This window comes from Ornithorhynchus anatinus, chromosome 3 (genome assembly GCF_004115215.2).
Source record: "Ornithorhynchus anatinus isolate Pmale09 chromosome 3, mOrnAna1.pri.v4, whole genome shotgun sequence".
NCBI classification, from domain to species: Eukaryota; Metazoa; Chordata; class Mammalia; order Monotremata; family Ornithorhynchidae; genus Ornithorhynchus; species Ornithorhynchus anatinus.
This window is the reverse complement of record NC_041730.1, coordinates 4,213,987-4,351,919: the sequence shown is the minus strand read 5'-3', so window position 1 is coordinate 4,351,919 and position 137,933 is coordinate 4,213,987. Positions and strand designations below refer to the sequence as shown.

Here is a 137,933-nt window from a genome sequence, read left to right as displayed (position 1 = left end):
CTTGCTGCGCGACCTCGGGCGGGTCCCCCGCCGCTCCGTTCGGTCGTATTTCCTGAGCACTTACCGCGTGCGGGGCACCGGGGAGGAGACGCTCCCTGCCCGCAGTGATCTTACCGTCTAGAGGGGGGGACGGGCATCGGCGGAAATCAATAACGGGATGGGTCCCCTCGGGCGCTTGGCCGGAGGCTGTTCACGGCGGGCCACCCGAAGCCCCTTCTGAGGCGTCTTGGACACCCCCCCGCCGGCGTCGTGAAATGGCCGCCGTGCTTTCGGTCCGAAGCGGGGGCCGGGCCTCGAAGGAGAAGCGGCGGGTCCCGGCGGAACGGGCACGGGACGGACCGTCGGGCGGTGTGACCTTGGGCCCTTCGCTTCCCCGGGCCTCGCTTTCCTTCGCTGTAAAATGGGGACGAGGTCGCTGTCGTCGTCGTCGTCGTCCCCCCCCCCACGCGCCCCTTAGGCTGCAGCCCCCAAGTAATAATAACGTCGGTATTTGTTAGGCGCTTACAATGCGCAGAGCGCTGTTCTAAGCGCCGGGGTAGACACAGGGCGATCGGGTCGTCCCACGTGGGGCTCACGGTCGTAATCGCCGGTTTACAGATGAGGTAGCTGAGGCACGGAGAAGTGAAGCGACTCGCCCGCGGTCACCCGGCTGACACGTGGCAGAGCTGGGATTCGAACTCATGGCCTCTGACTCCAAAGCCCGGGCTCTTGCCACCGAGCCACGCTGCCGTGTCCCACCTTGCCGTCGATACAGGGCGGCCCAGAGTCAGAGCTTAATCGATACCGCGTGGAGGAGAAGAAGAGATACGAGTAGCAGCCACAGCGGGGATGGGAGTAAGAGAGTACTGTAATCATAACATCGGAGGATATCTTGTGCCGGGCACCGTACTAAGCGCCGGGGCGGATGCGGGCGAATCGGGCCGGACGCGGTCCCCGTCCCACGTGGGGCTCGCGGTCTCCGTCCCCGTTAGACCCGATGAGGTCCCTGAGGCCCAGAGGAGTGAAGCGACTTGGCCAGGGACACGCGGCAGGCGAGTGGCCCGGGCTCTCTCCGCCAGGCCGCCTCGGTTCCGAACACGGGCGGCGCCCGTCACGCGTCTCGGCCCCGGGACGGATGCGGGAGGATGACGTGGGACCCCGGCCCCGTCTCCCACGGGGCCCTCGGAGATGTTGGCTCCGTTTCGCGGAGGAGGAGGAGGAGGCGGCGGGCCCGGAGAGGTGAAGCGTCTCGCCCGAGGCCGCTCAGCGGGTCCGCGGCGGAGCCGGGATCGGAACCCGGGCGTTCCCGTCCCCCGGGGCCCGTAAGCCCGTCGATGGGCGGGGACGGTCCCTACCTGTTGCCGAGTTGTCCGTTCCGAGCGCTTAGTACCGTGCACGTGGTAAGAGCCCGGTAATTACGATCGAACGAACGAACGAAGGTCCGGCGGGACACGCGGCCCGGCGGAAAGAGCTCCGGAACGCGAGTCCGGGGAGCCGCCGGGGCGGGCCGAGGGCCGAGGGCCCGAGCCGGGACGGGGGGGACGGGGACCAGGGAGGCCGGTGGCGGTCGGGGCCGCTCTGCTTGACCTCCGTTGGTTCCGGCGCCTGAGGTGGGAAGGGCAAGGCGGGCCCGGGGAGACGCCCGGCGGGTCCCCCCCCCCCCCCAGATCCCCGCCTCCCGGGCTGCTGGCCTGTGCCCCGGGGTCACCGGTCTCTTCCCCCGCGGGCGGCTCTGCGGGAGCCGCCGCCCACCGCAGACTCGTTCCTCCCAGCCGGTATCGATGGAGCGCTTCCTCCGCGGAGAGCGCCGTACCGAGCGCCTGCCGGAGGACCGCGGAACGGTAACGGGAAGCAGCGGGGCTCAGCGGCGAGGGCCCCGGCTTGGGAGTCAGAGGACGTGGGTTCTCATCCCGGCTCCGCCGCTTGTCGGCCGGGGGATCTTGGGCGAGTCGCTTGACTTCTCTGTGCCCCGGTGACCGCCTCTGGAAAATGGGGATGGAGACCGGGGGCCCCACGCGGGACGACCTGATGACCGGGTATCCACCTCAGCGCTCGGAACAGTGCTTGGCACGTAGTAAGCGCTTAACAGATATCGTTATTATTATTAAACTTACCCATTCCCAGCCCCCAACAGAGTCCGTTAGCCGGGGATGACCTGTCCTTCGGGGATAAGGTTCAGGACACCCGTTCCCCTGGAACGAGCCAGTAATAATAGAGGAGTAATGATGATAAATAACAACGTCGCTGTTCCTTAAGCGCTTACCATGCGCAGAGCGCTGTTCTAAGCGCCGGGGGAGATCCAGGGTCATCGGGTTGGCCCCCCCCCCCGGTGAGGCTCGCAGTTAATCCCCGTTTTACAGACGAGGGAACTGAGGCCCAGAGAAGTGAAGCGACTCGCCCACGGTCACCCAGCTGCCGAGCGGCAGAGCCGGCATTCGAACCCGTGACCTCTGACTCCCGAGCCCGGGCTCTTTCCACTGAACCGCGCTGCTTCTCTTAGCAGCGTAGCAGCGTAGTACGGAGCCCGGGCCTGGGTTCTAACCCTGGCTCTGCCGCTCGTCTGCTGGGTGACCTCGGGCGAGTCACACCGCTTCTCCGGGCCTCCGTTCCCTCCGCCGTCAAATGGGGATGAAGAGCCCAAGCGGCACGTGGGCTGGGTCCGACCCGATTAGCTGGTATCCCCCTCGGCGCTTAGAACGGTGCCCGGCACACGGTAGGCGCTTAGCGGATACCGCCGACCGAGCGAGGATGACGACGACGAGAGGAATGCGGCACCTTCTAAACCGTAAGCCCGTTGCGGGCGGGGAACGCGCCTCCCGGCCCTCACTGGGCTCCCCCAAGTGCCGAGGCCCGTCCCCTGCGCGCGGTAAGCGCCCAGTAAATACCACGGGTCGGTCCGTTCGGACTGTGAGCCCGTCGTCGGGCGGGGGATCCGTCTCTGTCCGGTGCCGAATTGTCCATTCCAGGCGCTTAGTTCAGCGCCCTGCACCGGGTAAGCGCTCAGCGAGTACCACTGAGTGAGTGAACGTCGTGCGTCGAGCCCCGACCCGGGTGCTGGAGCAGGTGCGGGATAAATGAACCGCTTTCGTTCGGTCGTATTCATTGAGCGCCCGCTGCCCGCGGAGCACTCTGCCGAGCGCCCGGTATCACCGCGGGCCAACGTAGGGGCTCCGGCGGAGCACCGGTCGCCGCCCAGGGGCCAGCCTGACCCCGCGCGGGCAGCCGGTCCCCTTTCCCAGCCAGCCCAGTCAGTCAGTGGTATTTAGAGAGCGCCTGTTGCGGGCGGAGCGCTGTACGAGCGCCCGGGAGGGGACAGCGTGACGGTCACATCCCCTGCCCCAGCAGCCAGCTGGAAGAGGGACTTCCCATCCCGTCCGTCGCTCTGACGTTCCGGGGTCCGCCCGGAAATCGGCATCCCCGGGGTAGCCCGTCTTCTCCGGCCCCGGCCGCCGATTTCCCGTGGGAAGATCCCGGGACCTCCCTCCCCCCGGACACCTCCCCTTCCTTCCGAGGGAGGGTCGGAGCCGGGGGCTCCCTCTCCCACCCCCTCGCCTCCCCCCGACCGCTCAGTAAGTATCTATGGATCTAAACTCCCGGACGGAACAACCTCGTAGCCGAACCGGCACCTTGGCTCGGAGGCCCAGCCGGCGGGCGTGGCGGGATGCACGCTTCGCCGCCGTTGATATGCCGCACTCCGTCCCGTAACGCTCGGGTCCCGGGGGCCGCCCGGACCCCCCGTCCCCCGGGGGTACCCGCCCGACGTCTCCTGGGGCGCCACGGTCCGGGGGCCCTGCCCCGACCGTCGGCGCGATGCCCCCGTCCCGTCCCCGTCCCCTGAGCCTCGGCGGGGCGCCCTCGGTCGATTTGGCCCCCGGAGGCTTCCGATTCCGGTCGTCCCCACTCCGCGAGGGGAGTATCTCTGTCTCCTCGGGTCGGGGCCTCTCCCTCCGGAGGTCAGAGCGCCCCCCCCCCCCGAGCCCGGGAGGCCGAGGCAGGGAGAGGGCGAGGAGCGGGTCGGCGGGCGGGGCCGGTCCTAGGAGCCGGGTGGACGCGTGCCCGGAGCGGGCCTTGGCACGTCGACCGTATCTGCCGATCTAAAGCCCCCGATTTTCCCGTCGGGGCGTTCTCGGATCCCCCTCGGGGTTTAAGGCCCCCGGCCCGCCCCGCCCGCGGTCGGCGCTCGATCGCCGGCGCCGACCGCCGGATCGAGAGCGGGGCGGGGGCGGGTCCCGGCAGGCGGCCGAGAGTCGGGCCTAGTCTTCGGGCCGCCTCGGCCGGCCTGACCTCGGGGAGGCCTTTCCCAGCAGCTCCTTGGGCACGGAGCATCCGGCGGCGGGCCGGGCCGGCGAGGCAGGGGCTCCGGCCGAGGGAATCACGGCCCCGACCCCTCCACGTCCCGTGGGGCTTCCTTGTGACCCGGCTGATTGGGTCACCGGCTCCTCTGGGGAGCGCCGCTCGGTCACCCCCCGCCGGAGAAGCGGTGCGGCCTGGCGGAGAGAGCCCGGGCCCGGGTTCTAATCCCGGCTCCGCCCGTTCCCCGCCGACCACGGCCCGTCGGTCCCCGTCCCCCCCCGGCCCCCGACCGCCAAACGGGGATCCGACGCCCCTTGCTCCCGTCCGGACTGACGAGCCCCTCGTGGGACGCGATGAGCTTGGGGCGATCCCCGCGCTTAGCGCGGCGCTCGACGCCTAGCACGGACACGCCGATGAGAACGGTGACGGAGGACGGCGGGGGTCCGGACGGATCTCGTCGGTTCGTCGCCCCCCTCCCCGGGGAGAGACCCGGCGTGTCTAGCGATCCGTGCCCCGGCGCCTTCCCCGGGCCGGCCGCCCCCTCACCGAGGAACTGACCCTCATGTGACGAGAGCGTGTGAGATCCAGGCCCCGTGGCGGTCCCCGGCGAGGCCTCGGTAACGAGCCTGTGAATTTGCTCCCTCGAAAGCAGGTCCCGGAAAGCCTGAGAGGCGGGAGTGTAGATCAATAGATATGCCACCTTCCGAGACCCCCGCCGCCAGGTAAGTCCGCCGCTCTCTTCCGAGCCCCGTCGGCAGCATGTGTTTCGGTCCCGCCGCGCCTTCCTTCCCCGCCCACCCGACCGAGGCCCCGGTCGTCGGCACGGGCGAGGCCGGCCGGGCCCCGGGGGTCCGGAGCGGAGTCCGGGAGAGGCCGGCGGTCCGTCCAGACCCTCCCGGTACCCGTCCGTCGGGGACGAACACGGATGTGGCCGAACACGACCTCCCCCGCATTCGGCGACCGCCCCCGGGGGTGTCCCCGGGCCAGTGCTCGCTAGGTTCCCGGCGCCGTACCGAGCGCTGGGGGGGGGGGCGTCGCGGGGGGGCTGGGCACGGTCCCCGTCCCACGTGGGGCTCGCAGTCCCATTCCCCGTTTTACAGATGAGGCGGTTGAGGCCCGGAGGAGTCGACCGACTGATCTAAGGTCGCGCGGCGGATGAATGAGGGAGCCGGGATTAGACCCCGGGTCCTCTCCGAGTCCCGGGCCCCGGGCTCTATCCGCCAGGCCCCCACTGCTTCTCCGCTCGTACCGTACGCCCCCCCGGATCGCTAACGCGGTCCGAAGGGGATCACGTGAGGACCGTGAGGCCGGGATACAGAAGCGGAGACGGGGTGCGCGATGGCCCGGCGAGGAACGGTACTTCCGCGCGCACGAGCCGGTCGGGACCGCGGGGCCCGCACTGGCCTCCTCGGGCTCATCGTGGAGCGGGGAGACGGCCACCCGGGATTTGAAAATAATCGGATGACGAAGGGGGACGGAGGACCACCCCTAGACACTGTAAGCTCGTTGCGGGCGGAGAACGTCGCCGCTAATTCTCGTATGGGTCGCGGGTTCTGATCCCGGGCCCCGCCGCTTGTCTTCCGTGTGACCTCGGACGACTCGCTTCACCTCTCTGGGCCTCGGTTCCCTCGGCCCTAAAACGGAGAAGACGACCGGCAGCCCGGGGCGGGCCCAGGGCCGCGTCCGGCCCGATCGCCTTAAATCTACTCCGGTGCCTGGGACGGCGTCCGGCCCCTGGCAGACGCTCGAGAAGCGGCCCGGCTCGGTGGAAAGAGCCCGGGCCTGGGAGTCCGAGGTCATGGGTTCGAATGCAGGCTCTGCCACTCGGCAGCTGTGTGGCTGTGGGCGAGTCACTTCTCCGGGCCTCAGCTGCCTCGTCCGTAAAACGGGGAAGAAGACTGAGAGTCTCACGCGGGACAACCTGACTACCTCGTATCTCCCCCGGCGCTTAGGCCGGTGCTCTGCGCAGAGTGAGCGCTTAACAGATGCCAGCGTTATTACCGCTCTCCCAAGCGGGTAGTCCAGTGCTCCGCCCGTAGCCCGCGCTCGACAGATACCGTCGATGGATTCTCGTCGGCCAAGCCGAAGCGCGGGTCCCTCTCTCGGAAGGGCGAGAGGGTTTTCCCGCCCCGGGGCGGGAGCCGGCGGAAGCGGGGACCGTCCCCCCGCCCTCTCTCTCTGTCTCTCTCTTTCTCTCTCTTTCTCCCTCCGCCCCCCGGCTCCCCCAGATTCCCGTCCTCCCCCGGCTTCGGAAGCCGGCCCGCGGCCCCCCTCCCGGCCGCGGCCCGACGGCGAGCGGGGCTGCTTGTCTTTCAGACGGTGCACGACGGCCGGCAGTTCCTGAAGTACATCGACCCCAAGCTGGGGGTCCCCTTGCCCGAGAGAGACTACGGGGGCAACTGCCTCGTCTACGACCCGGGCAACGAGACCGACCCGTTCCACAACGTCTGGGTGAGGGGCCGGGGAGGGGAGGGAACCCCGGCCCCTGGAACGCGGCCCGGCGCGTAGTAACGGAGACCGGAAAGAAATACCCACAAGCTGCCGCGAGCTAGGACGGGGCCCGGCTTTCCAACCCGGTCGCCCCGGTTGCCAGTCCAGGGTCTCGCACCCAGAAGGTTGGAAGCCGCCGGAGGGCGGGGGGCGGCGTCTACTCGACCGTACCCTGCCAGCCGCTCTCCCCGCCGCTCCGCACGCGGCACACGGGCTCCCAGGAGCCTGTTCCAGTGCTCCGCTCCCCGAAGACCGTAACAGCAACGATAACCGTGGTGTTTCTGAAAGCGCTTCCCGTGTGCCAAGCACCGTACTGAGCGCCGGGGCGGGTGCGAGCAAATGGGCACGGTCCCCGGCCCACGTGGGGCTCAGTTCCGCTCTCCGTTTTAACGGCGACAGTAATGTCGGTATCTGTTAAGCGCTGACTACGTGCGGAGCACCGTTCTAAGCGCTGGGGGAGATACGCGGTCATCGGGTCGTCCCCCGTGAGGCTCGCGGTTAATCCCCATTTGACAGATGAGGGAACTGAGGCCCAGAGAAGTGAAGCGACTCGCCCACGGTCACACGGCCGACAAGTGGCGGAGATCACATCTGAGCCCGTCGTTGGGCGGGGATTGTCTTTCTATTGCCACGTCGTCCATTCCGAGCGCTTAGTCCAGTGCTCTGCACAGAGTGAGCGCTCGAGAAATACCAGCGAGTGAATGAGTTTGAGGCGCGGAGGAGTGAAGCGACTTGCCCGAGGTCACGCGGCAGACAGCTGGGATTAGAACCCGTGACCTTCCGCCGTCCAGACCCGTGCTCCGGCCACCGCGGCGTGCCGCTCCCGAGGGGCTGGGTGGCGTCCGCTAACTGTGTGGCCCTCTCCTGGGCGCCCGGTACGGTGCTCTGCGCCCAGCGGACGCCTCAGCTCCTCGAGGGCGGGTCTCGGGTCCGCTCGCCCCGTCGCGCTCCGCCCCCGCACGATTGTAATAAAAATAACGAGGGTATTAAGCGCTTACCGAGCGCCGGGGTGGATACAAGCTGATCGGGCCGGACCCGGTCCCCGGCCCGCGTGGGGCTCACCGTCTCGATCCCCGTCTTCCAGACGAGGGAATTGAGGCCCAGAGAAGTGAAGTGACTTGCCCGAGGTGACACGGCAGACAAGCGGCAGAGCCGGGCTTCGAACCCACGATCTCCCGACTCCCAGGCCCGGGCTGTAATAGTAATAGTAATGCCGGTATACGTTAAGCGCTTACTGTGCGCGGAGCACCGTTCTAAGCGCTGGGGGAGACACGGGGTCGTCAGGTGGGCCCACGTGGGGCTCCCGGTCTTCATCCCCATTGTACAGATGAGGGAACTGAGGCCCCGAGAAGTGAGGTGACGACTGGCCCACAGTCAGCCAGCTGCCAGGCGGCAGAGCCGGGATTCGAACCCGTGACCTCTGACTCCCCAGCCCGGGCTCTTTGCGCCGAGCCACGCCGTCACCACACCGTGCCGCTTCTCCGACTGCCGATTGGAAAACCGCCCCCGGCGGGCGGGGATTGTTTCTACTCTATGGAAACCGAGGCCCGGAGAAGTCGGTCGACTTCTCCCGAGGTCACACGGCAGACGAGCGGCGGATTAGAACCCAGGACCTTCTGACTCCCGGGCACGGCCTTGCCACGCCTGCTCATCGTTGCGAGAAGCGGCGCGGCTCCGTGGCAAGAGCCCGGGCTTGGGAGTCACGGGTCGTGGGTTCGAATCCCGGCTCGGCCGCCTGTCAGCTGGGTGGCTGTGGGCCAGTCGCTTCGCTCCTCTGGGCCTCGGTTACTCTATCTGTAAAATGGGGGTTAACTGCGAGCCTCAGGTGGGACAACCCGATGACCCCGTGTCTCCCCCAGCGCTTAGAACAGTGCTCTGCACATAGTAAGCGCTTAACAAATACCGACATTGCTATTGGTCCCCAATTTACGGATGAGAGAACCGAGGCCCAGAGGAGCGGAAGCGGCTTGCCCAAGGTCCCACAACAGCAAGCGGCAGAGCTGGGTTTAGAGACCATCCCTGCCCGCAACGGGCTCCCGGTCTCGAAGGGGGGAGACGGACAGCGGAGCAAGTAGACCTGTCGGCCGTGTGGCTTCGGGCGAGTCGCTCTGCTTCTCTGGGCCTCAGTTTCCCTCATCTGTAGAATGAGGATGGAGACCGCGAGCCCTCCGTGGGACAGGGACTGTACGCAACCCGCTTCGCCCGTATCCGCCCCGGCGCTCAGCGCAGCGCCCGGCCCACCGCAAGCGCGAGAACGAACGCCGTCACCGTCAGAGGTCCGCGTGCAGCGGGCGCCGGTGCCGGCTTCCAGTCAGGAACTGTGTCCCACCCGATCCGCTCGCGTCCGCCCCGGCGCTCAGTACAGTCCCCGGCACGTAGTGAACGTTTAACAGATACTTCAGTTAGGAGTCAGAGGACACGGGTTCTGATCCCGGCTCCGCCACCTGTCAGCTGTGTGACCGTGGGCAGGTCACGTCACTTCTCCGGGCCCCAGTGACCTCGTCCGGGAAATGGGGATGAAGACCGGGAGCCTCCCGTGGGACGACCCGATGACCCCGGATCTCCCCCGGCGCTCAGAACGGGGCTCGGCACCTAGGAAGCGCTTGACGGATACCAGCGTTGTTATTCTCGGTGCCTCGGTTACCTCAACTGTAAAATGGGGATTAAGACCGTGAGCCCCACGTGGGCCGGCCTGATGACCCTGCGTCTCCCCCCCCCCCCCCCCCCGGCGCTTAGAAGACTCCTCGGCACCGAGTGAGCGCTTGACGGATACCGACGTTATTATTCTCGGTCCCTCAGTGACCTCAACTGTAAAATGGGGGTGAAGCCCGGGAGCCCCACGTGGGACGGCCTGATTCCCCTGCATCTCCCCCAGCGCTTAGAACGGTGCTCGGCGCAGAGTGAGCGCTTAACGGATACCAATATTATCATTATTCTCACCTGCGGGCACGATCCACGCCGGGGCCCAACATCGGGGGTCGTCTGACCAGCCACCATGACTCTCCCAACCCTAGTTGACCTCCTCCTTCCCGAGGAGCCAGAGGGGCCGGGGGCGGTGGGAGGAGGGAACGGGCAGGACTTCGGGGCTCCCCTTCCCCTCACCGGCTGAATTCCACCTGAACGTCATGTTTTTGGCAGGATAAACTGGATGGATTCGTTCCTGCTCATTTTCTTGGCTGGTACCTGAAGGTAGGAAGGGCCGGGGAGGGGCGGGGGCGATTAGAGACGCGCGTGCACGCGCGCCCCCGGGAAGGTGAGCGCCAGCCCGGCCGGAAGCCCGCTCATCCACCGCGCCTGGGAGATGGCGTATTTTTCTGATGGATCGACTGATCCGGCGGTCATCCGCTCGTTCATCCGGTCGTAGTTACCGAGCGCTTACTGGGTGCGGAGCACTGGACTGAGCGCTCGGCAGAGGACGACAGAAGGACAAATGGACGCGTTCCCTGCCCACGGTGAGCTGACGGGCCGGAAGGGGGAAACAGGCGAATAGATCGGGGAACAAATTTCCCTGAGCAACATCCCATCGGCCGGGTAGGTTTCGGCCCCCCCCCCCCGGAACTGCCGGGAGAGGCCGGGCCTCGGCGAGGGACGACGGGGCGGTTAGAGATGCCCTCCCTGGGCCTGCCGTGGCGAGAAACCCCGGTCCTCCGGGGGGGGGGCCCCGGTCGCCCCCCTCAGAACTGCTCGAAGCAGCCGGAGGACTAAACTCCGTGGTTGGGCTCGTTCCAGAAGGGAGGATCGGGGCCGGGGATCATCCCCCCCCCCCCCCCCCCCGGGCCTACTAGAACCGCTCTACCCGGCCCGCGTTTGGAGAACTCGCACTGTGGTCATCGGGGTCCCGCCGGGTCCTCCCCGCCTCCCCGGGGGATCTTGCCGAGGGAAACGGGGGACGTCTCTGCTGGTGGGCCCGAGGCCGCGTCTGTGGGCCCGGGGACCTCGGGGAGGGGGGGGGTGAGAAACTCGTGACCTCCCGTGGGGGAGCCGAGGGGCCGCCCAAATTGGGGGCCGGCGGGGGCTCTGAGCTCGGCTCGTCGCGGACCCCCGTGTGTCTGGCGGGGGGGCCTTGCCCGCGCCACCCCCCGGGAGCGGGTGCTCCCGGGACGCTTTCCCCCGGCGTCTGTGGGCGAGACGCCCGTCTCCCCTGGGAACTGCACCGGTCTTCAGCCCCAGAGAGGCTTCGGGCCTCCTCTTCCCCCCCCCCCCCCCCCCCGAGCAAGGAGCGTGAAGGGACGCCCGGGCCCGCCTTTAGCTGCCGCCTGCCGCCGGAGTGGCGGGGAGGGGGCTGGTACTTGCCACCGGGTCCCGGAGCGGCCCCGGGAGGCGAAGGGGGGGGCGGGGGGAGACGGCGGGCCCACCTGTCCCTCGGCCTTCTTTCCCAGACCCTGATGATCCGCGACTGGTGGATGTGCATGATTATCAGCGTGATGTTTGAGTTTCTGGAGTACAGCCTGGAACACCAGCTCCCCAACTTCAGCGAGTGCTGGTGGGATCACGTACGTGCGGGGGGCGGGTCCGGGAGAAAGCCGGGTGGGGGGCCGCGGGGCGGGGGGGCGGGCCCCAACCCCCGCCGGGGTCTTCAGGGTCGGATCTCCCGGGCAGACGCTCAGAAAGTAGCCGTCCGCCTCTGGTTTCGCTCCCCTCCCCACATCCCAGTCGCAGATTCTCCTCCGTCCGGCCTGGGTCTCGGGCGGCCCGTTGTCGGTCGGTCTAGCGGCGGTATCTACTGAGCGCTTACCGCGTGCGGAGCACTGGACTAAGCGCTCGGGGGAGGACGGCATAATGAACAGATTCTCTGCCCACCGTGAGCCCGCAGCCTGAGAGTCCGCGGGCCGGGCCGCTTCCGTCGCCTGAGGAAAATCGGGGGAGTCGGAGGAGCCGTTCCCAACCCAGCCGACCCACCCGGCGGCCTCTGCCGCTCCCAGGGTCGGCCCCGACCCCCCCCCCGCCCCCCCCCCCCCGTCGTGCAGTCGGTGGTATTTACTGAGCGCTTACTATGTGCAGAGCATCGTACTAAGCGCTTGAGAGAGTATAATAAACCATAACAGCCACCTGCCCACGGCGAGCGTACGGTCTAGAGGGGCAGATAGAGGTGATCCCGGCTCTGCCAGTCGTTTGCTGTGTGACCCTGGGCGGGTCATTTCACTTCCCCGTGCCTCGGTTCTCCCGTTTCTCCCTCCTGCTTAGACTGGAAGCTGTTATTATCATCATATCATTGCTGCCGTTCTCGTCTGTCCGTCTCCCCCGATTGGACCGTAAGCCCGTCAGAGGGCAGGGACGGGCTCGATCCGTTACCGATCCGTACATTCCAAGCGCTCGGGACAGTGCTCTGCGCGTAGGAAGCGCTCAGTAAAGACTGTTGAATGAATGAACGAACGGAAGCCCCACGTGGGACAGGGACTCTGTCCAACCAGCTTGTCCACCTCAGCGCTTAGAACGGTGTTGGACAAAGATTCGTTGATTCAGTCACTTATTGCAGGCTTACGGTGCGCAAAGCACTGTACTAAGCGCTTGGTAGAGGACGTTAGAACGATAAACGGACACGTTCCCTGCCCACGACGGGCTTCCAGTCTAGAGGATGCAAGTTAACGAGGTCAGACCCTGTCCCCCGGAGGGCTGCCGGGGGAAGGGGGAGGGTGACGGGGGGGGGGGGCTGCGTCCCCATTTGAGAAGGGGCTTGGCTTAGCGGCAAGAGCCCGGGCTTGGGAGTCGGAGGTCGTGGGTTCTGATCCCGGCTCCGCCCCGTGTCAGCTGTGTGACCTTGGACGAGTCACCGCCCTTCTCTGGGCCTCCGTTACCTCATCCGTAAAATGGGGAGGAAGACCGAGCGCCCCACGTGGGACGGCCTGGTGACCTTGCGTCTCCCCCGGCGCTTAGAACGGTGCTGGGCGCAAAGTAAGCGCTTAAGAAATGCCGTCGTCGTCGTCGTCATCCGAGCCGCGGGGAAACGGGGGGGGCGGGGGCGGGGGCAGCGACTCTCCCGGGGCGGCAGGGGCGGGGCGGGCGGCCGGTGAGCGTCGGTCCCGTCGCCGTCTCCCCAGTGGATCATGGACGTGCTGATCTGTAACGGGCTGGGCATCTACTGCGGCATGAAGACGGTCGGCTGGCTCGCCCTCAAGACCTACAAGTGGCAGGGGCTCTGGAACATCCCTACCTACAAGTACGTCGTGGGGGGGGGCGGCGTCTGCCTGGGTGGGTGCGAGCGCGTCTGCGTGTCTCGGTTCGGCTCAGTCGTATCTGTCGGGCCCGTGCTGTGCGTCCCGAACGCTTGGGAGAGCACGACAGACGCACGCTCGCTGCCCGCGAGGGGAACGTTCATCGAGCGCCAGGGTGGGTACGAGAAAAACCGGGTTAGACCGCAGCCCGCGTCCCACACGGACCTCGCGTTCTCGATCCCCATCTGACAGAGGAGCCAGAGGAGGCCCGGAAAAGTGGCGTGACTTGTCCGAGGTCACGCGGCGGGCGGGGGGCGGGGCCGGGAGGAGGATCCGGGTCCTGCCGGCTCCCGGGGCCGCCCCGTTCGCCCCGGGGTGCCCGCCGTCCATTCACGCGGTTGTATTTATTGAGCGCTCCCTGCGTGTCTCCAGATACCCCTTCCAAGACCGGAGGTACAAAGCGCGGTGGCTCGAGCCCCGCGAACGCGCGTTTAAAAAGCACACGACTCGGGACCCCGCGAAAACCCGAGCTGAAATCCACCCAGGATCAGGTGTGAAACGTGGGGCGAGGAGGAGGACAAAGGACAGGTTTCTGCCGTGCGCGCGCCCGTCCGTCCGGGTCGGTCCGTCCCCAGGTCAGGGGGAGCCACCGGAGGTCTCGGGGGTGACGGCGACTTGGTCCGGGGCCGCCCGAGGAGCGGCGTGCAGCCGCGGAGGAGAGGAGGGGCTTCGGCCGGCGGAGGGAAAGGTCCCCGGTGGGTGGGTGGGTGGGTGGGAGATGCCTCTCCTGAGCGCTCGGGACGGCGCTCTGCACACCGTAAGCACTCAATAAATACGATCGGTACTGATCACCGAGGCTTTGGGCCTCACCTGGGACGGGGACTGCGTCGGACCCTCCGCCGGCTGAAGGGGGCCGGCGTCCGGACGGGCCCGGGGCGGTGGTCTCGGGGGGGCGGGAACCCCCCGCCCGCCCCCCCCAGGGAGGGAGAGCGGGGGTCCGACGGCCTCTGCGCCCGCCTGCCAGGGGCAAGATGAAGAGGATCGCCTTCCAGTTCACCCCCTACAGCTGGGTCAAGTTCGAGTGGAGGCCGGCCTCCAACCTGCGGCGGTGGCTGGCCGTCTGCGGCATCATCTTCGTGGTGAGGAAGGGGCGCGCGGCGGCGGGGGCGGGAGAGGTCGGGGGGGTGCGGGCCCTCCCTCTGACGGCCCCCCGGGCCCGGCAGTTTCTGCTGGCAGAGCTGAACACGTTTTACCTGAAGTTCGTGCTGTGGATGCCCCCGGAACACTACCTGGTCCTGCTGCGGCTGGTGTTCTTCGTCAACGTGGGCGGCGTGGCCATGAGGGAGATCTACGACTTCATGGACGACCCGTGAGCGGACGGGGAGGGGGCCGGGTGGGGGGGGACGCCCAGTTGGGAGGGGAGACCCCTCCGCCTGCAGAAGCCCCCCCGGGACAAAACGCTGGGGGGGGGGGGGTTTCCGTGGCATTTCTCAAGCGCTTACTAGGGGCCGGGCACTCTCTTAAGCACCGGAGGAGATGCAAGATCATCGGGACGGGCACAGTAGTAAAAGTAGCTGTAGTCTACTTTTCCCGCCTTAAAAAGGGGAGGCGGGAAAAGCCCCGGCACTTAGGCGATGCTTTTACGCATTTGCAGTTCGAACCTAAGAACGCCAATTCCGGTATCCGTTGAGCACTTACAATGTGCCGGGCACCGTTGGAAGTAATTCTGGTATTTGGGAAGCGCCCACCGTGCGTGCCGGGCGCTGAACTGAGCCCTGGGGTGGATATTAGATAATTCTGGTATTTGGGAAGCGCTTACTAGGCGTACCAAGTCCCGGGGTGGATACAGGCAAATCACCGTCCCGCATGGGGCTCGCAAACCCCCGTTTTCCAGAGGGGGTGACTGAGGCATAGAGAAGAAAAGCGATTCGCCCAAGGCCACCCGGAAGGCTCGGGGCGGAGCGGGGATCAGAATCCAGGTCCTTCCGACTCCCAGGCCCCGGCTTCTACCCACGAGGCCTTGCTGTTCCTCCGACTGTGGCCGAACTGTACTTTCCGAGCGCTCGTTACAGTGCTCTGCACCTAGAGAGCGCTCAGTAAATGCTATCGAATGACTGACCGCCCTCCCTACGTACGGTTGTACTCCGAGGGACGGCACATCGGTCCCCGCTCACTTTCCGGGCCCTGCTTGGTTCTCCAGCCGCTCAGCGAGGCCCGGGGTCCTGATCTTACGAGGGGAGGGACCGGCTTTGACCTCGGGCCGGGGTGGATGTGCCGATCTCCCCGGTGAGCCGGGCCCGAATGGACAAAGGGAAGAGGACTTCTGTGGAGATGCGCTCGTTTCGAGGATTCCCTCCTTCAGGTCTTTCTGGCCTCTGGCCTCGGACTGCAGTTGTTCCACCCCCGGCTCCCGGCGGGGTGTATTTTCCACCTTGCTCCGCACCTTGCTCTGCCTCAGTGACCTCATCTGTAAAATGGGGATTAACTGTGAGCCTCACGTGGGACCACCTGATGACCCTGTATCTCCCCCAGCGCTTAGAACGGTGCTCTGCACAGAGTAAGCGCTTAACAAATGCCAACGTTATTATTACTTGAATAGAGAGGGGGCCTCCGGGCCAAACAGTTCAGAGAGGCGAGGGTCTGAAGAAAAGAGAAGCAGCTTCACCTAGGGGGTGGGGTCCGGGGTCTGGGAGTCATTCGTTCAATCCTGTTTACGGTGCGCGGAGCACTGCGTTACGCGCTGGGAAGGTACGATTCGGCAGCATTTAGAGACAATCCCGACCCAGCGACGGGTTCACGGTCCAAGGGCCCGAGTTCTAATTCCGGCTCTGGCACGTGTCTGCGGTGTGACCTTGGACAGGTCGCTTCGTTCTTCCGGTCGTATTTATTGAGCGCTTACTGGGTGCGGCGCAGTGTACCGAGCGCTTGGAAAGCACAGTTCAGCATTAGAGACGGTCCCTGCCCGCACGAGGCTGACAGCCTAGGCGAGGGGAGACAGACGTCAAAACAAGTAATCAGGCACCAATATCAATAAACGGAATTACAGATACGTACACGAATACATTCTTTTAGACGGCGAGTCTGCCGTCGGCCAGGGATGGTCTCTATCTGTTGCCGAATTGGCCATTCTGAGCGCTCAGTCCGGTGCTCTGCACCCAGCAAGCGCTCGACAGATACGACTTGAATGAATAAATAAGTGATGTGGGGTGGGAAAGACGGGGGAAAGAGCCAAGGGAGCGAGACGAGGTGACTCGGAAGGGAAGGGGCGCTGAGGAAAAGCGGGGCTCAGTCCGGGAAGGCCTCTTGGAGGAGGTGGGCTTTCTGAAGCGGGGGAGGGTGCTGGTTTGGGGGACGTGAGGAGGGAGGGCGTTCCAGGGCAGGAGGAGGACGCGGGCCAGGGGGTCGACGGCGGGTCAGGCACCAACGGGGCCACTGGGGAGGTTAGAGGCGGCAGAGGAGCGGAGCGTGCGGGCTGGGCTGGAGGAGGAGAGAAGGGAGGTGAGGGAGGAGGGGGCCGGGGGATGGACGGCTTGGAAGCACTTCTCTGGGCCTCAGTCCCCTCATCTGTCAGATGGAGATCGAGACTGAGCCCCGTGCGGGACAAGGGCCGTCCAATCCGGTGTGCTTGCGTCCACCCCGGCGCGTGGAACAGTGCGAAGCGTGTAGTGAGGCGCGTAATAAATACCACGATTATGATCATTATGAAGAGGGCAAGACCAGTGTGCTTCCACGGCGGTCAGGGAGAGCCTCTGGGAGGAGGTGGCTAGCAGCACCCTGACCCCCAGGAGCAGCCACCGAGTCACCCAGGGGGATTTATGGAGCGCCTACTGGGTCCAGAGCACTGAACTAAGCGCTTGGGAGAGGACAGTACAACGATAGAACAGACACATTCCCCGCCCACGAGGAGCTGACGGTCTAGAGGGGTAGACGGGCATTAATAGAAATAAATTCGTCCGCTCGCCTTTATCGAACACGGACTCTGTGTTGAGCACTGTGCTGCTACGCGCTTGGGAGAGGACAGCGTAGCAACGGGGACCGTCCTACCCACAGCGAGCTCACGGTCTGGAGGGGGAGACAGACGTTAATATAAATAAATGGATCAATAAATAACAGATAGGCTAACGATGATGGCGGCGTTCGTTAAGCTGTACGTGCCAAGCACTGTTATGCAGAGAATAATATAAGTGTATAGAATGTATATATGTATATATTTTTATTACCCTATTTATTTTACTAACGAGGTGTCCATCCCCTTGATTGTATTTACCGTGATTAAGCTGTCTCGTCTCTGTCCGTCCGTCTCCCCCGATTAGACCGTGAGCCCGTCACTGGGCGGGGACGGTGTCCCTCGCTTGCCGAATCGTCCCTTCCGAGCGCCTAGTCCAGTGCTCTGCACGTAGTAAGCGCTCAGTAAGTACTACCGAATGTATAGAAATAACGTACGGACGATAAGTGACGGCTAGATGTAAATCGGTGGCACCCACGGCTCCCCCCGGGCTGCAGGAAGCTCCACAAGAAGTTCGGGCAGCAGGCGTGGATGGTGGCGGCCATCACGGCCACGGAGTTCCTCATCGTGGTCAAGTACGACCCCTACACGCTGACGCTGTCGCTCCCCTTCTACGTGGCCCAGTCGTGGGTCCTCGGGGCCGTCCTCATCCTCACCTGGACCGTGTGGCGATTCTTCATCCGGTGAGTGGGAGGCGGCGGAGGAGGGGAGGGGAGCGCCCGGCGCCCCCGGGGGCCGCGCACGCTCCGAAACGGTCAGCTTTGGCTCGGGGTACAAGAACCCCCTCCTCGATTTTTTTTTTTTTTTTTTTTTTCCCCTCCCTCCACGGTATCCGCTGAGCGCTTCCTATGTGCCGGGCACCCTTCTGAGCGCTGGGGTAGATCCAGGCTCATCGAGTTGGATACGCAGTCCCCATCCCACGGGGCGGGGGGGGGCTCACAGCCCAAGGGAGAAGTCGGAGCGGATCCCCGTTTCACAGTCGGGGAAGCCGAGGCTCCGCGAAGCGACTTCGCCCCGGGTCACACGGCGAGCAGTCGCCAGAGCCAAGATGAAGGCCGAGCTCCGTGGGGGACGGCGTCCGACCCGGTTATCCTCTATCCGCCCCCGCGCTTAGAACGGCCCCTGGCACGTCGGGAGCGCTCAACGGATGCCGCGGTTACGATCACCAGATCCCCACGAAACCCGAAAGGTCGGGAATGCCCCCGTCCCGCCGCCGGGGGGCTGGCGCGGGTGGGCTCTCCTCCTGGAAAGGGGAAGAGCCGGCCCTCTCCCTCCTCCCCCTCCTCCCGCCGGGGCCTTTAGGGACATCACGCTGCGCTACAAGGAGATCCGCAGGCAGAAGCGGGAGACCCGCGGCCACAAGGACGACCGGGACGGGGCCCTGACCGACGGAGACGGCGGCGGCGGGGGGACTCTGGGGCCCGAGGGCGACGGCGGGGGAGCCGCCCCCGCCGGAAGGAGAGCCTCCGACCTGCCGCCGGATGCCAAGGGCTAATCCCGGCAACTGCCGGCCGCCCCCTCGCCCCCCGACTCCCCTCGGGCGGGCCCCCCCCGCCCCGCCGTCTCCCTCCGTCCTCTCCTCCTCCCCCTCCTCCTCCTCCTCCTCCTCCCGAGCCCGTCGGCCGGCGCCCCGCCGCGCCGTGAATGCCGGAGGAGGGAGCCCGGAGCCTCCGCGCCCCGGGAGGCGGCGGGGAACCCCGTGCCCGCCCTCCGCCGGGCGGCCCGGACCCGTGGCCCGGTCCCCTGGCCGGCCCCAAACACTAATGCCGTGTGTGTGAGTGTGAGTGCTCGTGCGTGTGCCTGACTGCGTGCGTCTAACCGACGGGTTTTGTACCTCTTCAGCGGGGGTGTCGAGCCGCGGAGTAGCGACCTAGATCTCCCCCCCCGCCCGTCGACTGACGGGCCCCCTCCCCGCGCCCCCCCCCCCACCCTCCCCCGGGAGGGCCGGGGCGGCCCCTCGGTGCCCGCTGGTGCCCGTGACCCAAGTGCCCTTCAAGCTGCACCTGGCGAAGAGGCGCGACCCACACCCGGGAACAGGTTGCCCCCTTTTTTTCTTTTTTTTAAACCAGGAGAACAAACAGCCCCATGGAAGCAGTTGGTCCGTGGACCCCCGCCCACCCCCGGGCGGCGGCGGTTGCGGGCCGGGGGGGGGGCCGGCGGGTGCCTCGGCGTCGCCGTGCCCGCAGCCCAAAAGAGGCCAGGGAGCGGGGCGGGGTCGGTCGCGGGGCGGAGCCCAGGTGGACCCCCGCGGGGACGTCACCTCCGCCGCTTGGGACCGGGAGCCGGCGGGCGCCGGGCTCTGCCGCGGGGCCTCCAGCTGGCGGGCCCGCGCTCACCCCATGGCCGCCTCCCTCGCCCGGCTCGCCCCGCCCCACCCGCTCCATTTTTCAGTTGGGTGCAGTTTGCGCATCCCGCCCCGCCCTCCCAACCTGGACCGCTCTCACACCCGGACGGGCGGAGGGCCCTCGAGCGGAGGGCCCCCGTCTCCCCCCCGCCGGGTCTCTGCGGTGGCGGGGGCCCCTGGGGGAGTCGGGGGGGCAGGCGCTAAGCCTTTGCCAAGCACAGCGGGTGGAAGGAGAGAGGTCGGGGTGGGAGCGGGCCAGGCCGGGGGGATGACTCAACTCACCCTTACTGCTGCTGCCCCTGGCCCCCGCCCCCACTCAGCGGGACGGCCAAAATCGATCGGGACTCTGATTGTTTCGAAGAACCTCCGCCCCCCGGGGAAGTGGCCTAATCTGAGCCGGGAAACCCTCTTTTCCAAAGCCCTCTCCTTTGGAGCGTTTATTTAAACTCACTTATTTATACGCATTTTCTAGACCAGCCCGGGGGGACCCCCGTCGCCCCCCGCCCCCCCCCAACACACACACACTCGCACACCCAGAGTCCGCCCCCAGCGCGGCGGGGAGGGGGGAGGCGTCGCCCGCCGAGCCGTGGGGGGAGGTCCCACGGAGCGAGGCGCCCCGTGAGCCCCCGACCGGCGTCCCTCGCGTCCGACGTGCAGCTGTTGGGACGTTCTCGCCTTGGAGGTGACGGAACGAATAAAGAGGATGGACCGGTTCCGCAGTCGCCTGGTTCCGCGCTCCCGGCCGCGGCTTCCGACCCCTACGTCGGCCTCCCGGCCGGGCCCGAGACGGGTGAGGGGTGGGCGAGCCCCGACCTGGCACCGCAGACGACGTCCAGTCAGTCGGTTGTATTCGTTGGGCGCTCGCTGTGCGCGGAGCATTGTACCACGCGCTTAGGAAGGTAGAGCCCGGCGATAGAACGGATTCCCCGCCCACAGTGAGCTTACAGTCCGTAGAGGGGGAGACCCGCTAATAGAAATGATAATAATAATAATAACGTTGGTATCTGTTAAGCGCTTACTATGTGCAGAGCACCGTTCTAAGCGCTGGGGTAGATTCGGGGTGATCGGGCTGTCCCACGTGAGGCTCCCAGTTAATCCCCATTTGACAGATGAGGTAACTGAGGCCCAGAGAAGTGAAGTGACTCGCCCACGGTCACACAGCTGACGAGTGGCAGAGCCGGGAGTCGAACCCATGACCTCTGACTCCGAATCCCAGGCTCTTTCCACTGAGCCACGCTGCTTCCCCAAGGGTATTCATTAAGCTCTTACTATGTGCCAGCCACTGTTCCAAGTGCTTAGGGTAGATGCAAGATAAGCAGGCTTTCCCACGGGGGGGGGACGGGGACGGGACAATCACTGTTTTAATCCCCATTTTACAGATGAGGTAACTGAGGCACAGAGAAGTTAACTTGCCCGAGGTCACACAGCAGGCAAGGGGTGGAGCTGGGATTAGAACTCATGCCCTCTGACTCCCAAGCCCGTGCTCTTCCCAGGCAGCCACGCCGCGTCCCCGTAACGATGGTATTTGTTAAGCGCTCACTAGGTGCCAAGCAGTTTTCTAAGCACAGGGATAATAATAACGTTGGTATTGAAGCGTTTACTCTGTGCAGAGCACCGTTCTAAGCGCTGGGGGAGATGCAAGATCATCAGGTTGTCCCACGTGAAGCTCCCTGTCTTAATCCCCATTTTACAGACGAGAGAACTGAGGCACAAAGAAGTTAAGCGGCTTGTCCACAGCCGCCAAGCGGCTGAGCTGGGGATTCGAACTCATGTCCTCTGACTCCCAACTCCGGGCGTAGTTTGGACGTAAGCGTTGGGCGGGTGAATAGAGAGAGCGAGGAGGGCTCAGTCGGGGAAGGCCTCTGGGAGGAGGTGGGCCTTGCAGAAAGGCGGGAGAGCCACGGTGGGATCTGGGCGAGAAGGCGGCGGCGAGGAAGTCGAAACGGAGGCCCAGGGGGAAGGTTGGCATCAGAGGAGGGACGAGTGCGAGCTGGGGCGTGGTAGGACAGCAGCGAGAGGCGAGGTGGGAGCGGGCAAGGCGGCGGAGGGGTTTAAAGCCGAAGGTGAGTTTCCGTCTGATGCAGTGGCGGGGCGCGGACGCCGAAGGCTGGCCGGCCCCTTCCTCGCACCCCTCACGCCACCGTGGCGGTTCTTACGACTATCAGGGTAGCCGGTGGGCGCTTACTACGTGCCAGGCCCAGTAGCAGCGTGGCTCAGTGGAAAGAGCCCGGGCTTGGGAGTCAGAAGTCATGCGTTCGAGTTCCTTCTCTGGCAGCTGTGTGACCGTGGGCGAGTCACTTCACTGGCCTGGGCCTCAGTTCCCTCATCTGGAAAATGGGGATTGAGACCCGGAGCCTCACGTGGGACGGTCTGTTTACCCTCTATCTCCCCCAGCACTCAGAAGAGTGCTGTGCACATAGTAAGCGCTTAACAGATACCGTCGTCATTGTTAAGGGTCGGGGTGGATGCGAAGAGCGTGACCCGGTGGAAAGAGCCCGGGCTTGGGAGTCAGAGGTCATGGGTTCTAATCGGTCATTCATTCTATCGTATTTACTGTATCGTATTCATTTATAAATACGAGTATCGTATCTGCGCTATGCTCAAGTGCTGCGGGGAGGGGAAGGGGGGGGCTCGGTCCCCGCTCGCCACTGGTCCGCCGTGTGACCTGGACCGAGTCGCTTCACTCCTCTGGGCCTCGGTTCCCTCATCCGGAAAATGGGGATGGAGACCGGGAGCCCCACGGGGGACAAGCTCATTTGCTTGTATCCCTCCAGCGCTTGGCACCTAGGAGGCGCTTTGCAAATACAATCATCGTTATTATTACTGTTACAAAGAAGTAGGGTTGCCCCCGGCGGGGTGGAAGGGGGCGATTAAGGTAAATCGGGCGAGAAGGCCCAGGATGATTGGCCTCCCGGGGCGGCCCCGCCCGCTGACCCTTCCCCGGCCGTGGGGGGAGGAGGGGAGGAGGATTCCTGCCGTCGATCCTATTTACTGAGCGCTTACTAGGTGCAGAGCGCTGGACTAAGCGCTTGGAAGGTCCAGTCGGGCGACAGATGGAGAGCAAAGCAGAACAAAACAGAAACGAGACAAATTCATCAAGAGAAATAGAATCAAGGGGATGCACGCCTCATGAGCAGAATAGAGAGGGAGGCGGGGCGTCCTGAAGGGGGCGCTAAAGCGGGGCGCTGGCAGGGCGTCCTGCAGGGGGCGCTAAATAATAATGGTGGCATTTGTTGAGCGCCGTTCTAAGCGCTGGGGGGGGGGGGGATCCAAGGTGACCAGGTGGTCCCACGTGGGGCTCAGTCTCTATCCCCATTTTACGGATGAGGGAACTGCGGCACAGAGAAGTGACGCCCCCAGTCACACAGCTGCCGAGCGGCGGAGTTGGGATTCGAACCCATGACCTCTGACTCCCCAGCCCGGGCTCTTGCCATTGAGCCACGCTGCTTCTCTTCTCTTCTCCCCGCCCTGCTAAAGCGGGGCGGGGCGCTGACGGGGCGTCCTGAAGGGGGCGCTAAGGGATAGGCACGGGGCGCCCCGAAGGGGGCGCTAAAGCGGAGCGCTAAGGGAAAGGCGTCGGGCGCTGACGGGGCGTCCTGAAGGGGGCGCTAAAGGAAAGGCGTGGGGCGCTGACGGGGCGTCCTGAAGGGGGCGCTAAAGCGAGGCGGGGCGCTAAGGGGGAAGGCGTGGGCAGCTGACGGGGCGTCCTGAAGGGGGCGCTGAGGGAAAAGCGCAGGAGGCTGTGCGGGCGCCGACAGGGCGTCCTGAAGGGGGCGCTGGGGCGGAGCCCGGCCCGCGTGGGGCGCTGAGGGAAAGGCGCGGCTCGCCGTGCGGGCGCCGATAGGGCGTCCTGTAGGGGGCGCTAAGACGGGGCGGGGCGCTGACAGGGCGTCCTGTAGGGGGCGCTGGGGCGGGGCGGGGCCCGTACGGGAGGCTGTGCGGGAGCCGATAGGGCGTCCTGTAGGGGGCGCGGGGGCGCGGGGGCGGGGGCTGAGGGAGAGGCGCGGGGCGCTGTGCGGGCCGTTGAGGGGAGGTGGGGGCGGGGGGGGGGGGGGGCTGTGCGGGCCGCCCGCCAGCGGAGACCATGCGGGAGGGGGCGCTGAAGGGAGGGGAGACTGAGGGAAAGCGGGGCGGGGGGAGGCTGTGCGGGCCGCCGCTGAGGGCAGCGCGATCAGTCAGCGCTCAGTAAAGACGATGGAATGAATGAATGAATCGATGGAATGGATGGGTGGGTGGGTGGGTGGATGAATGAATGCATGCGGAGGGGAGGGGAGGGGAGGGGAGGGCAGCCCGGAGAGGGCGTCCTGGAGGGGGCGGGCGCTGAGGCAAAGCTGGGGGGAAAGGAAAGGAGGGCGGCGGCCTGGAAGCCGAGGGCAGGGAAGGGCGGTGTTCGGGGAGCGCTGAGTCCGGGCCGAGCCCCGTCCGAAGCGCCGGGGGGCCGTCGAAGGTCGCCAGGCCGGCCCCCGCGGCGCTCCCGGGAGGGGAAGCGGTTTGCCCGACGTCACGCTGCAGGAGAGCGGCGGGGTGGGAGCAGGACCCACGTGCTCCCACTCCCGACGTCGGGCTCTCGCCACCGGGCCACGCTGGCCGGCGGCAGGGCGGCCCCGAGGGGAAGGGAGCCTGCTGAGGGAAAATGGAGGATGCCGAGGGAAACCGGGGGCCCCTGAGGGGAAGGAAGGCTGCTGAGGGAAAGCGGGGCGGGGGGGCGCCCAGGGGAAGGCTGAGGGAAAATGGGGAGCTCGGAGGGGAAGGCTGAGGGAAAATGGAGGGTGCTGAGGGCACCTCTGAGGAAAAGCAGGGGGTTCGGAGGGGAATGCTAAGGGAAAGCAGGAGAATTCTGAGAGAAAGGAGGGCAGCTCTGAGGGACATCATGGGGGGCACTGAGGGTGAGAGGTCTGAAGGGAATCCCGAGGGTGGGGGGGCGCTGAGGGAACGTGGTGGGGGGCCCCGAGGGGAATGGCGAGGGGCCGAGGGGCCGAGGGGCCGAGGGGCCGAGGGGCCGAGGGGCCTCGTGTCCGGGCCCAGCGAGACTTGGCTGACTTTCTCTTCGCTTCCGCTCCAGCGCCCGGCCCGGAAGCCCTGGCCTCGATCCCACCCGCTTCCTGCCCAAGGAGAGGCAGAGCCGGGATGAGAACCCAGGGCCTTCCAACGCCCGGGCCCCGGCTCTACCCACTGGGCCGCCCCGCTTCTCAGCTTCAGGCTAAGAAGTGGGGGACACAGGCCTGTCGGCCTCCCGGGGCCGGAGACGAGGATGGAGAGGGCAAGGGTGCCCTCGCTGGTACAGGCCGGGGCCGGCCTCGGTGCCCTCGCTCCTGCCTGGTAATAATAGCGATGATGGCCTCTGTTAAGCGCTTACTATGTGCCGAGCACTGTTCTGAGCTCCAGGGAAATCGGGTTGTCCCTCGTGGGGCTCACAGTCTTCAGCCCCACTTTTACAGATGAGGTCACTGAGGCACAGAGAAGCGAAATGGCTCGCCCAAGTTCACACAGATTAGCGACAGAGCCGGCATTAGAACCCAGGTCCTCGGACGCCCAAGTCTGGGCTCTTTCCACTAAATCAAGCTGCTTCTAATAACACCATAACTTCTAACAATAATAATTGTGTCACTTGTTAAGCCTGACTGTGGGCGAGCCACCGTTCTCGGCGCTGCAGTAAATACAGGCAATCAATTTGGGCACAATTCATGCCCCGCACGGGGCTCACACTCTTAATCCCCATTTTACAGATGAAGGAACTGAGGCACAAAAAAGTTAAATAGTAATAATGATGGTATTTAATAATGTTGGTATTTGTTAAGCGCCTACTATGTGCCGAGCACTATTCTAAACGCTGGGGTAGATACAGGGTCATCAAGGTGGTCCCACGTGAGGCTCACAGTCTTAATCCCCAATTCACAGATGAGGTAACTGAGGCACAGAGCAGTGAAGTGGCTCGCCCACAGTCACGCAGTTGACAAGTGGCAGAGCCGGAATTCGACCCATGATCGATCTCTGACTCCCAAGCCTGTGCCCTTTCCACTGAGCCACGCTGCAGGCGCTTAACTACGTGCCGGGCACCGTACTAAGCGCTGGGGTGGATACAACCAGATCAGGTTGGACCCGGTCCCTGTCCCACGTGGGGCTCACAGTCTCTATCCCCATTTGACAGATGAGGGAACTGAGGCGCAGAGAAGCAAAGCGACTTGGCCACGGTCACCCAGCAGACGAGTGGCGGACCCGGGATTAGAACCCATGACCTTCGGACCCCCAGGCCCGGGCTCTATCCCCTACGCCATGCTGCTTCTCCAATGACTCACCCAAGGTCACAGAGCAGACAAGATGGCAGAGCTGGAGCTAGAACCCAGGACCTTCTGAATCCCAGGCCCGTGCTCTAGCCGTTAGGCCACGCTGCTTAAGCAGTAGTAGGGTGTACTAAGCATTTACTGTGTGCAGAACACTTCACTAAACACTGGGAGAGAATATCCAGGTGGGAACTAAGCAAGTTCCCTCAGGGGCTCACGATCTGTAAGAGTCGAAGCGGGGAGAGGGGGCTGCAGGCAGACATCAGGAAGGATGAAACGTTCAATGATCTGGCTGTATCCACCCCAGCGCTTAGTACAGTGCCCGGGCACGCAGTTAAGCGCCTAACAAAATAAAAAACACACAGAATAGTCTGTCTCGGCAGGGGAGGGACACAGTGTAGCGGCTAGAACCCGGGGCCCGGCAGTCGGAAGGATCTGGGTTCTCATCCCGGCACCACCACTTATCTGCCGTGTGACCTTGGACAAATCACTTCACTTCCCTGGGCCTCAGTGACCTCATCTGTAAATTGGGGAGCCGGGGAGCCCCACGGGGGACGGGGTTTGCTTCCAACCCGATTCGCTTGGAGCCACCCCAGCGGTTAGTACAGTGCCCGGCACATAGTGTGCACTTAACAGATCGTGCCCAGCCCGGAGGGCACAGATTATGCTGGGAGCGGGGACCTCAGTGGAGGGGGGTTATAGTGTGTTCTCCTAAGCGCTTAGGACAGTGCTCTGCACGCAGTAAGCGCTCGATAAATACGATTCACTGGGACGGAGGGGTCCGAGAGCTTTTATATCCTCAGTCCGGTGGGCACAGAGCGGGTCGGGGGGCGAGGACCCTCGGGGGCGGGAAGGAAGGGGGCGGAGGTTACCGTGGTGCTTTTCCAGGTGGTTATGAAGACGCCCCTGGCCCACCCCACCCCCTCCTCTCCTCCCGTCGTCCCGCCCCCTCTTTTTCCTCCGTGCGCCCGCGCCTTTGCCCGCCCGTGCCCACCCCTACCCCGGGGAGGTCTCGCCCCAGGGGGAGAAGCCCGGCTCTGGTCCTCTTTGCAAAAATCGCTTTATTAAGTATAAACTTTCTTTTGCAGAAATGACAGGTTCAAAGGTTTATTTCTCTCTAGACAAAAGTACGAAATCTCCCATCAAGTTTCCTCCTCTTCCTCCAGGGGCCGCGTTCGGTCTCTCTCCTGTTTGCAGGGCACCTCCCACTCGGGCGGACCCCCCACCCACGTCCCCCCATGCCCCAACCGGGGCCGGGCCGACTGGGAGAGGAGGAGGGAGAGACCGCTCCGGGCCTGGGTCTCTGGGAGGGAAGGAAGGCGGGTGAGGGCTGCTGGTTACGAGGCGGGGGGGCGGGGGATCGTCTTTGGGGCGCGAACCGTTACGGACAGGCGGGGTCGGGGGGGGCGGAGGGTGTCCGGGCCGCCGGGTCCTCACGTCGTCTCAGGAGACGATCCTGAGGGCAGGCTTGCTCTCCTTCAAGGCTCTCAGCTCGTCCTCCACCTCGTCCGTCCAGTAAATGTCGTACAGGCTGGGGACGGGACGGCGGTTGGGGGGTTGGGGAGGGGTCCTTCGGGGGCCTCTCCTTCTGCCGGCTCCCTCCCCAGCCCGGGACCCCCAGCCCGGCGGGCAGCCCCCTCTCCTTCCCTTTCCCGATCACGTCTGCGGGCATCTCCGTCTGCCGGGGGCTCGGTGACTAACACCACCTTCAGGGCTGGGTGCGGAGCGCCGGACTAAGCGCTCCGTAACGGCCGCCGCCTGGCCGAGAATTAGCTCCGGCAGGGCGGCGGAGGGGTGTCTGGGAGGTTGCGGGGCCGACCTCCGCCGTGTTCACGATCTGGGGGTTGGGGGGGAAATGCGTGACCTTCTCTGGGCCTCAGTGACCTCATCTGCAGAACGGGGATGAGGACTGTGAGCCCCACGTGGGACGACTGACTACTCTGGATCTACCCCGGCGCTTACGACAGTGCCGGGCATCTAGCAAGCGCTTGACGGATGGCATTATTATTATTATTATTATTATTATTATTATTATTCTGGCGGGAGACCGGGCGTGGGGTGGGCAGAGCGGCCGCTTACACGATCTGCTCGAGCCGGCAGTCGGGCTGCTTGAGGCTGGCGACCAGCTGCTTGATGCCGGGGTCCCCCATGATGTTGTTGCTCAGGTCCAGCTCCTTGAGCGAGCGGTTGACCAGCAGGACGGAGGCCAGGGTGGCACAGCAGGCGTCCGACAGCTCGCAGTTGCCCAGCCTGAGGGACGCCGGGGGCGGGGGGTCCGGTCCTGGGTCGCGGCCCGCCCCGGCCCCGCCGTCCCGGCCCCGCCGTCCCCGCCCGGCCGGCCCTCCCGCCCCACCCTCCCCCGGGCGGGGCTCACAGCAGGGTCTGGATGGGGCAGTCGGGCAGCAGCAGGGCCTGGCAGAGCTGCTGGGCGCCGGTGTCCTCCAGGGGGTTCCCGCTCAGCTGCAGCTCCCGCAGACGCTTGTTCTTGCTCAGCATGGACACCAAGGGTCCGCAGCAGCCCCCCGTCAAACCGCACGTCCTCACCCTGCCGGGGGGGACTCGGGGGGGTCAAACCCCGGAGGGCTGCCCCCCGCCTCGCCCAGGGGTGTGGGCATCTAATGACTGGCAAGGAGGGGCGGGGCGGTTAAAGGTCCCGGGAGGTTACAGGTCCCGGGTCCTCGCCCTGGCTCCGCCGCTCGTGCGCTGGGTGACCCCGGGCCAGTCATTTCACTTCCCCACGCCTCAGTTCTCTCATCCGGAAAGAGGGGAATCCATGCCTGTTCTCCCTCCTACGTAGCCCGGGAGCCCCGGGAGCGCTCAGTACAGTGCTTCGCACACAGTAAGCGCTCGATCAATATGATCGGATGAATGAGCGGATGCGGGACGGGGGCCGTGTTCGACCTAACCCGTCTCCACCCCGGTGTCTAGAAGGGCCGGGCCTGGTGGCCAGAGACCGGGCCTGGGAGTCAGGAGGACCCGGGTTCTAATCCCGACTCCACCCCTAGTCCGCTGGGTGAGCTGGGGCAAGTCACTTCACTTGTCTGGGCCTCAGCTGCCTCACCTGTAGAATGGGGATGGAGACCCTGAGCCCCAGGAGGGGCAGGGACTGGGTCCAACCTGATCGGCACCTAGTACGGTGCTGGACGCACGGTGAGCGCTTAACAGATACCATCATCATCATCATCATCGTCGTCACTATCACGGTACCCACTTCACAGACGGCCGGGCCGACGGGACCCCGTGTGGGCCGACGCCCGGGGTCCGCGGGGCCGGAGGGTCGGCGCTCACCAGAGGGACTCGAGCTTGCAGTTGGGGTCCAGCAGGCCCTGGCAGAGGACCTCGACCCCGGCGTCTCCCAGCTCGTTGCCCACCAGGCACAGCTCCTTCAGCGACTCCTTGGCCTTCAGCACCTGGCTCAGGGGCCCGCAGCTCTCCGCCGACAGGTCGCACTCCCACAGCCTGGGCGCGGCGGACGCGGGCGCTCAGCACGCCCGCCCCCCGACCGGGCCCGGACCCCGGGGGCCGACTCCCTCCCTCCCCGCCGGCCCCCCGGGGCGAGGGCGCGGGGCGTGGGGCCCGGGCGGACTCACCAGAGGGCCCGCAGTTGGCAGCTGGGGCTGAGGACGGCCTGGCAGAGCTGGGCGGCGCCGGCGTCCCCCAGCTTGTTCTCCCCGAGGCAGAGCTCCCGCAGGCTCTCCTTGTGCCGGACGACGCTGCTCAGCTCCCGGCAGCAGGCCCCCGTCACCCCGCAGCCCTCCAGCCTGCCGGACCCCCCGAGACGGGGACGGTCAGGCGCCCGGCGGGGGCGCCGGACCCCCGCTTCAGCCCCGCCGGCCCGCCGGAGTCTAGACCATAAAGCTCAGTGTCAGCTTGGCTCAGTGGAAAGAGCACGGGCTTAGGAGTCGGGGGGGTCATGGGTTCTAATCCCGGCTCCGCCCCGTCAGCTGGGTGACTGTGGGCAAGTCACTTCTCGGTGCCTCAGTTCCCTCATCTGTAAAATGGGGATGAAGACCGTGAGCCCCACGTGGGACAACCTGATTACGCTGTATCTCCCCCAGCGCTTAGAACCGTGCTCGGCACACAGTACGCGCTTAACATATACCAACGTTATTACGACTATCAGAGCCCGGGCCCGAAGGACCTGGGTTCTAAATCTGGCTCTGCCACTTGTCGGCTGTGTGACTTTGGGCGAGTCATTTCGCTTCTCTGGGCCTCATCTGTAAAATGGGGATGAAGACCGTGAGCCTTATGCGGGACAGGGACCCTCTGCGACCCAATTACCTCGTATGTACCCCAGAGCTTAGCGCAGGGCCCGGCACCTAGTAAGCGGTTCGCAAATACCACGATTATGATCGTTACTATCGTTCTACGGCCCTCTCCCAAGCGCTTAGTCCAGCGCTGCGCGCGTGGATTAAGCGCCCGCTCCGTCCGGCGCGGGGGTGCTGGCGGCCCGGGGGACTCACTTGAGGGTCTGCAGGTTGCAGCGGGGGTCCAGCAGTCCCCGGCAGAGGGCCCGGACGCCGTCCTCGCCCAGCTCGTTGTTGCTGACCGTCAGCTCCTTGAGGACGGGGCTGGTCCGCAGGACGGTGGCCAGGGCCTCGCAGCTGGTGGGGCTCAGCTCGCAATACTCCAGCCTGCGCCGTCACGGCCGGGGGGGACGGGGACGGTGGGCCCGGGGGGCCGCACGGGAGACCCTCCACCCCACGCCCCGGCGGCCGGACTGCCCCGACCCGCTGCCCCCCTACGCTGCAAGCTCCTTGTGGGCGGGGGCTGCCGACGCCGCCCTATTGCCCTCTCCCAGGCATTGAGTCAGCTGTGTGACTTTGGGCAAGTCACTTGACTTCTCGGTGCCTCAGTTCCCTCATCTGTAAAATGGGGATGAAGACTGTGAGCCCCACGTGGGACAACTCGATTACCCTGTGTCTACCCCAGCGCTTAGAACAGCGCTCGGCACATAGTAAGCGCTTAACCAATACCAACATTATTATTATTATTATTGAGTCCAGTGCCCTGCACATAGTGAGAGCTCAATACAGCGACCGACTGCTAGTCGAGCTCGTTGTGGGCAGGGAACGTGTCTACCAACTCTGTTCTACTGCCCTCTCCCAAGTGTGAAAAGCACTTGAGAAGCCGCGTGGCTCAGTGGCAAGAGCCCGGGCTTGGGAGTCAGAGGTCGTGGGTTCTAATCCTGGCTCCGCCGCCTGTCAGCTGGGTGACTTTGGGCGAGTCGCTTCACTTCTCTGGGCCTCAGTTACCTCGTCTGGAAAATGGGGATGACGACTGTGAGCCCCACGTGGGACAACCGAATGACCTTGCATCTACCCCAGTGCTTAGAACAGTGCTTGGCACATATAGTAAGCGCTTAACCAACACCGTCGTCATCATCGTCAAAGGCTTAGTGGACAGTGCTCCGCATATAGTGAGCGCTTAGTGGATACCACTGGGGAACTGACAGTCTTTCTGGGCCTCTGTTTCTTCGGCTGTAAGAAGGGGTAAGGTCCCTGCCCCTTCCTCTCTTCCTCTTCCCTCCTCCCTCCCTCTGTCCATCCGTCCGTCCCTCTCTGCCGGGCTGCGGTCAAGCCGGGTCGTGGAAGCCCTTCGGGACGGTGAAGGTGGGGGACGGACCGCGAGGAGGGGAGATCGGTGTGGTCGAGGGGGAGGGGGCCGCCCGTGCGGGCGGAGGCGGGCAACGGGGGGAGGGTCGAACTGGTAGCGAGGGGCGACGGGCGGAGGCCCGCGGGCCTGACAGGAGGGACGGGGTGGGCGCCGGACCGGCAGGGTCCGGCGGGGAGGCCGGAGGGCCCCGGCGGGGTTGGGGGAGAGGGGGCCGGGCACTCACTGCAGTGTCTCCAGGCGGCACTTGGGGTCCAGCAGGCCCTGGCACAGCAGGTTGAGGCCGGCGTCGCCCAGGGGGTTGTCGCTCAGCTGCAGGTCCGACAGCGCCGGCGAGCGCAGGACGGCGGGCAGCTCGGTGCAGGCCGCCTCCGTGAAGCAGCAGTTCTGCAGGCTGCCGTCAGAGGGGCTCAGGACCCGGGGGGGACGGGGGGGACCAGGACGGGGGTGGCCGGCGGCCACGGCCCCCGGCCCCGGCACGGACACGCTCGCGCGCCCCGGCTGGCCTGGGAAGCCCCTCCGGGGCAGGGAAAGCCCCGTGGTCGTGGTCGGCCCGGGACCCGGCCCAGAGCGGGCTCTCGGTCCGCCGCCCGGCACGGAGCGGGCGCTCGGTCCCGTGCCCGGCACGGAGCGGGTGCTCCGTCCGCAACACTGACCGGCTGGTGCACACAAGCGCCCTCCATCCCGAGGCCGTTCTGGTCCAGCGGGGGGAGGAGGATCAGGGCAGCTGGGGAAGGGGGTTGGGCTGGGACGGACACACGCGGACGGAGCGGGAAGGGGCGCTGACCTGAGCTTGCGGATGGCGCAGTGGGGGCCCTGCAGGGCGCGCAGCACGTGTCGGACCCCCGCGTCCCCCAGCTCGTTGTTGCGCAGGATCAGCTCCGTCAGGGCCGCGTTGGCCAGCAGGGAGGCGCCCAGGGCCTCACATTTGGCCGCCGTGAGGCTGCAGTCGTCCAGCCTGCGCGCGGGGAGGTGCGGGGGGACGGGCGGGGGGCACGGACCGAGGTGGGTCAACCCCCCGCCCCACCGAAACACCCCGGGGAGGAAACGACGCCCCCTCCGCCCCGGGCCCCCCCCCGGCCCCCGCTCCCCTCCCGTCCCCTTCCGCTCCGCCCACCCGGTGGGACCCCCGACGTCCGGTGGGGAGGGGGAGGAGGGTCCGCTCCGACCTGATGACGGAGGCCTGGCGGAGGGAAGGCAGGAGCTCCGCCCAGCGGGCATCGCTCAGCTGCTCGCACTGCAGGTCCACGTTCATGGCGGGGGCGGGAGGGCGTCCTGCTGGGGGCGGGGCAGGGGGCGATGAGCCGGGGGGCGGGCCGGGGGGCGGCGGGAGCCCCCGGGAGCCCCGCCACGCCGGTCCCCCGGGCCGGGCACCCGCTGGACACCCTCAGCTGGACCCGGGCCATTCATTCGTTCAATTCTATTTATTAAGTGCTTCCTGCGTGCAGAGCACCGTTCTAAGCGCTCGGGAAAGTACAACAATAAACGGCGACGATTCCTGCCCACAGCCCAGACCCGCCCCCACCCAAGGAGGAGACCCACCAGTCTAATGGAGGGAGCCCGGACCTGGGGGGCAGAAGGACCTGGGTGCTAATCTCAGCTCTGCCACTTGTCTGCTGGGTGACCTTGGGCAAGTCACCTATAATATCTAATGAGAAGCACGTGGCCTAGTGGATAGAGCCCAGGCCTGGGAGTCAGAAGGACCTGGGTTCTAGTCCCAGCTCCGCCACAGGTCTGCTGGGTGACCTTGGGCGAGTCACTTCACTTCCCCCAGCCTCGGTTCTCTCATCCGCAAAACGGGGATGAAGACTGTCAGCCCCACGTGGGACAGGGACTGTATAAGACCTGATTACCTTGTATCTACCCCAGCGCTCAGTGTGTGGGTAGTATCTGTTCAGCACTACCTACACGCCGGGCACTGAAATAATGATGGCACTGGTTAAGCGCTTACTATGTGCCATGCACTGTTCTAAGCGCTGGGGTAGATACACGGTCATCAGGTTGTCCCCCGTGGGATTTCGCAGACTTAATTCCCATTTTCCAGATGAGGTAACTGAGGCACAGAGAAGTGAAGTAACTTGCCCAAAGTCAAAGAGCTGATAAGTGGCAGAGCGGGATTGGAACCCACGACCTCCGCCTCCCAAGCCCGGGCTCTTGCCACTGAGCCACGCTGCTTCTGTACTAAGCGCTGGGGTGGACACGAGCAAATCGGGCTGGACACCGTCCCTGTCCCACGTGGGGCTCGCAGTCTCAATCCCCATTTTACAGATGAGGGAACCGAGGCCCAGAGAAGGGAAGCGACCGGCCCGAGGTCGCTTAGCAGACAAGGGGCGGAGCGGGAGGCTCCCAGGCCCGGGCTCGAGCCTCTAGGCCAAGCTGCAAGTAAGCGCTTAAAAAAGATTGAAAAAAAGAGGTCCGAGGGGAAAGGAAGTAAGGGAGCGGGTACCAGGGAGCCGTCGGCGACAGGCCCGCGGCCCGGAGCTGCCGGGATGGTTAGCTCGTCCGCTAGACGGTCGGCTCCTTGTGGGCAGGAAATGTGTCGGTTTATTGTTCTCTTGTCCTCTCCCAAGCGTTCGGTCCAGTGCTCTGCACACAGTAAACGCTCGGTAAATACGACAGACGGCCCAAGGTGGAAGGGGTGGAGTTACCGTCAGCACGGGCCCGGCACGGGGGCCTGGGTGGACGGAGGCCGGCGGGGAGGCGGCGAGGCCCCGGGCTGACCGGAATCACGTCACCCCAGGGAACCAGTCTCCCCAGCCGGCGAGCCGCCACGCTCCGGGCGGCCGCGGCCGCCTCCGTCGACGGGCCTCGGGGTCTCCGGGAGAGGCTCCGGATCAAAGCGGGCGGCGCGCCGAGGTCCGGCAGGCTCTCGGGGTGCACCGGGGATCCCGGCCTTCCGGCGGCGGTCCGACTGTCAACGTCCCCGGCCCGGGGAGGTCAGAGGTCAGGCCCGATGCACCTCACACCCCGCCGGCGGTCTGGGTCTCGGTTCTCTTTTTTTTTTTAAGTGTATCTAATAATAATGACGGCATTTGTTAAGCGCTTACTCTGTGCAAAGCGCTGGGGAGGATACAAGGCGATCAGGTTGTCCCACGTGGGGCTCACAGTCCTAATAAGCGCTTACTGTGTGCCGGGCACTGTACCCAACGCTGGGGTGGATCCAAGCTAATCGGGTTGGGCACGGTCCCCGTCTCACAGGGGACTCACCTAAGGAACAGGGACCGTGTCCAACCCGGTTAACTTGGGTCCACCCCAGTGCTTAGTACAGAAGCGGTGCGGCCTGGTGGACAGAGCTCAGACCTGGGAATCAGAAGGACCTGGGTTCTAATCCCGGTTCCTCCCCTTGTCCGCTGTGTGACCCGGGGCAAGTCACTTGACTTCTCCGGGCCTCACTTCACGCATCTGTAAAAATGGGGATTAATAATGTTGGTATTTATAAAGCGCTTACTCTGTGCGGAGCACCGTTCTAAGCGCTGGGGGAGATACAGGGTGATCGGGTTGTCCCACGTGGGGCTCACGGTTTTAATCCCCATTTTACAGATGAGGGAACTGAGGCCCAGAGAAGTGAAGTGACTCGCCCACAGCCACCCAGCTGACAAGGGGCAGAGCCGGGATTCGCACCCATGACCTCTGACTCCAAAGCCCGGGCTCTTGCCACTGAGCCACGCTGCTTCTCTATTAAGCATTAATAGAGAAGCTCCCGGATTAAGACCGGGAGCCCCGGGTGGGACAGGGATTGTGTCCAGTGGGATTTGCCTGTATCCTCCCCAGTGCTCAGTACAGTGCCCGCCACACAGTAAGAGCTTAGCAAATAGTACAATTGTTATTATTTCTTATGATTATCAAGACTCTGAGCACCTTGTGGGACATGGACTGTGTCTGACCTGATTATCCGAGAAGCAGCGTGGCCTAATGGATAGAGCCGGGGCCTGGGAGTCAGAGGACCTGGGTGTCTCCCGGCTCTGCCACTTGTCTGCTGTGTGACCTGGGACAAGTCACTTCACTTCTCTGGGCCTCAGTTCCTTCATCTGTCAAATGGGGATTAAGACTGGGAGCCTCCCGTGGGACAACCTGATGACCCTATATCTCCCCCAGCGCTTAGAACGGTGCTCTGCACATAGTAAGCGCTTAACAAATACCAACATTATTATTATGGGCAGCGGGGCAGACGGTCAGTGGGGCTGACAGGCAGTGGGACAGGCCGGGCCCGTCCCCGGCACGGTGGCGTCGGATCCTGGGTTGACTCGCTCTGACACCTGCCCTTCCGCCCTGTGCTCAGGACCCAGCTGCTTTCCCCTTCTTTCATTCACTCAATCGTATTTATTGAGCGCTCACTGTGTGCAGAGCACTGGACTAAGCGCTTAGGAGAGGGCAGTACAACGATTTAACAGACACATTCCCTGCCCACAACGAGCTGACAGTCTAGAGCGCAAAGAGCCCGGGGTTGGGAGTCAGAAGTCATGGGTTCTAATCCCCGGCTCTGCCGCTTGTCAGCTCTGTGACCTTGGGCAAGTCACTAAACTTCATTCAATAGTATTTATTGAGCGCTTACTACGTGCACAGCACTGTACTAAGCGCTTGGAGTGTACAATTTGGAAACAGAACGTCTCTGTGCCTCAGTGACCTCATCTGTAAAATGGGAATAAAGACTGTGAGCCCCACAAAGGAGAACCTGATTACTTTGTATCTACCCCAGTGCTTGGCACATAGTAAGCACTTAATAATAATGATAATAATAATAATGGTATTTGTTAAGTATCATTATTATGTGAGGCAGAGCTGTATCAGTCCTAATCTTGTACCTACCCCCACGCTCAGCACAGTGCTTGGCACAGAGTAGGTGCTTAACACTTGTCTGCTGTTTAACCTTGGGCAAGTCACTACACTTCTCTGTACTCTGATCCCTCATCTGTCAAATGGGGATCGAGACTGTCCCCCGCCTGATTTGCTTATAATAATAACGATAATAACGGTATTTATTGAGCTTAGTACGTGCCAAGCACTGTTCTAAGTGCAGGGGGATACAAGGTGATCAGGTTGTCCCAGGTGGGGAACGTGCGGGGTGGACAGTAGAAAGAGAAGGGAGGAGAGGTAGGAGGGGGCAAGGTGACGGAGAGCCTCGAAGCCTAGAGTGAGAAGTTTTTGTTTCGTGCGGAGGTCGATAGGCGGCCACTGGAGGTTTTTAAGAAGGGGAGTGACAGGCCCAGAGCGTTTCTGCGGGAAGATGAGCCGGGCGGCGGAGTGAAGAATAGACCGGAGCGGGGAAGAGAGAGGAGGAAGGGAGATCGGAGAGAAGGCTGACACGATTATCCAGCCGGGATATTACGAGAGCCCGTGGCAGTACGGTAGCCATTTGGGCGGAGAGGAAAGGGCGGATCTTGGCGATACTGTAAAGGTGAGACCGGCAGGCCTCGGTGACGGATAGGATGCGTGGGGTGAACGAGAGAGACGAGTCAAAGAGGACACCGAGGTCGCGGGCCCGAGAGACGGGAAGGACGGTCGTAACATCCACGGTGATAGGGAGGTCAGGGAGAGGACCGGGCTCGGGAGGGAAGATGAGGAGCTCAGTTTTGGCCATGTTGAGTTTTAGGTGGCGGGCAGACATCCAGGTAGAGACGTCCCGGAGGCGGGAGGAGATGCGAGCCCGAAGGGAGGGGGAGAGGACAGGGGCGGAGATGGAGATCTGTGTGTCATCCGCAGAGAGATGAGAGTTGAAGCCGCAGAGAGATGAGAGTTGAAGCCGCGAGAGCGAATGAGTTCCCCGAGGGAGTGTAGATGGAGAACAGAAGACGGCCGAGAACTGACCCTTGAGGAACCCCGACAGTTAGAGGATGGGAGGCGGAGGAGGAGCCCACGAAGGAGACCGAGAATGACCGGCCAGAGGGACGAGTGAAGAACCGGGAGAGGACGGAGGCCGTGAAGCCAAGGTGAGATAAGGCGTGGAGGCGAAGGGGATGGTCCACAGCGTCAAAGGCAGCTGAGAGGTCGAGGAGGTTTAGGATAGAGTGGGAGCCATTGGATTGGGCAAGAAGGAGGTGGTGGGTGACCTTTGAGAGGGCAGTTTCGGTGGAGTGGAGGGGACGGAAGCCCGATGGGAGGGGGTCCAAGAGAGAATGGGAGTTAAGGACAAGCCTACCCTGCAGACATGGGGCAGGGACTGGATTCGAACCCACGTCCTCTGACTCCCAAGCCCACGCTCTTGCCACTAACCCAGGCTGCTTCTCTGCCAACCCCAACGCTTGGGACGATGGCGGGCACCGAGCAGGTGCTTAAGAAACACCATCATTATTGTTATGTATCGCTCCTGAGGAAGGCCCCTTCGAGGTGGGGCGTCCCGGAGGCGGGCCCTGGGGCGGGAGTGCGGGGATGAGGTCAGGCGGCGGGAATGCGTGAGTCACCGGGGCCTCGGCTGCGGCCCCCGCGGGCCCGGGGTGGGTCGGCGGCTCCCGCCAGGCCCCAAGCCGGCCGCCATTAGGCCCCGCCGCCCTGAGGGGAGCCCGCGCACGCGCCTTTTCCCGCCCGCCGCCTCGCGCCTTTTCCCGCCTCGCGCCCCAGCGCGCGCGCACCCCTGCCGCCCCCCCCCCCCTTTCCCTCCCCGCGCGCGCGGAGCGCAGCCCCTCTCGAGGACACTTGCCTGGCCGTCCGGGGCGCGCGGAGTGGGCGGGGCCCGGCGGCCTCTTCCGGCCCGGTGGTCATGGCAACGGGGGAGGGGGCGGGCCGCTCTCCCTCGGTCTCCTAGGGGACCGTCTGACGTCACCCGGAGGGGAGGGGCTTCAGGTGGATCCCACCCCCCGGGCCGATCTCGCGAGAGTGGCGGACGAGACTTTCCCCGGCTTCTCCCAGGCCGGTAGGGGGAGCGGTAGGGCGCCGGTCTGGAAGCCGCAGGACCCGGGTTCGAGTCCCGCCCGCCGTGTGACCTTGGGCGAGTCACTTCCCTTCCCTGGACCTCAGTTTCTCCGTCTGTAAAACGGGGGTAATGATGCCAGCTTCGGCTCCCCTACCTCGCAGGGGTGATGTGAGGGTTGGAAATGAACTAATTGATGCGAGAGCGCTTTGCCAATAAAAGCGCTGTTGCAAACCCAAGGCAGGTTTTATTATTGTCTCCTGAGCGAGGATTCATCAATTTTAACTTTAGTGATACTAGCTGATGATATTGGACAGAATGTCATTTCAGGAAAAACCACAGATGATGACAATCGGGACTTTTAACGCGTTTAGAGCTGATGATGGAAACGGCCGACAAAATAAAGGAACTAAGAGTCAAGAAAGATTCATTTTAGGAAGATTGGCCATGAAGATTGTGAAGCAGCGTGGCTCAGTGGAAAGAGCATGGGCTTTGGAGTCAGAGGTCATGGGTTCGAATCCAGACTCTGCCACTTGTCAGCTGCGTGACTGTGGGCAAGTCACTTCACTTCTCCTTGCCTCAGTTACCTCATCTGTCAAATGGGGATGAAGACTGTGAGCCCCCCGTGGGACAACTGATTCCCCTGTGGCTACCCCAGCGCTTAGAATAGTGCTCTGCACAAAGTAAGTGCTTAACAAATATCAACATTATTATTATTATTATTATTATTATTAAGAACCTGGGAAAAAAACTATCATGAAATGTGCTGATGAAACAACTGCCACAAAAATACAAATGGTCGCATGGAACCGAAAGCTGGACAGTGAAAAAAACAGGATAGACAGGATCATTCATGCTTTCGTTGATTCAATCGTATTTATTGAGCGCTTACTATGTGCAGGGCACTGTACTAAGCGCTTGGAATGTCCAGTTCGGCAACAGATAGAGACAATCCCTGCCCAGTGAAGGGCTCACGGTCTAAAAGGGGGAGACAGACAAAAAACAAAAGAAGTGGTCAGGCATCGATCCCATCAACATAAATAGAATTATAGATTTATGCACATCATTAATAAAAGTAATAGAGTAATAAATAATATATACGAATAGGCCCAAGTGCTGAGGGGAGTCGCAGGGGGGAAGAGCAGAGGGAGGGAGTAGGGGAATGAGGAGGGGAAGGGGGCAGAGGGAAAGGAGGGAAGGCCTCCTGGAGGAGGTGAGCTCTCAGTAGGGCTTTGAAGAGGGGAAGAGAGTTTGGTGGAGTTGAGGAGGGACATTCTGGGACAGAGGGAGGACGTGGGCCGGAGGGCGACTGCGGGATAGGTGTGAACGGGGGAAGGTGAGGACCTGAGCGACAGAGGAGCGGAGCGTGCGGGGCGGGCAGTAGAAAGAGAGAAGCGAGGTGAGATAGGAAGGGGTAAGGGGATGGAGAGCTTTGAAGCCAAGAGTGAGGAGTTTTTGTTTTGTGCGAAGGTTGATAGGCAACCCCTGGAGGATCGATTCTTTTGAAATGTGGTGTTGGAGAAGGCTTTTGCCAATACCATGAATGGCCTGAAAAGCAAATAAATGGGTTTTTGGAGCAAGTTAAGGCGGTGTGGTCTTGGAAGGCCAAATGACGACTCGACTTAGATGAGCCTATTTTGGACACATCATCGGAAGGACGGGTTCTGTGGAGAAGACGCTGATGCTGGGAAAAATCCAGGGAAAACGTGGAAGAGGCAGACCGGCAGCTTAGATGGATAGAGACCAAAACGACGATAGCAGAAGAACCGTTAGAAAGGTTGCAGACTGTGGCAGAAGGTAGGACGTTCTGGAAAAAAAAAATTATTCTTAGAGTCGCTATGAATCAGAAACAACTCGATGGCATTTGATAATAATAATAGTCATAATAATTGTGATATTTATTAAGTGCTGGGGTATTTATTCAATCATTCGTTCAAACATATTCATTGAGACCTTACTGCGTGCAAAGCACCACACTAAGCACTTGGGAGGGTACATACAATCGATCGGTGGTATTTATTAAGCGCTTACTAGTAGGATATTACATGGATTGGCAGGGAATGTGTCTATGTTGTTATGTTGTACCTACCCAAGGTCACAAAGCAGACAAGTAATGGAATCAGAATTAGAACCCAGGTCCTTCTGACTCCCAGGCCCATGCTGTCCCCAAAAGGCCAAACTGCTTCTCTGTTGAGAGCTTACTGTTCGCAGAGCATTGTTCTAAACCTTGGGGAGAGTTCAATATAGTAGAATTTGTAGAACGATCCCTGCCCACAAGGAGCTTACAGATGGTATAGTGGCTAGAACCCAGGCCTGGGGGTCAGAAGGTCGTGGGTTCTGATCCCTCCTCTGCCACTTCTCCTGGAAAGGTCATCCAACCTTGGCTTCACTGACACTGTCTTCTCTCTGGCTGCTCATTCCCAATCTCATCCGTGGGCTGAGTCAATCGATCAATGAATCGGTCGTATTTATTGAGCGCTTACTGTGTGCGGAGCACTGTCCTAAACACTGGGTGGGCAAAGGCGCCCTTTGGCCCCGCGGCCCCGGAGGCGGCGAGGCCCAGGCCGGAGCCCCACAGCCCCGCCGTGACCAAATACCTGGCTCAGATCATCGTGATGGGGGTGCAGGTGGTGGGGCGGGCCTTTGCCCGAGCGCTCCGCCGGGAGTTTGCAGCAAGCCGAGCGGCAGCCGATGCCCGTGGGTGAGCTGGGCACCGGTCCGCGGCTGCCTCCAACCTCTCGGGTCTTAGCCTCCAAGAGGCCCAGCGAATCCTCAGTGTGTCCAAACTGAGTACCGAGGAGATGCGAAAGAATTACGAGCACCTGTTCAAAGTGAATGACAAGTCTGTGGGAGGCTCCTTTCATCTGCAGTCGAAGGTGGTGCGAGCCAAAGAGCGTCTGGAAGAGGATCTCAAAATCCAGGCCCAAGAAGAAAGGGAGCCAGCCCAAAAGCCAAAAACGTATCTCTAGCTGTATCCTTGTTCCTCGTCTCTGCCTGTGTAATTTATAGCCCTCTAAATAAATACCCCTTCTATCTCCCCCCAAAAGAAATAGAAAAAAAAATGGCTTCAAAGCTTTCCATCCCCTTGCCCCCTCCTACCTCACCTCCCTTCTCTCTTTCTACTGCCCAGTCTGTACACTCTGCTCCTCTGCTGCTCACCTCCTCACCGTCCCCTGTTCACGCCTATCCCGCCGTCGACCCCCGGCCCACGTCCTCCCACTGTCCTGCAACGCCCTCCCTCCTCACCTCCGCCAAACTGACTCTCTTCCCCTCTTCAAAGCCCTCCTGAGAGCTCACCTCCTCCGAGAGGCCTTCCCAGACTGAGCTTCCCCTTTTCCCTCTGCTCCTCCCCCTTCCCCTCCCCTCTGTTGAGCCCCCTTTCCCTCTGCTCCCCCTCCCCTCCCCACCCTCTGCTCCTCCCCCTCCCCCCTTCCCACCCTCAGCACGGTGCTCATTTGTATTTATTATTTATTACCCTATTTATTCTGTTAATGAGGTGTACATCCCCTTGACTCTATTTATCGTGATAATGTTGTCTTGTTTTTGTTTTGTTCTGTTTTGCTCTGCTGTCTGTCTCCCCCGATTAGACTGTGAGCCCGTCACTGGGCTCACAGAGGGCAGGGATTGTCTCTCTCTGTTGCCGAATTGTACATTTCAAGTGCTTAGTACAGTGCTCTGCACATAGTAAGCGCTCAATACATACTATTCAATGAATGAATACAATATAAGCAATATAACAGATTCAGTAGATTCGTTCCCTGTCCACAACAAACTCAGAGTCTAGAGGGGGAGCCAGACAGTAACATAAATAAATAAATTACGGGTATGGACGTAAGTACTGTGGAGCTGAGGGGTGAAGAAAGGGAGCGAGTCAGCGTGCCGCAGAAGGGAGCGGGAGAAGAGGAAAGGGGGCCTCTTGGAGGAGATGGGCCTTCGATAAGGCTTGGAAAGAGGGGAGAGGAATTGTCTGTGGGATATGAGGAGGGAGGCCGTTCCAGGCCGATGGCAGGACGTGGGCGAGCGGTCGGAGGCCAGGTAGAGGACATGGAGGCCCGGTGAGAAGGTTGGCACCAGAGGAGCGAAGCGTGTGGGCCGGGTTGAGGGAGGAGAGCTGCCAGGTGAGGTAGGAGGGAACGAGGCAGTTGAGTGCAAGATGATTGAGGCTCCTCCTCCCCGTCCTCCCCCCAACCAGTGGAAAGAGCCTGGGCTTCGGAGTCAGAGATCATGGGTTCGACTCCCGGCTCTGCCCCTTGTCAGCTGGGTGACTGTGGGCAAGTCACTTAACTTGTCTGTGCCTCAGTTACCTCGTCTGTAAAATGGGGATTAACTGTGAGCCTCACGTGGGACGACCTGATGACCCTGGATCTACTTAGAACAGTGCTCTGCACATAGTAAGCGCTTAACAAATACCAACATTATTAACCGTGGGGGTCCTTCAGGGTTCAGTTCTGGGTCCCCTTCTAGTCTCCATCTACACACACCCTTGGAGAACTCACTCGCTCTCCCGGCTTCAACTTCCACCTCTGTGAGGATGATTCCCAAATCTCCATCTCCAGCCCCCATCTTTCTCTTTCTCTGCAGCCTCCTATTCCCTCCTCTCTTGAGGACGTCTCTACTTAGATGTCCCGCCGACACCTCGCACTTAACACATCCAAAACAGAACTCCTCCTCTTCCCCCGCAAACCATGTCCACCCGCTGACTTTCCCATCACCGTAGACGCCATCCCCACCCTCCCTGTCTCACAAGCCCGTAACCTTGGTGTTTTCCTCTCTCTCACTCAACCCACATAGTCAATCTGTTGCCAAATCCTGTAGGTTCAACCCTCGCAACGCTGCTAAAATCCGCCCTTTCCTCTCCACCGAAACTACTCTAGCGCTGATCTAAGCACTTCACTTCTCGGTGCCTCAGTTCCCTCATCTGTAAAATGGGGATGAAGACTGGGAGCCCCCGCCCTCCCATGGGACAACCCCATTACCTTGTACCTACCCCAGTGCTTAGAACAGTGCTTGGCACAGAGTAAGCGCTTACCAAATACTGTTATTCTTGTTATGAGAACCAACACGGGTCGGTGGCTAGAGCCCGGGCCTGGGAGTCAGAAGGTCGTGGGTTCTAATCCCAGCTCTGCCCCTTGTCTGCTGAGCGACTTTAGGCAAGTCACTTCACTTCTCTGGGCCACAGTTCCCTCATCTGTAACATGGGGTCGAGACTGTGAGCCCCACGCGGGACAGGGACCGTGTCCAGCCCCATCTGTTTGTATCCACCCCAGCGCTTAGTACAGCGCCTGGCACACAGCGAGCCCTTAACAATTACCACCATTATTATTATTTTTATTACCGCATCAGCCTCCTTGCTGATTTCCCTGCCTCCGGCCTCTTCCCCACTCCAGTCCACACGTCACTCGGCTGCCGGGATCATTTTTCTGTGAAAGCGTTCGGTCCACGTTTCCAAGACCCTCCCGTAGTCACCCCTCCTCCTCCACATCGAACAGAAACTCCTCACCGTCGGCTTTCAAGCCCTCGGTCATCTCACCCCATCCTGCCTCGCCTCATCGACCTCCTCCTCCTCCGGCCCATCCTCACGCTCTGCTCCACTTTCGCCACCTTTGAAGCCTTACTGAAGTCACATCTCCTCCGAGAGGTCTTCCCAGATTAAGCCCTCTTGTCCCTGGCTCCTTCTCCCTTCTGCCCCGTCTATACTCATTTGTATATATTTTTATTACCCTATTTATTTGGTTAATGAGGTGTACGTCCCCATGATTCTATTTATCGTGATGATGTTGTCTTGTTTTTGTCTGTCTGTCTCCCCCCGATTAAACTGTGAGCCCGTCATCGGGCAGGGATCGTCTCTATCTGTTGCCGAATTGTCCATTCCAAGCGCTTAGTACAGTGCTCTGCACATAGTAAGCGCTCAATAAATACTATTGAATGAATGAATGCACTTGAAACTGGGCCCTTTGGGCGTCAGATATTCACTCCGCCCCCAACCCTACGACACATACCTATATGTCTTTCAAATATGTATTGTACATCTTTTTATATTAATGTCCGCCCCCTCCTCTAGATTGTAAGCTCACTGTGGGCAGGGAGGGTGTCTACCGATTCTCTGGTATTGTCCTCTCCCAAGCACGTAGTACAGTGCTCTGCGTCGAGTAAGCGCTCAATAAATACCACTGATGGTTAACAAATACCCTCATTATTAGTGACGGAGACAGACGTTAAAATCAATTACAGATAAGGGGAAGTGGCAGAGTAAAAGGATGTGGGTATAATAATAATGATGGTATTTGTTAAGCGCTTACTATATGCCAAGCACTGTTCTAAGCGCGGGGGGAGATACAAGGTCCTCAGGTTGTCCCATGCGGGGCTCACAGTCTTCATCCCCATTTTACAGATGCAGTCACTGAAGCCCAGAGAAGTGAAGTGGCTGGCCCAAAGTCACACAGCTGCCAAGTGGCGGAGCTGGGATTAGAACCCACGACCTGTGACTCCCAAGCCTGGGCTCTTTCCATTTAAGCCACGCTGCTTTTGGGGATGGGGAAAGTAGCAAACCATTTTAGGGGCACAGATCTCCGAACTTTCCAAGTTTCTTTCCTGCATCATAGCTCAGTGGATAGACCCCAGCCCTGGGAGTCAAAAGGACCTGAGTCCTGATCCCAGTTCTGCCACATGTCTGCTGTGTGACCTTGGACAAGTCAACTGCACCGCAAGCCCCATGTGGGACAGGGACTGTGTCCAATCCGATTAATGTGTAATATTATTATTATTAATAATAATGATTATTATTAAATGCCATTTTTTTTTAAAAAAGCACTTAAATACCATGGAAATAAAGAATTGGGAAAGGGCCTCTGTAATAGCTGCAGAAGTCCAGCAGGTGATGACAGCCTCGCATTGCCCAGGCAATGGCGCTCAATAAATATTAGGGATTGATTATGCTCCCAAGTACACTGCACACAGTAAGCGTTCACTGAATACTATTGATGAGGATTCGATCTTAGTCCACACACACAGCAGTCTTTCCCAGACCTAGGGACAGGTTGTTCATTCATTCGCATTTATTGAGTGCTTATTGTGTGCAGAGGGCTGTACTAAGCACTTGGAAAGTCCAAGGCAGCAATAAAGAGAGACAATCCCTGACCACAACGAGCTCACAGTCTAGACGGGGAGGAGACTTTCATTCATTCATTAATTCAATCGTATTTATTTAGCGCTTACTGTGTGCAGAGCACTGTACTAAGCGCTTGGAAAGTCCAATGCGGCAACAGATAGAGACCATCCCTACCCAACAACGGGCTCACGGTCTAGAAGGGGGGAGACAGACAGCAAAACAAGTAAACAGGCATCAATAGCACCTATATATATATAGAAGTATAGATACATATACACATCATTAATAAAAGAAATAGAATTATAAATATGTATATATATACAGACAGACATCAATAAAAGTAAACAGGCACCACTGTCTCCCAGTACATATCTGTAATTTATGTCCATATCTGTAATTTATTTGTTTCTAAATAAATAAATGTCTGTCTCCCCCCTCTAGACCGTGAGCTCTTTGTGGGTGGGGAATGTGCCTGTTAATCGTTGGATTGTCATTTATTCAATAGTATTTATTGAGCACTTACTATGTGCAGAGCACTGTACTAAGCGCTTGAAATGTACAAATCGGTAACAGACAGAGACAGTCCCTGCCCTTTGAGGGGCTTACGGTCTAATCGGGGGAGAAGGGCAGACAAGAACAATAGCAATAAATAGAATCAAGATTGTTCTGTCCCAAGCAGCAGTTGAGGAGAGCCGCTCTGCACACAGGAAGAACTCAACTAATAGGATTGAAGGAATGAATTTTTCAAATGAGGAAACCGAGGCACGGAGAAGTGGAGCAACTCTCCCAAGGTTAACCAGCAGGCAAGCGGTGGAGGCGGGATTAGAACCCAGGTCCTCCGCTTTCCAGGCCTGGGCTCTGTCCGTTCATTCCGCAGACAGGCCGTGAATTTCTCAAGGTCAGGGGTCGTGTATCCTCTCATTCATTCATGCAATCGTATTTATTGAGTGTTTACTGTGTGCAGAGCACTGTACCCAAGCGCTTGGAAGCAGCCTGGCTCAGTGGAAAGAGCCCGGGCTTGGGAGTCAGAGGTCATGGGTTCGAATCCCGGCTCCATCGCCTGTCCGCTGTGTGACCTTGGGTAAGTCACTTCACTTCTCTGAGCCTCGGTCAGCTCATCTGTCAAATGGGGATTAAAAGTGTGAGCCGCACGTGGAACAATCTGATGACCTTGTATCTACCCCAGCGCTTAGAACAGTGCTTGGCTCATAGTAAATGCTTAACAGATACCATCATTGTTATTATTATTATTAAGCCACGTGGCTTAGTGGCAAGAGCCCGGGCTTGAGAGTCCGAAGACGTGGGTTCTAATCCCACCTCCTCCACTCATCTGCTCTGTGACTTTGGGCAAACCGCTTCACCTCTCTGGGTCTCGGTGACCGCATCCCTAAAATGGGGATGAAGACCGGGAGCCCCGGGTGGGACAACCCCATGATCTCGTATCTCCCACGGCGCTTAGCATGGCGTCTGGCACCTCGTAAGCGCTTAACAGATGCCATAAGCAGCGTGGCTTGGCAGAAAGAGCCCGGGCTTGGGAGTCAGAGGTCATGGGTTCGAATGCCGGCTCTGCCACTTGTCAGCTGGGTGACTGGGGGCAAGTCACTTCACTTCTCTGGACCTCAGTTCCCTCATCTGGAAAATGGGGATGAAGACTGGGAGCCCCACGTGGGACAACCTGATGACCCTGCATCTCCCCCAGCGCTTAGAACAGTGCTCTGCACAGAGTTAGTGCTTAACAAATACCAACATTATTATTATTATCATTATTATACAGAGCGCTCCAATAAATAGCGCGGATTGACTCGACAGACTAAGATGGGGTGAGATGAGGAAGCTCCCTGGCCGCGCCTCGCGCCTCGCGCCTCGCGCCTCGCGCCTCGCGCCTCGCGCCTCGCGCCTCGCGCCTCGCGCCTCGCGCCTCGCGCCTCGCGCCTCGCGCCTCGCGCCTCGCGCCTCGCGCCGCCTTTTCCCGCCTCGACGCCGCCTTTTCCCGCCTTCGGGGGGGGGGGGGGGGCGGAGGGGCGGTGGGTGTGGCGGACTCCATCTCCCGGCAGGCTGTGGGGCGGGCGCTGGGTGCGGCCTCCGCCCATGCGCAGAAAGGGCTCTGCGGGCGGGGTGAGGTGTCCGTCCGTGGCCACGCGGTGGCGCTACAGGGTGTCTCCGGCGCGCACCCCGGGCCCGGCCGCCGCCGCCCTCCCCTCCCTTCCCCTCCCCTCCCCCCTCCCGCTCCATCCCCCAGTCCTCCCCCCCCCCGGCCGCCCCGCAGCCCCGCCGCCGGACCCCCCCCCCGCTCCTTCCGGGGCCCGCAGCCTCCCCCCGAGCCGGTAAGAGCCGGGGGGCCGGGGATGGCATGGGAAGGGGTGGGATGGCATGGGATGGGGCACAACCCCGGGGGAGGGGGGAAGAGGAAAGGGGGGCGGGGGGGAGGAGGAGAAGGGGGCGATGGGGAGGAGGGGGGAGGAGGGATGGGGAGGAGGAAAAGGGGGGGAGGGGGAGATGGGGAGGGGTCCGGGCCCCTCCCCCCCGGTGGGGGTCGTTTGGGGTCCTCGCCCAGTGGAGGCTTCAAGCGATGACCACCTTGGTCCGGGCTGCGGGCCGGGGTCTGCGCCCCCCTCCGCGGCCCCCCAACAGCTCCCCCCACCCCCAGACCCACTCACCCCCCACCCCCAGGGATCGGGGGACCCCCCCCCCCCCCGGCCCGCGCCTGTCTGCCCCCGGTGAGGTCTGAGGACGGTCAGCTAGACCCCGCCTGGGGGCCTGGGGAAGGGGCCCAACCGGGGATGGGGGGCAGGTCCCCCCCCCCATCCCCTTCCACCCCCTTCCCGGCCTGGAGGGGGGTCTGGGGGAGGGAGGGGGGCAACGGGGGGAGGGCAGACAGGGCAGCCCCTGCACCCCGTCCCGGCCCAGGGGGCTCCGGAAGAGAGCCCCGCGGCCTAGGGACCGGACCCAGGGCCGGAGCGGGAAACCGTCCGTCCGTCCATAATAATAATGTCGGTATTAAGCGCTTCCTCTGTGCGGAGCACTGTTCTAAGCGCTGGGGGAGAGACGGGGGCATCAGGTTGGCCCACGGGAGGCTCACGGTCTTCATCCCCATCCGACAGATGAGGGAACAGAAAAGTGAAGTGAACTCGCCCACGGTCACCCAGCTGACAAGTGGCAGAGCCGGGATTCGAACCCGGTACCTCCGGCTCCCCAGCCCGTGCTCTTTCCACCGAGCACGCTGCTTCCCTCGTAATAACGGTATCTGTTAAGCGCTGAACTCTGTGCCGGGCACTGTACTAAGCGCAGGGGTGGGTACAAGCAGATGGGGTTGGGCGCGGTCCCCGTCCCGGTGGGGGCTCACGGCCTCCACCCCCATTTTACAGATGAGGTCACCGAGGCCCAGAGAAGTAAAGGGACTTGCCCCGGGGTCCCCCAGCGGGCAAGTGGCGGAGCCGGGGTCGGAACCCGTGACCCGCTGACTCCCAGGCCGGGGAGCCGGAGAAGAGGAGGACGGGGGGGGGGGGGCTTAGTCAGGAAGCCTCTGGAGGAGGTGGGCCTTCAGGAAGGCTCTGAAGGGAGAGAGGGGTTGTGTGTGGAGGACGAGGGAGGGAAGTCAGTTGCTCCCTCCCCTAAAAAGTTCCCCTCCCATCAGTGCTCCCCCAAACCCACAAAACGGGCTCAACCCTCAGCATCCCCTCCCCTCAAAAAACTGCCCGTCATCAGTGCTCCCTCCAGAGAAGTCTCTACCCGTCGGTGCTCCCTCTCCCCCCCAAAACTGCCCACTTCTCAGTGCTCCCTCCAAACAATCCCTACCCATCGGTGCTCCTCTCCCCCCCCCAAAACTGCCCACTCCTCAATCCTCCCTCCAAACAAGTCCCTACCCATCAGTGCTTCCCTTCTCCCCCGCAAAACTGCCTCAACTTCCGAGTGCTCCCTCCAAAGAAGTCCCTACCCATCGGTGGCCCTCCCCCTTTCTCCCCCACAAAACTGCCCACTTCAACAGTGCTCCCTCCAAAGAAGTCCTACCCATCAGTGCGCCTCTCACCCCCCAAAAACTGCCCACTCCTCAGTGCTCCCTCCAAGGAAGTCCTTCCCCATCAGTGCTCCCTCTCCAAAAAATTGCCCCATTCCTCAGTGCTTCCTCCACAGAAGTCCCTACCCATCAGTGCTCCCTTCTCCCCCCTAAAACTGCCCACTCAGTGCTCCCTCTAAAGAAGTCCCTACCCATCAGTGCTCCCCCTCCCCCCCCAAAACCGCCCACTCCTCAGTGCTCCCTCCGAAAAAGTCTCGACCCATCAGTGCTCCCTCTCCCCCCAAAAACTGCCCACTCCTCAGTGCTCCCTCCAAAGGAGTCCCTACCACCAGTGCTCCCTCCCTCTAAAAAAGTCCCCACCCCTCAGTGCTCTCCCCACAAGTAATGGTGATCATGGTATTTGTAAGCGCTTACTATGTGTCAAGCACTGTTCTGAGCGCTGAGGTAGATACAGACTCATCAGATTGTCCCGCGTGGGGACCGTTTTAATCCCCATTTTACAAATGAGGGAACTGAGGCCCAGAGAAGTGAAGTGACTTGCCCAAAGTCACCCAGCTGACTGTTGGCAGATCCGGGATTAGAACCCACGACCTCCGACTCCCAAGCCTGGGCTCTTGCCACTGAGCCGTGCCGCTTCTCTAAAAGGCTGTGCTATTTGTTAAGCACTTACTAGGTGCCAAGCACTGTTCTAAGAGCAGGGGGAGATACAAGCAAATGGGGTTGGATGCAGTCCCCGTCCCACAAAGGGACTCTCGCTCTCAATCCCCATTTTCCAGATGAGGGGACTGAGGCCCAGAGAAAGGAGGTGACTGGCCCAAGGTCACACAGAACTTACCCATCACTGCTCCCCCCCCCTCCAAAAAAGTCCACACCCATCCGTGCTCCGCAATCAATACCCATCGATCAGTGCTCCTGATCTTCAGAAGGGCAGGTCACCCGTCGTTGCTTAGCACGGTGCTCCGCTCATAGTAAGCGCTCAGTAAAGACGATTGAACGAATGAATGAATTGCTTCGGCCCAAACCGCTCGCACACCAATCCTTCCCCCCCCGCCAACCTCGCTCCCTCCCAACAGTGCTCCCTCCCCCAAAACGCCACCCGTCCGTGCTCCCCTAAAGAGAAGCCGCGTGCTCGGTGGCAAGAGCCCGGGCTTGGGAGTCAGCGGGTCGTGGGTTCGCATCCCGGCCCGGCCCTCGTCTGCCGTGTGACTCGGGCCGGTCACTTCACTTCTCTGGGCCTCGGTGACCTCATCTGGAAAAATGGGGATGAAGAGTGGGAGCCCCACGGGGGACGACCTGACGATCCTGTGTCTACCCCAGCGCTTAGAACGGGGCTTGGCACATAGTGAGCGCTTAACAAGTACTATCGTTATTATTATTGTGATTGAAGAAGTAGCTGCCCATCAGTGCTCCCCCAAAACGGTGCCCACCCCTCTGTGCTCCCCCTTAAAAAGGTGCCCATCAGTCCCTCCTGCAAAGCGCCCACCCATCGGTCCCCCGCCAAAGTGCTCACCCGCGAGTGCTCCCCAGCCCCCTCATCGGTGCTCTCCCCCGTCCCTCCCCCAGAAGTGGCGATTCCAGATTTCACCCGTGCGAAAATCGCCCCCTCAGACACCCGGCCGGTTCTCAGAGAGAAACCAAAAGAGCCGCCTTCCGGCCTCCTCCTCTCACCACTTCCTCTCGCTCCCTCATCTTGGACTCCCGCTCTGTGCGCTCGGTCGGCGGCGGCCTATAAGTTTGCATCGTCTGATACGGCTCCCTCCCTCCCCCACCTCCCCTCCTCCTCCAGCTGACCGGGAGGAAATTCAGAGGGGCGGCCGGTGTCCGCGCACCCACAGACACCCCCCGCCCCGCCGCGAGGGCCGGCGCCTGGGTGACGCTGCTTTCACTGGCCTCGCGGTACTTATTGAGCGCTCCCCGGGTGCGGAGCGCTGGACTGAGCGCTCGGGGAGGACAGCGCGGCCGAGCGGGTGGGGAGTTCCCCGCCCACGACGCGCGACCGTCTCAGAGGAGAGGGCGGGGCTCTAAAGTCATCCTCATCTTCGTCGTCGATGGTATTTATCGGGCGCTCCCGGAGCACTGACGGGAGCGCTCGGGTGAGGAAAGTCCAGCAGAGTCAGTCGACACGTCCCCCCGCCCGCAACGAGCCGCCGGGGCGACGGTCGGGTCGAGGTGCGAAAGCTCATCCGTCCCGCCCGGCAGACTCTTCCCTGTGCCGTCCTCCTGGGCGGTCGATCTCGTTATCGTCGTCAACACCTGTCGTCGTCGGCGTGATTGTTTCACTGCGGCATCGCCCCGTTCGAACGCCGGGCGTAGATGCGAGTCGATCAGTCCTGACCAGTTCCTGTCCCACACGGGGCTCGCGATCTAAAATAGGAGGGAGAACGGGTCTCGAATCCCCATTTTCCAGGAGAGGAAACCGAGGCCCGGAGAAACGACTGCCCGAGGTCACCCAGCGGGACGAGCGGCGGAGCGGGGGATGGGAAACCCAGGTCCTCTGACTGACTCCCGGCGAGCGGGGTCTTCCACCAGGCCGCACCGCTTCTCATTCGTTCATTCAGTCGGTGGTATTCACTGAGCGCTCACCGGGTGCGGGCGCCGTTCTAAAGCACGTGCGGGAGGACGACGGAGGAACAGACGCGTTCCCCGCTCACGTGAGCGTCCGGCTAGAGCGGGAGAACAGACACGGATAGAAAGAGATCGAATGGCAGAGAGGGACGCCGGCGGGGAAGGGGCCGGGAGGGGGGACGGAGCAAGGGAGCGAGTCGGGGCGACGCGACGGGAGCGGGAGTGAGGAAAGGAGGGGTTAGGCAGGGAAGGCTTCCCGGAGGAGGGGCCCGGCGCTAAGGAAAGGGGAGAGAGTCATCGTCTGTGGGATTTGAGGAGATAGAGGCGCCGGAGGCCCGGTGGAAAGGTTGGCATTAGAGGCGCGGAGCGTGCGGGCCGGGGCGGAGGAGGAGGCGGCCGGTGAGGGAGGAGGGGGGCCGGCCGCCGAAGGGCTCTAAGAGCCAACGGTGAGGAGTTTCCGTTTGAGGCGGGGGTGGACGGGCAACCGCCGGAGGTTTTTAAAGAGGGTGTGACGCGTCCCCAAGTGCTTCTCATTCGTACTATAAACGCCTCGCCCGAGGTCACCAGCAGACGAGCGCAGAGCGGGGAGAGAACCCAGGTCCTTCCGGACGCATCTGCCCCGGTAGCCCCGGTCCCAGCTTCGCGGACGTGCGGCCCGCCCCTCGGTCACGTCGACGGGTTTGGGGTTTGCGGTGGCCTGGCCCGTTTGCTCTTTTGCCTTCCCTTTTCTGGGAAAAAAAAATTAAAAAAAAGGAATTTCTCAAATGCGCCGGGCACCGTAGCGAGCGCCGGGTGGATCCAAGCCCGTCGGGTCGGACGCCGTCCCCGGCCCGCACGCCGGGGCTCGGGGTCTCCGTCCCCGTTTTACGGACGGCGGAACTGAGGCGCGCGGAGGGGTGAAGGGCCGGGCCCAAGGTCACACAGCAGAAAAGCGGCGGAGCCGGGAATAGAACTGGCCACTGGCCCGCACCGCCCCTGCCCCAGCCCCAGCCCCAGCCCCCTGCTGAGACTCGGGTTTTTGGGGTCCCACTCAAGGGTGGGGGGGTCCGCCTCGGTTAACTCCTGGGTTTCCAGCCCACGTCATTGCCTGGAGCTCTCGGACCCCCACCCCGTTCGCCGGGAACCCCAGTCTACTGTATGTACGTATTTTAATGCTGTTTATTAAGCGCCTACTACGTGCCAGACGCTGTACGACCCACCGGGGTGAGGTAGAGACAAGGCAATCAGGTTGGACACGGTCCCTGTCCCACGAGGGGCTCACGGTCTTCATCCCCGTTTTACAGACGAGGGAACTGAGGCCCCAGAGAAGCGCCGCGACTCGCCCAAGGTCACGCGGCGGACAGGTGGAGGAGCCGGGATCGGGACCCAGATTCCTTTTGGTTTTTGGTTTCGCTGGTATTTCTCAAAGCGCTTACCCTCCGCCGGGCGCTGTGCCGAGCGGCGGGCTCCCCAGGTTGGACACGGTCCCGTGCCACGTGGGCTTCCCGGTCTCTTCATCCCCACTTTGCAGACGAGGGAACTGAGGCCCAGAGAAGCGAAGGGACGGGCCCAGTCAACGCAGCGGACAAGCGGTGGAGCTGGGATGAGGACCAGGTCTTCTGTCTCCCGGACCCGGGGCCTCTCCCCGCCGGGCCACGCTGCTTCCTTCGTCAGAAGCCTCGGGCCTCGGTAGCCCTTGTGATGCAGTAAAAGCTGGCGTGCCTGCCCGGCGTGATTAGAACCCAGGTCCTCTAAGCCTCACCTCCCTCATCCGTCAAATGGGGGATTGAGACCGGGAGGCCTCCTGTGGGAACGGGGACCGCGTCCGGTCCGATTTGCTTGCTGCATCCACCCCGGGTGCCTGGCATATGGTAAGCCGCCTAACAGCCGCGATAAAAAAATAACCGGGATTAGAACCCAGGACCTCTCACGGCCAGCCTGGGCTCTTTCCACTGCGCAGGGTGGGTTCCAGAGACCCCCCCCCCCTTCGCTCCGCACCCCCTTTGATCCGCTCTTCTAGAGGGGATCGGTTGTCAGAGGACTTGGGTTCTTAATCCAAGAGAAGCAGCGTGGCTCGGTGGAAAGAGCTCGGCTTGGGGGGTCAGAGGTCATGAGTTTCGAATCCCTGCTCTGCCACTTGTCAGCCGTGCGACTGTGGGCGAGTCACTTCTCTGTGCCTCGGTGACCTCATCTGTCAAATGGGGATGAAGACTGGGAGCCTCCCGTGGGACCACCTGATCACCCTGTATCTCCCCCAGCGCTTAGAACAGTGCTCTGCGCGTAGTAAAGCGCTTAACAAATATCGACATTATTATTATTATCCCAGCTCCACCCCTTATCTGCGGGGTGACCTCGGGCAAGCCACTTCACTCTCCTGCACCCCCGTTGCCTCACCCTATCGAATGGGGATAAAATACTCATCGTCCCCCCACTCCCTTTTAGTTTGAGCCCCCGGTCCTCTCGACGACGACGACGACGGGCCTCCGACGGGGCTTAGCCTAATGCTTGGCACGCAGTGCAGTGCCAAGCGCTCAGTACAGTGCTTTGCACACGAGAGGTCCGGCCGAAAGAACGGGAAGCGTCAATAAAGACCGTCGTCCCCGCGTTATTGGGCCGCAGACCCGCCTCTGCCTTCCGAGCGGGCGGAGGACTTTCCGGCGGTCCGAAAATCCTCGGGGTGGGGAAAACCTCGAAGGCCGGGACGCCCTTGGTCCGGCGGAGCCGGGCCCGTTGGGCTTAACTGCGAGGGGGGACGGTCGGCCCGAGCCGGCGGGCGTTCCGTTTAATCGCGGGGGGAGACGGTTAGCCGAGCCGGTGGTGACTCACCGTCAGCTGACTGTTTTCCGGGGAGGACGGTGCAGCCCTGAGCGTGACCAGGCACGGCCTTGCACTGGTCGTATTCAGAATAATAACGTTATTATTAATATTATTATTGAGAAGCGGTATTGCCCAGTGGAAAGAGCGGGGGCCTGGGAGTCAGAGGCTCTGCCACGTGTCTGCCGGTGATCTCGGGAGAGTCGCTTCACCTCCAGCCGCCTAGGGGACGGAGCCCGGGCTTGGGAGCCAGAAAGACCTGGATTCTAATCGCGGCCCCGTCACCGGTCTGGCCGGGTGACCGCGGGCGAGTCATCTCGCTTTTAGCAGCTTAGCGGACGGAGCCCGGACTTGGGAGTCAGAAAGACCTGGATTCTAAATCCCGGGCTCTGTCACCTGCCCGCTGGGTGACCTGGGGCAAGTCACTTGGCTTCCCTGGGCCTCGTTCCCTCGTCTATAAAAATGGGGATTGAGACCGGGAGCCCCCCGTGGGGCGGGGACCGCGTCCAACCCGATTATCTCGTATCCACCCCAGCACTTAGCCCGGTGCCTGGCACGTAGTAAGCGCTTAACGATTGCCACAGTTTTTTATTATTCATTCGGTCAGTCAGTCACTCGTACTGACTGAGCACTCACGGTGCGCGGAGCACTGGAAAGCAGCGTGGCTCAGTGGAAAGAGCCCGGGCTTGGAAGTCAGAGCTCATGGGTTCGAATCCCGGCCCTGCAACCCGGCACCTGTGTGACCGTGGGCGAGTCACTTCACTTCTCCGGCCCTCAGTTCCCGCGTCTGTCAAATGGGGATGAAGACTGGGAGCCTCACGCGGGACAACCTGATCACCCTGGATCTCCCCCAGCGCTTAGAACAGTGCTCTGCACATAGTAAGAGCTTAACAAGTGCCGACATTGTTATTATTTATTAATATGTGCGCTCTGTGTAGGGGAAAGGGGCTTATGATGATTATTATTGTTATGATTATTATTATTCTCTGGGCCTCAGTTCCCCAGTGGGGGATTCAATACCCTTTCTCTCTCCTACTTAAACCGGCGAGCCCCATAATAATAACAGTAATGATGATGACGGTATTTGTTAAGCGCTTACTATGTGCCAAGCACTGTTCTAAGCACTGGCGTAGATACAAGGTGATCAGGTTGTCCCCCGTGGCTTCATCCCCGTTGGACAGGCGAGGTCACTGAGGCCCAGAGAAGTGAAGTGACCGGCCCAAAGTCACCCAGCCGATAAGTGGCGGAGGCGGGATTAGAACCCACCACCTCTGCCTCCCAGGCCCGGGTTCTTGCCGTTACGCCACGGGACAGGGACTGTGTCCAACCCGATTACCTAATATCTACCCCAGCTCTGAGGCCAGTCTTCAATCATAATAATAAAAATGTTGGTGTTTGTTAAGCGCTTACTGTGTGCCGAGCACCGTTCTAAGCACCGGGGTAGACACAGGGTGATCAGGTCGTCCCACGTGAGGCTCACAGTTAATCCCCATTTTACAGACGAGGTAACTGAGGCCCAGTGAAGTGACTCGCCCACAGTCACCCAGCTGACAAGGGGCAGAGCCGGGAGTCGAACCCATGACTTCTGACTCCCAAGGCCGGGCTCTTTCCACTGAGCCACGCCGCTTCTCTCAACACAGAGTAAGCGCTGAACAAATATGTAAAAGAAAAATGGAACCTCCCACCTTCCCTGTAATAATGGTGATAATGATGTCGGTCTCTGTTAAGCACTTACTACGTGCCAGGCACCGTCCCGAGCGCCGGGGTCGATAGCGGGCCATCAGGTGGTCCCACGTGGGGCTCGCGGGCTTCATCCCCATTTTCCAGATGAGGGAACTGAGGCCCAGAGAAGTGACTTGCCTACAGGCGCGCAGCAGGCAAGCGGCGGAGCCGGATTAGAACCCAACGACCCTCTGACTCCCAAGCCCGGGCTGTGGCCACCAGGCCACGCTGCTCCGTTGTAGGCGCGGCCCCTGCCCACAGGGAGCTTCCGGTCTTCTGCGCGCGGAACACTGTGCTGAGTACTTGGGAGAGGATAATGGAGTCCTGAGCCTCCAGACCCCTGGGAGCTCAGAAGACCGGAGCCCGGAGGCTCGCTGTGGGCAGGCAGTGTGTCCGTTACAGTGTTACGTCTTGCTCTCCCAAGTGCTTAGTACAGTGCTCTGCACGCGGGAAGCGCCCAATAAAATACGACTGACTAGTCGCGGGCACGGAACGCGTCCGCTAATTCAATCGCATTTACCGAGCGCTGCCCGTGTGCAGAGCACTGTACGGAACACGTCCGCTAGTTCAGTCAGTCGCATTTACCGAGCGCTGCCCGTGTGCAGAGCGCTGTACTGAGCGCTCGGGGGAGTACAGTAGAACGATAAAGAGACGCATTCCCTGCCCGCAGCGAGCTTCCGTCGTATAGTCCTCTCCCAAGCGCTCGGGACGGTGCTCTGCTCACAGGAAGCGATCAGTAAATAGCATCGACTGACTACGGACGGTGAGCTCATCGTGGGCAGGAAACGCGCCTGCTAATTCTGTCGTTCGGTCCTCTCCCAAGCGCTCAGTCCAGCGCTCCGCACACGGAGAGCGCGCGGCGCGGCCGCTCGGCGGGGAGGAGCCCGCCCCGCCTCCCCCAGGTGACCCTTCCCGGCCTGGAGGGCTTCCACTCGTTCAGTCGCATTTATTGAACGCTTACTGTGAGCAGAGGACCGTACTGAGCGCTTGGGTGAGGACAGTAGGACATAAACGGACACGTGTCCCTGCCCCCGACGAGCTTCGTTAGCCAAGGGTGGCCCGTCCTTCGGGGATTCATTGAATAGTATTTATTGAGCGTTACTATGTGCAGAGCACTGTAAGGGTCCTGTAAGGATAAGGGTCCTCTGGAACGAGCCACTGCTGATAATGTTGGTATTTGTTAAGCGCTTACTCTGTGCAGAGCACCGTTCTAAGCGCTGGGGGAGATCCGGGGTCATCGGGTCGGCCCCTCGTGAGGCTCACAGTTAATCCCCGTTTTCCCAGATGCGGTCACCGAGGCCCAGAGAAGTGAAGCGACTCGCCCACGGTCACCCAGCTGACAAGTGGCGGGGCCGGGATTCGAACCCACGACCTCTGACTCCCAGGCCCGGGCTCTTTCCACTGAGCCACGCTGCTACCGGGGAGGCAGCCTGGCCTAGTGGGTCGAGCCCGGGCCCGGGAGTCAGAAGGACGTGGTTTCTCATCCGGCCCCCTGTTTGCCGGGTGACCTCGGATGAGTCATTTCACTTCTCTGTAAGGTGATCGACAGCTACAGTTTTATTGATAATAATCATCATTATTATTATCATCACACTATGGTGATGCTGTAGTCAGTCGCTGTGTACTGCTTGGAGAAGCAGCGCGGCTCCGTGGCGAGACGCCGGGCTCGGGATTCAGAGGTTTCGGCTTCATCCCCATTTTCCAGATGAGGTCACTGAGGCCCAGAGAAGTGACGTGAAGTGCCCACAGTCACCCAGCTGACAGGTGGCGGAGCCGGGATTCGAACCCGTGACCTCTGACTCCCAAGCCCGGGCTCTTTCTTAAAGCCGGAGAGGGGGATGGGGCGGGTGGGTGGCCCACCCCCTTCGCCTTTCGCACAAAAGAATCCGTGCTTGAAACCCGCGCCTCACGTGCCGGTTTCGTTCCTTCCCGGCTTAGTGGTGAGAACCCGGCCCTGCGTTCGAATCCGCCACCCGCCGCGTGTCTGCTGGGTGACCTAGGGCCGGTCACCTGTCTGGGCCCTCGGTGACCTCGTCCGTAAAATGGAGATTAAACGCTGTGTGGGACAGGGACCGGGTCCGACCTGATTAACCTGTCTCTAGAACGGTGCTTAGAACAGTGCTTGGCACGTGGCACTTAGAAAGTACCGTCATTATTTTTAATAATTATTATCATTTATGGGGTGCTCACTACGTGCAGAGCACCAACTAAGCGCTTGGGAGAGGACAGTAGAGCAGTGTTGGTGAACACATTCCACACTACGCCGAGTTTACAGTCTAGAGGGAGAGGTCGGCATTAAAATCATCCTCACCATCCTCAATTAATAATAATAACGTTGGTATTTGTTAAGCGCCTACTACGTGCCGAGCACCGTTCTAAGCGCCGGGGTAGGCGTAGGGGAATCAGGTTGTCCCACGTGGGGCTCGCGGTCTTCATCCCCATTTTACAGATGAGGTCACCGAGGCAGCGAGAAGTCTAATCCGTCATCGGCCAGGGGATGGTCTCCATCCGTTTGCCGAATGGTCCGTTCCAAGCGCTCAGTCCAGGGCTCTGCGCGTGGCGAGCGCTCAATAAATACGATCGAATGAACGAATGGAGTCGCCCAAAGTCACCCAGCCGACAGGCGGCCGAGCTGGGATTCGAACCGGTGACCCCGGACTCCCGAGGCCGGGCCCTTGCCACTGAGCCACGCTGCTTTTATAGGGAGGTGCAGGGGCAACCACTGGAGGTTTTTGAGGAGTGGGGGGGGGGGGACGTGTCCCGAACGTAACGGGAGGAAGGAGACGGGGCGATAGCTGGAGGGAGCCGTGGGGTCGACAGAGGGGTGTTTTTAGGCGAGGGGAGACAAGAGCGTGTTTGAAAAGGGTGAGGAAGAAGCCATCGGAGAGCGAGCGGTCGAAGATGGTGGTCAGGAAGACGAGGGAGGTGGTCGGTGCGGTTTTTTGGCACGGAGAAGTTAAGTGACTCACCCAGGGACACGCAGCAGAGAAGCGGCAGAGCCGGGATTAGAGCCTGGGTCTCCCGATCACGACAGTAATTATGGAATTGGTTAAGCGCTCACTCCGTGCCAGGCACTGGGCTAAGCGCTGGGGCGGATACAAGATATCGGGTCGGACACGGTCCCTGTCCCGCGTGGGGCTCCCGGTCTCCATCCCCATTTTCCAGATGAGGGAACCGAGGCCCAGAGAAGTGAAGCGACCTGCCCGGGGTCAGACAGCAGACGAGGGGCGGAGCCGGGAGGAGAAACCATGACCTTAATAATAATGTTGGTATTTAAGCGCTTACTACGTGCCGAGCACCGTTCTAAGCGCTGGGGGAGATACAGGGTCATCGGGCCGTCCCTCGTGAGGCTCCCGTCGTCATCCCCATTTTCCAGATGAGGGAACCGAGGCCCAGAGAAGTGAAGCGACCTGCCCGGGGTCGGACAGCAGACGGGGGGGGGGGGGGGGGGGAGGGAGCCGGGGAGGCGAAGCCGTGACATTAATAATAATAATGTTGGTATTTAAGCGCTTACTATGTGCAGAGCACCGTTCTAAGCGATGGGGGAGATACAGGGTCATCGGGCTGTCCCACGGGAGGCTCCCGGTCTTCATCCCTATTTTACAGATGAGGCAACCGAGGCCCAGGGAGTGAAGTGACTCGCCCACAGTCACACAGCTGACGAGTGGCAGAGCCGGATTCGAACCCGTGACCTCGGACTCCCAGGCCCGGGCTCTAGCCATTCTGCCACGATCAGTCAAATCAATAGTATTTACTGAGCCCCTGCTGTGTCCCGCACACTCTACTAAGCACTGGGGAGAGAAGAGTTAGAATCGGTCCGAGTAGGATTGCCTCGAAAGAGCCTTCCATCTTCTGCTTCCACTGCCTTGTGGACGGTGTGCTCTTCCGCCCGGAACGTCGGACAGTACGGCCTACTGGATAGACCCCCGGGTCTGGGAGACCCGGGTTCTAATTCCAGCCCCGCCATCTGCTTGCTGTGGGTCCTCGGGCAAGTCGTTTCCCTTCTCCGTGCCTCAGTTGTAAAATGTCCTGTTCTCCGTGCCTGTAAAATGGGGGTGAGATTTTTAAAAAAAGTTGGTATTTGTTAAGCTCTTACTATGTGCAGAGCACCGCTCGAAGTGCTGGGGGAGATGCAGGGTCATCGGGTTGTCCCACGTGAGACTCGGATACCTGATTCCCCCTCCCCCTAGCCCAGAATAGTAATAATAATAATTCCCGGTATTTAAGGGCCTTCTACGTGCCAGCGCTGCACTAAATGCCGGGGTGGAAACGAAGCACGTTAGTTCGGACCCGTCCCCGTCCCACACGAGGCTCACGGTCTCCATCCCCATTTTTCCAGGCGAGGGAACCGAGGCCCTGAAGAAGCCAAAGTGACTCGCCCCAGGTCACCCAAGCAGACAAGTGGCCGAAACGGGATTGGAACCCGGGTCCTCCTGACTCCCAGGCCCGGGCTCCCTCCGCTAGGCCGCTGCTTCCCGTGGGACGGAGACGGCGTCCAAACCGGTCGTCCTGTACCTTCCCCGGGTGCTTTAGAACGGTGCTCGGCACAGAGCAAAGTGCTCGACAAATACCACGATCGGTTATTTTTCGATCAGAGCCGGGAAGGGCTCTCGGGAGGACTGCCGGGGGCGGGGGGGGCGCGGGCCGGGCAGGAAGAGAACCGGTGCTCACTAGGGCGCCCTGCCCGTAGTAAGCGCTCAATAAATCCGATTGACTGACCGACCGACGGCCTCTAAGAGAAGCGGCGCGGCTCAGTGGAAAGAGCACGGGGCTTTGGAGTCGGGGGTCGTGAGTTCGAATCCCGCCTCTGCCACTCGTCGGCTGTGTGACTGCGGGCGAGTCGCTTCGCTTCTCGGTGCCTCGGTGACCTCATCTGTAAAAGGGGGATGAAGACCGTGAGCCCCACGTGGGACGACCCGATTCCCCCGGGTCTACCCCAGCGCTTAGAACGGTGCTCGGCACATAGTAGGCGCTTAACAAATGCCAACGTTATTATTGTTATTACTGTCGGGGGAGGGACCAACACCAAAACTGCTTGCTGTGTGACAGTCACTTCATTCAGTCGTCTCTATTGAGCGCCACACTGTGTGCGGGAGCATTGTTCTAAGCAGTTGGAGAGGACCAATAGGACAATAAATAGACAGATTCCTGCCCACAGTGAACTGACGGTCTAGACGGGGGGAAAAGGACATCAGTGTAAATAATAATAATAATGTGGTATTTGTTAAGCGCCCACTATGTGCCGAGCACCGTTCTAAGCGCTGGGGTAGACGCGGGGGAATCGGGTCGTCCCACGTGGGGCTCACGGTCTTCATCCCCATTTGACAGATGAGGTCACCGAGGCACCGAGAAGCGAAGCGACTCGCCGCAGTCACCCAGCCGCCGAGTGGCCGAGCCGGGGTTCGAACCCGTGACCTCGGCTCCAAAGCCCGGCTCTTTCCACCGAGCCGCGCTGCTTCTCCGATAAATGGCAGATGAGGATGTACGTGGCGAGGGGCTGGGAGGGAGTGTTGAATAAAGGGAACAAGTCATGGGGGATACAGAAGGGAGCGGGAGGAGAGGAAAGGAGGGCTCAGTCAGGGAAGGCCTCTGGGAGGAGGCGGGCCTGCAACGAGGCTTTGAAAGGGAGGGAGAGTCATCGTCTGTGGGATCTGAGGAGGGAGGACGTCCGGGGCCAGAGGCGGGACGTGGGCCGGGCGAGCCGGAGGGCCCGGCGAGGAGGTGAGCGGACGGCAGAGGAGCGGAGTGTGCGGCCTCGGGTGGAGAAGGGCAGAAGGGAGGGGAGGGGAGGGGGCGGGGGGCCGGGGGGCGGACGGCTTGAAAAACCAAGAGCGAGGAGTTTTTGTCTGATGCGTTAGTGGATGGGCGACCGCTGGAGTTTCACTTTCTCTGTGCCTCAGTTCCCTCATCTGCAAAATGGATCCAATGTCCGCTCTCCCTCCGAGTGGAGAACTGATGATCCTGGATCTACCCCAGCGCTTAGTACGGTGCTCGGCCCATAGTAGGCGCTTAACAGTGGGTGGGACAGGGACCGGGTCCGATTTTGCTCGTATCCACCCCAGCGCTCAGTACAGTGCCTGGCCCGTAGTAATTTGCTTAACAGATATCACCGTAATTATCATTTCCGTTGGGCCCGGGCTCGTGTAAGGCGTCGTTGGCTGGGAGGTCCAAGACTCCCCTCCTCCTTGCCCCTCCATCCCTCCCGCCAACCCTACGGGGGTCTAGGAGGTGGAATCCGGAATCAGACGGAGAGTGGGAAGAGCCCGGCCCCGAGAGCCAGAAGGGCCCGGGTCCTCGTCCCGGCTCCGCCCCCCGCCTACTGGGTGACCTCGGTCAAGTCCCTTCCCTTCTCTGGCCCTCAGTTCCCCCACCTGTAAAATGGAGATTGAGACCGAGAGCCCCACGCGGACACGGCCAGCCCGATTAGCTCGTCTCTGGCCCGGCGCCTGGCACACGGTAAGCGCTCGACCAGTCCCGTAAACCCCGAGACGAAGAGGAGGACCCGGGACGGGGCCCGCGTCGGACCCGCCCGGGAAGCCCCCCCCCCCCCCCCGGGGTCCAGATGCCGAGGGCGAGGAGGCGCCCGCGACGCTCCCGAGACGGAGGGGACGAGCGACGAACCCCCGGGATCCTCCTGGGTGGGCCGAAGGGGACGAGGGACGGTCCTAGGGGACTTGCGGTCGCCCCGGTCTGAAAGGTGGCGGGGCGGGGCCGGAGCGGGACCCGAGACCGCCGGTCTCCTCCCCACCCCCACCCCGAACCCCGCGGGCGGCCCGTCAGCCGGTTGGGGAAGAAGGAGCGGAGTAACAGGCGGGCGCGGTGGTGAGATAAGAGAAGTGGCGGAAGTTACGAGGCGAGGTGTTCGAGAGGCCCGGCTCCCGCAGGAGCCCCGACGCAGCTGGGGCGGGGCGGCCTTCCGTCCCCCTCTGCGACGCGGAAACCGGCCGGCCGCTCCGCCGGGGACCGTTAGCCCCCTCGCCCGCGGCCGTGAGGAGGACCGGGGGACGGGGGGCCCGCCCGGCCAACGGATCTGCCCGAGGAACTAGGCCTTCTCCGCTTCTGGATGAGGTAAAAGGCGGGGGAAGGGACGGGGGATACGGAACCCCACCTCCCCCAAAAGGCCTTCCCCTCCCGGCCCGCCCTCCGCGCCTCGACGGTCACGCTGATGTTCGGTGGCCGCCTGGTCACGCCTCGGCTGGGCCCGACGCTCGCCGGAGGGCCCTTCACGGGGCGACGGCTCGGTCGCCGCCGTCGACCGGACGGCGGGTGTCCGGGGGCCGTCGGAGGGGCCGTGATAATGACGGCTCCGTTCGCCGGACGCCGACCGCGTGCCAGGCGCCGGACCGAGCGCGGGGAAGGCCCGAGGTCGTCGGGGCCCGCCCGGGGCTCCCGGTCCGAGGCGGACGGAGAGCAGGGATCGAAGCCCCGTTGCGCGGAGGAGGGAACTGAGGCACGGGGAAGGGAAGCGACTCGCCCGAGGTCACCTGGCAGCCGGGTGGCGGAGCCGGGATTAGAACCCGGGCCCCCGGACCCCTCTGCTTTTGCGCCCCGTGAGCCCTTTGAGGCCCACCCCGCCCCCAGCCCCCCCAGTGCTCACCATCCTCTGCCGCTTCCTCCCTCTCTGCTGTGTACTTCAACATCTGTCTCCCTGGGTCCTTAACGATACCAATAATAATAACTGCGGTATCTGTTAATCGGTGGTATTCATTGAGCGCTTCCTGTGCGTAGAGCACTGGATGAAGCGCCCGGCGTGAGCGCCGTAGAGCAGAGTTGGCAGACGTCTTCCCTGCCCGCAAGAAAGCCTACGGTCTAGGGAGAGAGTGGCGGGCATTAAAATCATCGGTGTCATCCTCACCGATGGTATTTATTGAGCGCTTACTGTGTGCGGAGCACTCCGCTAAGTGCTGAAGAGAAACAGAGTTGATACGTTCCCTGCCCACGTGGAGCTTCCAGTCCAGACCCTTAAGTTCTCAGTAATAATAATGATAATGGTATTTGTTAAAGGCTTCCCGGGTGCCGGGCTCTGTTCCGAACGCCAGGGTGGATACGAGCGAATCAGGTTGGACACGATCCCCGTCCCACGGGGGCCTCACGGTCTCAAACCCCATTTTCCAGACGAGTTAACTGAGGCCCAGAGAAGGGAAGTGACTCGCCCGAGGTCACCCAGCAGATAAGTGGCAGAGCGAGGATTAGAACCCGTGACCTCCTGACCCTGGGGCCCGGGCTCTGGCTGCTACGCCAGGCTGCTTCCCCTATTGAGGGCCGAGCGGGGTACCGAGCACCGAGGCGTATGACCGTTGGGCGGTCGCCGTACGAGCGGACGGGGTCGTGTCGGTCTCTGTTGTATTGGGCGTTCAGTGCGGTGCTCCGCGCGGAGTGAGCGTTCAGCGAATAGCACCGAGGGGGTCCGTCGACGGGTGCGGCGGGGACCTCCGATCTGGTTTCGCTTTCGGGGTCCGGGACCCTGACTATTCTCGGCTCGGAGCGCGCGGGCACCGTTCTGACCTTGGGGCGTCGGGAGCCCCAGGGGCGAGAGTCCAGCCGTCGACCGACGGGTCTCGGAACGCGTCGGTGACGGAGCGGGCCTCCTCCGAGCGGCCGTGCGGACGGTCCCTGGGGCTTCGGGGCCGGGCGCTGAGCGCCGGGGTGGGCGGCCGGTCGGGCACGGGTCCGAGGAGGGACGGCTCCCTCTTCGGGGGCGCTGCCGGGGCCATCCAGCTGGATCCTTCCCCTCCTGCTCGTCGTCCTCCTTGCCCCCTTCACTCTCCTCCTCCTCGCCCTCCTCCTCCTCCCTGTCCTCCTCGCCCCCCTTCTCCTCGCCACGCTCCTCACTCTTCTCCTCACTCTCCTCCTCCTCGCCCTTCTCCTCACTCTCCTCCTCCTCCTCCTCCTCCTCCCCCTCCTCTTCACCCTCCTCCTCCCTCTCCTCCCCCTCTTCCTCCTCCCCCTCCTCCATCCCCTCGTCCTTGCTCTCCTCCTGCCCTTCTCCTCACCGTCCTCCTCGCCGTCCTCCTCCTCGCCACTCTCCTCCTCCTTGCCCTCTTCCTCCTCACCCTCCTCCTCGCTCTCCTCACTCTCCTCCTCTTTGCCTTCCTCCTCACGCTCCTCCCCACTCTCTTCCTCCTCGCCCTCCTCACCCCCTCGCCCGTCTCACGCCCCATCAGCCTTCTCCCCCTCCTCCCCCTCGCCTTCCCCGCGCGGCGGCGCCGGAGGGTCCCCGGCTCCCCGAGGGGACCCCGGCTCCCTCCTTCCCTTCCCCGGAATCCCGCTCCGTTCCGCTTCCTGCCTCTCCTCGGAAGGTCTTTGAACGTCTGGCTTCCCCTGTCTGACTGTCAACTCCTCCGGAGCAAGGATCGTGTCCGCTAAGCTCAGTAGAGTCCGATTAAACGCTATCGATGATTAGTAGTTCTACTGCTGAGTAAGGATTTTGGTATTTGTTAAGCGCTTACTATGCGCCGGGCACCGTCGTAAGCGTTGGGGGAGATAGGAGAACGTCAGGCCGAACCCGGTCCCTGCCTCGCGTGAGCTCCCGGCACGGGGGAGTGGGATCGGATCCCCCCCCCCCCCCCCTTGCCGGACGAGGAGACGGAGGCCCGGAGAAGTGAGGCGACTTGCCCGAGGTCGCCCAGCGGGCTTAGCGGCGGATTGGGACCCGGGTCCTCCGACTCCCAGACGTCCCGCCGGGCCCCGCCGCTCGCTAGACGGTTCCCCTTGCTCCTCTCAGGAATCCTCTCGGAGCTGTCGGACTCTCCCCGGCGCCGGGTTCGGAGCCCTCTACGCGGCGGGTGCCCGGAAGGTCCCGTCGGTCGATCGAGTGGTCGGGATCGATAGGGGACCGGCAGGTCGCCTCTCGTCTGGGGGGGGGTTTTCACGGCTGCGGAGCCTGGGAACCCCCCGCCCGCCCGCGGGATGGGACTGTGATCTGGTCATAATCATAATGATGATGGTATTTGTTAAGCGCTTACTGTGTGTCAAGCACTGTTCATTCATTCGTTCGGTAGTATTTATTGAGCGCTTACTATGTGCAGAGCACTGGACTGAGCGTTTGGAATGGACAGTTCGGCAGTCTAAGCACTGGGGGAGATACAGGGTCATCAGGTCGTCCCCCGTGGGGCTCCCGGTCTTCATCCCCATTTTGCAGATGAGGGAACTGAGGCCCAGAGAAGGGAAGCGACTAGCCCAAGGCCACACAGCAGACGCGTGGCGGAGCCGGGATTAGAACCCACGACCTTCCGACTCCCCGGGCTCTACCCACCGCGCCAGGCTGCTTCTCGGATAATGAGACCTTCCCAGACTAAATCCCACTTTTCCTCATCTCCCACTCCCTTCCGCGTCACCCGGACTCGCTCCCTTTGCTCTTCCCCCCTCTCCCCGCCCCGCGGCACTTATTCAGTAGTATTTATTTTATCGAGCGCTTACTATGTGCGGGGCCCTGTACTGAGCCGCTTGGAATTACAAATCGGTGACAGGTAAGAGGCAGTCCCTGCCCTTCGACGGGCTTACGGTCCCTCTCTGTCATTTTATTCATTTGAATTGACGTCTGTCTCCCCCACTCCAGACTGTGAGCTCGTCGTGGGCAGGGAATGTCACCGTTTACTGTGTTGTTGTTGTATTGTACTTTCCCAAGCGCTCGGCACAGCGCTCTGCGTAGAGCAAGCGCTCAGTAAACACGGTTGAATGAATGAACCTGGTAATGATAACTGTGGCATTTGTTAAGCACATACTATGTGCCGGGCACCTTTCTATGCGCCGGGCACTGGTACCTCCCCCAGTGCTTAGCACAGTGCTTGCTACATGGTAAGCACTCAGCAGCGTCACCATTTAGTCTTTTTCTGTGGTCTCCGTAAAGCGCTTAACATGTCCCAGGACACCGTAGCCGAGCGCTGGGGTAGACACGAGGCGGTCGGGTTGGACGCGGTCCCCGTCCCACGTGGGGCCCCGGTCTTCATCCCCATTTTGCCGATGAGGTCACTGAGGCCCAGAGAAACGAAGTGACTCGTCCAAGGTCACTCAGCGGACAAGCGGCGGAACCGGGATGAGGACCCGGGTCCTTCTGACTCCCAGGCCCGGCCTCTGTCCACCGGGCCGTGCTGCTGCTCATTTTATAAGTGACTTAATGACGATAATAATAATAATAATAATGACGAAGGTATCTGTTAAGCGCTTACTATGCACCAAGCACTGTTCTAAGCGCTGGGGGAGACACGAGGTGATGAGGTTGTCCCACGTGGGGCTCGCAGTCCCCATCCCCATTTTCCAGCTGAGGTCCCCGAGGCCCAGAGCAGTGAAGCGGCTCGCCCGGGGCCACCCAGCGGACAGGCGGCGGGGGCGGGATTAGAACCCGCGTCCTCTGCCCCCCAAGCCCGGGCTCTTGCCCGTCGGCCACGCCGCTCCTCCGCCTCCCGCCCGAGGTCGCCCAGCAGCCGGGCGGCGGAGCCGGGGCACGGCCCGGGTCCTTCCGACTCCCGGGTCCGGGCTCTACCCACTGGGCCGCGTCCGCCTCTCGCCCCCGCCGCCGGCCCCGTTGTCCCCGTCCCCGGGAACGGCCCGGTCCGGGGGGGGGGGCGGGGGGCGGCCCCGTGGGCGACGGCGCGGTTTCGGTCGCTTCCGGCCCCGCCACCGCGCCCGCCCCCCCCGCCACGGGACAGCGAGGAGACCTGACCCCTGACCTCGAGGAGCTGTGCAGAGCACTGCGCTGAGCGCCGGGGAGAGGACAGTCGGGAGACCCGACCCCCGGCCTCGGGGAGCTTGCGGTCCGCATGTGCAGAGCACCGGCCTGAGCGCTGGGGAGAGGAGGGTTAGGAGACCTGACCCCGAGGAGTTGGCAGTGGCATGTGCTGAGCGCCTAGGAGAGGAGAATCAGGAGACCTGACCCGTGACCTCGAGGAGTTTGCGGTCTGCGTGTGCAGAGCACCGGGCTGAGCACTGGGGAGAGGAGAGTCGGAAGACCTGACCCCTGGCCCCCGGAGAATTTGCCGTCTGCTGTGTGCAGGGCATTCGTTCATTCGTATTTATTGAGCGCTTACTGTGCGCAGAGCACTGGACCCAGCGCCTGGGAGAGGAGAGATAATAATAATAATAATAACGATGTTGGTATTTGTTAAGCGCTTACTGTGTGCCAAGCACCGTTCTAAGCGCTGGGGGAGACCCAGGGGAATCGGGTCGTCCCACGTGGGGCTCACGGTCTTCATCCCCATTTTACAGACGAGGGCCCCGAGGCACCGAGAAGCGAAGGGACTCGCCCAGAGTCACACAGCTGACAGGTGGCCGAGCCGGGATTCGAACCCATGACCCCTGACTCCAAAGGCCCGGCTCTTTCCACTGAGCCACGAGTTGAAGAAGCAGTACGGCCTCGCGGGTGGAGCCCGGGCCCGGAGTCAGAAGGACCTGGGTTCTAATCCCGGCTCTGCCGCTTGCCTGCCGTGTGACCTCGGGCGAGTCACTCCGCTTCTCCGGGCCTCAGTTGCCTCATCTGGAAAACGGGGATCGAGACCGTGAGCCCCACCTGGGGCAGGTGGATTAGCTTGTATCTCCCCCGGCGCTTAGAACGGCACTTGGACACGCAGTAAGCGCCTAACGGACACCGTCGTCGTCGTTACTGTTGTTATATTATTCGAGACCTGACCCCTGGCCTCAAAGAGTTTACAATCCCCTGGGTGCAGAGCACTGGGCCGAGCAATAATGATAATGATAATTGCATTTGTTAAGCGCTTACCATGTGCCAGGCACTGTACTAAGCGCCGGGATGGATGCCAGCAAATCGAGTTGGACAGGGAGAGGAGAGTTAGGCCACACGGTGAGGATGAGGGAACTTGTTAGGCGCTTAGTACGTGCCAAGCACCGTTCTAAGCCCCGGGGGGGGGGGGGGGGGGATTACGGGTCAATCAGGCTGGACCCGCGTGGGACTCACCCCCTTCGTCCCCATTTTCCAGATGAGGAAACTGAGGCCCAGAGAAGTGAAGTGACCTGCCCAAGGTCACACAGAAGACGGGGGGCGGGGCCGGGATCATTAACGCTAACGTTGGCATTTGTTAAAGGCTTACTATGTGCAGAGCACCGTCCTAAGCGCTGGGGAGGATACAAGGTTGTCCCCACGTGGGGCTCACCGTCTTCCTGCCCATTTTCCAGATGAGGTCACCGGGGCCCGGAGAAGTGAAGCGACTTGCCCAAAGCCACACAGCTGACGCGCGGCGGAGCCGGGATTTGAACCCATGACCTATTTGCGTGCTGCCGCTTCAACGAGCCGTTCATCCCCCCCGACTCCGTTTATCGCCGTCGTTCTCGTCCGTCCGTCTCCCCCGGTCGGACCGGGGGAGCCCGTCAGAGGGCGGGGACCGTCTCTCTCCGTCGCCCATCTGTCCGTTCCGGGCGCCCGGTCCGGTGCCCTGCACGTAGTGAGCGCTCGAATGAATTACCGTCGAAGGAAGGAACGACTCCCCGGCCCGGGCTCCTTCCACTGAGCCACGCTCCTTCTCCGTTAGGACCCGTGTCCTTCCGGCTCCCAGACCCGCTGAGCCGGGGGAGACCGGCCGGCCCCGAGGCGCTGACGGGGGACCGCGTGCAGAACGTCGCGCCCGCCACCCGGGAGAGGAGATTTGGGACGGCCGACCCCCGGCTCTCCGGCGCCTGACGGGCCGGGAGTCCGGGTCCCGTCTTCCTGCCGGGGGGTGAGCGTGGGGAGGGCGGGGGGGCCCGGCGGTGGTCTCTAGGGAGCCCGTCTTGTGAACGGAGCACCGGACTGGACCGAGCGCCCGGGAGAGTCCAGTACAGCAGAGTCGAAAGACACGTTCCCCGCCCTATCAGTGGTACTCGCCGAGCGCATCCCGTGAGCGGAGCCCCGGACTGAGCGCTTGGGGGGAGTCCGGTACAACAGCGTTCCCTATCGATCGGTGGTACTTACCGAGCGCTTCCCGTGAGCGGAGCCCCGGACTGAGCCCCTGGGGGAGTCCAGTACAACAGGGTCGGCAGACACGTACCCTGCCCTGTCGATCGTTGGTGCTCACCGAGCGCTTCCCGTGAACGGAGCCCCGGACTGAGCGCTTGGGGGAGTCCAGTACAACAGGGTCGGCAGACGCCCTGCCCTGTCGATCGGTGGTACTTACCGAGCGCTACCCGTGAGTAAAGCCCTGGACTGAGCGCTTGGGGGAGGCCGGTACAACAGGGTTGAAAGACACGTTCCCTGCCCTATCAGTCAGTGGTACTTACTGAGCGCTGCCCGTGAGCAGAGCACCGGACTGATAGCTTGGGGGAGTCTACTACAACCGAGTCGGGAGACGGTTCTCTGGCCACAAGGAATTCACGGTCTAGAGTGGGGAAGACGTCATTCAGAGAAATAAATGATAATATATATCTTATATCTAGATATTAACATAGCGTGGCTCGGTGGCAAGAGCCCGGGCTTGGGAGTCAGAGGTGTTGGGTTCGAATCCCGGCCCCGCCACTTATCAGCTGTGTGACTTCGGGCAGGTCGCTTCACTTCCCTGGGCCTCGGTGACCTCGTCTGGAAAACGGGGATGGAGACAGTGAGCCCCACGCGGGACAAGCCGATGAACCTGTATCAACCCCGGCGCGTAGAACAATGTTCCGCGCATAGTGAGCGCTTAACAAATATTATCATTGTTATGATGATGGCGATTGGAAAGTCCAACTGGGCAACAGGTAGAGGCGATCCCTGCCCAACAACGGGCTCCCGGGCTGATCGAACATGTCGTGGCTCCGTGGGAAGAGCCCGGGCTTGGGAGTCAGAGGTCATGGGTTCGCATCCCGGCTCCGCCACTTGTCAGCGGGGTGACTGTGGGCGAGTCACTCCGCTTCTCCGGGCCTCGGTTCCCTCATCTGTCAAATGGGGACGAAGACGGCGAGCCCCACGTGGGACGACCCGATGACCCCGTATCTCCCCAGCGCTTAGAACGGTGCTCCGCACATAGTAAGCGCTGAACAAATACCGACGTCATCGTTGTTAAGTCTGTTAATTCTGCTGGCTCGTCCTCTCCCAAGCGCTTAGTACAGTGCTCTCTGGACATAGAAAGCGCTCAGTAAATAGCATGAATTGATTGATTGGAGGCCAGGAAGCGACTCCGGGGCTCGAGGCCCACCCAGATGATGACCAGGATCGGTGTGGCCTAGTGACTACGGCCCCGGGCCTGGGAGGCAGAAGGACCCGGGTTCTAATCCCGGCCCCGCCCCTTGACTGCTGGGTGGCCTTGGGCGAGTCACTTCACTTCTCTGGGCCTCAGTTCTCTCATCTGCAAAAGGGGGGTGAAGAGAGTGAGCCCCAAGTGAGACAGGGACGGTGCCCAACCGGGTCAGCTTGTATCTACCTTGGCGCTTAGTACAGTGCCTAGTATTTAGTAAGCGCTTACCACAAACCAAGTTTTAAAAAAACCCCCCAAAACGAGGGGCGGATTATGGTCTGAATATCTGAGGGGCCCAGCCCGGGACCCATTCGCGTCTGTCTCCCCCTCTACACTGTCGGCTCATCGCGGGCAGGGAATGTGTCTATCTACTGCTCTCCCAAACGCTTAGTTCAGTGCTCTGCACACAGTAGGCGCTCATTAAGTAGAGCCCGGGCCTGCGAGTCCAAAGGTCAGGGGTTCTAATCCCGGCTCCGCCGCTTGTCTGCTGGGTGACCTTGGGTGAGTCCCTTCACTTATCCGGGCCTCATTTCCCTCATGATGATGATGATGATGATGATGATGATGGCAGTTGTTAAGCGCTTACTATGTGCAAGGCACTGTTCTAAGCGCTGGGGAGGATCCAAGGTGATCAGGTCGTCCCACGTGGGGCTCACGGTCTTAACCCCCATTTTACAGATGAGGTAACCGAGGCGGCGGGGCCGGGATTCGAACCCATGACCTCTGACTCCCAAGCCCGGGCTCTCTCCACTGAGCCGCGCTGCTTCTCGAAAAATGGGGATCGAGACCGTGAGCCCCACGTGGGACGGGGACCGTGACCACCCCCATTTGCTGGTGCGCGCCCCAGCGCTTAGTACAGTGCCTGGCCCGTAGTAAGCGCTCCATCACCATTTTTAATAATGCTTTATTAATAATAATAAATACAACTGAATGAACGAACGAATGAGCCCGAGACGGGGTTTAGCGGGTGTCCTCCCGCCGGGGCCGACTCCCCCGATTCCCCCGATTGAGCCCGTCTTGGGGCAGGGATGGTCTCCATCTGTTGCCGAATCATCCATTCCAAGCGCTTAGTCCAGTGCCCTGCGCACCGTAAGCGCTCAATAAATACGATTAAATTAGAATTAGAATTTGACAGATGAGATCACTGAGGCCCAGAGAAGTGAAACGACTCATCCAAAGTCACGCCGCTGACGGGTGGCGGAGCCGGGATTGGAAGACACGGCCCCTGCCCTAAGGAAGCGTCCGGTCTACTCTTGCGCGCGGGGCACTGTGCTGAGCACTTGGGCGAAGACAATAGAGGTGGTAGACGGCGGTCCCTCCCCTCAAGGAGCTCCTCATGGGTAGGGAACGGGTCTGCCAACTCTGTTGTACGGGACTCTGCCGAGTCCAGCGAATGGATATAAAAAAAAAAAATGAGGCGGCGGAAAAATGGTGCCCCAACTGCGCTCAGTACGGTGCTCCACACATAGTAAGGGCTGAACGAATACCATTAAAAAAAAAATAAGACAGCAGAAAAATGGTGCCTGAACTGCGCTCAGTGCAGTGCTCTTCACGTAGTAAGGGCTTAACAAATGCCATAAAAAAAAAAAATAGGTAAGGCAGTGGGAAAATGGTGCCCCGACTGTGCTCAGTACAGTGCTCGACACATAGTGAGCGCTTAACAAATACCATAAAAAGAGATATCAAAAAGGCAGAGGAAAAACAGTGCCTAAACTGCGCTCGGTACATTGCTCCACACATAGTAAGGGCTTAACAAATACCGTAAAAAAAGAAATAAGGCAGGGGAAAAATGGTGTCCGAACTGCACTCAGTACAGTGCTCCACGCGTAGTAAGGGCTTAACTAATACCTCAAAAAAATAGGTAAGGCAGTGGAAAAATGGCGCCCGAACCGCACTCAGTACGGTGCTCGACACATAGTGAGGGCTTAAACGCCATAGAAAAAGAAATAAAGGCAGCGGAAAACTGGTGCCCGAACTGCGCTCGGTACAGTGCTGGACACATAGTAAGGGCTAAACAAATACCGTAAAAAAAAATTAAAAAGGCAGCGGAAAACTGGTGCCCGAACTGCACTCGGTACAGTGCTGGACACGTAGTAAGCGCTTAACGAAATGCCGTCGCTGTTACTATCGGTCATTTTCCGCTCCGGTGGTTTCTCCCCGGCTGGACTTGGTCTAGGTCGGAGGCGGAAGATCCCCAAAGAGGGGGACGGGTGACGGGACGGGGGGGCCCGGGGCCGCGGCCGGGGGCAGAGCACCGGGGGCAAATCTCAGCAGCGAGCGGCCGGAACGAGAGTCACCCCCAGCCTTGAGGGATGCTGGAGGAGAAGGAATCTTTAAGCCGGAGGCGGAACTGGACCGACGAGAAGCAGCGTGGCCTAACGGGTAGATCGTGGCCCTGGAAGTCGGAAGGTCGTGGGTTCTGATCCCACCTCCGCCACTTAATAATCATAATCACGTCGGTGTTTGTTAGGCGCTTACTGTGCGCCGAGCACTGCTGTAAGCGCTGGGGGAGATTCAGGGTCGTCTGGTGGTCCCACGTGGGGCTCCCGGTCTTCATCCCCATTTTACAGAGGAGGTCACTGAGGCCCCGAGAAGTCAAGCGACTCGCCCAAAGGGCTCGGGAGTCGGAGGTCGTGGGTCCTAATCCCGGCTCCGCCACCGCTCGGCTGGGTGGCCGAAGTCACCGAACTTCTCCGGGCCTCAGTTTCGACGTCTGAAAGATGGGGATTCAATCGCCGTCCTCCCTCTTGTTTGGACCGGGACCCCCATGGGGGGAACCCGATGGGCTCAGTGGCAAGAGCCCGGGCTTGGGAGTCGGAGACCGTGGGTTCGAATCCCGGCTCTGCCGCTTGTCGGCCGTGTGACTGCGGGCGAGTCGCTTCGCCTCTCTGGGCCTCAGTGACCTCCTCTGTAAAATGGGGATGAAGACCGGGAGCCTCACGTGGGACCACCCGATGACCCCGGATCTCCCCCCGGCGCTTAGAGCGGTGCTCCGCACATGGTAAGCGCTTAACAAATGCCAACGTTTTTACCCCGGCGCTTAGTACGGTGCCCGGCACAGGGTGAGCGCCCAACAGACGCCGCAGTGGGCGGAGGGAAGCCGGTGGGACGAGCCTGCGTGTTTCCGCAGCGGGGCCGCCGGAGGTAGGCAGGGTGTGGACGTCCCAGTTGGGCCCCCCGCCCGGTGGGCTGGGGGGCTTTGGAACCCGCACGGCCTCCTCCCTCGGGGCGCCGGCCTTAGCGCTCAGACAATCCCTTGTATTCCGAGAAGGCTCGGTGGCAAGATCCCGGGCTTGGCAGTCAGAGCTCATGGGTTCGAATCCCGGCTCCTCCGCCTGTCAGCTGGGTGACTTCGGGCCAGTCGCTTCTCTGGGCCTCAGTTCCCTCATCTGGAAAAGGGGGATGGAGACTGTGAGCCCCAAGGGGGACGGGGGCTGCGTCCAACCCGATCTGCTTCTGTCCACCCCAGCGCTTAGTACAGTGCCTGGCACATAGTTAAGAGCTCAACAGAGACCAGGATAATTATGATTATCTGGGAGCGTTTACCGTGGGCAGAGAACGGCACTGAGCGCTCGGAGGGGACGACGCAACGGAGCCGGCGGGAGGGACGAGGGGCGGTCCGGGCTCCGGCCTTCCCTGCCACCCGGGGGTCCGGACTGCGGTCTGACCTGTTCCCCGTGGCCGGGACGGGGGGTGGTCCGGCGTCCGGCCTTCCCTCCCACCCCCTGGGGTCGACCGTATCGGTTACTCCTGGAGTAAGTCAGAGGGTCTTCCTAAGATGGCTAGTATCTTTGAGCCAAGCAGCGCGGCTCAGTGGAAAGAGCCCGGGCTCGGGAGTCAGAGGTCGTGGGTTCTAATCCCGGCTCTGCCCCTTGTCCGCCGGGTGACCTTGGGTAAGTCACTTCACTTCTCTGGGCCTCGGTTCCCTCATCTGGAAAATGAGGATTAATAATAATAATAATAATAATGATGATGGCGTTTGTTAAGCACTTACTAGGTGCCAAGCACCTAGTAAATCAATAAATACTCAATAAATACTATTGAATGAATGAAGCACTGTTCTAAATGCTGGGGGAGGAATACAAGGTAATCAGGTTGTCCCACGTGGGGCTCACGGTCTCATTTAAAATCCTCATTTTCCGGATGAGGTCACTGAGGCCCAGAGAAGTGAAGTGACTCGCCCAAAGTCACACGCACAGCTGACAAGCGGCGGAGCCGGGATTAGAACCCACGACCTCTGACTCCCAAGCCCGGGCTCTTTCCACTGAGCCGCGCTGCTTCTCAAGACCGTAGGATTAAGACCGTGAGCCCCGCGTGGGACAAACTGATGACCTCGAATCTGACCCAGCGCTCAGAACAGTGCTTGGCGCATAGTAGGCGCTTAACAAATGCCATCATCGTTGTCATCACTATTTTAGTAAAGGACATTTTCACCTCGATACTGTAACAATAATAATAATACTAATAATTGTAGTTTTCGAGTGCCTAGCGTGTGCCAGGCACTGTACTGAGCGCTGGGGCGGATCCGAGGTAGTCCTCGCCCCACGTGGGGCTCCCAGTCTTCATCCCCATTTGACAGGTGAGGGAACTGAGGCCCAGAGAAGTGAAGTGACTTGCCCGGGGCCACACGGCAGACAGGTGGCGGAGCCGGGATTAGAACCCGTGACCATCCGACTCCCAGACCGATGCCCTCGCCACTCTGCCGGCCTGCGTACCGTTGTGCCCAACGAGGACTCCGTCCTTTCCGGCTAAAACTTAAAATCCGTTCCTAAAAGCATCTCACGCGGTCTACTGAGTAGCCTCGGTAGTAATCGCCACCTCTCCCCCAAACCATAAACACCTAAGTAGCTAGTCATTCACGATCGGTGAATTCATTCGGTCGTATTTATCGAGCGCTCACTCTGTGCGGAGCACTGGACGAAGCGCTTGGGAGAATAATAATAATGTCGGTCTTTGTTAAGCGCTTACTATGTGCAGAGCGCCGTTCTAAGCACCGGGGGAGATCCAGGGTCATCGGGTCGTCCCACGTGAGGCTCCCGGTCTTCATCCCCATTTTCCAGATGAGGTCACTGAGGCCCAGAGAAGTGAAGCGACTCGCCCGCAGTCCCACGGCTGCCAGGTGGCAGAGCAGGGATTCGAACCCATGACCTCCGACTCCCAAGCCCGGGCTCTTGCCACTGAGCCGCGCTAGAACGATGAACGGACACATTCCCTGCCCGGCTTGACCGATTGACCCTCACTTATCAGCTGTGTGACTGTGGGCAAGTCACTTGACTTCTCTGGGCCTCAGTTCCCTCATCTGTCAAATGGGGATGAAGACTGTGAGCCTCGCGTGGGACAACCTGATAATAATAATGTCGGTATTTGTTAAGCGCTTACTACGCGCAGAGCGCTGTTCTAAGCGCTGGGGTAGATACAGGGTCATCAGGTGGTCCCACGGGAGGCTCCCAGTCTTCGTCCCCATTTGACAGATGAGGTCACCGAGGCACCGAGAAGCGACTCGCCCACAGTCACCCAGCTGACGAGTGGCAGAGCCGGGAGTCGAACTCATGACCTCCGACTCCGAAGCCCAGGCTCTTTCCACTGGGCCGCGCCGCTTCCGACCTGATGACCCCCGTATCCACCCCGGTACTTAGAACGGTGCTCTGCACGTTGTAAGCGCTTAACCAAATCCCATCGTCCGTATTATTACTATCTGATGGGAAGCTCATCGCGGGCGGGGACCGTTGTCTGTTCCGTTGGCCTGCGGTCGTCTCCCAAGTGCTTGGCCCGGTGCTCTGCGCACAGCAAGCGCTCGCTAAATGCCATCGACGGACGGAGCGAGGAGGAGCGTGCGTGCGTACGCGTGTGTGTCTGCGTCCCCTCAGCCCGCGCGGGAAGCTGGGGTTCGGGCCCAGCCGCGTCCGTGGTCGCCCGTCACGTCCCTTTCGCCCTGGGGCCGCGGGGACACTCGACCGGCCCGGCCGGAGGCAGCGAGGCGACGCGGCCTAGCGGCGAGAGCCCGGGCCTGGGAATCAGAAGGCCCTGGGTTCCCATCCCGCCTCCGCCCCCCGCTTCTGCCGCGTGACCTCGGCTCGGTCGCTTCGCTGGGCCTCGGCGACCTCGTCCCTAAAATGGGGACGGACGGCGGGAGCCCCTCGCGGGACGGGGACTGGGCCCGGCCCCGTTAGCTTGGATTCGTTCACTCGCTTGTATGTCATTCGTTCAGTAGTCTTTATTGAGCGCTTACTCCGTGCAGGGCACCGGACTAAGCGCTCGGAACGGACAAGTCGGCGACGGAGACGGGCCCACGGTCCGATCGGGGGAGACGGGCGGACGAGAACGACGGCGGTAAATAGAGTCGAGGGGAAGAACATCTCGTAAGAACAGGGGCGACTAAATAGAATCGGGGCGTGGAGCGCTTACTGGGTGCAGAGCACTAGGCGCTTGGGGGAGGACAATCCAGCGGTGAACCGGGACACTCCCCGCCCTCGACGAGCCTTACTGTTTCCGCTACCGTTACCGCCGCCCCTCCGTCTCGTCCGTCTGGCCGCCGGCCCCCGGCCCCCGGCCCGCCTCCGGCCCGGGACGCCCTCCCTCCTCACAGCCCCCTGACGATGACTCTCTCCCCTCTCTTCAAAGCCTAATAACGATAATAATAGTTTTGGTATCTGTTAAGCGCTCACTACGTGCCGAGCACCGTTCTGAGCGCTGGGGGAGATAGAGGGTCATCGGGTTGTCCCACGTGAGGCTCACAGTTAATCCCCATTGGACAGATGAGGCAACTGAGGCACAGAGAAGTGAAGTGACTCGCCCACGGTCACCCGGCTGACAAGGGGCAGAGCTGGGATTCGAACTCATGACCTCTGACTCCCGAGCCCGGGCTCTTTCCACCGAGCCGTAATCGAAGGCCCACCTCCTCCAGGAGGCCTTCCCTGACTAAATCCCCCCATCTCCTCATCTCCCGCTCCCTTCCGCGTCGCCCCGACGCGCTCCCTTTCTTCATCCCCCCTCCGGCCCCACCCCGCTTACGTCCCTATTCATTTCTATTCATGTCCGTCCCCCCCCCCCCCCCGACTGGAAGCTCATTATGGGCAGGGAATGTGTCTCTTATAATAATAATGTTGGTATTTGTCAAGCGCTTACTCTGTGCCGAGCACCGTTCTAAGCGCTGGGGGAGAGACGGGGTCATCGGGTCGTCCCACGTGGGGCTCCCGGTCTTCATCTCCATTTTCCAGGTGAGGGAACCGAGGCCCAGAGCCGTGAAGCGACTGGTCCAAAGTCACCCAGCTGCCAAGCGGCCGAGGCGGGATCAGAACCCCCGACCTCTGGCACCCAAGCCCGGCCTCTTGCCACCGAGCCACGCTGCTTCTCTAGTAGTCGTGATAATAATGATAGTAGTATTTGTTAAGCGCTTACTATGTGCAGAGCACTGTTCTAAGCGCCGGGGTAAATGCGTCTTGAGCGCTTACCGTGGGCAGAGCACCGGACGGAGGGCGGGGAGAGAGCGCACGGGCGGGAACTAGGCACCGGGGCCTCCGCGCCGCAGCCGGAGGAGTTTACGCTGTAGGGCCGCCGCTGCTGGGACTACCGCTGCCGGGACTATTGCCGCTGCTGCGGGTCCGTCATTCGGTGGGATTTATGGAGCGCCGCTGGGTGCGGAGCACTGTTCTAAGCGCTCGGAAAGTCCAGCGGGGCAACGGATAGAGACCGCCTCTGCCCAACGACGGGCTCGTGGCCTAGAAGGGGGAGACGGACAGGAAGACAGAACCCGTGGTCGGGCATCGATGGCGTCAACTCCGCCCTCAATACTATTGCCGCTGATGCCGCTGGGACTATTGCTGCTGGGACTGTTGCTGTTGCTGCTGGGACTATAACGCCTGGGACTATTATTGCTGCTGTTGCTGCGGGGACTTCAGCTGCTGGGACTATAACTGCTGCTGCTGCTACTGGTCTATTGCCGCTGGTCTGTTGCTGCTGCCGGGACTGTTGCCGCCGGGACTGCCGCCGCCGGGGCTACCGCTGCTGATCCGTGACCGGGAGCCCGTCGTCGGGCAGGGACGGTCTCTATCTGTTGCCGAATTGTCCATTCCAAGCGCTTAGCCCAGTGCCCCGCACACAGTAAGCGCTCGATAAATACGATCGAAAGAATGAATGGATGGATGCTGGTGGCCAACCGCGGGGCCTAGAACGGTGCACGGTGCCTGGTAAGCGTCGAACAAAAACGACAGTTGTTATCGAAGCTCGTGGAGGGCAGGGAGTGCGTCTGTTTATTGTATTGTCCTCTCCCAGGCGCTCGGCACAGTGCTCTGCACACGGCAAGTGTTCATTAAATGCGATGAATGAGTGATTATTACTCCTCCCCTCCTCCCTCCCCCCTCCCCTTTCCCCATTTAGACCGAGAGCCCGTCGTTGGGCAGGGGACGGGCTCAATCTGTTGCCGAATTGGCCATTCCAAGCGCTTAGTCCGGTGCTCTGCACACAGTAAGCGCTCGATAAATACGAATGAGTGAATGAACGCATGCATGCTGGGGCTATTACGGCTGCTGCTACTGGTCTCTTGCTGCTGGGATTATTATTGCTGCTGCTGGGACTGTTGCTGCTGGTATTTCTGCCGCCGGGACCATTGCGGCTGGGACTATTACTGCTGCTGCTGCTGGTCTGTTGCCGCTGGGACTATAATTACTGCTGCTGGGACTATTACCGCTCCGGGTATTACTGCGGCTGGTCTGTTGCCGCTGGGATTATCGTTGCTGGGACTGTTGCTGCTGCCGGGCCGTTGCCGCTGCCGGGACTATTACTGTGCCGCTGGTCTGTTGCTGCCGGGACTGTTGTTGCTGGGACTATTGCTGCTGCTGCTGCTGCTGCTGGGACTATTGCTGCTGGGATCATTCCTGCTTCTGCCGGTCTATTGCTGCCGGGACTGTCGCCGCTGGGCCCACCCCTGCCGGGCCCGTGACCGGCTGCGGCCGGTCCTGCTGATGCCCCTGCTGGGACTCCTGCTGCCGGGACTACCGCTGCCCAACCTACTTCTCCTGTTTCTGTCGCCGATGCCAGGGTGGCCGCCGGGACCACCGAGGGGCCGGGCTGGGCAGTCCGAGGTCGTGGGTTCCGGTCCCGGCCCCGCCGCCTGGCAGCCGGGTGACCGTGGGCGAGGCCCCTCGCTTCCCGGGGCCTCGGTGACCTCGCCTGGAATATGGGGATGAAGCCGGGGAGCCCCACGTGGGACAGCCTGATGACCTCCTATCCCCTCCAGCGCTTAGAACGGTGCCTGGCACATAGTAAGCGTTTGACAAATGGCATCCTTATTATTATCATCGTTATCGCTGCTGCTATCTCAGCTGTTATTCATTCGTTCAATAGTATTTGTTGAGCACTATGTGCAGAGCATGTGCAGGGCGCTTAGGCAGCAGCATGGCCTAGTGGGTAGGGCCCGGGAGTCTGGAGGTCCTGGGTTCTAATCCCCACCCCACCGCTTGTCTGCTGTGTGACAAGTCACTTCACTTCTCTGGGCCTCAGTGGCCTCACCTGGAAAATGGGGATTGAGGCTGTGAGCCCTGTGCGGGATAAGGACCGCGCCCAATCCGATTGCCTTCTCTCTACCCCAGCGCTTAGAACGGTGCCTGGCACATACTGAGCACTTAATAAGCGCCATAAGTATTATTATTACGCCCATTTTACAGAGGAGGGAACTGAGGCACAGAGAAGTGAAGTGACTTGCCCAAGGTCACACAACAGGCCAGGGTGGCAAGTGAGAAGCAGCGTGGCCTAGCGGAGAGAGCCCGGGCCTGGGAGTCAGGAGGACCTGGGTTCTAATCCCGGCCCCGCCACGTGCCTGCTGTGCGACTTCAGGCAACTCACTTCACTTCTCTGGACCATAGTTTCCCCAGCTGTAAAATAATAATAATGGTGGTGTTTGTTAAGCGCTTACTATGTTCAAAGCACTGTTCTAAGCGCTGGGGGGGATGCGAGGTGATCAGGTTGTCCCACGTGGGGCTCACAGCTTTAATCCCCACTTTACAGATGAGGGAACTGAGGCGCAGAGAAGTGAAGTGACTTGCCCAAAATCACACAGCTGGAAAGCGGCGCAGCTGGGATTAGAACCCGTGACCTCTGACTCCCAAGCCCGGGCTCTTTCCACTAGGCCACGCTCCTTCTCTGTGAAGCACTTACCCCGGGCTAAGCGTTGGGGTAGAAACAAGATAACCGGGTCCCGGCCCCCGTGGGGCTCACGGTCTTAGTCCCCATTTTCCAGATGAGGGAACTGAGGCACCGAGAAGTGCCCAAAGTCACACAGCTGACGAGTGGCGGAGCCGGGATTAGAACCCACGACCTCTGACTCCCGAGCCCGGGCTCTTGCCGCTGAGCCACGCTCCTCCCTGGACCGTAAGCTCCTCGTGCGGGCTGTCAGCTCCTCCCTTCGTAGACGGTCAGCCGGCGTGGTGACCGCACGCCGGCCGTGGCCTCCTCTCCCCGGCGCTCGGTCCGGCGCTGGGCACCCGGTGGGGGGGGGGGCGACGGCTGGCACCGACCGCCGGGCCCGCGCGGGGGGCCCCGGGGTCCCGTCGCCCTCCCCGCCGCTCCGCCGGCCGGGCCACGAGCCGGAGAGGCCCCGGCGGCCGCCCGGGCTCCCGGCACACAGACGGGCTTTCATGGCTCGCCCCCCTCCCCGCCACTCCGGCCCGGGGCCAGGGGGAGACGGCGGCAGCGGGCGGTGCCGGCCCACCTCCCCTCGCCGCCCGCGCCGGGGACCGGCCGGAGGGCGCCGGGCATCGGGACGGGCGCAGTCCGGGGGCAGTTGGGGGCGCAGGGTCAGTCCCTTCCCCCCGGCAGTCGCCCTGGCCGGGGGTCGACGGGGCCGGTCACAGGTCGGGGCCAAGTGGCCTTCGCCGTCACTTGGGGCCCGCGGCCTCCGCGAAGCTGACGGGTGTGAGCGTGCAGGGCCTAGTGGCTGGAGCCCGGGCCCCGGGGGTCCGGAGGTCCTGGGTTCTAATCCCAACTCGGCCGTGGGCAAGCCACTTTACTCCTCTGGGCCTCATCGACCTCATCTGGAAAGTGGGGGTCGAGCCGGCGAGCCCCCCGCGGGACGGGGACCCGGTCCAGCGTAATCAGCTCCTCTCTACCCAGATGCTTAGGACGGTGCTTGGCACATAAGAGGCACTTACCAAGTACCATAATTATTGTAATAAAAACGATAATAATAAGGAGAAGCCGGAGCTCAGATTGCAGTGTTTTTTTTGAAGTGTCGTCATCTGCTAAGCGATGGGTCTGATACGAGAGGAGCAGCGGAGCTCAGTGGAAAGAGCCCGGAATTGGGAGTCAGAGGTCGTGGGTTCTAATCCTGGCTCCGCCTCTTGTCAGCTGTGTGACTTTGGGCAAGTCACTTGACTTCTCTGGGCCTCAGTTCCCTCATCTGGAAAACGGGGATGAAGACCGGGAGCCCCACGGGGGACAACCTGATGACCCTGTATCTCCCCCAGCGCTTAGAACGGTGCTCGGCACCTAGTAAGCGCCTAACAAATACCGTCATTAGTATTATTACCATTGAAAAAAATGTTTACTATTATTTGTACTATTATTTGTAGAGGAATTTGCTTTCTCCCGGAGCACTTTCCCATCATCCCTTCAGATGGGCAAAATGGGGGCTTGGGGAGGGGGAGGTCATGAGTGTCCACAGGTGGTGGAAGGCTGAGCCCAGGAAGCTGATGATAATAATAATATTGTTGGTATTTGTTAAGCGCTTACTATGTGCAGAGCACCGTTCTAAGCGCTGGGGGAGATACAGGGGCATCGGGTCGTCCCACGTGAGGCTCACAGCCTCCGTCCCCACTTTACAGCTGAGGTAACTGAGGCCCGGAGAAGTGAAGTGACTCGCCCACAGTCCCACAGCGGCCAAGGGGCAGAGCCGGGATTCGAACCCACGACCTCTGACTCCCAAGCCCGGGCTCTTTCCACTGAGCCACGCTGATAAAGAAGGCCAAGCCCCTACCTCTGCCCCCCAACCCCTCCCGCCTCCCGGCCGCCCCTCCCCACATCGCCAGGTCGTGTCAGCCGGGAAGCCCGCCCGGCCCGAGGAGCCGGTCCATTCCCCATTCATTCATTCATTCATTCAGTCCCATGTATTGAGCGCTTAATGGTGCACAACACCCTGCTAGGCGCTTGGGAAAGAACAACGCAACAATAAACGGCGCCGGCCCCTGGCCACAAGGGCTCACAGTCTAGAGGCGGGGGAAGACAGACAGCGATACAGATAAATAAAAAGACAGATGTGGACATAGGAAGGATAAAGGGAGCGGGAGGTGAGGAAACGGAGGCTTAGTCAGGGAAGGCCTCTTGGAGGAGATGGGCCTGCAATAAGGCTTTGAAACGGGGGAGAGGAATTGTCTGTGGGATCTGAGGAAGGAGGGCGTTCCGGGCCGGAGGCGGGACGCGGGTCAGGGGTTGGCGTTGAGATGGGCGACTTGAGGCCCAGCGAGGGAGGCTCCAGGATGGCCTCCTGCGACAGTCAGTTTCCCACCACCCCGAGGCCCCGGCAGCCGGGAGAGCAGGGGGTCCCGGCGGGGGGACGGGGAGAGGGACGGAAGGAGAGGAAACGGCCGCCGGCCCCCCGCCCCCCAACCTCGGGCCCGGGCCCGGCTCGGAGCGGGAGCCTCCGCCCGGGCGGGCGGAGGCGGCGGCACGGCGGGAAGGTCGGCACCAGTTCGGAAGCCCTCTCTCCATCCCCCCGATCCCGTCAGCGGGGCCGGAAGCCAAACCTCTGGACCGTCCGACCCGGGGGACCCCGGCATCGGCCGGCGAGCCCCCATCCCCCTTATCCCTCCCCCCCGGGGTCGAGGCTTCAAGCGCTCGTTGTGGGCAGGAATCTGTTTGTTATAGTGTCTTCTCTCAAGCGCCTAGTACAGCGCTTTGCGCCCAGTAAGCGCTCAGTAAATACGATTGAATGCATGAATGGGGAGGGGGCCTTCCGGCGCCTCAGCATCACCACAGGAACTGCCCCCCGCCCTCCTCGGCCAGACCCCCGCTGGCTCTGCGTCATTCTCCTTTGCACACTGACCTTGATTAGTAAGAATAACTGTGGGATTTCTTCGGCGCTTATCCTGTGTCGGCCGATCGATTGTATTTTTCGTGGGTGTGGCATTTGTTAAAATCAAAAGAAATTACCGTATTTAAGCGCTTACTATGCGCCAAGCACTGTTCTAAGCGTTGAGGTAGATAGAAGGTAATCAGGTTGGACACAGTGCCTGTCCCGCATGGGGCTCACGATCTTCATCCCCATTTTACGGATGAAGTCACTGAGGCCCAGAGAATAATAATCGTAATTATTAGGGTATTGGTTAAGCGCTTACTGTGTGCCAAGCACTGTTCTAAGCGTTGAGGTAGATAGAAGGTAATCAGGTTGTCCCATGTGGGGCTCAGTCTCCATCCCCATTTTACAGATGAGGTCACTGAGGCCCAGAGAAGAATAATAATAATAATGATGGTACTTGTTAAGCGCTTACTAGGTGCCAAGCACTGTTTTAAGCACTGGGGTAGGTACAAGGCAATCAAGTTGTCCCACCTGGGGCTCACGGTCTTCATCCCCATTTTTCCAGATGAGGGAACTGAGGCGGAGACAAGTTAAGTGGCTTGCCAGCAGACAAGTGGCGGAGGCGGGATTAGAACCCACATCCTCTGACTCCCAAGCCCGTGGTCTTGCCACGAGGTCATGCTGCTTCCACTTACTGGGCGGCGGACACCGAACTAAGCGCTGGGGTAGATACCGGCTAATCGGGTTGGGCCCACGTGGGGCTCACGGTCTTCATCCCCATTTTACAGAGGAGGGCACTGAGGCCCAGGATCTTTTGTGACTTTTTATGGTGTTTGTTAAGTGCTTATGATGCGCCAGACGTTGTTCTAGATGAGATAACCGAGGCACAGGGCGCTAATGACTTTTTAGGGCTTTTGTTAAGCACTTACCGGGAGCCAGGCACTGTACTAAGTGCTAGGGTAGGTACAGGCTAATCAGGTTGGACCCAGCCCCAGGCCCACGTGGGGCTGACGCTCTTCATCTCCATTCTCCAGATGAGGGAACTGAGGCCCAGAGAAGTGACTTGCCCAAGGTCACACAGCAGACGAGTGGCAGAACCGGGATTAGAACCCAGGGCCTCCTGACTCCTAGGCCCGGGCGCTACCCACTAGGCCATGCTGCATCTCACGATGATCTTGTATCTCTCCTTGGGCTTAGTAAAGTGCTTCGCATGTGCTAAGTAATGTTGGTATTGGTTAAACGCTTAGTATGTGCAGAGCACTGTGCTAAGCGCTGGGGTAGATCCAGGGTCATCAGGGTGTCCCATGTGAGGCGCCCAGTCTTCATCCCCATTTTCCAGATGAGGTCACCGAGGCCCAGAGAAGTGAAGTGACTCGCCCACGGTCACAGGGCTGACAAGTGTGAGAGCCGGGATTCGAACCCATGACCTCTGACTCCCAGGCCCGGCCTCTTTCCACTGAGCCACGCTGCTTCTCTGTAACAATGAGCATTATCGTTGTCATCATTATTATTCTTAGGAAGCCATTAGGAAACGGAGGAAATTAGGAAACCACTAGTTCCAGCTCTGCCTCCAGCCTCCTGGGTGACCGTGGGTCAGAAGCAGCATTACTTAATAATAATAATAATAATTTACATAACAAATACCAACATTATTATTCTCCGGACCTCAGTTTCCTCCCCTGTGAAATGGGGACACGACACCCCCTCTCCCTGGCCGCCGAGGATGAGAGCCCTCCTTTCCTCTTCTCCCACTCCCCTCTGCCTCGCCCTGGGTTGCTCCCTTCATTCTTCATTGCCCCCGCGGAGAAGCAGGGCGGCTCAGTGGAAAGAGCCCGGGCTTGAGAGTCAGAGGTCGTGGGTTCTAATCCCGGCTCCGCCACGTATCAGCTGTGTGACTTCGGGCAAGTCACTTCACTTCTCCGCTCCTCAGTTCCCTCCTCTGGAAAATGGGGATGAAGACTGTGAGCCCCACGTGGGACAACCTGATTACCTTCTATCTACCCCAGTGCTTAGAACAGTGCTCTGCACATAGTAAGCGCTTAACAAATACCACCATTATTATTATTCTTCATTCTCCCCCTCCCAATCCCACAGCATTTATGTCCCTCTCTGTCATTTCTTTCTTTCTTTTCCCGTCTGCCTCCGCCTCTAGACTGTCGGCTCGTTGTGGGCGGGGAATGTGTCCGTTTACTGTTGTGCTGTCCTCTCCCCAGCGCTTAGTCCAGTGCTCTGCACGCAGTAAGCGCTCAATAACGTGGCTCAGTGGGAAGAGCCCAGGCTTGGGAGGCAGAGGTCACGGGTTCGAATGCCGGCTCTGCCCCCTGTCAGCCGGGTGACTGTTGGGCAAGTCACTTCACTTCTCTGGGCCCCAGTTCCCTCATCTGGAAAATGGGGGTGAAGACCGGGAGCCTCACGTGGGACCACCCGATGACCCTGTATCTCCCCCAGCGCTTAGAACGGCGCTCTGCACAGAGGAAGCGCTTAACAGATACCAACATCATCAATAAATATGACTGGAGTGAAAGAATGAATGGAGGAAAGAGTAGCATATAGGACTATCTGCATAAACATTCATTCAGTCGTATTTATTGAGCGCTTACTGTGTGCGGAGCACCGTGCTAAGCGCTTGGAAAGTACCGTGGGGCTGGGGCGCGGACTGTAGCACGGTGTTTGGCACAAGGTGAGTGCTTAATGGGAAGCCTAGTGGAGAAAGGACGTGGCTTCTAACTCCGCCGTCCTCTCCCAAGCGCTCGGCATAGACTGAAAGCGTCTTGAGAGCAGGGATCTCGTCTGCTCACTCTGTTGTCCTCTCCAAAGTCTAATAATAATAATGTTGGTATTTGTTAAGCGCTCACTATGTGCAGAGCACCGTTCTAAGCGCTGGGGTAGACGCAGGGGAATCAGGTCGTCCCACGTGGGGCTCACAGTCTTCATCCCCATTTTCCAGATGAGGTCACTGAGGCCCAGAGAAGTGAAGTGACTCGCCCACGGTCACACGGCTGCCGAGTGGCCGAGCCGGGATTCGAACCCATGACCTCTGACTCCCAAGCCCGTGCTCTTTCCACTGAGGCACGCTGCTTGCATTCAGTCATTCATTCGAATTTATTGAGCGCTTCCTGTGTGCCGAGCGCCGTGCTAAGCGCTTGGGAGAGGACAGGAGAACAATAAGCAGACACGTTCCCTGCCCACAACGGGCCGACAGTCTAGAGGGGGAGGCAGACGCGAACAGAAATAAATCGAATGACAGATCCGGGCGTTAGTGGCGTGGGGTTGGGAAGGGGGAGGGATGAAGGGAGCGAGTCGGGGCGACGCGGAAGGGAGCGGGAGATGAGGAAAAGTGGGGTTGAGGCAGGGAGGGCCTCTGGGAGGAGGTGGGCTTTCACTAAGGTTTCGAAGGGGGAGAGAATCACCACCGTCTGTTGGATATGAAGAGGGAGGGCGTTCCAGGACGGGGGCGAGAGGTCAGTGGCGAGATGGAGGGACGGGGAGAAGGTCGGCATCGGAGGAGCGAAGGGAGGCGAGGTAGGAGGGGCAGAGGGGATGGACGGCTTTAAAGCCGACGGACGGTGACGACTTTCTGCGTGGTGCCGAGGTGGATGGGCAACCGCTGGACGTTTTCGAGGAGGGGAGGGATCGTTTTTGTAGAGGGAGGCCTGCACCGGAGCGGGGAGAGACGGGAGGCGGAGGTCAGCCAGGATACCGTCACTTAACTTCTCGGTGCCTCAGTGACCTCATCTGTCAAATGGGGATGAAGACTGCGAGCCCCACGTGGGACGACCCGATTCCCCTGGGTCTACCCCAGCGCTTAGAACGGTGCTCGGCACATAGCGCTTAACCAATACCAACATTATTATTATTATTATACAGTCATCAAGGCGGGAGAGGATGAGCGCTTGGACGAACGTGGGAGCCGTTTGCGTGGAGAGGAAAGGGCGGACAGGTTTTAGTGATGTGAGTTGAATGGGTATCTGCACCAGAGTTCAGCGCAGTGCTTGACGACTGATGAGTGCTTAACGAATACCATAATTAAGATTATTGTTACGATGGGGATCAGGCAGACATCTCCTCCTCTTCCGCCTCCCCTCAGAGGGCTGCTTCCTTGAGAAGCGGGGCAGCCTAGTAGAAAGAGGCCGGGGCTGGGAGTCAGAGGACCTGGGTTCTAATGTCGGCTCTGCCACACGCCCGCTGTGTGACTTTGGGCCAGTCATTTCACTTCCTCAGTTTCCTCTTCTGTAAAATGAGGATGAAAAGTCTGTCCTTCCCCCGCCTTAGAGCGTGTCTCTTCTGGGACAGCCATTGTGTCTGACCTGATTCCTTGGTGGCTACTCCAGCGCTTAGAACGGTGCTTGGCACAGAGCTAGTTGGGGGGCAGGGAACGTGTCTAATAATAATGATAATAATTCTAGTATTTGTTAAGCCCTTAACTATGTGCCAGGCACTGTACTAAGCACTGGGGTTGGACACGGTCCCTGTCCCTCGTGGGACTCACAGCCTCAATCCCCATTCGAAAAAGGAGGGCACTGAGGCCCGGAGAAGTGAAGCGACGCGTCCAAGGTCACACAGCAGACAAGGGGCAGAGCTGGGATATCGATGCCGTTGTATTGTCCTCTCTCAAGTGCTCAGTCCAGTGCTCTGCACACGGTAAGCGCTCGATAAAGATCACTGGTTTTTTTTCTAGTATTTGTTAAGCGCTTACTAGGTGCCAAGCACTGTACTAAGGGCTGGGGTAGGTAAACGCTAATCAGATTGGACACAGTCCCTGTCCCCCGTGGGGCTCACGGTCTCAAACCCCATTTTCCAGACGAGGGAACTGAGGCCCGGAGAAGTGAAGTGACTTGCCCGAGGTCCCACGGCAGACAAGTGGCGGATCCGGAATTAGAACCCAGGTCCTTCTGACTCCCAGGCTCTACTCGCTAGGCCCCGCTACTTCTATTCCATCGATCCTTCATTCGTTCGGTCGCGTTTATCGAGCACTTACTGTGCGCAGAGCACTGTGCCAAGCGCTTGGAAAGTATAGTCGATCGACTAGAGTCAGCACTTAAGAAATCCGACTATTATCGTCATTCCTAAGTCCCGACCCTCCGTCCTGCAGTCCTGGGAATTCCCTGGGAAGACGGACGGGACTTCCGTTCGTGTTTTTTTTTTGGAACTGAAAAGCCTCCATCCCCACGTCCTTTCCGGCTCGACGGTGACTCGATGGTTTTCCGAGTTCAGTTGCCCCCGGACCTTCCCGCCCCGGTGCTCGGCTCGCCGACGTCTGCGTTGTCACCCACTGACTCACAAGGCCGCCACAGAGGCCCCCCCCCCCCCCCCCCAGACACACGCACGACCACACTTTCAGCGGCCGAGGGAGGGAGGAGAAGGCCGGGCACCTGGAAAGATCCGGCGAAGGGCCACTGGGAGTCGGAGGACGTGGGTTCTAATCCCGCCTCCGCCACCTGGCTGCTGGGTGACTTTGGGCAAGTCGCTTCCCTTCTCTGGGCCTCGGTTCCCTCGGCTGTAAAATGGAGATGAAGACTGGGGGCCCCACCTGGAACCTGATGACCTTGTATCTACCCTAGCGCTTAGAACGGTGCTTGGCACATAGTAAGTGCGTAACAAATATCGTTATGATTATACCACATCTGTCTTGGGTTTTTTAATGGTGTTTAATAATACTAGTAATAATGATGCGGTATTTGTGAAGCGCTTACTCTCTTCTAAGCACTGGGGTAGATCCGAGCTAAATCGGGGGCGACGCAGTCCCCGTCCCACATAACAGAAGCAGTATGGAGTAATGGATAGAGCCCAGGCCTGGGAGTCAGGGGTTATGGGTTCTAATCCCGGCTCTTCCACTCGTCTGCTGTGTGACCTTGAGCAAGTCATTTCACTTCTCTGGGCCTCAGTTCCCTCATCTGTAAAATGGGGATGAAGATTGTGAGCCCTATAGTGGACAGGGACTGGGTCCAACCTGATCTGCTTGTATCCACCCCAGCACATAATACAGTGTCTGGCGCAGAGTAAGCGCTTAACAAATACCATAATTATTATTATTAATATTGTTATTCTTAGGGCTCACAGTCTTGATCCCTGTTTTACGGATGAGGGAACTGAGACCCAGAGAAGGGAAGTAACTTGCCCAAGGTCACACAGCAGACAAAGGCAGAGCGGGATTAGAATCCAGGCCCTTCTGACTCCCAGGCCTGGCCTCTTTCCACTAGGCCACCCTACTTCCATCTGCTAAGCAGAGAATCAGAGGCAGCGTGGCTCAGTGGAAAGAGCACGGGTTTAGGAGTCAGAGGTCATGGGTTCTAATCCCGGCTCTGCCGCCTGTCAGCTGTGTGACTTCGGGCAAGTCACTTCACTTCTCGGTGCCTCAGTCGCCTCATCTGTAAAATGGGGATGAAGACCGTGAGCCCCACGTGGGACAACTCGATGACCCCGTATCTCCCCCAGCGCTTAGAACGGTGCTCGGCACGTAGTAAGCGCTTAACAAATGCCAACGTTATTATTATTATTAAGCACTTACTATGTGCCAGGCACTGTACTAAGCACTGGGGTTGATACAAGCTAATCAGGCTGGACGGAGTCCCTGCCCCCACGTGGGGCTCACAATCTCAATCCCTATTTTACAGATGAGGGAACTGGGGCCCGGAGAAGTGAAGTGACTTGCCCCAGGTCACCCAGCGGATACATACGACTGAATGAATGAACAAGCGGCGGAGCCGGGATTAGAACCCACATCCTACGGACTCCCGGGCCCATTCATCGATCAGTGGATCGTATGCAGGTTCACTGTGTGCAGAGCACTGTGCTAAGCGCTTGGGAGAGTTGAGTGTAACAGAGTTGGCAGGCACGTCCCCTCCCTGCAGCGTGCTGACCGTCTAGAGGGGCCACGTTGCTTGTCCTCAACTCACTGGTTCTACCGATCCAGCCTGGGTGCCCACCCATGGCCGAGAGGAGAGATCCCCCGCCTGGGAGTCAGAAGGACCTGGGTTCTAATCCCAGCTCCGCCGCTGGTCTGCTGGGTGACCTTGGACGGGTCACTTTACTTCTCTGGGCCTCAGTGACCTCATCTGGAAAACGGGGTTTAAGACTGCGAGGCTCATGTGAGACAGGGACCGCGTCCAACCTGATTACTTTCTCTCTACCCCGGCGCTCGGCGCTTAGAGAAGCAGCGTGGCGCAGTGGAAAGAGCACGGGCTTAGGAGTCAGAGGTCACGGGTTCGAATCCCGGCTCTGCCACCTGTCAACTGGGCGACTTTGGGCAAGTCACTTAACTTCTCGGTGCCTCAGTTGCCTCAACTGTAAAATGGGGATGAAGACTGTGAGCCCCACGTGGGACAACCTGATTCCCTTGTATCTCCCCCAGCGCTTAGAACAGCGCTCGGCACATAGTGAGCGCTTAAGAAATAGCAACATCATCAGTGTACTCGTGAGGGGAAAAAGGCGGGGAAGATATGGGGGCCGGTCTCCCCCATAGAGAGGAGACCAGTCGGAGTTGGGGGATGGGGAGAGGGAAAGAATGGAAGCGGGGTTGGGGCGGCGGGTGGGGGTGGAATATCTCCTCCAAGAAGAATTTTCCTTTCATTTATGTTTATAGTATTGGTTAAGCGCTTACTATGCGCCGAGCACTGGGCTAGATGCAAGATAATCGGGTTGGTCCCCCAGACGGTCCGCTCGTTGTGGGCAGGGAATGTGTCCGTTTATTGTCGTAAAGAAGCGGCGTGGCTCAGTGGAAAGAGCCCGGGCTTGGGCGTCAGAGGTCGTGGGTTCTAATCCCGGCTCTGCTGCTAGTCAGCCGTGTGACTTAACTTCTCTGTGCCTCGGTGACCTCATGGATGAAGACTGTGAGCCCCACGTGGGACAACCTTGAATCCCCCCAGCGCTTAGAACAGCGCTTTGCACATAGGAAGCGCTTAACAAATGCCATCATTATTAGTATTTATTATTACACGGTCGTCTCCCAAGCGCTCAGTCCAGTGCTCTGCACCCAACGAGCGCCCAATAAGCATCACTGCCGGATCGGTGGATCGATGGATTCATTCGATCGTACTTATTGAGCACCGGCTGTGTGCAGAGCATTGCTTGGAAAGTCCAATTCGGTCGATGGAGTCGAACTCACCTCTCGTCCTGATGTTCGTTTCCAGCGAGCGGGAGCCGAGAAGGGGACGCAGAGCGGAGCCTTCCCGCCCGGAGAGTCGCCGCCGGGCCGTCTTCCTCCCCGAGGACCCCCACGGCCCGGCCCCCGGCGGTAGCCACCCCCCCGGGCCACGGGCCGCGTCCGGGCCGCCAGGCCGGGCCACCCCCCGATGTCTCCCCCCGCCCGCTAGACCCCAGGGGACCCCGACTCCGGAGCCGATGCGGGTCCGCCAGGTAGGGAGCACCGGCGGGGCGGGAGGGGGATGCGGAAGAGGACCTGCGATAATAAAAGTCATCGTTCTTATTTAAAATGATCCTAGTTTAATATATACATAATCATTTATAATATCGTAATAAATAATAGTTTGATGTTATTATTATTATGGGACGGGGACCGAGTCCAACCGGACGATCTTGTATCTACCCCAGCGCTCAGCCCAGTGCCTGGCACATAGTAAACTCTTAATGAATACCATAATAATTATTTTTATTATATGGTGGAACTGGGATAGATCTCAGGTCCTTCTGGCTCCCGGGCCCGGGCTCTAGCCACTAATAATAATGTTGGTATTTGTTAAGCGCTTACTATGTGCAGAGCACTGTTCTAAGCGCTGGGGGAGACACGGGGGAATCAGGTTGTCCCACATGGGGCTCACAATCTTAATCCCCATTTTACAGATGAGGTAACTGAGGCCCAGAGAAGTTAAGTGACTTGCCCACAGTCACACAGCTGACAAGTGGCAGAGCTGGGATTCGAACTCATGACCTCTGACTCCAAAGCCCATGCTCTTTCCACTAAGCCACACTGCTTCTCGGGGCTTAATTATGTTATCATTTATTTCTTACATTATAATTTATTTCTGTTCACGTCTTTCGCCCTCTCTAGACCGTCAGCTCGTTATGGGCAGGGAATGTGTCTGTTTATTGCTCTACTGTCCTCTCCCAAGCACTTAGTACAGTGCTCTGCACGCAGTAAGCGCTCAATAAATGCTATCCACTGCCCAACTGAGTACCGCTAATGATGCTATCTGTACAAAACAGTACAGTACAACCGAATTAGCCGACCCCCATACGGAGCCGATCCTCTCTCAAGCGCTCAGTACGGGCTCTGCACGGTGGAAGCGCTCAATAGGTAGCACTGGCCGGCTGAACTGGTCACATGGTTGAGGGGATGGGAGGCGGCAGCGGGCTCCCCGTTGGCGGGCATCAGTCAGTCAGTGGTATTTATGGAGCGCTTACTGTGTGCAGAGCACTGTACCGAGCGTTTAGGAGAGCACGAGAGAACAATATAACAGACACATCCCCTGCCCACAAAGAGCTGACAGTCTAGAGGGGGAGACAGACATGAATAGAAATAAATCGAATCCCGTCGCTGCGACTTGTCAGCCGTGTGATTGTGGGCAAGTCACTTCACTTCTCTGTGCCTCAGTTCCCTCATCTGAAAATGGGGATGAAGTGGGACAGACTGATCCCCCTGTATCTCCCCCAGCGCTTAGGACAGTGCTCGGCACATAGTAACCGCTTAACAAATACCAACATTATTATTATTATTATAAATAAGTGACAGAGAGGGAGATCAGCGGTGCGGGGCTGGGCAGGGGGATGAAGAAAGGGAGCGAGTCGGGGCGAGGCGGAAGGGAGTGGGAGAAGAGGAAAGGGGGGCGCAGTCAGGGAAGGCCTCTGGGAGGAGGCGGGCCCGCAGTAAGGCTTTGAAGGCGAGGAGAGTCATCGTCTGTGGGATTTGCGGAGGGAGGGCCTTCCGGGCCGGAGGCAGGATGTGGGCCAGGGGTTGGCGGTGAGACGGGCGAGATGGAGGCCCAGTGAGTAGGTCGGCGCTCAATAAATGTGACTGAATGAATTAGAGGAGCCGAGCGTGCGGGCCGGGTCGGAGGAGGAGAGCGGCTAGGTGAGGTGGGAGGGGGTGAGGGGGTGGGGGGCTTTACGGCCGGCGGCGAGGAGCAGTTTCTGTGTGATGAGCCTTTCACTCTCCACTCAGGTCCCTTGTTGGCCAACAGGGACGGGGCAGGGAGTGGAGTAAATAATAAGTAACGATGATGATGATGATGGTATTTGTTAAGCGCTTACTACGTGCCAGGCACTGTTCTAAGCGCCGGGGTAGATACAGGTTTATCAAGGTGTCCCCCGTGGGGCTCGCAGTCTCAATCCCCATTTCCCAGATGAGGGAACAGAGGCCCAGAGAGGTGAAGCGGCTTGCCCAAGGTCACAGAGCTGACAAGCGGCGGAGCCGGGATGAGAACCCGGGTCCTCTGACTCCCAGGCCCGGGCGGGGCACGGTACCCGACGCTGGGGGTTAGGAGACGTGACCCGGCCCTCGAAAGCTTCCAGCGGACTGAGTGCCGAGCGTTGTGCCCAGCGCCTGGGAGGGGACGGGATAACGGAGCCAGTCAAACGTTGTCCCTACCCTCAAGGCGGGGTGCGGCGAGTCACCGCGGGAGAGAAAATTGGCCAGCGGTTTTAGCGGCTGGCGGCTAGCCCAGCGGCTGGCCGGGCCGGGAGGGGAGAGAGGGGGCCGTCGGGGAGGGAAGGGCTGGGCTTTCCAGCCGGGGATGACCCGGCCGCTCCAGGAGAAGAACGCGCCCTGCCCCGGGAGCACCGTTCGGCTGGGAGCGCTGTCCTCCCCCTTGTTTTCATTCATGAAATCGTATTTATTGAGCACTTACTGTGGGCAGAGCACCGTACGACGCGCTTGGAAGGTACAGTTCGGCCCCAGATAGAGACCATCCCTGCCCCACGACGGGCTCACGGTCTAGAAAACAAAACAAGGAGCACGCCATCGATACCGTCAAAATAGATGAATGGAATCATAGATATCTGCTCCTCGTTAACAAAATAAATAGGGTAATAAAAAATAGATACAAATATGCACAGTGTTGGGGGGGGGGGAGGGGGAAGAGCAGAGGGCGGGAGAAGGGGGAATGGGGAGGGGAGGAGGAGCGGAGGGAAAGGGAGGGCTCGGGCTGGGAAGGCCTCCCGGAGGAGGGGAGCTCTCAGCAGGGCTTGGAAGAGGGGAAGAGAGTGAGTTTGGCCGTTGTTGGGTAGGGTTGGTCTCTATCTGTTGCCGAATTGGACTTTCCAAGCGCTTAGTCCAGTGCTTTGCACGCAGTAAGTGCTCAATAAATACGTTTGTTTGAATGAATGAATGAATGAAGGAGCAGGGGCCGACGGGCCAGCTGTCGGTCACCCCCGTTGCCATCCTGCTGAGAGCTCACCTCCTCCAAGAGGCCTTCCCAGACGGAGCTTCCCCTTTTCCCTCTGCTCCCTCTCTGCCCCCCGCTTCACCTCCCCTCAGCTAAGCCCCCTTTCCCCTCCTTTCCCTCCGCTCCTCCCCCTCTCCCTTCCCCTCCCCTCAGCACTCTGCTCATCTGCTCATTTGTATATATTTTTATTACCCTCTTTATTTTGTTAATGAGATGTCCATCCCCTTGATTCCATTTGCTATTGTTTCTGTCCGTCTCCCCCCCCCCCCCCCCCCCCCCGCCCCGATTAGACTGAGAGCCCGTCAATGGGCAGGGACGGTCTCTCTCTGTTGCCGAATTGTCCATTCCAAGCGCTTAGTACAGTGCTCCGCACATAGTAAGCGCTCAGTAAATACTATTGAATGAATGAATGAACCCTGGGGGACCTGAGGTGACTGTGGAATCGATCACAACCCATTCATTCATTCGATCGTATTTATTGAGCGCTTGCTGTGCTGAGCGCTTGGAAGAGGACAGTACAACAATAAACAGACGCGTTCTCTGCCCAAAACGAGTTTCCAGTCTAGAGGGACGAGAATCCCCATTTTATAGATGAGGAAACTGAGGTGAAAGACAACCACTCTCCCCTGCTTCAAAGCCTTACCGAGGGCCCATCTCCTCCAGGAGGCCTTCCCGGACTAAGGCTCCCCCCTTTCCTCATCTCCCGCTCCCTTCTGCGTCGCTCCGACTGGCTCCCTTTGCTCTCCTCCTCTCCCCACCCCGCAACATTTATGTCCACATCTGTCATTTTCTTTCTTTTTATGCCTGTCTCTCCGCCTCTAGGCCGTGAACTCACTGTGGACGGGGAAAGTCACGGTTTATTGTCGTATTGTCCTTTCCCAAGGGGTTAATACAGTGCTCTAGTAAGCGCTCAATAAATAGGATCCAACGAACGAACGAACGAACAAAGGACTGGTGAAGGGACGGTCACTTCAGTTGGAGAGAAGAACTGGAGCGGGAGGGAGTGAGGGTCAATCGGTCGGACTGAGCTCTCGGCCCCGCCAGGTGGACAGAGCCCCGGCCTGGGAGTCAGAGGGACCTGGGTTCTAATCCCGGCTCCGCCCCTCGTCTGCTGGGTGACCTTGGGTGAGTCCCTTCCCTTCTCTGACCCTCAGGGACCTCATCTGGAAAAGGGGGATGAAGACTGTGAGCCCCATGTGGGACAAGGATTGTGTCCAATGTGATTTGCTGGTATACAGTACTGTGCCTGGAATGTAGTAAGCGCTTAACTAATATCATCATCATCATCATCATCCTCCCCAGCACTTAGTATGGTGCCTGGCGCATAGTAAGCGCTTAACAAATACCAGTTATTCATTCACTGTCGTATTCATTGAGCCCTTAGCATGGCTCAATGGAAAGAGCGCGGCCTTGGGAGCCAGAGGTCATGGGTTCTGATCCTGACTCGGCCACTTGTCAGCTGTGTGACTCTGAGCAAGTCACTTCCCTTCTCTGGGCCTCAGTGACTTCATCTGTCAAATGGGGATGAAGACTGGGAGCCCCACGTGGGACAACCTGATCGCCTTGTATCCCCCCAGCGCTTAGAACAGTGCTTTGCACGTAGTAGCATACTTAACAAATGCTATCATTATTGTTATTATTATGTGCAGAGCATTGTACTAAGAGCTTGGAAAGTACAATTCAGCAACAAGGAGAGAAGTTCCCTGCCCATAACGGGCTTATTCGCTACCCACGAGGAGCTTACAGTCAACCGTTGATTGTAAGTTTCGCCTCCCTGATTTCCTCCCCCGCCTAGGGCCTGCTCGCTCAATAATAATAATAATGATAATAATAATGTTGGTATTTGTTAAGCGCTTACTACGTGCAGAGCACCGTTCTAAGCGCTGGGGGAAATACAAGATAATTAGGTTGTCCCACTTGGGGCTCGCAGTTAATCCCCATTTTACAGATGAGGTAACTGAGGCACAGAGAAGTGAAGTGACTTGCCCACAGTCACACAACTGACAAGTGGCAGAGGTGGGATTCGAGCCCATGACCTCTGACTCCCAAGCCCGGGCTCTTTCCACTGAGCCACGCTGCTTCTCTACTAATGGTACTTGTTAAGCGCTTACTAAGGCACCGCCAGGCACTGTACTAAACGCTGGGGGAGATACAAGCACATTGAGTTGGGCACAGTCCCCGTCCCCCGTGGGGCTCCAAGTCTCAATCCCCATTCTCCAGATGAGGGAACCGAGGCCCAGAGAAGGTCACCCAGCAGACAAGGGGCCGAGCCGGGATTAGAACCCGTGAGCCGCTGACTCCCGGGCCCGGTCTCCAGCCGCTGGGCCACGCTGCTCCTCGGTAGGGCGCTCAGCACGGCGCCCGGCCCGGCGCTGGGCCTGCCCGCCGCGGGCCCGGCTGATGGGCGTCGCTCTGTCCTCCGCAGCTCCGGCCATGAGGAAGGACATAGAGACCCTGGTGGCCCAGGAGAGAGCGGAGATCCTTGCCAAGTATGAGAAGGTACTGCCCCTGCCCGCCCCGGCCCAGCCCCTGCCCTCCCCTACCTGCCCCGCCCGCCTCCGCCCACCCCTGCCAACCCCTACCCGGCCGCGCCCACCCTGACCCGCCCCCGCCCGCGCCGCCCCCTCCCGCCTCCGAGACCCGCTGCCTCGGCCGGCGCCCTCAGATTCATTCGTTCGGTCGTATTTAATAATAATAATGATGATGTTGGTACTTGTTAAGCGCTTACTATGTGCAGAGCACTGTTCTAAGCGCTGGGTACATCCAGGGTAATCAGGTTGTCCCACGTGGGGCTCCCAGTCTTCATCCCCATTTTACAGATGAAGTCACTGAGGCCCAGAGAAGTGAAGTGACTTGCCCCCAGTCCCACAGCTGACAAGTGGCAGAGCCGGGATTCGAACTCGTGACCTCCGACTCCCAAGCCCGGGCTCTTTCCACTGAGCCACGCTGCTTCCCACGCTTATTGAGCGCTTACTGCGTGCAGAGCACTAGACTGAGCGCGTGAAAAGTAGAGATCGGCAACAGAGATGCTCGGATGGCAGAGGCGTGCCCGCACAGCCTTCCGCCCCTGGTTAGGGGGGCTACTGTGTGCAGGGCACTGTGCCCAGCGTTTAGGGGAGGACCGTATTCATTCATTCATTCACCGGTATGTATTGAGCGCTTACTGTGTGCAGAGCACTGTACTAAGCACTTGGGAGAGGACAACAGAACAATAAAAGGCGCATTCCCTGCCGGCAACGAGCCGACAGTCTAGAGCGGGAGACGGTCATCCATACAAAGAGACATCAATAGAAATAAGTGAAATTACAGATATAATACAGAAAATTACGGCTATAATATTAATGATGGTATTGGTTAAGCGCTTACTATGTGCCAGGCACTGTACTAAGCGCTGGGGTGGATACGAGATAATGGGGTTGGACACAGTCCCTGTCCCACGTGGGGCTCCCAGAGTGAGTCGACATGATCCCTGCCCTCGAGGAGCTGACGGTCCTTAGTAGCGCTTAATACGGTGCTCTGCACAGAGTAAGCGCTCAATAAATACGATCGATTGAGTGAATGACAGTCTACTGTGTGCACAGCACTGTGCTGAGCGCTTGAGAGAGTCCCCTAGAATGGTAGACCCAATCCTGCCCTCCGGGTGTTTCCAGTCTACTGCGGGCAGAGCACTGTGCTGAGCGTTTGGGAGAGTCCAGGAGAATTAATAGATCCAACCCCTGCCTTCAAGGCGTTTCCAGTCTACTGTGTGCAGAGCACTGTGCTGAGCGCGACTGTGAGCCCGTCTTCTAGACCGTCAGCCCGTTGTGGGCAGGGATCGTCTCTATTGGTTGCCGGATTGTACTTCCCAAGCGCTTGGAGAAGCAGCGTGGCTCGGTGGAAAGAGCCCGGGCTTGGAAGTCAGAGGTCAGGCGTTCGAATCCCGGCTCTGTCACTTGTCAGCCGTGTGACTGTGGGCGAGTCACTTAACTTCTCTGAGCCTCGGTTCCCTCATCTGTAAAATGGGGATGAAGACGGTGAGCCCCACGTGGGACAACCCGATGACCCTGTATCTCCCCCAGCGCTTAGAACGGTGCTCTGCACATAGTAAGCGCTTAACAAATACCAACATTATTATTATTATTAATACAGTCCTCTGCACACCGTAAGCGCTCAGTAAATACGACTGAATGAAAGAATGAATGAGAGGACAGCAGACAGGAGTCCTGCCCTCGAGGAACTTAGAATTTAGCCTCAGTTCCCTCATGGTGATGACGATGATGGCATTCGTTAAGCGCTTACTCTGTGCCGAGCACTGCTCTAAGCGCTGGGGGAGATACAGGATAATCAGGTTGTCGCCCGTGGGGCTCACAGTCTTCATCCCCATTTTCCAGATGAGGTAACTGAGGCCCAGAGAAGTCAAGTGACTTGCCCAGAGTCACACAGCTGATCGGTGGCAGAGGCGGGATTCGGAACCCATGACTTCTGACTCCCCAGCCCGGGCTCTTTCCACTGAGCCACGCCGCTTCTCTTAATCGGTCAAAGATTAATTCTCATCTGTCAAAGGGGGACGAAGACTGTGAGCCCCAAGTGGGACTGGGATTGGGTCCAACCTGCTGAACCCGTATCCGCCCGGGGCTTAGAACAGCGCTTGGCACCTAGCGGGCGCTTAATAAGTACCGTAATTGTTCTTATCGTTCCGCCCTTCGCCTCTGGCACCAGGGCCGGCAGGAAGGAGCTCAGATCGACCCCTGGGAGGACGCCGACTTCACGCTCTATAAAGTCACGGACCGGTTCGGCTTCCTGCAGTAAGTTGTGGGGCCTGGGCGGCCCCGGGGAAGGAGGGCGGGAAGCGGGCTGGGCTACCTGCCGCCGTCCCCCGCTCGCCCCGTCCTCCTCCGGGCCGGGCCCCACCGGGGGCCGGGGACCGTGTCCGTCCCGGTGACCCGGCATCGACCCCGGCGCTCGCTGCGGCGCCCGGCACGGAGGGAGCGCTGAGGCCGGGCCCCCGACCCGACGACGGTCCTCAGTCCTCCGGGGGCCGCTCACGTGCCCTGCCCCGCCCCGTTCCCCGGACCGCCCCCCGAGGACCCCGGGCGACCCCCGTCGGCCTCGCCTCGGACCCCGGGGGTGCCGGGGGGAGCAAGACCCCCCACCTCCTCCCACCCCCTCCCCGTCTGAGCACCCCGGACCCTCCTCCCTCCCCTCCCCTGGACTGGCCAAACTTAGCGTGGCTCAAGGGTCTGTACCTTCCACCCCCCACCCTCCCCCGTCTCCGTCTCCTCTTGCACTCCGGGATGGTGTGGGGGCCTTGACACTCTTTTCTGAGGCGCTGGGCTCGGCTGCATTGGATATTTTCAGATCTCCTCCTCCTCCATCTCCTCCTGCGCCCCGGGATGGGCTGGGGGGCCTTGAAGCTCTTTTCTGAGGCGCTGCGCTCAGCTGCGTTGGTTATTTCCAGACCTCCTCTTCCTCCTCCATCTCCTCCTGCGCCCCGGGATGGGCTGGGGGGGCCTTGAAACTCTTTTCTGAAGCACTGGGCTCAGCGGCGTTGGTTATTTCCAGACCTCCTCCTCCTCCTCCATCTCCTCCTGCGCCCCGGGATGGCCTGGGGGGGCCTTGAAAGTCTTTTCCGAGGCCCCGGGCTTGGCTGTGTTGGCTATTTCCAGGGTCCCTGGTGTCCCCTCCCCTGCCTGCTGCCCCCCGCCCTCTGGGGAAAGGTTTGGGCAGAGGCCGCCCCCGTACCCCCAGAGAAGACCGCCAGACTACTTGTTTTGTTCTTTTAGCTCTGCTGCCCATCTCCCCCGTTTAGACTGTGGGCCCGTCATCGGGCAGGGATGGTCTCTCTCTGTTGCCGAATTGTCCATTCCAAGCGCTTAGTACAGTGCTCTGCACACAGTAAGCGCTCGATAAATACGATTGACTGAATGAACCGGTAGGGCCGAGGCAGAAGGAGGGAGGAAGGGCGGGTGCAGTCTGCATGGGGTCACTGTGGGTCAGCCAGTGGGAGGGGTGGCGGAAAGAGACCGAGGCGGATTCATTCAATAGTATTTATGGAGCGCTTACTATGTGCAGGGCACTGTACTAAGCGCTTGGAATATACGAATCGGTAACAGGTCGAGACGGTCCCTGCCCTTTGACGGGCTTACAGTCAGATAGTATCGAGCCCAGTCCCGAGAATCGGAAGAACCCGGGTTCAGCTCCCGGCTCCGCTGGGTGACCTTGGGCAAGTCCCTTCACTTCGCCGTGCCTCATGTACAATGGGGATGGAGACTTGGAGCCCCGTGGGGGATCAGGGACTGGGTCCATCCCGATTCGCTTGGCTCTACCCCGGCGTTTAGAACAGCGCCTGACACATAGGAAGCGGTTAACAAATATCAAGAGAGAGAGAATGTGTGTGTTTGGGGAAGCAGGGGTCAGGCTGCTAGGCAGGGGGTCCCCCTTCCCCTCCTCTGGCTTCCCAACTCACTCCCAACTTCCCCCGTGTTTTTCAGCGAGCAGGAGCTGCCCGAACACAGTGCCCTGGAAGAGAAGGTGAGTGTCCACTCCGTCCCGGATCGGCTCCGGACCGGCCTGCTCCGAGCCCGGGGGCCTGCTGGGCTGGGGGCGTGGGCCGGAGGGGCCCCGGGGCCACTCGGGAGAGTCAGGTCCCGGGGATGTGGACGGAGAGGCCGGGGAATCGCGGAAGGCCCTGCCCAGCGAGACTCGAGAGCTCAGGGAATCAGAGGCGGGGAAAGGGGCGAGGGGCAGGGGCAGAGGGCGAGGGCGGGGCCCGCCTGCCGCCACGCTCGGGGGCGGGGCCTCCCTCGGCCTCGTCCAGCTCGTCCAGGTAGAAGCCGTGCCGCTGGCCCGGAGACGACCGGCGGGAAAACGGGCCTCTCCCAGCGGCGCACCTCTTGGGGTGGCGGGGACTTGGCGGAGGGCGCCCAAGGGGCCGCGGCGATGGCTCCGTCGAGCTGGACTATCTGCGGAGCGCCCGCCGCCTGCAGGATACTAACCGGGCGCTTAGGAGGATTCGGAAGAGGGCGAAGCCCCGATGCCCGCAAGCGCGGCGGGAGGAGGCGGCGGCGGCCCCCCGTGCCGGTCTGTCCGGCCGCTCCGGCGGGCGGCTTCCCGGCTCCGGTTCCAGGCCGCGGGGCCGTCGGAGTCGGTCGGTCGTATTCGTTGAGCGCTTACTGCGTGCGGGGCACTGCGGGGGAGGGCCGCGCCGCGGGTGGTGCCCGGGTGCCGAGGTGACTCACGCAGGGGGTTTGCGATGCCCCGGGGGAGGAGAGGGTGGGCCGGGGCGGTGGATCGGTGGGTAGGGAATGGGCCTGTCCCGTTGTCGTATTGTCCTCTCCCAAGTGCTTAATCCGGTGCTCCGCACCCAGTTAGCGCTCAATAAATACGAGCAGCTGACCGATTGGAAGAGCGGTGGGCCCGGGCGGTGGCCTTGGGTGGTGGGCCTGGGCGGTCAGTGCCGTCCCCTTCGTTTCCAGCAAAAGCTGCAGGAGATCGAGCGAGTGAGCAAATGGCTGAAGATGCTCAAGAAGTGGGAAAAGTACCAGCACAGCGACAAGGTCAGGGGGCCGGCGGGGGGCAGCGGGAAAGAAGCCGGGGGCCGAGGGAGGGCGTGGAGGGGGAGGGGGCGGAGGGTCCCACTCACTCCTCGGTTGGGTTCGCAGGGAGCGGGCTAGGAAGAGGGGGAGATCCGCTCCCCCGGGCCTCGGGGCGGGGGCGGGGAGAGGGCACGCTCCCCCCCTTCGCCCTCCCGCACCCTCACCGGGCCGTCCGTTCCCCGCAGATGTCCCGCAGGGTCTACAAAGGCATCCCTCTGCAGGTGCGTGGCCAGGTGTGGTCACTCCTGCTGGACATCCATAAGATCAAGTCGGAGAACGACGGCAAGTACGAGGTACGGGCGGGCCGGGGCTGAGGCGGGGGCGACGTTCGTTCATTCATTCAACCCTCTTTATTGCGCGCTGACTATTAATAATAATTACGGCGTTTGGTGGGTGCTTACGATGTGCCGGGCACTACTCGTTCATTCAATAGTCTTTATTGAGCGCTTACTATGTGCAGAGCACTGTACTAAGCGCTTGGAATGTCCAATCTGGCAGCAGATAGAGATAATCCCTGCCCAGTGACGGGCTCACGGTCTAATCGCGCTGGGGTAGATACAGGGTCAGCGGGGTGGGCGCAGTCTCTGTCTCTCATCATTTTACAGATGAGGGAGCTGAGGCCCGGAGAAGTGAAGGGACTTGCCCCGGGTCACCCAGCAGACGAGTGGCGGAGCCAGGATTAGAACTCTTGACCTTCTGATTCCCAGGCCCGGGTTCTAGTCACTAGGCCTGCGTGCAGAGCACTGTACTAAGCGCTTGGGAGAACAATAAACAGACACATTCCCTGCCCAAGACGAGCGGGGAGGCAGACGTTAATAGAAATAAATAAATGACAGATATGGACATAAGTGAGCTCACTGGGGGCAGGGAATGCATCCGTTATATCGTACTGTCCCAAGTGCTTAGTTCAGCGCTTTGCACATAATAAGTACTTAATAATTACAATTGAATGAATGAAATGCCGTGGGGCTGGGAGGCGGGGGACGAATGAATCCCCGCGTCTCTCCCGGCCCCAGCCACGACGGATTTTAACGCCCGCCTCCTTCTCCTCTTCCCCTTCCCGTCCCCCCGCCAGAAAATGAAAGAACAAGCGAGAAGCTTCTCGTCCGAAATCAAGCAAATAGACCTGGACGTGAATCGCACCTTCCGGAACCACATCATGTTCCGGGACCGCTTCGGCGTCAAGTGAGGAGCGGCGGGAGGCTTCTGCTCGTGCCCCGAGGACCCCTCCCCTTCCTCCGCGGGCCCCCCGGCCTGAGGGGGTCTGCCCACCCGGTGGGCCCGGGCAGCGGAGGAGATGTCACCGGGCGGGGAGGATCCGGTCCCCGCCCAACTTGCTGAGGCTGGGTGGGGGGCTGGGTGGATCCGCCCACCCCCGGCCCCCCCTCCCGTGGCCCGGCGTCGGGGCTTTCGAGCCCACGGCCTCCAGGGTGTCCCCTGGCCGGTCTGGCGCGGGAAGCAGGAGCACCTGCCCTCCGGGAGGTCCTGGCTGACATCTCCGGCTGGATCCCACCATCCTAGCGAAAGATAATCATAGTAATAATGATGATGGTGTTCGTCAAGCGCTTACTATGTGCCAAGCACCGTTGTAAGCACTGGGGGAGATACAAGCAGGTTGGACACCGTCCCTGTCCCGCCTGGGGCACCCAGTCTCCGTCCCCATTTTACAGACGAGGTCACTGAGGCCCAGAGAAGTGAATGGACTTGCCCAAGGTCACCCAGCAGACAAGTGGCGGAGCAGGGATTAGAACCCACAACCTCTGACTCCCCAGCCCGTGCTCTTTCCCATCCCCGGTATCCGGCCGGCTCCCACGATTCCAGCAGGAGATCCCCTTCCCTTCCCCCCGCCGAGTGCCCGGCCAGAGCCCTCCTTCTCAGACGGATATCACCCCCAGTGCCCATCCAGATAATAATAACGTTGGTATTGGTTAAGCGCTTACTATGTGCAGAGCACTGTTCTAAGCGCTGGGGGAGAGACGGGGGAATCAGGTTGTCCACTTGAGGCTCCCAGTTAATCCCCATTTGACAGATGAGGGAACTGAGGCCCAGAGAAGTGAAGTGACTTGCCCACAGTCACACAGCTGACGAGTGGCAGAGCCACCATCCCAGCAGGAAATGCCCACCCAGGGCCTGGCCGGCTCCCACAACCCCAGCGAAAGATTCCCTCCGAGTGGCCGGCCGGCTCCCACCATCCCAGCAGGAAATGCCCCCCACCCAGCGCCCGGCCGGATGCCTCCATCCCAGCCAAAGACCCCCTCAAACGCCCGGCCGGATCCCACCGACCCGGCTGGAAATCTCCACCCCTCAGTGCCCGGCCTGCCCCCCTGTTGCCAGCAAAAGATCGCCACCGGTGCCCGGCCCGATCCCGCCGTCCCAGCGGGAAAACCCCCCGCCTCCCAGCTCCCGCCTCCCAGGAGGAGATGCCCCCGGTGCCCGGCCGGGTCTGGAGGAAGGGCAGGCCCCGGGTGGGCCTCGAGCCGGGCCCGGGCAGGCTCCTCTGCCGCGCGGCCATCAGCCCCCGGGGCCGGAGCTGCCTCGGGGGGCGACGGGGGCCGGGGAGGACCTCGGCCGGTCGGTCACCCGCGGACTCCGTCTCCCCTCACAGACAGCAAGCCTTGTTCCACGTCCTGTCCGCCTACTCTGTTTACAACACGGTGAGTGACGCGGGGCGCCGGGAACCGCCTCCCTCGAAAAGGGGCTGGGGAAGGGGCCGCAGCTCAGAGTTGCCGGACCTCGGCTCCGCTACGCTGGAAGCTCCTGGGGGGCCGGGGTCATCCCATAATTATAAGAATAATAATAATAAGGTATTTGTTAAGCGCTGTGGGCCGGGCAATGTAAGGTAATCGGGTCGGGCACAGTCCCCGCGTGGAGTAATACTAATAATAATGTTGGTATCTGTTAAGCGTTTACTGTGTGCAGAACGCTGTTCTAAGCGCTGAGGTAGATACAAGGTAATCAGGTTGTCCCACGTGAGGCTCGAAGTCTTAATCTCCATTTTCAGATGAGGGAACTGAGGCACAGAGAAGCGAAGTGACTTGCCCACAGTCACACAGCTGATAAGTGGTAGAGCCCAGATTAGAATCCACAACCTCTGACTCCCAATGACCCCAGTGCTTAATACAGTGCTTGGCAACTCATAAACACTTGAATACCACAATCGAACAATGAATGGTACTTACTGAGCGCTTACTGTGCGCGGAGTGCTGCACTAAGTGCTTGGGAGAGTACGATTAGCAGACATAGTAAGCGCTTAACAAATACCGCAATTATTATCATTACATAGGGCTCACAATCTTAATCCGCCTCTAAACTGTAAAATCATTATAGGCAGGGGACCTATGTACTCCCGTCCAAGCGCTCGGTACAGCGCCCGGCACATGGTAAGCGCTCAGTACATGCAATTGATTGATTAATCGCCATTCTACAGACGAGGGAACTGAAGCCCAGAGAACTGAAGTGGCCGGCCCAAGGTCAAACGGCAGACGAGGGGCAGAGCCGGGATTAATAATAATTGCGGTATTTGTTAAGCACTTACTGTGTGCCAGGCACTGTACTAAGCGCTGGGGTGGATACAAGGAAATCGGGTGGGACACAGTCCCTGTCCCACGTGGGGCTCGCGGTCTCAATCCCCATTTTCCAGATGAGGGAACTGAAGAGAAGTAAAATGACTTGCCCGAGGTCACACAGCAGACAAGAGGCAGAGCTTGGATTAGAACTCATGACCTTCTGACTAGGCCACGCTGCCTCCGAGGTCATTCTGACTCCCAGGAAGGACCAACGACAGGGGTCGGAGCGGGGGGGATCAACCAGCGTGGCTCAGTGGAAAGAGCACAGGCTTTGGAGTCAGAGGTCATGGGCTCGAATGCCGGCTCGGCCACTTGTCGGCTGTGTGACTTCGGGCAAGTCACCTCACTTCTCGGTGCCTCAGCTACCTCATCTGTAAAATGGGGATGAAGACTGCGAGCCCCACGTGGGACAACCCGATTCCCCTGTGTCTACCCCAGCGCTTAGCACGGTGCTCGGCACATAGTAAGCGCTTAACGAATACCAACATCGTTATTACCTGGTGGCACGGAGGAGGAGGTTGGTTCACTGTGGCTAATTTCCCCTAAATAATAATAATAGTCATTCGGTCGTATTTATTGAGCGCTTAGTGCGTGCAGGGCACTGTACTAGGCGTTTGGGAAAGTACAATGCAGCGCTGAAGGGTGACATTCCCTTGCGGACGACGAGCTGACAGTCTGGGCCGGGGGAGACAGACGTCGATACAAATAAATGAAATGACAGATGTGGACGTAAGCGTTGTGGGGTGGGGAGAAGAGCCAAAGGAGCGAGTCGGGGCGACGCAGAAGGGAGTGGGAGATGAGGACAAGAAAGGCTTAGTCAGGGTAAATGACGACGGTATTTGGTTAGCGCTTACTATGTGCCGGGCACTGTACTAAGCGCTGCCTTCTTTTCCTTGCCCCCACCTGCATCACCCGGGCCGCACAGCACCCTGGAGGAGTTTGCGGAGGGTGAGGGCCGGGCGGGGGAATTATACCGGTGCCTGTCGACTTGTTTTGCCGTCCGTCTCCCCCCTTCTTGACCGTAAACCCGGTGTGGGCAGGGATCGTCTCCCTTTACCGCTGAATTGTACTTGCCAAGCGCTTGGTACAGTGCTCTGCACACAGTAAGCGCTCATTAAATATGATCGAATGGATGAATCAATCAGTGGCGTTTATTGAGCACTTACTATCTGCGGAGCGCCGTTCGAAGCGCTTGCGAGAGCACGGGAGAATTAGCAGACATATTCCCTGCCCACAGTGACCTTACTGTCTGGAGAAAAGCGGCACAGCCTCGGTTTCCCATAATCAGAATAATAACGATGGCAATCGTTAAGCGCTTACTTTGTGCCGAGCACCGTTCCAAGCGCTGGGGTAGACCCAGGGGAATCAGGTTGTCCCACGTGGGGCTCACAGTCTTCATCCCCATTTTACAGATGAGGTAGCCGAGGCACCGAGAAGTGAAGTGACTTGCCCAGGGTCACCCGGCAGACAAGTGGCAGAGCCGGGATTCGAACCCAGGCCCGGGCTCGAGCCGCTATGCCATGCTGCTTCCCATGATGCTCTCCCGCTGGGACGGTCAGACCCGCGTGAATCACTCCCGGATCAGCGCCAGAGGGAAAATGGTCTCCGGGAAAGGGTCCGACCTGAATTCTTTCTGTAGCGTCCTCTTCCAAGTGCTCAGTCCAGTGCTCCGCGCACAATACGCTCTAGCCCAGTGGAGAGGCCTGGCAGCAGTGCGACCTAGGGTCCGGGAGTCAGAAGGTCCTGGGTTCTAATCCCGGTCCCGCCGCTTGTCTCTCGTGTGACCCTGGGCAAGTCACTTCACTTCCCCGGGCCTCAGTTCCTTCTTCTGTATAACGGGGATGAAGACTGTGGGTCCCTTGGGGGACCATGTGAACGACCTGATAAACTCGTAATAATAGTAATAATGATGTTGGTATTTGTTAAGCGCTTACTGTGTGCCAAGCACTGTTCTAAGCGCTGGGTTAGATACAGGGTAATCAGGTTGTCCCTCGTGAGGCTCCCAGTCTTCATCCCCATTTTACAGATGAGGGAACTGAGGCACTGAGAAGTGAAGTGACTTGCCCAAAGTCACAGAGCTGACAGGTGGCGGAGCCGGGATTAGAACCCGTGACCTCTGTCTCCTAAACCTGTGCTCCTTCCACTGAGCCACACTACTCGTATCGACCCTGGCCCTTAGAACAGTGCTTGGCACATAGTAAGCGCTTAACAAATACCATATATATGTATGTGTGCATCTATATCTACCCCAGGGCTTAGTCCAGTGCTTGGCGCATAGTAAGCGCTTAACAAATACCATCATCATTATTATTGCTAGTACTATTTGTCTGTTCATTTCTTTCTTTTCTTTCTTTCTATTAATGTCTGTCTCCCCCTCTAGACCTTGAGCTCGTTGCGGGTAGGAATGTGTCCGTCTGTTGTTATAGCGTCCTCTCCCAAGCGCTCAGTGCAGTGCTTCGCACACGGTAAGGGCTCAAGAAGTACGATCGAATGAACGACGCCCCATAATCGTGATTATTACGGTTCTTATTCCTGCAGGAAGTGAGCTACTGCCAGGGCATGAGCCAGATCGCGGCCATCCTGCTGATGTATCTGAACGAAGAGGACGCCTTCTGGGCCCTGGCTCAGCTCCTGACCAACGAGAAGCACGCCATGCACGGTCAGGGGGAGGGGAAAAAGCGGGTCGGGGGGCTCGGGACCCCCCCCCCCCCGGGTCCCGTCTCAGACGCCGGGGGCCGGTCCGGGGGCCCGCGGGGGCCCGTGGGTGGGATCGCCCGCGGTCCCGGGGGCGGAGGAGAGGCTCGGACGGGCTTTGGCAAAATGGCACCTGCGGCGCGGTGACCTTTGACCGCCCGGCCCGGCGCCCGTGGGACGTCACGGGGGTCTGGGGGTCCCGTCACCAGCAGGCAGCGCTCCCGCCGGGGCTGGCACGGGGAGGGCGGACCCGGGAACCTTCCTCCTCTCCGGCCCGGCCTTCCGGGGGCGGTGTGAGGGAATCGGCATCCTTGTTATTCATAATAATAGTAATGATAATTGTGGTATTTGTTAAGCGCTTAGTATGTGCCAAGCATCGTATTGAGTGCTGGGGTAGATACAAGATCATCAGGGGTTTTTGTGGCATTTGGTAAGCGCCTACTATGTGCCGGGCAATATACTAAGCACCGAGATAGATGCTGGGTAGTTATTATAGACAAGCAGTGTAGCTCAGTGGAAAGAGCCCGGGCTTGGGAGTCAGAGGTCATGGGTTCGAATCCCGGATCTACCACTTGGCAGCGGTGTGACTGTGGGCAAGTGTCTTCACTTCTCTGGGCCTCAGTTCCCTCATCTGTCAAATGGGCATTAAGACTGTGAGCCTCACGTGGGACGACCCGACGACCCTGTATCTCCCCCAGCACTTAGAACGGTGCTCTGCACCTAGTAAGCGCTTAACCAATACCAACATTATTGTTGTTATTATTATTATTGTTATTGGTAGTAATAATAATCATACTTATTGAACACTTACTGTGTGCAAAGCACTCGGAAAGAGCACGGGCTTTGGAGTCAGGGCTCATGAGTTCGAATCCCAGCTCTGCCACTTGTCAGCTGTGTGACCGTGGGCGAGTCACTTAACTTCTCGGTGCCTCAGTTCCCTCATCTGTAAAATGGGGATTAAGACTGTGAGCCCCACGTGGGACAGCCTGATTCCCCTGTGTTTACCTCAGCGCTTAGAACAGTGCTCTGCACATAGTAAGCGCTTAACAAATACCAACATTATTACTAAATGCTTGGAACAGTACAATATAATCAGGTTGGGCCCAGTCCCTGTCCCCTATGGTGGTCGCAGTCTTCATCCCCCTTTTTCAGATGAGGGAACTGAGGCCCAGAGAAGTGAAGCGACTCACCCAAGATCACACAGCAGACACGTGGCAGAGCCGGGATTAGAACCCAGGACCTCCTGACAGGCCCCGGCTCTGTCCACTAGCTTCTTGAGGCCGGGGATCATGTCGATTAACTCTATCGTCCTCTCCCAAGCGTTCAGTGCGGTGTTCTGCACACAGTTGTCGTTCGTTCAGTCGTATTTATCGCGCGCTTCCTGTGTGCAGAGCACTGTACTAAGCGCTTGGAAAGGACAGTCCAGCAATAAAGAGGGACAGTAGACTGGAAGTTCCTTGAGGGCAGGGATCATGGCTGTTAATTTTGCACCCTGGTTATTTACCCCCCCCCCCCCCCCAGCCCCACAGCACTCACATCCATAGCTGAAATTTTTTTGATATTAATTAAGGTCTTTCTCCCCGTCTGGACCGTAAAGCTCTCTGTGGGCAGGGAATATGTCGAGCAACTCCGTTGTATCGGACCTTCCCAAGTGCTCAGTCTAGTTCTCTATACCCAGAAAGTGCTCAGTAAACACCGCTGCCTGATGGATCGATTCGTTCAATCGTATTTCATTCAGTCGTAGAGAGAAGCAGCGTGGCTTAGTGGCAAGAGCCCGGGCTTGGGAGTCAGAGGACGTGAGTTCTAATCCTGGCTCCTCCACCTGTCTGCTGGGTGACCTTGGGCAAGTCATTTCACTGCTCTGGGCCTCAGTGACCTCATCTGGAAAATGGGGACTAATAATAATAATAATAATAATAATGTTGGTATTTGTTAAGCGCTTACAATGTGCAGAGCACTTTTCTAAGCTCTGGGGGAGATACGGGGTCATCAGGTTGTCCCACGGGAGGCTCACAGTCTTCATCCCCATTTTACAGGTGAGGTCACTGAGGCACAGAGAAGTTAAGTGACTTGCCCACAATCACACAGCTGCCAAGTGGCAGATCTGGGATTCGAACCCACGACCTCTGACTCCCAATAATAATAATAATGTTGCTATTTATTAAGCACTTACTATGTGCAGAGCACTGTTCTAAGCTCTGGGGGAGATACGGGGTCATCGGGTCGTCCCACGTGAGGCTCACAGTCTTCATCCCCCTTTTATAGATGAGGTAACCGAGGCACAGAGAAGTGAAGTGACTTGCCCACAGTCACCCAGCTGCCAAGTGGCAGAGCCGGGATTCAAACCCATGACCTCTGACTCCCAAGTCCGGGCTCTTTCCCCTGAGCCACGCTGCTTCTCTCTTTAAAAGTGTGATTAAAAGATTAAAAGCGTGAGCTCCACGTGGGGCAACGTGATTCCCCTGTATCTCCCCCAGCGCTTAGAACAGTGCTTGGCACATAGTAAGCGCTTAACAAATACCAACATTATTATTATTGAACACTTGCTGTGTGCAGAGCACTGTTGGTCGTACTCTCCCAAAGTGCTCTACTCCTCCCCTTCCTCCTCTTCCCTCTCATCCGTGGTTTTTATTGAGCGCTTACAGTGTGCAGAGCACTGTACTAAGCACTTGGGAGAGTACAGTGCGACAGAGTTGGTAGACATGATGCCTCCTCTTCCTCCTCCTCCTCCCCTTCCTCCTGCTCAACCAATCGATCAGTGGTATTTATTGAGCGCTTACTGCGTGCAGAGCACTGTACTAAGCACACGGGAGAGAACAGAAGAACAGAATCGGCAGACACGTTCCCTGTCCACGGTGAGCCTGCAGCGAGGAGGGATCCCCACGGGCTTGGGACTCAGAGGACGCGGGTTCTAATCCCGGCTCTGCCCCTCGTCTGCTGTGCGACCTCGGGCGAGTCACTTCACTTCTCTGGGCCTCAGTGCCCTCATCTGTCAAATGGGGATGAAGACGTGAGCCCCATGCGGGGCAGGGACTGTGTCCAACCTGATGATCTGGTGTCCAACCACAGGGCCTAGAAAAGTGCTTGGCACCTGGTAAGCGCTTAACAAAAGCCACAATTATTAGCGAAGCTTGTTGAGGGCGGGGAATGCGTCTGTATACTGTTGTATTGTCCTCTCCCGAGTGCTCAGCACAGCGCTCTGCACACAGTAAGTGCTCATTAAATGCGATTGAATGAATGATTATTACTCCTTCCCTCCTTCTCCTCCCCCTCCTCCTCCTCCTCCGTGTTTCCTTCCCCCCTCCTCTGGCTCCTCTTCTTCCTCCCCTCCTCCTCCTCCTCCTCCTCCTCCTCCCCCTCCTCCCCCCTTCCCGCCCTCCCCTCCCGTCCCCTCCGCCACCACCGCAGGCTTCTTCATCCCCGGGTTTCCAAAGCTGCAGCGGTTCCAGGCTCACCACGAGCAGATCCTCAGCAAGCTCTTCCCCAAGCTCAAGAAGCACATGGTAACCACCACATCCCCTTCCTTCCCCTTTCCGCCTCCGGGACCCCCGGCCCCCGGGCCGCCCGAGGCTGTCAGATGCGCTGGAGTGGAGGGGGCCGGGGGCAGAAGGCCCCAGGAGGGCTTCTTGTGGCTACTGGGCCCCCGGAGGTGGCAGATGTGACTGTGGGCGAGTCACTTCACTTCTCTGTGCCTCAGTGACCTCATCTGTAAAATGGGGATGAAGACTGTGAGCCCCACGTGGGACAACCTGATCACCTTCTATCCCCCAGCGCTTAGAACAGTGCTTTGCACCTAGTAAGCGCTTAACAAATACCACCATCTGGATGGTGCCGGAAGGGCTTCCCGAGGCCGTCAGTTGCCCTGGGATGGCAGAGGGTTTCGGGGGGAGCGACCAGCAGCGGGGAGGTGGCCTGGGGTAGCAGAAGGCCCCAGGAGGGCTACCGGCAGCGTTCGGGTGTCCAGGGCAACTTACTGTGTGCAGAGCACTGTACTAAGTGTTTGGGACAGCAATAAACCATGGCAATCCCTGCCCCCAACGAGCTCACAGTCTAGAGGTGGAGGGAGACAGATAGCAATCCGGATAAATAAAATGACAGATGTGGACCTAAGTGGAGAGGGGCTGGGACAGGGGAAGGGCAAAGGGAGCGAGTCGGGGCGACGCGGAAGGGAGTGGGAGAAGAGGAAAGAAGGGGCTCGGTCAGGGAAGGCCTCCGGGAGGAGGTGGGCCTTCAATAAGGCTCTGAAGGCAGGGAGAGTCATCGTCTGTGGGATTTGAGGAGGGGGGCCGTTCCGGGCCGGAGGCGGGCCGGGGGCCGGGGGTCGGTGTTGAGATGGGGGTGATGGAGGCACAGTGAGGGAGGCTTCAGGGAGGCTCCAGGGAGGCTTCCTGCGACGATCAGTTTCCCACAACCCCGAGACCCGGGCAGCCGGGAGAGCAGGGGGTCTCGGCGGGAGGACGGGGAGAGGGAGGGAGAGGAAGTGGTCGCCGGCCCCTCGCTCCCCAGCCCCGGGTCCGGGCCTGGCTCGGAGCAGGAGCCTCCGCCTGGGCGGGCCGGGCCGGTCCCAGGGAGGCTCTGGCGGAGGGGGGGGTCCCCGACCCCCTGGGCCGAACGCTCGGAGCCTCCCTCCACCCGGCCCAGACGTGCGGATCCTTCGCTTGTGTCTCCTCAGGACAAAGAACAGATGTCCACGGGGATCTACACCACCAAGTGGTTCCTGCAGTGCTTCATAGATCGGGTAATCCATCGATCAGGCAGTCGATCGTAGTTACCGAGCGCTTACTGTATGCGGAACACTGGACTGAGCGCTTGGGAGAGTCCAACATAACATGGCTCACTGTGTGCCCGGCACTGGACTGAGCATTCGGGAGAGGGCACTGCGATAGAGTTCCTTCAGGGCTGGGGGCTCTCACGGTTCTCCGGGCAGGGCCCGAGACCCCAAGGCCCACCTCCACCCTCGCCCCTGGCAGTCCCGGGGCTCGGCCAGATACCGCCGGGTCCGGGGCGGGGGCGGCTCCGGGCTGGGCGGGGGCGCCGGACACCTCCGCCTGGTGGATCCGGGCTGGACCGGGGCCTCTGCCCGGCTCCCGGCCCCGGGGCGGGGGACGTTCGGGGCTGAGGATGGAGCGGACCTGGGGGGCGGACGGAGAGGAGGGGAGCCAGACGGGAGCCTGGTGCTATTCCAAGTCGAGGGGGTCACTCCGGGGAGCCGAGGAGGGGACGGCGGACGGCGGGGGCAAGTGGCCACTGGAAAGACCCCCCCTCCCCGAGCGGAGGGGGACCCAGTTGGCCTAGGGGCCTCGGGGGGGAGTCCCGGGGTCCCCGGGGGGAGCGATCAGTTACCAAAGGCCCCCGGAGCCGGCCGGGAGGCCGGGGCGGCCGGAGGAGCCGGACTGAGGGCGGGGCGTCCGACTGCTTCTCCCCAGACGCCGTTCACGCTCACGCTGCGGCTCTGGGACATCTACATCCTGGAGGGCGAGCGGGTGCTGACCGCCATGGCCTACACCATCCTCAAGCTGCACAAGAGTAAGAGTGCCTCGGCGGGCGGATGGGCGGGAGACACCTTGCCCGCGGGGGAGTCGGGGAGGAGAGAGCCGGGACTGGCAGACCCCCGGGCAGACATCCGGACGTCCTGCCCACAGGGCCCATTCCCACAGGGCCCATCGCCACGTGGTCTAAGTAGCCCATGCCCCCAGGGGCCAGTACCATATAGTGTAAGTAGCCCTCACCCACAGAGGCCGGTGCCAAGTGGTATAGGTAGCCCTTGCCCACTGGGCCCAGGGCCACATGGTAGAAGAGGTCCCCACCCACGGGGCCTGCTTCCACGCGGTCTAAGTAGCCCCTGCCCAAAAGGCCCAAAGCCACGAGATATGAGTAGCCCCCACCCAGAGGACCCAGTGCCATGTGGTGTAAGTAGCCCCCGCCCACAGAGCCCGATGCCACGAGGTGTAATTAGCCCCCGCCCACAGAGCCCGATGCCATGTGGTGTAAGTAGCCCATGGCCACAAAATCTAGGCCGCCCCCCACACCCTCACCGCCCATTCAGGGTGATGAGTGGGTGAACGCAGACCTCCCTGCGTGAGCCGGTGCCCAGTGGCTGGGTGGAGGGCGCTCAGCCCCACCTTTGGGCCAATCGCCTCCCCCGCCGGAGGCCTGGGGCCGCATCCCTCCCGGACCACGGGAGCCCAGGCGGGCGAGGTGGCCACGGATGCCATCCGGCCCCACCCGCCTCTACTGCCCTCCTGGCGGCCGGACTTCGGAGCTCCGGGAATCCCCCCGGGCGCTGGGCCTGGGCCCCCGAGAGACAGAGACAGACAGAGAGCGGGGAGACCCCTGGGGAGAGGTGGTGCGGGCCCGTGAGCAGGGCATCCTGGAAACTCCCCAGAGCGGCTGCTGAAGATGTCCCTGGAGGACCTGCGGGAGTTCCTGCAGGAGCAGATCTCGGGCTCGCTGCACTTCGAGGACGACCTGGTCATCGACACCCTGCAGGCCTCCATGGCCGAGCTGCGCAAGATGAAGTTCGACCTGCCGCCGCCCGGTAGGAGGGGAGGGCCGGGGACGGGGCGAGGGCGGCGGAGAGGGAGCGGGACGGGCGTGTACCACCCCCGGGGACCGGCTCCCCGTTTCCCCGCATTGCGATGCCAGAGCCATCGAGGACACCCTAAATAATAATAATGTTGGTATTTATTAAGCGCTTACTGTGTGCGGAGCACCGTTCTGAGCGCCGGGGGAGATACAGGGTCATCGGGTCGTCCCACGTGAGGCTCACGGTCTTCATCCCCATTTTACAGATGAGGTCACTGAGGCCCAGAGAAGTGAAGGGACTCGCCCCCGGTCCCACAGCTGACAAGTGGCAGAGTCGGGATGCGAACCCATGACCTTCTGACTACCAAGCCCGGGCTCTTTCCACTGAGCCACGCTGCTTCTCTAAACTCTGGTACTTGTTAAGTGTTTACTGTGTACCAGGCACTGTACTAAACCCTAGGATGGCGACAAGCCAATCGGGTTGGACGGGGACCGTGTCCCGCGTGGGGCTCGCGGTCTTCGCCCGCCCCGGACGGACGAGGGAACCGAGGCGCGGAGAAGCGAAGGGACCTGCCCAAGGTCACGTGGCAGGCAAGCGGTGGAGCCGGGATTAGAACCCAGGGGCTTTTGACTTCCAGGCCCGGGCTGTAGCCAGTAGGCCATGCTGCTTCTCACTGGCATCCGTTCATTCTTATAGTCGTATTTATTGAGCGCTTACTGTGTGCAAAGTGCAGAGAATTCAGTAGTATTTATTGGGCGCTTACTCTGCGCAGAGCACTGTACTGAGCGCTCGGAATGGACAGTTCGGCAACACATAGAGACAATCCCTGCCCACTGACGGGCTTACAGTCTAATCGGGGGAGACAGACGGACAAAAACAATAGCAACAAATGGAATCGGAGAAGGAACGAGGCTCAGTGGGAAGAGCCCGGGCTCGGGAGTCCGCGGTCGTGGGTTCGAATCCCCGCTCCGCCACTTGTCAGCTGGGTGACTTTGGGCAGGTCGCTTCACTCCTCTGGGCCTCAGCGACCTCGTCGGCAAAATGGGGATTAAGACCGGGAGCCCCAAGTGGGACAAGCTGATGATCTCCTATCTACCTCAGCGCTCAGAACAGTGCTTGGCACATAGTAAGTTCTTACCAAATACCATCATTATTATTATTGGGAGAGGACAATATAACAACCGGCAGGCACATTCCTGCCCACGATGAGCTCAGAGTCTAGTGGGGGAGACAGACGTTAATATAAAGAGATAAATAGAGAAATGAATAAATAATCGATGGATATATACAGATATGTGCATAAGTGCTGTGGGGATGGAGGGAGGATGAATGAAGGAGCAAGTAAGAGCGGCCCAGAATGGAGTGGGAGAAGAGGAGAGGAGGGCTTAGTCAGGGAAGGCTTCTAGGAGGAGACGGGCCTTCGATAAGGCTTTGAAGAGGAGAGCAATTATCTGTCGGATATGAAGAGGAGCTTAGAACAGGACTTGGCACATGGTAAGCGCTTAAGTACCATCGTTATGATGATGATGATGATGATGATGATTTTTCTCTCAAGCCAAAGCCGACGAGTTCCCAAAGAAGCCTCTGGGCCTGGAGCTGTCCCTCAGCCCGGTGCCCGCCAAGCCCGCGGCCAACGGCCGGAGCAAGCCGCCCGGGAGCCCGGAGACCCCCACCGACCCCCTACCCCAGGGGCCGCCCCCGCCCCGCCGCAGCCCCGCCGCCACCGGGCCCGGCCTCGGCCCGACCACCGGCCCCACGGGCCCCGTCCCTCCCGCCGCCCTCCCCGGACCCCGGGCCGGGCCCGGCCTGGACGCCCACGCCGAGGAGAGACGGCTCCGGGGAGGTGACCGGGGACCCCCTCCCTTGGCGCCGTCTTGCTGCCCCGACGGCGAGGCCGAGGCCCTCTGTCCCTCCGCCCCCGAGGACCCTGTCGTCCCCCCTCGCCCCGAGGACGGGGCCCCCCCGGACTCCCGGGAGCCGGAGGCCGGCCCCCTGGACGGCTGGACCGGGGAGGAGGAGGAAGAGGAGGAAGAGGAGGAGGAGGCCCAGTTTCCCGCCGCGCCGCAGGCCCCGGAGTGGGAGGCGCCCGCCCAGCCGTACCCCTTCCCGCCGCCCCCGCTCCCCGAAGAGCTCCTGCCCCTGGGGACCCTCCCCGAGGACAGCTGGTACCCCCCGCTCCCTCCGCCCGGGGCCCCCGACGAGCCCCTCCACCTGCCGCCGCCCCCTCCGAGCGCCGCCGCGGATGGAGAGCCGGGCCGAGACCAGGAGGCCCTTCCCGCCCCGCCGGCCCCCGACACCGAGGAGACCCTCCCCCTGACCCTCGGGGCCGCCGGCCGCCCCCCGTCCCGCTCTGCCGACCTGCCGCCGTGGGAGGCCCCGGGGCCCGGCCTCGCCCCGGCCTGGCGCGGCCCCCTGCCCAAGGCCTCGTCCGTCGGGGAGATGGGCGACCTCGTGGAGCGAGAGGACGGAGGGGCGGGGGCCGCGGTCCTCCGCCCGCGGCCCTCGGGCAGCCTGCCCGGCCTCTGCGACCCCCGCCCCGTCCCCGAGGGGCCCCCCGGCCGGCCGACCCCCGACCCGCCGGCCGGGGCCCGGCCCGGCCATTTCTGCCTGATCCGGACCGGCCCGCCGCTCCACGTGGCCCACGCCACGGACCGGAACCTGGCCACCGGGAAGCAGGTGGCCCTGCCCCTCACCCCCACCCGGCGGGCCGCCGCCCACGGGGACCCCGGGAGCCGCCCGCCCGACGAGAACCAGACCGAGCCCCCGGCCGAAGCCGGGGACGGCCCCCGGCCGCCGCCGCCGCACGGGCCCAAACCGGTGCCGTTCTAGGCGGGAGAGCCGGCATCGGGCGGGGGCGGGGCGTGCCCGTGGGGCGAGGGCGGCCGCCGCCGGCGGACCCCCCGCGCCCCTCGCCTTGGCACCGGCAGCGAGCCCGCCCCGCCCCGAGCCGCCGAGGCCCCCCTCCCCGGGGAGCCTTCGCACCTTAGCCGTGCGGCCCGAAAGCCGGCCGAGTGTCCGGGCGCCTCTCTTCGGGGAGGGGAGGGCGCGAGGAGGGCGAGGAGGCCAGAAGCTCCCACCCCCCGGGACTGAGGGGGCGGGCCCGGCCAGAGCGGCTGTCGGGCCCTAGGACGCGCCCGTCCACCCCCGGGCCTCTGCCGCCGCCCTCCACGTCTATGCAATAACCGGCCGTGGGCCGGGGGTGGGGAGGGTGTCTCCCCCCCGACGTCCCGTCCCCCCCCCCGGCGGAAAGGACGGCGGGTCCTGGATCCCCGCCTCCAGCTCCTCCATCCGCACCGTCCACTTGGGGCCCGTGGACACCCCCTCCCCGCTCCAGCCGACCGACCCGGGTCGGGGGCTCTGCCGGCGAGGAGCTGGGCGGCCCGCGCGGGGCAGAGGGCCCGCCGGCGGACCCTCCGGCCAGGGGCGGCTCAGACCGGGGAGCGCCTGGCCCCCAGGGAACCCCCACACCTCGCCCACTTCCCTCAGCCGGGAGCCCGGCGGCCCCCGGCCCCCCCCGCAGGGACCAGGGCCACTGGGTTTGGCCCGGTGCCCGTTGTGCCCACCCCCAGGAGGAGGCCCAGGGGGCCTGCGACCTCTCAGGGCAGGGCGACGGGGGCCACGGGAGCGGGAAAGGGAGGGGAGGGGGTCCTCGGAACCAAAGCAGCGTCGAGGCGGGGGGGCATCTCCATCCAGTGTCCCCCCCCCCCCCGCGACCCCGGGCGGGGCGTCGGCCCCGGACCCTCGCCCGCCCCCGCGCCAACCACCGTGGGCGGCCCCCGAGTTCCCGCCCAAACCGGCTGGCCGGTCTGTAGCATCGAACGGCCTGACCCGGAGCCCGTCGGCCGCCCGGCCGGGCCGACCCGACGTCCGGTCCGGCACCCCGCAAGGAGAGAACCGGGACCCCCTTCCGGCGCCATCCAACCGAGGGCGCGGAGGCGGGGGACTCCCACCTTTGACCCTAAAGGGGGGTGGGGCCCATGGTCAGGCGAACTCAGGAAAAACCCGCTCCCTCCCACGCCACCTCCGGAGCAGAAACGGGGTGAGAGGTGGGTGGCTTTGTGCAATAGCATTTGAGGGTACACAACGCAGCCACCAGGCCGCCTTGCCCCCCGCCCTCATCCCCCCAGATGCAATTCTGGGGGGTTTTAAGTGTTTAATGGGTGGTCTGTCGACAGCCTCCCCCTCCCCTCGGGCCCCAGCCCCCCACCCAGGTCTAATGTATCGAAACCGTGTCCGTCTGTACCCCAGGAAGCCAAAACCTCTGTCTCGGACCCTCCCCGCCCCCCGTGAACCGATGTATGGACGCCGCGTCCGCCTCTTGTCTCTGACGGCCGTGACCCTCCGCGTTAAAGGAGCCTTTACGCAGATGCTGTTGCCGTTTTCCTTGCGGGGAAGGGGCTTCACTTCCGGGGACCCCACCGGGCACCGAGGAGGGGTCCGGGGAGCGGGAAGAAGCCGCCGGCAGAGCTTGGGATCATCTGCCCCCCGTCCCTCTCCAGAGAGCGCATCCCGAGGCGAAAGCAAACGCGGCCTAGTGGGTAGAGCCCGGGCCTGGGAGTCAGAAGGTCGTGGGTTCTCATCCCGGCTCCCCCACTCGTGGGCTGGGAGACCTTGGGCAAGTCGCTTCACTTCTCTGGGCCTCGGTTCCCTCATCTGGAAAATGGGGATGAAAACTGTGAGCCCCATAGGGGCTGGGGATCGGATCCCATCTGATTATCTTGTACCTAGTAGGTGCTTAACAAATGCCAGCGTGGCTCAGTGGAAAGAGCGCGGGCTTGGGAGTCAGAGGTCATGGGTTCTAATCTCGGCTCCGCCGCCTGTCAGCTGTGGGTGACTTTGGGCAAGTCACCGAACCTCAGTTCCCTCATCTGTAAAATGGGGATTAAAACTGTGATCGCCTTGTATCCCCCAGCGCTTACAACAGTGCTTTGCACATAGTAAGCGCTTAACACATACCGCCCTTGTTAAATGCCATTAGTAAAAGGGGGGAGATGACTTTTTTAGAGTGCCCATCAAGTCGGTCATATTTATTGAGCGCTTATTGTGTGCAGAGCACTGCTCAGCGCTTGGGAGAGGACGATAGAATAGAGAGCCTCTCCACTCCCATCCCAGAACACAATAGTCCCAGAAACTGGAATAGAAATGGTGGTGTTTATTAAAGAAAAAATCATGGTATTTCTCAAGTGCTTACTATGTGGCAGGGCACTGTGCTAAGCACTGGGGTAGATAGAAGATAGGTTGGACCCAATCCCTGTCCCACATGGGGCTCACAGTCTCAACCCCCATTTTACAGATGAGGTCACCGAGGCCCAGAGAAGTGAAGTGACGTGCCTAGGGCCACGCAGCGGACAGGTGGCGGAGCCGGCATTAGAACCCATGACCCTCTGACTCCCAGGCCCGAGCTCTAGCCACTACGCCATGGGACTTCACTTTGTGCCAAGCACTGTATTAAGCACTGGAGTAATAATGATAATAATGTTAGTAACCAGGTTGTCGCACATGAGACTCACAGTCTTAATCCCCATTTTACAGATGAGGTAACAGGCCCAGAGAAGTGAAGTGACTTGCCCACAGTCAGCTGACAAGTGGTGGAGTTGGGATTCGAACCCACGACCTCCGACTCCCAAGCCCGGGCTCTTTCCACTGAGCCACGCTGGGGTAGATGCAAGATCATCGGGTCCCACCTGGGGCTCACAGGCTTAAGTCAGCGAAGAGAACTGGGATTGAAGCCCCATGTTGCACATGAGGGAACTGAGACCCGGAGAAGTCGAGTGACTTGCCCAGGGTCACACAGCAGACAAGTGGCGGGGCAGGGATTAGAACCCAGGTCCTTTTGACTCCCAGGGCCTTAACCACAAGGCCACGCTGCCTCTAATGGGGGTTGTGAAGGTCAGGGATGGCCTCCAACTGGGGGTAATAATAATAATAATTATAATAATGTTGGTATTTTAGTGCTTACTATGTGCAGAGCAATGTTCCAAGCGCTGGGGGAGACACAAGGGAATCAGGTTGTCCCACGTGAGGCTCACAGTCTTAATCCCCATTCGACAGATGAGGTCACTGAGGCACCGAGAAGTTAAGGGAGTTGCCCACAGGGCCTTAATCAATCGTATTTATTGAGCGCTTATTGTGTGCAGATGCAGGCACAGATGTGTGACAGTTTGGGCGGGCACACCTATGGGGGAATATCTGTGCACGTGCACACAGGCGTGCAAATACTTGTGCGCACACGCACGCACACCAGTGTGTAATTTTGCAGGTGGACACAAGTCATCTTCCCCCCCCCCCCGCAGTAACTGGCTACGTCAGTCATTGGCCCGGCCCTGATTGGTCCGCTCACGGAGCCCCGCTCTGATTGGCCGGTTCCAGGGTCCCGCCCAGAGACGGGAGGGTCCCGGTGGCCTTTCCTGATTGGTCGAGCCGGTGATCGCGTCTATAAATGGGCGGGGCCTGGAGGCCCCGCCCCCGGTTGGTGCAGTGGCCTTCCAGCAGGGGGCAGCAGAGTCTGCCTCCAGGGCCCCACCCACGTGGCGCACCCACGGGTCGGGCCAGAAGCAGGAGCCGGCGAGGTCCAGCGGCCAGCTAGGATAATAATAATATTAATAATAATGTTGGTATTTGTTAAGCGCTTACTATGTGCCGAGCACCGTTCTAAGCGCTGGGGTTGACATAGGGGAATCAGGTCGTCCCACGTGGGGCTCACAGTCTTGATCCCCATTTTCCAGATGAGGGAACTGAGGCCCAGAGAAGTGAAGCGACTCGCCCACAGTCACACAGCCGACAAGTGGCAGAGCTGGGATTCGAACTCATGAGCCCTGACTCCAAAGCCCGTGCTCTTTCCAATGAGCCACGCTGCTTCTCAGCTAGAAGGGATGGAGGCCCCGGGGAGCAGGCGATGGGCCTTGGAGGAACCAAGTATCCAGGTGAGGTGGGAGGGGGCGAGGGGATGGAGGCCGAGGGGCGACCACTGGAGGGTCTCGAGAGAAATCTGCACTGGAGAGAGAGACGGGAGGCAGGGAGGTCAGCGAGGAGGCTGATAACGGTCATCGAGGCGGGAGAGAGTTAATGGTCGAAGTTTTACGAGACTCTTTTTACGAGACGTTCTTCCCCTTGACTCTATTTATCGCCATCGTTCGCGTCTGTCCGTCTCCCCCGATTAGACCGTGAGCCCCTCAAACGGAAGGGACCGTCTCTATCTGTTGCCGACTTGCGCATTCCAAGCGCTTAGTCCAGTGCTCTGCACATGGTAAGCGCTCAATAAATACTATTGAATGAATGAATGAAAAGTAAGGGGGGACAGCAGTTTGGAGAGCGAGAAGGTGGATTTTACCGATGCTGTGAAGGCGGGACCGACAGGATTGAGTGATGGGTTGAATAATAATGTTAATAATGTTGGTATTTGTTAAGCGCTTACTATGTGCAGAGCACTGTTCTAAGCGCCGGGGGAGATACAGGGTCAGCAGGTTGGCCCACCTGAGGCTCACAGTTAATCCGCATTTGACAGATGAGGGAACTGAGGCACAGAGAAGCGAAGTGACTCGCCCACAGTCACACAGCTGACAAGTGGCAGAGCCGGAAGAAGAACCCATGACCTCTGACTCCCAAACCCAGGATCTTTCCACTGAGCCACGCTGCTTCTCCATGATAATAATCATGATGGTATTTGTTAAGTGCTTACTATGTGCCAAGCGCTCTTCTAAGCGCTGGGGAAGATACAAGGTCATCAGGTTGTCCTACGTGGGGCTCACAGTCTTAATTCCCATTTTATAGGTGAGGTAACTGAAGCTCAGACAAGTTAGATGACTTGCCCAAAGTCACACAGCTGACAAGTGGTGGAGGGGGGATTAGAACCCATGACCTCTGACTCCCAAGCCTGTGCTCTTTCCACCACACCACGCTGCCTCTCAAAGGTTGGTATTTGTTGAGCACTTACGATGTGCAGAGCACCGTTCTAAGCACTGGGGAGATGCAGGGTCATCAGGTTGTCCCAGGTGAGGCTCACAGTCTTCATCCCCATTTTGCAGATGAGGTCACTGAGGCACAGTGAAGTGACTTGCCCGCAGTCACACCGCTGCCAAGTGGCAGAGCTGGGATTCCCGCCAAGGGTACGGACTTATGAGACGGGAAGGATGGTGGCGGCGTCTACAGCGATGGGAAGGTCAGGGGGTGGATGGAAAGATGAGGAGCGTCCCACGTGAGTCCTGGCTGGGGGAGATTGATGGGCTCCCCTGGACCTTCCCCTCCCGCCCGAGGAGGGCTGGGAGTCGTGGATTAATAATAATAATAATAATAATGTTATTTGTTAAGCGCTTACTATGTGCAGACCACTGTTCTAAGCGCTGGGGGAGATACAGGGTGATCGGGTCGTCCCACGTGAGGCTCACAGTTAATCCCCATTTTCCAGATGAGGTAACTGAGGCCCAGAGAAGTGAAGTGCCCACAGTCACCCAGCTGACAAGTGGCAGAGGGGGGAGTCGAACCCATGACCTCTCACTCCAAAGCCCAGGCTCTTTCCACCGAGCCACGCTGCTTCCCGTGATTAGACCGTGAGCCCATCATCAGGCGGGGATTGACTCCGTCTGTTGCCGAATTGTCCATTGCAAGCGCTTAGTCCAGTGCTCTGCACATAGTAAGCGCTCAATAAATACGACTGAATGAATGAGTGCGGTGGCGGGCGACCTCCCTCCGACTCCGCCACCAGGGGGCGCCGCACCCTCCGGGCCGGCAGAATCTCCCCTCTGCCCCCAGGGGGCGCCGCAACCCCAAGACCTCCTCCGTCTGCCCTCTCCCACCACCAGGGGGCGCCGCGCTCCAGCCGAGAGGCGCTACGGTTTCCGCGCCGGCGGCCTCCCTGCTCCGCCACCAGGGGGCGCCATCTGCCGAGGGGGCGCGCCGGACCGGCGGCGGCGTCCCTCCGCCACCAGGGGGCGCTTCGGCCGCCGCCCTCACCCTCCGAGCCGGCCACATCCCTCCTCCGCCAGCAGGGGGCGCGGCGCCCCAGCAGCCGAGGAGGAGCGCCCACCCCTGACCTGCCGACTTGTCCGTTCCAAGCGCTTAGTCCAGTGCTCTGCACATAGTAAGCGCTCAATAAATACTATTGAATGAATGAAGCATTGGGGAAGCAGCGTGGCTCAGTGGAAAGGGCTTGGGCTTCGGAGTCAGAGGTCATGGGTTCGTCTCTCGGCTCTGCCCCTTGTCAGCTGGGTGACTGTGGGCGAGTCACTTCACTTCTCTGGGCCTCGGTTACCTCATCTGTCAAATGGGGATTAACTGGGAGCCTCACGTAGGAGAACCTGATGATCCTGTATCTCCCCCAGCGATTAGAACAGTGCTGTGCACATAGTAAGCGCTTAACAAATGCCAACATTATTATTATTATTATTAATGAATGACCCCAACCCCGGAAGCACCGACACCGATCAGACGGTCCAAGGGCAGGGACTGTCTCTATCGGTTACCGATCTGTCCATTCCAAGCGCTTAGTCCGGTGCTCCGCACACAGTAAGCGCTCGATAAATCCCACTGAATGAACACCAGCACGGGGCAGCGTCCGCCACAGGGAGTTTAATGACCGTAACAGGCTCTTCGCGCGATTCCAACACCAGACACCCCGGCCCCACGGCACCCCACCCCAAAAGAGCTCCGCTGGCCCGCCCACCCTCCGGGGACCGCCGCGCCCCCCTCTTCCCCCACCCCCCCCCTAAGCTAAAAAGGCCTAATGAGGAGCGGTGCGGACCCACCTGCCCCGGGGGAGGGAAGACGAGGAAGGGGCGGGTGGAGGGGGTCGGCGTCTGACAGACGGCCCGGGCCGGGCCTGGCGGGGGGCCACGGAGAGCCGCTTCCCACCCTCCCTCCTGGCCCAGGTTCCAGAGCTTCTCATGCATCGGCATATACGAGTTCCCCCTTCCCTCCCCCCCGCCCCCCGTCACACAAAAGCCGTCCCTCCGACCATCGCCGGGGTCACACGACGAGGAGACAGACACGTACACACACGCGCGCGTCCGCGCGCACACCCCGCACGCGGGAGAAGGCACCTCCGGGCCGGCCGGCCCCCGGGCCCGCAGCGTCCGGCCGGGCGGAGGAGCGGAGGGTCCGTCGTCGATCGTCCCCGCCGACGTCCGGCCCGGCCGGTCGGAGGAGGCCGGCGGCGGAGCCCGCCCGGTCCCCTCTCCCCGCGCCCCTCCGGAGCGGGGCGGGGCGGGGGAGGCCCCCCCGTCAGACAATAATTTACTGGGGATTCAGCCGGCGGGGGACGGGGGGCACGGAAAGTTAAGTCGTCGGGGCCGGGCCGGGGGCCGAGGGGATCCGTGCGGCAGGTCCGGCGCGGGGGTCCCGCGGGGGCTCTTCCCTCGGGCCCCTCCGGCATTTCCTTCCCGGATGCTCCCGGGCCTCCTCCGGGCCGCTCCCTCCTCCTCCCGGTCGTCGTCCTCCTCCTCCTCCCGGGCGGGCCGCGCCTTCACGGCCCCGGGCCCGGGCGCGGAGGCTGCAAAGAGGAGGAAGGAGGGAGCGGATGGAGGCGGCCCCCTTTCGGGTCCCCCCCCAGAGCCCCCCGCCCCCCCCCCCGGGCCGCCCCCACCGACCCGGGCACCCTCTCCTGCCCCGGCGGGCGGGTGCGGGAGGCGTCAGCGTGAGAAACGCCCAAGAGCCCGGGGTTGGGACTCAGAGATCGTGGGTTCATTCATTCAGTCGTATTTATGGAGCGCTTACGACGTGCGGAGCACTGGACCGAGCGCTTGCAATGGACGACTCATTCCAAGGGGCCGAATCCTTGGCTCTGCCATTTGTCAGCTGGGTGGCTTTGGACGAGTCACTTCCGGGCTTGGGAGTCAGAGGTCATGGGCTCGAATGCCGGCTCTGCCCCTTGGCAGCTGGGTGACTGTGGGCAAGTCACTTCACTGGGCCTCAGTGACCTCATCCGTCAAATGGGGATGAAGGCTGTCAGCCTCCCGTGGGACAACCTGATTCCCCTGTGCCTACCCCGGCGCTTAGCACAGTGCTCTGCACATAGTAAGCGCTTAATAAATACCAACATTATTAGCTGCAAAATGGGGGCTGAGACTGGGAGCCCCACGTGGGACAACCCGATAACCCCGTTATCTCCCCCGGCGCTCAGAACGGTGCCTGGCGCGGTGGAAAGATGGCGGGCTTAGGACTCAGAGGTCATGGGTTCTAATCCCCGCTACCCCAACTGTCAGCAGGGTGACTTTGAGCAAATCCCTTCACTTCTCTGGGCCTCATCTGTCAAATGGGGATGAAGACTGGGAGCCCCACGTGGGACAACCTGATGACCCCGTATCTCCCCCAGCGCTTAGAACAGCGCTTGGCACAGAGTAAGCACTTGAATGCCCTAATTGTTATTATTATTCCCTGTGCCTCAGTTCCCTCATCTGTAAAATGGGGGGTGAAGACTGTGAGCCCCACGTGGGGCGACCTGATGACTTTGTATCTCCCCCAGCGCTTAGAACAGTGCTCGGCCGAGAGTAAGTGCTTAACAAATACCAACACTGTTAGGATGATCAGCACTGTGCTCATTGGTATATAGAGAAGCAGCGTGGCTCAGTGGAAAGAGCCCGGGCTTGGGAGTCATAGGTCATGAGTTCGAATCCCTGCTCGGCCCCTTGTCAGCTGGGTGACTGTGGGCGAGTCACTTGACTTCTCTGGGCCTCAGTTTCCTCATCTGTAAAATGGGGATGAAGACTGGGAGCCTCACGTGGGACGACCCGATTCCCCTGGATCTCTCCCAGCGCTTAGAACAGTGCTCGGCACAGAGTAAGCGCTTAACAAATACCAACATTATCATTATTATATGTATTTTTATTACCCTACTTATTTTGTTAATGAGGTGTCCATCCCTTCAATTCTATTTATTGCGATGAAGTTGTCTTGCTTTTGTCCATCCGTCTCCCCCGATTGGACCGTGAGCCCGTCAGTGGGCCGGGCTGGTCTCTCTCTGTTGCCCAATTGTCCGTTCCAAGCGCTTAGTCCAGTGCTCTGCACATAGGAAGCGCTCAATAGGGTGGCTCAGGGCTTGGGAGTCTGCGGTCACGGGTTCGAATCCCGCCTCTGCCACTTGTCAGCTGGGTGACGGTGGGCGAGTCACTTCTCTGGGCCTCAGTGACCTCATCTGGAAAATGGGGCTGAAGACGGGGAGCCTCAGGTGGGACAACCTGATGACCCCGTATCTCCCCCCAGCGCTTAGAACGGTGCTCTGTACACAGTAAGCGCTCAACAAATACCAACGTGATTACTGAATGAATGATGATTAAATACCACCACGATCGTCAGGCCCGGGGCCTGAGGGGAGGCGAGGGGGCGCCTCCCGCCCCTCCCCCACCCGCCGTGGGCGGGGCCGGCGCTCGGCGAAGCCTGATTGGTGGAGCCGCGGGCGGCCGGCGCGCGTGCGCGGAACGAGGGGGCGGGGCCTCTGCTGAGGTACGGGGTCTTCGGATTGGTCCGTGATGGTGGGGCGGGGCCCCCGATGGGGACGCGATCTCGGATTGGCCTGCGGCGGGCTGGGCGGGGCCTCCGTTGAGGGGCGGGGTCTGGATTGGTCCGTGGGGGGGGCGGGGCCTCCGCTGGGGGACGCGATCTCGGTTTGGTCCGTGGGGGCGTGGCCTGCGGCGGGGTGGGCGGGGCCTCCGTTGAGGGGCGGGGTCTGGATTGGTCCGTGTGGGGGGCGGGGCCTCCGATGGGGGACGCGCTCTCGGATTGGCCTGCGGTGGGGTGGGCGGGGCCTCCGATGGGGGACGCGCTCTCGGATTGGTCCGTGGTGGGGCGGGGCCTGCGGTGGGGTGGGCGTGGCCTGTTGACGGGCGGGATTTTGGATCGGTCCGTGGGGGGGGGGGCGGGGCCTCCGGTGGGGGACGCGGTCTCGGATCGGTCGGGGGTGAGGCGGGGCGTGTCCCGCGCGGGTGGGCGTGTCCTTCGGGGGCGGGGCGGGGCGGGGCGGGGCGGGGCGCGTCCCGTCCTCACCTGGGTCAGGAGAGGACGCACTTGCAGTTGCTGCAGCCGGGCCCTCCGTCGTCGGGCGGGTTGAGCTTGCGGAGCTTGTGCTGCCGGATCTCCCGCACCAGCGTGTAGAAGGCGTCCTCCACGCCCTGGGGAACGAGCCAAGCCAAGGCCCCGGGACTCAGACACGCCCCCGGGGCCACGACGGGGCCCGAGGACACCCGGCACGCGGGGGGCGGGGGGCTTGGGGGGCCTCGGCTCCGGGGGGCTTTTGGGGGGGCGGCCTCGGACACGGGGGGCTCGGTCACGGGGGGGCGGGGGGGCCCTCGGCCGGGCGGCTTCGGCCACGGGGGTCCGTCCGGGGGGCGCAACCTCTGCCACGGGGTTCGGGTGAGGCGGCCTTGGCCGCGGGGGTCTCTGGGGGGAGGCACCCTTGCCCTCACTAATGATGATGATAATGGCACCGGTCAAGCACTTACTATGTGCCGAGCACCGTTCTAAGCACCGAGGGAGGTACGGGGTCATCGGGGTGTCCCACGTGGGGCTCCCGGGCTTCATCCCCATTTGACAGATGAGGTCACCGAGGCCCAGAGAAGCGAGGTGACTGGCCCGGAGGCCCACACAGAGGAGTGGGGATTAGAACCCACGACCCGTGACTCCCAAGCTCGGGCTGCTGCCACTGAGCCACGCTGCGTCTCGGCCTCGGGGTTTCGGTGAGGGGGCTCGGGTGCGGGGCTCGGCGGCCGGCGGCTCCCGGGGACGCCCCCCTCCTAGTCCCCGGGCCGGGGGCGCCGGAGCCGGCGGGGCCCGACGGCCCGGCCGGCCCTTCCCGCCGCCCTCAGAGGGCGGACCCCGTCCCGGGGCCGGGGGCGCCTCGGTTTTCCCCCTTCACCTCGCCCGAGCCCCTCCGCCGGGGGCCCGGCGGCCCCCGGGCGACAGGAACGACCCCCGCGGACGGAGGGCACGGCGGCGCTCCGAGGGGCGGGGGCCCCGCACTCCCGGACGCCCCTACGGGGACCGGCACCAGGCCCGAAGGGGCAGCGCCGGCCCGTGTCCGAGGGACACGGGGCCCGGCCGGGGCATCCGGCCGGATGCCGCTCCCCGGCGCGCCTGTCCCGGGGAGGACGGACGGGGCCGGCCGCCGGCGCCCGCCCCGTCGTCGCCGCGGGGCCGCGGGCCGGCGGGGTCCGGGCGCGGCGCGCCCCGACCCCGCCGCCGGCCGGGAAGCCCGGGCTCCCGTCGGGAGACGCCGACCTCCGACCCCGGGACCGACGGACCTGAAAGTCGGGACGAGCCCCGGGCGGGCGGCCGACCCCCCGGGCCGGGAGTGCCCGGCGCCCCCTCGGGCCCCGCCGGGCCGGCCGGAGGAGAGGGAGGGGGCCGCGGGGTCCCGGGCCGGGCCCGGGAGGGGGGCCGGGGGGGGGCCTCTGGCGGCACCGGCGGCCCCGACCCCGGGGGGCTCTCCGTGGGCATCGCCGTCTCCGCTCGGAGCCGCGAACACCCCCGGGAAGGGGCGGGGGGGGTGGAGGGCGGGGGGGACGGGGCGAGGGGGGACGGCCGCCCCCCCCCGGCCCCAGCCCGCCCGTCCCGCCCCGGCGCCGTCCGGGGAGACTTACAGCGCGAGGGGCCGGCCGGCCGGAGCGCGAGGGCGGGCGAGTGAGTCGCTGCGTCCGCAGGGGCCGCGGGCCGAGCCCCCCGGCGGCCGGGAGTCCCGGAGCTCGGAGCCGCCGCTGCCGCCACCGCCCTGTGTGAAGGGAAAGGCGGTCTCGGTCAGTGGGTCCCGAGGCGGGGGGCCGGGGGCGTCTGGGGCCGGCGGCGGGGGCGGCGCCCGGCCGGGGAGGGGGAGGGCGGCGGCGCCCCCGGCCCGCCCGCCCGCCTACCTGGCGCGTCTTGGCGGAGGTCTCCACGTAGGGGATGCCGTAGCTGCGGGCCAGCTCCTGGGCCTGCCGCGTCTCCACCGTCCGCGTGGGCAGGTCGCACTTGTTCCCCACCAGCACCATGGGCACGTCGTCCGAGTCCTTCACCCGCTTGATCTGCTCCCTGCGGGACAGAGGAGACGGGCGGCAGCGTGGCGGCGGGGCCCCGCGCCCCCCGCGCCCCCCGCTCCTCCCGGCGGGGGACGACGCCCGCCCCCTCACCTGTACTGGTGGATGTCCTCGAAGGACTTGGCGTTGTTGATGGCGAAGACGCAGAGGAAGCCCTCGCCCGTCCGCATGTACTGGTCGCGCATGGCGCTGTACTCCTCCTGCCCCGCCGTGTCCAAGATGTCCAGCAGGCAGGTCTCCCCGTCGATCACCACCTGCTTCCGGTACGAGTCCTGCGGGGCGGCGGGGCGTCAGCCGGCGGGGGCCCGGGACCCCCTCCACCCCGCCCCCCCTCCCCCGGCCGGGGCCGGCGGGGCCCTCACCTCGATGGTGGGGTCGTACTCGTCCACGAAGTGGTTCTGGATCAGCTGGATGGTCAGGGCGCTCTTGCCCACGCCGCCCGCGCCCACCACCACCAGCTTGTACTCCGTCATCTTCCCGCCGGGGCCCGGGGCCCGGGGCCGCCCGTCCTTCTCCCTGCAAGACCGGCCGGGGCGTCAGCCGCGGGGAGGACCCGCGGGCGGGCGGGAGGGAGGGAGGGAACGGCCGGTTAATGAGCACGGCGTCCCCTGAGCGCTTACGGTGTGCCGGGCGCCGCGCTAAGCACCGGGGGCGGACCCGCGGGGATCGGGTGGGGACTCCCGGGGGGCGACTCCCGGGGGGGGGGCTCCCCGTCTCCATCCCCGTTTTGCAGATGAGGGCCCAGAGAGGCGGAGCGACTTGTCCCGGGGTCACAGGTGGCGGAGGCGGGAGGAACCCGCGACTCTCGGGCCCGCGCTCTGCCCGCTGCGCCGTGCTGCTTCTCCCCCCGGGAAGGCGTCCCGGAGGCGGCGGGCCCGGCGGGGCCGGGGGAGGAGGAGGGGGCCCGGGGACCGGACCGTTCATCCGGTCGTATTCATCGAGCGCTTACGGTGTGCTGAGCGCCGGACCGGGCGCCCGGGAGGGGACGGGACGATCCACGGGCACCTCGGCGCCATTCGAACCGTTCACCGGCACGGTCGGGGAGCGGGACGGCTCCGTGGGCGGGGGCCGTGGGGTGGGGGGGTAAACTGTGGGCAGGGGCAGCTACGGTGCTTCTGGGTGCCCCGGGGGAGGGCCGAGGACACGGAGAGGCCGGCCCCATCGTCGTAATTGTCGTCTGCGGTGCCCGTTCGCGACGATGACGGTGTTGGTTAAGGGCTTACTCTGTGCCGAGCGCCCTTCTAAGCGTGTTAAGCTCTTACTCTGTGCCAAGCGCTGTAGAAAACACCGAGGGAGGCACAAGGTGAGCAGATCGGACAGCCCTCCCACGTGGGGCTTCCGGTCCGGGAGGGAGAATGGATATTTTATTCGGGTTTTACAGATGAGGTATCGGAGGTCCGGAGAAAAATAATAACGATAAATTCACGATTGTGGTATTTGCTACGCGCTTGCTGTGTGCCAGGTACCGTACCAGGCACCGGGGTGGATACAAGTTAGTCGGGTCGGACACAGTCCCCGTCCCACGTGGGGCTCGCGGGCTCAATCCCCGTTCTACAGATGAGGGAACTGAGGCCCAGAGACGTGAAGGGACTTGCCCGAGGTCCCGTAGCAGACAGACGGCGGAGCCGGGATTAGAACCCACGACCCGCTGACTCCCAGGCCCGGGCCCTCATCCACTACGTCATGCTGTTTCGCTGCGTGAAGTGACTTGCCCACGGTCACGCTCTCCGGGCCAGTGGTGGGGCCGCAATTAGAACTCGGGTCCTCTGAAACCCACCCCCCCAGGCCTGGGCTCTTTCCCCTGGGCAGTTTCTGCTCCTTGTAATCGAGTCTGGGGGCGGGGGACGGGGAGGCCACCCCCGGGCCCAGCGCATGCTCCTTGTCGGCAGGGAACGTGTCCGTTGGTTGTCGCACCGTCCCCTCCCAGGCGCTCGGCACAGTGCTGTGCACGCAGTAAGTGCTCAGCAGATTCGACTGAACGAATGACAGTTGGTATTGGCGAAGCGCTTACTGTGTGCCGAGCACCGTCCTAAGCGCTGGGGGAGATCCAGGGTCATCGGGTCGTCCCACGTGAGGCTCCCAGTTGATCCCCATTTTCCAGAGGAGGTCACTGAGGCCCAGAGAAGCGAAGTGACTCGCCCACGGTCACCCGGCTGACCAGTAGCCGAGCGGGGATTCGAACCCATGACCTCGGACTCCAAAGCCCGGGCTCTTTCCACTGAGCCACGCTACACCTGCCCGGCCCCGCAGGTGGGTGAGGACGTACAGGTGCGCCCGCACTAGGCGGTGTACGCTCCTTGTCGGCAGGGAACGTGTCCGTCCGTTGGTGCAGCGTCCTCTCCCAGGCGCTTAGCACGGTGCTGCGTAACGCAGTAAGTGCTCAACGGATTCGACCGAATGACAGTGTCCCTGCCGTTGTCCCCCCCACCGCTGCTGGGGGCTACTCTGACCCGTTGACTGTGAGCCCCACGTGGGACCACCTGATTCCCCTGTGTCTACCCCAGCGCTTAGAACGGTGCCCTGCACATAGGAAGCGCCTGACAAATTATTACTAGGCAGGTCCCTGGCCTGCCGTGGCTCGGTCGGTTGGATTTACTGAGTGTCTGTGCCCTGTGCAGAGTACTGAGCGCCCGGGAGAGGACAGGAGAATAATAAACGGACACATTCCCCGCCCACAACCGGCTGACGGTCTAGAGGGGGAGACATGAATAGAAGTAAATGACAGAGAGGGATGGAAAGTCAACCTTAAATAATAATCACGTTGGTATCTGTTAAGCGCTTACTGTGTGCCGGGCACCGCTCTAAGCGCTGGGGGAGACACAGGGGAATCAGGTCGTCCCACGTGGGGCTCCCCGTCTTCATCCCCATTTGACAGATGAGGTCACCGAGGCACCGAGAAGCGAAGTGACTCGCCCGAAGTCACCCAGCCGACGAGTGGCGGAGCCGGGATTCGAACCCGTGACCTCTGACTCCCAAGCCCGGGCTCTTTCCACGCTGCTTCGACCCCTCCCTGAGCCCTGGCCACCCGAGTCCCCTGAGGCCGGCCCCCACCCCCAAGGCCGGGATGGGAAGACTAATCATTCTGACGGTCCTCGATGAGCGCTTATTATGCGTCGATCCCCGTTCCACAAGCTAATAGATCCGAGCTGATCGCGTTGGACCCTGTCCCTGTCCCACGTGGGGCTCACGATCTTCATCCCCATTTTCCAGATGAGGAAACTGAGGGGCCCAATACGCCGCAGACGCGGGGCAGAGCCGGGAGGAGAACCCGGGGCTGTGGGGTGGGACAGACGGACTGACCGAGGGGGGCCGGGCCGAGCCCACCCCGGGTGACCCCCTCTCCCCCCGCCCAAGGTGGGCCGGCAGCCGGCCGACCCCCGACCCTCGCGCCCGGATGATCGATGTGGGGCAGGGGAGACCTCGCTCGGCCGGGGCCCGCCCCGAGCCCCTTCCCCCGTGACCCTCCCGACAGCCCCCCGCCAGATCGGGGGAGAGGAGCGGGCAACGGCGGCTTCGCCCTGGGCGGGCCGGGACCCTCGCCCGGCCCCGTCGCCCCCACGGGCCGGTCCTGACCGACCCCTCGGTGGCCTCCGGCCGTTCCCACTGGCCACGGGGGCTTCGAGCCCCCGGACACCGCGTCGCCCCCAACCCCATCCACCCACCCGCCCCCGGGAGCCCCCTCCCTGCCCACGAAACACAGACACGCCCACCCCCCACGCAGACTATTAATACTAACGATGGTCTCTGTGGAGCGCTTACTCTGTGCCAAGCCCCGTTCTAAGCGCTGTGCACTTTTCTAAGGCTATTCCTCCCTCCCCGGGACCCGCCCGTTACCCGCGTGCACACGGACACGCACAGACGTGCACACACAAAACCACACCCATTAACCCCCCCCCCCCACGCCCAAGCAGACACACTAATACACGCTCACACACACCGGGGCCCTGAGGGGTCGCGGCCCCTGCCCTGGTGGGGGAAGACCCCTCTCTCTTCTCTGTCCCCCACCAGGGCAGGGCTCAGGGGGCCGGGGGGGGGGGGGGGGGGGGCCCTCCCCGGGGCCTCTGTCCTCCTCCTCTTCCTCCTCCCCCTTGCAGGCCGCACGGTCGGTCGGTCGTCGGCCGGAGCGGCTGCCGCAGTCCGGCCCGGCGCCTCGGTTCCCTCATCTGTCAAATGGGGATTAACCGTGAGCCTCCCGTGGGACGACCCGATGACCCCGGATCTCCCCCAGCGCTCAGAACGGTGCTCCGCGCCTCGTAAGCGCTTAACAAACGCCAACATTATTTGTTATTATTTTCTCTGCCAGGCCCTGACCCTCCCCGCAGGACCAGGGGCAGGAGGTGCGGGGCCCCTGCCCCCCCCAGGCCACCCCTCTGTCACTCGGCCCGCCGCCCAGGGGTCACCCTGGCCTTTGGTCATCCCCGCCTCCTGCCCTCCCCCTCCTCCTCTCTTTCTCACACACACATATAATAATAATGTCGGTATCCGTTAAGCGCTTCCTAGGTGCCGAGCACCGTTCTGAGCGCCGGGGGAGGTCCGGGGTCATCGGGTCGTCCCCCGTGAGCCTCCCGGTCTTCATCCCCGTCTTCCAGATGATTATAATAATAATGTTGGTATCTGTTAAGCGCTTACTACGTGCTGAGCACCCTTCTGAGCGCTGGGGGGGATCCAGGGTCATCATGTCGTCCCACGGGAGGCTCACGGTTCATCCCCATTTTCCAGATGAGGTCACTGAGGCCCAGCGCGGGGAAGCGACTCGCCCGCAGTCACCCAGCGGCCCGGGGGCAGCGGCGGGTTTCGAACCCGTGACCTCGGACCCCCAACACACGCACTCGGGCGGGCCGGGCCTCAGTGGTCCCTGCCCACCCCTCTGCCTTCGTCCAATAGTATTTATTGAGCGCTTACTACATGCAGGGCACCGGACTCAGCGCTTGGAACGGACAGGCAGCCTGGACGGAAGGACCCCGGGACCCTTCCCCGCCGAAGGAAGGCCCTTCCAGGCCGGGGTCTGTATGGGGGGGGGTCTCGCTTCCCGTCCCCCTCAGGATTTCCCCTCCAGGGCCTCCATCCGATCCCGGGGGGGGGGGGGGGGGGGGGAGGCGGTGGGAAAACCCAAGGCCCGTCGCTGAGCGAGGACCGGCTCCGTCGTCCATTCCAAGCGCTCAGTCCAGTGGTCTGCACAGAGTAAGCGCTCAATAAATACGCGTGAACGAATGAATGCCTGAGAGGGGGGACGCTCTCCCACACAGACACACACAGACACACACACACACACACACACACAGAGGAGGACCCCCGCCCGCGGTAGCACAACGCCCCACTCGGACACAACATCCAAACGCGCCCAGGCCCACGGGAGCGTTCGTGCACCGCACGCGGAAGCTTGCACAACCCCACCCACACCCCCCGGGGGAACGCAACCCGGCCCGTCGCTCGGCCCGGCGCGGGTACCTCCCGACCGCTTCCCCGGGTGCGGGGCAGTCGCTCCTGCGAAGTGAGCGGGCACAGACGCTGCCCGAGAGAGCTCACACGACCCACGACGGGAGGGGGGATTCCCGCAAGCCCGCACGCGGGCACACGCCGAGGGCCACCGGGGGGAGGAGGCCCACCCGCGCACATACACACAGACCTATATGCACGCACACACATTGGCACGGACGTATATGCACGCCCCCAGACATGCCCAGAGACATATGCACGCGCACACACACACACACACACACACATGCACGGACATACAGGCACGCCTACGCACGCACAGAGAGTTGTCGGGGCCGCCCCTGACCCCCGAGGGTCAGAGGTCGATGGCCGTTGCGCCGTCTCTCGGTGTCCCCTTCCCCCCCGGCAGTCCCGGAGGCCAGCCCGGCGGCGGCGGCCGGTCCCGGTCCTTCCCGGTGCGGGTGGGCGCCGCCCCGCACTCACCTCGGCGTGTCCCGGGCGGGCGGACGGGCGGGCCGGCGGGGGCCGCGGGGTGAGAGGCCGGGGCGGTGTCCGGGCGGGGGACGGACGGACGGACGGACGGACGGACGGACGGATCGCTCGCGGCCGGCGGCCCTGACACCCGGCCCCGCCCCCGCCCCGTCCGTCAACCCGCCCCGGCCAGCCATAGGCTCCCCTCCCTGCTTAGGTCCCGCCCTCCGCCCTGTCCGTCATCCTGGTCCCGCCCCCGCCCCGTCCGTCAACCCGGCCCGGCCAGCCATAGGCTCCCCTCCGCGCCGAGGCCCCGCCCCCTGCCCTGTCCGTCATCCTGACCCCGCCCCTAGGCCTGTCCGTCAACCCGGCCCGGCCAGCGATAGGCGCCCCTCCCTGCCTAGGCCCCGCCCCCAGGCTTGTCCGTCAACCCGGCCCGGCCAGCGATAGGCTCCCCTCCGCGCCGAGGCCCCGCCCCCGTCCCGTCCGTCATCCTGACCCCACCCCCTGGCCTGTCCGTCAACCCGGCCAGCGATAGGCGCCCCTCCCTGGCTAGGCCCCGCCCCCAGGCCTGTCCGTCAACCCGGCCCGGCCAGCGATAGGCGCTTTTCGACGCCTCGGCCCCGCCCCCGGCCCTGTCCATCATCCTGGCCCCGCCCACCACCCGTCCGTCAGGCCGGGCCGGGCCGCGATAGGCGCGGCGCTGCTCCCCACCCTCCCTATTGGCTGCGCCTCCCGTCCGTCTTCCAGGCCCCGGGGGGGGGAGGGAGGGGGAGGCCCCGCCCCCTTCCCGGCCGCCGCGTGACCCCGCCCTGCCGCCCTTTTCCCTCAGCTTCACCACCCTCGCCCTCATAAGGATACTGATGGCATTTGTTAGCAATAATAATAATAATAATAATAATGCCGGGATTTGTTAAGCGCTTACTCTGTGCCGAGCACTGTGCTAAACGCTGGAGAGGATACAAGGTCTTCAGGTGGTCCCACGTGGG

At 61.4% G+C, this 137,933-nt stretch overlaps 4 protein-coding genes and 1 pseudogene across 7 annotated transcripts in view; 3 read left to right on the top strand and 2 right to left on the bottom strand.

Annotated features, from left to right (window-relative positions):
* The window catches only part of PTDSS2 (phosphatidylserine synthase 2), a 38,802-nt gene extending 18,824 nt beyond the window's left edge, over nt 1-19,978 (top strand). For all 3 annotated transcript variants that reach the window (XM_029060786.2, XM_029060787.2, XM_029060788.1), the window contains 8 exons: nt 6,589-6,723; nt 9,901-9,951; nt 11,142-11,255; nt 12,801-12,919; nt 13,939-14,053; nt 14,138-14,283; nt 17,418-17,603; nt 18,223-19,978. In XM_029060786.2, coding sequence (XP_028916619.1) covers nt 6,589-6,723; nt 9,901-9,951; nt 11,142-11,255; nt 12,801-12,919; nt 13,939-14,053; nt 14,138-14,283; nt 17,418-17,603; nt 18,223-18,415 — 1,059 coding nt within the window. In that variant the 3' untranslated portion in view covers nt 18,416-19,978. The remainder of the gene's footprint in view (nt 1-6,588; nt 6,724-9,900; nt 9,952-11,141; nt 11,256-12,800; nt 12,920-13,938; nt 14,054-14,137; nt 14,284-17,417; nt 17,604-18,222) is intronic.
* Nucleotides 19,979-26,588: 6,610 nt separating this feature from the next.
* Nucleotides 26,589-37,861, bottom strand: RNH1 (ribonuclease/angiogenin inhibitor 1). Of its 2 annotated transcripts, none has more exons than XM_029061206.2 (10): nt 37,793-37,861; nt 32,328-32,433; nt 31,946-32,116; nt 31,385-31,552; nt 30,009-30,179; nt 29,136-29,306; nt 28,834-29,004; nt 27,920-28,090; nt 27,625-27,795; nt 26,589-27,076 (listed from the first exon to the last, which is right to left on the bottom strand). In XM_029061206.2, the coding sequence occupies exons 2-10, from the start codon at nt 32,411-32,413 to the stop codon at nt 26,989-26,991; spliced, it is 1,368 nt and encodes a 455-aa protein (XP_028917039.1). In that variant the 5' UTR covers nt 32,414-32,433; nt 37,793-37,861; the 3' UTR covers nt 26,589-26,988. The 2 variants fall into 2 exon arrangements, with proteins under 2 accessions (XP_028917039.1, XP_028917040.1); XM_029061207.2 differs by lacking the exon at nt 37,793-37,861 and adding an exon at nt 33,605-33,702 and having other exon boundaries at nt 32,328-32,436.
* A 1,873-nt stretch (nt 37,862-39,734) lies between these two features.
* Nucleotides 39,735-41,035, top strand: LOC114810304 (annotated as a pseudogene).
* Nucleotides 41,036-63,171: 22,136 nt separating this feature from the next.
* Nucleotides 63,172-118,873, top strand: LOC100078210 (USP6 N-terminal-like protein). Its single transcript, XM_029061588.2, has 16 exons — nt 63,172-63,273; nt 92,475-92,700; nt 98,110-98,183; nt 100,383-100,468; nt 102,155-102,194; nt 103,139-103,219; nt 103,444-103,551; nt 104,334-104,443; nt 105,864-105,912; nt 109,363-109,483; nt 112,927-113,021; nt 114,191-114,256; nt 114,945-115,044; nt 115,904-116,056; nt 117,600-118,312; nt 118,418-118,873. Exons 3-16 carry the CDS (start codon nt 98,118-98,120, stop codon nt 118,871-118,873), a joined length of 2,244 nt encoding a protein of 747 aa, XP_028917421.1. The 5' UTR covers nt 63,172-63,273; nt 92,475-92,700; nt 98,110-98,117.
* A 7,623-nt stretch (nt 118,874-126,496) lies between these two features.
* Nucleotides 126,497-136,980, bottom strand: HRAS (HRas proto-oncogene, GTPase). The gene is made up of 6 exons (XM_029059147.2): nt 136,957-136,980; nt 131,400-131,553; nt 131,131-131,309; nt 130,873-131,032; nt 129,017-129,141; nt 126,497-126,527 (listed from the first exon to the last, which is right to left on the bottom strand). The coding sequence occupies exons 2-5, from the start codon at nt 131,508-131,510 to the stop codon at nt 129,022-129,024; spliced, it is 570 nt and encodes a 189-aa protein (XP_028914980.1). The 5' UTR covers nt 131,511-131,553; nt 136,957-136,980; the 3' UTR covers nt 126,497-126,527; nt 129,017-129,021.
* Between the last annotated feature and the right edge of the window lie 953 nt (nt 136,981-137,933).

Coding starts and splice junctions, on each gene's coding strand:
- RNH1 (XM_029061206.2), bottom strand. CDS start 32,413: ATGAACGTGGACCTGCAGTGCGAGCAGCTGAGCGATGCCCGCTGGGCG. Junction 31,553..31,945: donor TGCGCCATCCGCAAGCTCAG/GTCAGCGCCCCT, acceptor CTCTGACGGCAG/CCTGCAGAACTGCTGCTTCA. Junction 27,796..27,919: donor TGCCCCATCCAGACCCTGCT/GTGAGCCCCGCC, acceptor GGCGTCCCTCAG/GCTGGGCAACTGCGAGCTGT.
- LOC100078210 (XM_029061588.2), top strand. CDS start 98,118: ATGAGGAAGGACATAGAGACCCTGGTGGCCCAGGAGAGAGCGGAGATC. Junction 103,552..104,333: donor AGAACGACGGCAAGTACGAG/GTACGGGCGGGC, acceptor TCCCCCCGCCAG/AAAATGAAAGAACAAGCGAG. Junction 113,022..114,190: donor CCAAGCTCAAGAAGCACATG/GTAACCACCACA, acceptor GTGTCTCCTCAG/GACAAAGAACAGATGTCCAC.
- HRAS (XM_029059147.2), bottom strand. CDS start 131,510: ATGACGGAGTACAAGCTGGTGGTGGTGGGCGCGGGCGGCGTGGGCAAG. Junction 131,033..131,130: donor GAGGACATCCACCAGTACAG/GTGAGGGGGCGG, acceptor TCTGTCCCGCAG/GGAGCAGATCAAGCGGGTGA. Junction 129,142..130,872: donor CCTCCGCCAAGACGCGCCAG/GTAGGCGGGCGG, acceptor CTCGTTCCCCAG/GGCGTGGAGGACGCCTTCTA.